The sequence below is a fragment of the Apus apus genome, chromosome Z, assembly GCF_020740795.1.
Source record: "Apus apus isolate bApuApu2 chromosome Z, bApuApu2.pri.cur, whole genome shotgun sequence".
NCBI classification, from domain to species: domain Eukaryota; kingdom Metazoa; phylum Chordata; class Aves; order Apodiformes; family Apodidae; genus Apus; species Apus apus.
The window spans coordinates 27,449,002-27,593,180 of NC_067312.1; the positions used below are offsets into that span (position 1 = coordinate 27,449,002).

General features: G+C 40.1%; 1 protein-coding gene across 2 annotated transcripts; it reads right to left on the minus strand.

Annotated features, from left to right (window-relative positions):
• Positions 1-3,420: 3,420 nt before the first annotated feature.
• On the minus strand, positions 3,421-71,848 carry TNPO1 (transportin 1). 2 transcript variants are annotated; one of them, XM_051642620.1, is made up of 25 exons: positions 71,746-71,847; positions 71,424-71,537; positions 67,752-67,827; positions 52,784-52,933; positions 45,865-45,971; positions 44,115-44,248; positions 42,476-42,557; positions 39,356-39,478; positions 35,713-35,831; positions 32,987-33,047; positions 32,222-32,390; positions 31,214-31,366; positions 29,878-30,103; positions 26,914-27,085; positions 25,400-25,486; positions 24,555-24,662; positions 24,193-24,351; positions 24,013-24,100; positions 22,953-23,051; positions 22,633-22,728; positions 19,741-19,816; positions 18,840-18,939; positions 17,319-17,393; positions 10,367-10,509; positions 3,421-8,823 (listed from the first exon to the last, which is right to left on the minus strand). In XM_051642620.1, the coding sequence occupies exons 2-24, from the start codon at positions 71,526-71,528 to the stop codon at positions 10,402-10,404; spliced, it is 2,673 nt and encodes an 890-aa protein (XP_051498580.1). In that variant the 5' UTR covers positions 71,529-71,537; positions 71,746-71,847; the 3' UTR covers positions 3,421-8,823; positions 10,367-10,401. The 2 variants fall into 2 exon arrangements, with proteins under 2 accessions (XP_051498580.1, XP_051498581.1); XM_051642621.1 differs by lacking the exons at positions 3,421-8,823; positions 10,367-10,509; positions 17,319-17,393; positions 18,840-18,939; positions 19,741-19,816 and adding an exon at positions 19,571-19,656 and having other exon boundaries at positions 71,746-71,848.
• Positions 71,849-144,179: the final 72,331 nt, after the last annotated feature.

A 144,179-nucleotide genomic window follows, 5' to 3' on the forward strand; every position in this document is an offset into this window, starting at 1 on the left:
AATGAAAAAGAAAGGTATTAGACTGAACAGATTTTTTAGCTGCAAGAAGCAGCTATTTGAAATACTGTGATAGAGTTAAAACTATTTGGTTTTACTTAATTAGAATTGCACTTTAAAAATCAAATTGGTGTTACCAACAACATGGGCAGTGGATGGTTTGCATTTGGGCAAAAGTCATGCTAAGTGAAAATAATTCTTACCTTTTATTCTTCACAACATTCACAGATATACATACTAGTGCTAACTAACGGCAGGAAACAGCTGGAGTTGCTTGAAGAAATATGTGAACTTCACAGTGTCCTTATCACCTTGATAAAGCTCGAAGTGCTTACAAAGATGTGCAGACTCATATCACTAATTATTTAGAGGGCTTTCTGTTTCCCCACACATCAAGCAATATCCTTTTATTTCTGCCAAATTAGAAATGGAAGACACTGAGGTTTGTTTTTTTTAAAACAAATAAAAGTAACCAAGATGCCTATGGTTCTTAATTAGACAAACTCTGAGTTGCTGGGCAATTATTTGCTCAACAACACCCACTTAATTACTGCCATTTTTTGGACTGAGAACAAACTAAAAAGATGAGTGAATGCTTGCTACAAAGGACAGTTGTGATCTGAGATTAAAGGTAGCTTCCATCTGGTTTTGGCCCAAAGATAACAACAGTTCTGGTGAGTAAAGCCTTCAATAAGGAGCATGGGGATAAACAAAACTAAAATTAGCTACATCTTCCTATGACAGAGTACTGGAGAAAGTGATGCAAATATCTTACTCATGCTAAGATACATAAAAAAATAAATAAATAATTTAATTGTTACACTGTCATGTGATTAACCTGCTCTTCCAAAGTATTTCTGGAGCTAGAAGGAAAAGGTGCATATATTTATACACCTGGGGTTATTTTGGACATGGTTCAAAAATGTTTATTTGAGCATGTACATTTCAGTATGAAAAACCTATATATGCCAGATGACTATCAATGTGTTAAGGTGGAAAAAAGCCCACCATGTAAGATGACTCAAAATTTCATTTTGAGATAATGGCAATGTTAAAGGAAGACACAAAGATGCTGTATGTCAAGATGCAGTTCTGCAAAGAAGAATACCACAGAGTTTGGTTTTTGTTAGTTTTGAAGCAAATCCTCTATGTTAATTTTTTTTTTTTTATTGTCCCATTTACTATGTTCGAATTTTCAGACTAGGGAACCATTCAATTTGTACATCAGCAAGACACAGAATCCCCACAACAAGTCAACATGAATGAAAATTGAAAGACAGCTTCAGAAAACTGCAAACTAAGTATGCCCTACATGCAAGGACATTCCTTGACAAGGTAAAAGGACTGGCAAATTAACACTGCATCTCTCTGTGTACAGTATGTTACTAGAGAAACAAAATCCTGTTTGGCATTTTTATTAATCACTGCGGGTGCAGAAAGAAATAATGGGAAATTAGAAAATATTTATATCAGTTATAGTAATACCGCATCTACATTAATAGCTATCCATCCAAAGAAACCTGTATGCTGTAAGGGGAAGACTTTAAGTTCCTGTGTACACTTAACACAGGAAATTTATCAGTCTTGTAAAGGAGCAGTAAGAAATGGAAGAATGGGTAAATCTGTCAGCATAACAGTTAAAAGTTTCATTTCCATGTTTTAAATATGATTTCACATTTACGAAAACTATTAATACCTGAAGCTATAAAATAAATACCTCAATTTTCACTTCTATAATTAAAGTGTGGTAAAAGAGAATTGTGTTACAAAAATACCCTGAAAAACTACAATTAAAAAATAATCTCTTATACACCATCACTTACACATATATGTATTAGTATAGGTGCAGCATAATCACATCAGTTTTCTGTCAAAAGTAGACTGATTATTGGAAACAATCTCTTTTTAAGTCTGCCATTAGTTAGATAAACATTTGGGTGTCCTTTGGGAAGTTCTGATGGTGTATACTACTCATTTTATGCACAAGGGTAAATCCCTCTGAAAGAAATGCACTTCACATGTTAATACTTTATATAAGTAGTATGTTTCATAATGAGTCATTCTGAGATAATAACAAAAGCCACAATATCTACTCTGTGAGCATTTTACATACACACGTTATTTTACACACAAAATATTCCAACTGAAATGCTTTTTTATTCCAGTTTATCATTAAATTAGATGTATTTTTTTTTTAACGAAACAGCATGATCTACAATGAAAGTACAATCCTTTGCAGTGTTGTAATCTGACCACAAAATTAGTAATAATGTTAATTTCACTTATTCAAGATGCTAGCACTTACTCTGTAAGTCAGTAGATAAAAGGAGTAATTAACCTCAGCCTTGAAATTCAAGGCCACAGCTTAAGATCAGGCTCTAAACTGACTTTAGGAGACTAACAAATCATCTGATGTGACAGCAGGATGTTCTATCATAAGTACCTCAGAATAAAAGGGGACTGGGGAGGGCCATTTGAAAGAAAACAGAGCATCTCCCCATCCCCTCCCACACAGCACTCCCGGTGTGCTCAGCCAACAGGAACTGATCTCCCTGCTAACCTCTAGGCACCTACACTGCCATTGACAGCTCTTCTGTGGCCTTCTCCTCTTTCTGGAGGCAGAAGATGAAGGTTTCCATTAAGCAGATTTTCAGCTCAGTACGCAGCAACTAATTTCTACTACAAATTTCATGATAGTAAGTACTTATATAACAATAATGCATTTTATTAAAGTTAACCATTTAAATATTAAATATTAAATATTAAAGTTAACCACTATAATAGCTATTTGTGCTAGACATATGTAATTGTCTGAATTGTCTACATGCTATTGACCTACTGTTAAATACTGGATTTTGTCCAGAGAGCTATTACTGTTTCATACTTTCATTTAAGAGATTCCTGTGTCAGGAAGTTGTATAAATAGAAGGACAGATCTTTAAATAGTTTTTATTATCACAATCAAATAAAAGCTAGATAAAATTAGACTAAGATCACTGCAAATTTTGGTTCAACATCTTGAACTATTTTAATTTATTTCTAGTTTACTCTTTTTTTAAAATTCACATTATTGATAGTACAAGCAACAAGAACTTTCCCCCTTTCCCTTTTGGTCACACATAGCAAGCATCAGCTGTTTCAAACAGAAACACAATCAACATACCATTTTCTCGGTTACCACCCAACAGATATTAATTTTGGTTCATATAAGCCTCCTATTTCCACACTGATGTGCCCTCAAGCAGCGTGCAGGATCTAAACTGAACTGACCTTATCTGAAGAAAATTTTCTTTCAGATAAAATGCAAACCCTAACTAAAGAGACTCCAGAACTTACATGCGTGAACCAGAAGAGTGCACTACTGGGTCAGGCAAAACATAAATAAAAATATTAATCTTTAATTAAAAATTGGAATGCAACATCTATATTTAAACAACTTTATTAACATAGTCAAGCAGTGATTAACATTCACATCTATTATGTCACATCATACAAATGTAAATACAAAATTACTACAGTACAATATATATTCTCTGCATGATCCAAAATATTTGGTGGCCCCAAAAACTCTTTAAAATTCAGCAGCTTATCAAAAATTAAAACCATATTCTATTTAAAATGAAGTTCTGTTAGCACATAGGCAGACTTCAAGAAATATCACTCAGTTTAGTACAGTTTGAAAGGTTGCAGGAGGATATGTTTGAAGGAAACATTCCAACATTGTGGCAGATACAGAAACATCAGATTTAAAGCTTTCAAGCAGAACTCATACAACCTAAGTTGTCAGCAGAAAGATCCAGTCATCTTTAAACTATTTTGTATACTGCATCCAATTTAGAATTTTAGAAGAGTCTAGTATTAGTAAGACGATGCAAGACATAACTACCTATCTCTTCCCATGAAAAAAGGTAATATTATGCTGGAGATTCCAACAGCCAAATGAACTTGCTTTTACCAATCTTTTTTTTTTTCTAATTGCTGTCATTAGAAAAAACACCCAGTCTTCTCAATTTTGTTTTTTATCCAAAGTAAAGAAATACATGTCTAAGCACAAGTAGCACAATAGAACCAGCTTATAAAAAATGATAATATACTGTAAGTGCTGAATTCTTTGAGATGTGGATTTGGCTTACTTAAAATACACTGTAACACCACACAGGGATTCATCTTACAGAGCCATTTTAAACTTCCCTCATGTCAGTACATTCAAGTGCATTACTATCCTTGTTATTTTAGCATAATATACTCTACATGGCAAGCGACAAGAGTACTCGCCTTAGGTTCTCATTTAAAATAATCTAAAACTGGCTTGCTCCAACCATTAAGTGCAAAGAGCAAGCACCAGTGGCAGACAAAAAACTGTTTTCATTCATGAATACCTAGAAGACAGATGGATGGTGGAAAATGCATAGGTGAGCAAAATATACAGCTACTGATTAAGCTTTATTTATTTAAGATGAGGTTATTGGAAATACTTATGTAATATCTAACAAATATGTATGCAAACTACATCAGCGTCTATCTGAAATAACTAAAGGACATTTTGCCATTTCACTGTAGAGCCTAACCTTTATCTAAGATAAAAAGTTACTCTTTAGACCCTATATAGAAGCTTTACGCATCTATTATCCCCAGGTAAAGAGACAGTATCAAATAAATTAGTGTTAAATTGCAACTTCTTCCCTTGACAAAATCTGAAACAAACTATTTCCAATATAATGTTGCATTTAAAACATTTTTCAAGAAATTTTTCAGTTGGTTGAATATGGATGCATTCTCCTCAAGGGAAGAATGTTTTTTGCACCTTATCTGTTAATACATTCAATATGAATAAAATACGTGAAGCAAAAGTCATTGTCCCACAGTAGAAGGTTAATTTAGAGTAAGTTCAAGACAGAGGAGCTGTCTAAATGAAATACATAAACTGATATAATTAAGACACATTTTTATCAGCATGTGTTCTGAACAAAGGGGGTACAAGAGTATTCACCTGAGATAAAGCTAGTATTTTAATATTCCTAAGTAGCAATGAGTTTCGCTTGAGGAAAGCCACTTGAAGTTTTAAAATATACATTTTACTATTATACAATATATGCAATTTAAGTAATTAAGATTGATGCCAACATAAAAATCCTAATAAAAAAAAAATCACAGTGTGTATCAATATTGTTAGTTACAAAATTTATGCTACTTCCTAACTTCAAAAATTATAATGATTATAAATTCTAAATGCACTCACGTAAAAGTAAACTTTGAGTACAAGCATAAGGAGCAATAAACTAAAGCATAAGAATTAGTTTATTACAATTTAAATATATACATATTCACTGATCTAGAAAATAATCAAGCTTTGGATAGAATTTACAAAACTGGTTATTTTGCTTGCACTGGTCAAAATAATAAACTATTCTAATCCTTTTCCTTAAATAAAATGAGCTGTTTCCTGACTGTTTAATGAAAAAAAAAAATTAGTATTGAACTTTACTTAAGATTGATTTAACAGCAATTTAGAACTGCCAAAAAGATGCATTTATAAGGATTTAAAATACACTTTCTGTTACCAACTTAGGTTGATCAGCAGCTTTTGTTCACTCTCAGAATCCTTCAAAAAGGGAAACTCAAAACAGGAAAAAGGCATATATAAAAACAGTAAACACTGACCTCCTGAGGTTCCTACAACAAAAATATTCAAGTAGAAAATCTACACCATTACTTAGCAGCGGCTATTTCTGTAGTTTAGCACACTAACAGCACTTTATTCAGTGTGTAAGGAGCAAATGAAGTAAGCCGTGCTTTTAGCATGCCAAGAGGCAGAAACACTGGAATGTAACAAAGACAAACTCACGATTCTACCAGTATAAACATTCAGTCAACATTCAGGAACTGTCAAGACTACACCACAAGAATTAAGATGCTTTTTATATATCCCATGATGCAATAACTGAAATATAAATGTTAATGGTGATTCAGAACTTTTCTTACCTCATGTTATACCATAAATGGCTTCTGTAAATATCTGCGCTATATTATTATGCATTAGGAATATGGTTTATTTGCTTTAAAATATACCATCAGAGAACTTACTGATACAAAGGCTGTGTTATCAGTATTGTTTATTTCTGCCTTGTTTTAAATATTTTCCTTGCTGTTATACCAGATCAGTTTGCATCTGTACAAGCACCTATTCAAATACATGTTTTCAAAAGTAGCATGCTAAGCTAATCCGAGGTGAGGTGGAGTGGTTTTATTTGGTTAAAGGGGCTTTCCGACCTTTAAGAATTTAGTTAAACTGATTGTAGCTGTTATGCTACAGTATTATTTGGGTAGGTTTTATATTTCACAATTTGTAATGTAATTTCTCTGAAACTCATCCCTAATGTTTAAAGACTTTCAGTATTAAAGCAAGTTTGGGTCTAAAATAATATCCCACCTTGCTAAATTTTAAAGGTTTGGGTTTGTTGTTTTTCTTTTCAGAATTTGGTTTTGAAATGTTTTCAGTGACTATTACTGATTTACTTCTGAGTTAGAAATTAAGAAGGAATTTTGTATTTGCTATTGAAGCAATGTATTTCAAAAGCAAGTTAGCACATGCCATTTTGACCAAATCGAATGAATAGTATGTCCTAGCATTACTGAATGTACTGTAAGCAGCACATGTTCAGACTATTCTTCAGGCATAATCCAATGAAATTTGCAAAGCCAAAAAAAAAAAAGGGAAGGGGGAATGCACGTAAAACATGCGTGCTATCATGCATTAAAAAAAATAAATCTAAACTCTTTAAAAAGCATTTATAAGGTCACACTCACACACCTCAAACTTCAGTGCAACAGCTAAATCATTCAACAGTCAAAGAACAGAACCATGCAAAGAAGAGCAAGTTCTTAAATAAACAACAAAACAAACAACAAACAAACAAACCCCAAACTGTTATCCAGTATCCATTCTGCAATGCAAAGGTGAGAAACTAAATCTATGAAAAGGCTGTTATGGCTTAATTTTGTTTTTCAGATTAATTATGCAGCACTTGAAAAATGGAAAGGTGTGGCTTCACCTCTGACCAGCAGAGTTCAGAATCTCTCCATTTTCCTTTATCATCATGGGATACTCTTTAGGCAACCTAAATTATTAAAGACTTGCCACTTTCAGATGGACACAAGATCAAGTGTACCAGTTAGGATTTCACATTCACAGTACATAAGAAAATACACATGGAAGGAAAAGTAAAGGGTTAACTTAACAAGGATTTATTCACAGGAATACATGTAAGTAGAGAAAAAAACACAACAGAAAAGCTAAACAAATGAAATGAAGAGGATCCAAACCAACTTTCACTCTGCAGCTTTAAACTTTCACCCTTGTGCATTTAACTACATCACAAAGGGCCACCAACATGCGCCGATACAGTGTAGATACCCTGCATTACATCCATTAAACTTAAACATCTCCTTAAGATCATGCTTTGAACAAAAAGAAAGCATAGAAGGTAATATGTTGAGTGGGAATAAACACAAATATAGCGATCATGTCATCAACTTCTACAATTGTCTTTACGTGCCAACTAACATTTATGCAGCCTTTAACGGGTCTTACCATGTAAGTCATTTTTAGATTCTGATAAAATCACTAGTATATAACCATGCAGAAAGCACATCACACTGACAGCACAGAGGCAAATATTTTGCACAGCTATATCAGCTTTCCACATTGTGCAGGTTACACACAATACAATATCAATCTTATTCTTAACAGATCCTAAAAAGGTATTTCAAGGCCTAATTGTTAACTACAGTACTTTGTATCTATATTCTTAACAAAAATAAAACCAACGGAATCTTATAAAGGAATTTTAAATGCAGGGCTATATTGAATTGGTAAACTGCAACACAAAACTGGCGCAACATAGGTAAATGTATACCAATTTCACTCTATGTGATGCAAGCATGCTACTTTTCCACTAATTTAAATTACTTCTGATTACTATGAGCCAGAATGCATGCCTGAACCTTAAACTGCACGTTAAGAATAATGCCTTACTCTAGAAATTAAATCTAATGAAGTACAATAATAAAATCATATCCACTACTTTAATTCTTTTTTTAATGTAAAAATCAATATGTCAATCTTTCAAGTGTCCCTCCCCTTACCCCAAAAATGAAAGGAGTGACTCACTTGGCAGCTTGCAGGTAGCTTCATTTCGTTCAAGTTAACCTTTGTAAATTTATTATGGGGTTTCTATATTGTACACTGCAAATGCCTGCCCCTAACACAGACACAAGCTGCATTTTACCTGTACTAACTTCATTTGTGTAGTTCTTCATTAACATGCAAATACCTAGGAATCCCACCAAGCAGGATGAAATAATGTAGAAAACCCTTACTTAAAAAAAACATAAAAGAAAAAAGAAAGCCTTTTACTGTTTGTGACCCCCATTCTTAGGTTTCCTTTATTGTGCGCAAAATAGTTTTCCTCTTTACGTATCCCCTATAGCATATCCCCTATGGTTCAATTATATTGGTTCTTATTTTGGTACAATTCCCCACAGTATTCCAGAATGTGCTGTTTTGTGACTACTTTTTTTTTTTTTTTTCTTCTTCACATCCAGTGCAGAGTTGTAATAGGAGACAGATTTCCACCCACAAAGGCTCCAGATGTTAAAACATTTCCCAACATCGACTTAATACAGTGACGGCAACACCTCCCTCCCGCCCCTCCCAGTAGGGTTGGGATTGTACTGTATTCCCTACTGGTTTACCCTTCCCCCCAGTAAAGGGTAGCATTTTCCCTGGGTGCAGAGGCTCCCTCATAGTCTCCCAGACTGAAGGACCTGTAATAGGAAAAGATAAAGGTATAATTAAATCTTACCTTGAACCTTAACTGACAGACCTCTGCATAAAAAAAGATCTTTTTATTGTTTTGTTTTTTTTAACGAGTGTCAGCTTTTAACTTAAAAACAAGTTTATGCCTAGATTTTCCCCTTTAAGTCTGCTAAGACATTTTTAACAGGCAAATTACTATTAATGAAACAACAATGTATGCTTTAAACAATGAGAGATCCACTATTGTGGCTAAGTTTATATTTAAATTAAGAACAGTCCTATATAATCTAACAAGCTTTTCCACTTGTAGAACCAATTATGACACAGTTAAGATACCAAGAAAGAATATTAAATGTATCTGCTACTGACATAGTAATTTCATTTTTAGATGGGTTAAACAAGATAGCCATAGTGTCTGCTCAATTCAAACTGAGAATAATGGCTCATTTTATCACTGGATTCTTCTTAATTAGAAGAAGAAAACACCCTAACGTCAGAACTAAAATGTGCCCTTATTGATATATACGTACATGTTTTAAATTGATTTATTTTTAATCCATTGTTCAGATCAAGCATATAATTCAAACATGACTTCTTATGTCACTGACCCTGAAGAAAACTCAGGCTGACTTTTAAATAGTTGTCCATTCAACAATAAAACAAAATTGTATGATTCACTCCCATAATTTCAGTACAAAAAACCTACTGGATATATCAATTTATATAAAGACTGAATGAATAAACTTAAGTCACACACTTTTTTGGAGAGTATAATACTGTCTCCACACTATCATGCTAGTTTTCACGTGGGGAATTCGCCTTATACAGTGTACACAGATAGCATACAAAGCAAGGTGGTTATAACTATTCCAGAACGCACTATCACTGTTTCTTACTGGCATTGAATCATTCTCCACACAAAACTGTAACAATTCTGAACTGGAGCACAAAATGGAACATGGCAATAATGAATACATCAGCCTCCCAAAAACACCAAGCTCTACAGTTACAGCAGTTACAGATTAGCGTAACATCCTTTGCTCAGCGCAAAGATCATCTAGCATGTATTCAGGAGTATACTGGACTTCTCATGGCTGAAGTGTGTTAACAAGCTTGCTTTCCTATCCTAGAGGAATATTGCTGCTTAGACCACATCTGCTATTTACTAATCCATAGAATGTAAGGGAGTCTGTGTGCTTAGTGTGATGGCTTGATGATATTAATCACTTTGCTTATTAAAACTTGAACTGGCACTTTGTATACCTGCACTTCCAACCTTATCTTGATATGCTACTGTGAATATCATACACTCACTTTTTCTTTCTGTCTCTCTCTCTGCAAAAATAAAACAACAGAGTCACACAACTGTTTTTGCTACAGCTACCATCATTTAACTATCACCCCTTTTTTTCCCTTCTCATTAGGAATGAAAGACATGTATCATCCAGCATGTCTGAAAAATTCTAGTCTGATTAATTATGTTTCATATAATGCAATCAGGGAGGAAGTCTGTTTACAGCTCTGTTGAGTAAGGAAGATTTATGTGCTTACCTCTAATTATGGGACTGCAGCTACAGTGCATGAGGTTAAACTCCATAGTAAGCTGCAAGGCGCTCTTTTAAGGGAAGAGGAAACTGGTCAGAGAAACGCCTCCAATTCTCATCCCCAACTTGATTTTTAAATCCATGAAGAATCTACAAATGAGGGGAGGGGGAAGGTCACATAATCAGTAAACTGAGGACACACACGTTACTAGCAACACATGTAGTAATCCACAAACTGCTGGGTTGTACATCTGTTATCTGAATTCACCAACTTAATCTTGAAATGATACTAAGAAACAAAGGAAATCTAGTAATGTCTTCCTTAACTAAAATATTTTTTTCTTTTAAGGGTGACATATAGAATATAGCTACCCACACAAATCACTGTTCATATATGAATCTGTATGTATTTCTAATCAGTAAGGTAACCTATAACCTTGAGTTAGACCATTTCAGAATGCTAAATGTTTTAGTAATTGACATAGTTTAAACACATTAAAATCAGTCTATTCACATTTCTTCTTTAAATGTGTAATAAGTTGTGGGAAGAAAGAAGAGACAAAACTGCAGCAAGTATTTGACAGAATGAGTACCTGTCAATTTGTAGCAAAAATAGAAAAGCATTCTGTGACAACACTGTTTTTACCATGAAATCTGTAAGACAACTGTCACTAAAAAGGAAGCTGTTAAAATCTTCAGCAAAAAGACAGCAAAAGAAAACCAAAAAGAACTACATGTTTTAGTCTGGGCCTTTCAACATAATAAATTCACTACAAAAATTACATTATGCTATCAAAAAGGTCTTAGCATGTTAGCTCTGAAAACAGTAGGTTACAAGGTAAACATGAGAAAGAACAGAATCAGACTAAATGGCTCCTCTTCAAAGAAAATTATGCCAAGGGAGTTAAAAGTTTTGTTTTTCTTTTTCAAATTCAATGATACTAAGTTGGGGAGCAGCCTGTCATGAACACATCATCACAAAAAAGGCAATGTTACAGAAACACAAAACAGGGGGGTTGGAAGGGACCTCTGGAGATCACCTAGTACAACCCCCCTGCTAAAGGCACGTTCACTTAGATCAGGTTGCATGGGATTGCATCCAGGTGGGTTTTTAGTATGTCCAGAGAAGGAAACTCCACAGATTCTCTGGACAGCCCATTTCCATGCTCTGTCATCCTCAAAGTAAAGAAATGTTTCCTCATATTCACATAATACTTCTTGTGTTCCTGTTTGTGTTCGTTGCCCTTTGTCTTCTTGCTGGCCACCACTGGAAAGAGTCTGGCCCCATCCTCTTGATACATTCCTTTATATGTTTATAAGCATTGTTAAGACTCCTTCTCAGTCTTCTCCAGGCTAAGCAGATCCAGGCGTCTCAGCTTTTCCCCATAACATGAATTTTCCAGTCCTCTGATCATCTTCACAGCCCTCTCCTGGACTCTCTCCAGTAGTTCCTTGTCTTTCATAAACTGACAAGCCCAGAACTGGACACGGTATTCCAGGTGTCTCCTCACTAGGGCAGAGCAGATGGGGAGCATGACCTTCCTTATCCTGCTGGCCACACTCTAACACACTCCAGGATGGCATTGGCCTTCACAGTTACAAGGGCACTTTGCTGGATTGTGGTTAACTTGTTGTCCACCAGGACTCCCAGGTCCTTCTCCCCAGAGCTGTCTTCTAGCAGGCCAAACCCCAACCTGTACTAATGCATGGGGTTATGCATCCCTAGGTGCAGGACCCTACACTTCCTGTTGTTGAACTCCATTAGGTTCCTGTCTGCCCAACTCTGTAGCGTACCCATGTCTTACTGCATGACAGCACAGCCTTGTGGTGTATCAGGCATGCCTCCAACTTTTGTATCATCAGCAAACTTGCTATGGATACATTCTATCCCTTCATCCACGTGATGATGATGCTCCTTCTAAGTATGTTGAACCAGACTGCACACAGAACTGAACCTTGGGGAACACCACTAGCAACAGGCCTCCAACTAGACCCTGCATTACTGATCACAACCTTCTGAGCTTGACAATTGAGACAGTTCTCAATCTATCTCGCTGTTCATTCATCTAACCCACACTCCCTAAGCTTACTTACGAAGATGCCACGGGAAACAGTGTCAAAAGCCTTGCTAAAGTCAAGGCAGACAACCTCCACTGATCTCCTCTGATCTACCCAGACAGTCATGCCACCATAGAAGACTATTAGATTGGTGAATTCATACTGACTACTCCTGATAACATTCTCCTCCACATGCTTAGAGATGACATCCAGAAAACAGCTGTTCCGTTACCTTGCCAAAGATAAAGATGAGGCTGACTGGCCTGTAGTTCCCTGGGTCCTCCTTCTTGCCCTTTCTGAAGATGGGAGTGACACTGGCTTTCCTGCAGTACTCAGGTACTTCTCTTATCACAGAATCACAACAGAATGATTTGGGTTGGGAGGGACCTTAAAGATGATCTAGTTCCAGCCTCCCTGCATGGGAGGGGTCACTTTCCACTATACCCGGTTGCTCAAAGCCCTATCCAGCCTGGCTCTGAACACTTCCAGAGAGGGGGCATCCACAACTTCCCTGGGCAACCTGCTCCAGCAACTCACCATCCTCATAGTGAAGAATTTCTTCATAATGTCTAACCTAAAGCTGCCTTCTTTCAGATTAAAACCATTACCTCCTGTCCTATTGCTTCCTGCCCTTATAAAAAATCCCTCTCCAGCTTTCTTCTAGGCACTGGAAAGCTGCTTTAAGGTCACCCAGGAGCCTTCTCTTCTTCAGGCTGAACCACCCAAGCTCTCCCAGCTTGTCTTCACAGAAGAGATGCTACAGCCCCTCTGGACTTGTTCCAACAACTCCATGTCTGTCTTGTGCTGGTAACTCCAGAACTGGATACAGCGCTCCAGATTGGGTTCTATGAAAGCAGAATTTTATTTTGATGCAGCCCACATTATAGTTGGTTTTCTGGGTGGGAAATGCACCTGGATGGTGCTCCATGTGCTTGTGTTGAGCTTCTCATCAATTAACTTCCCCAAGTCCTTCTCAGGGCTGTTCTCAATCCATTCTCTGCCCAGCCTGTATTTGTGCACTGTGGGTGGTGGTTCTTCATTCTCCTGGATCCTGCCTTTGCCTTCTGTGACTGGCAAAAAAGTCATTGAGTACCTCAGCCTTCTCCATATCCCAGCTACCCAAGTCTCCCCTTTCCTTCTGGAGATGATCCACATTTTCCCTAGTCTTCCTTTTATCACTGACGTACCTATAGAAGTTTTTTTTGTTACCTTTGATGTCCCTGGCCAGATTTACCTCTACCAGGGCTTCAGCATTCCTAACCTGATCCCTGGCTGCTTGGACAATTTCTCTGCATTCCTCCCAGGCTATCTGACCTTGATTCCACCCTCTGTAGGCTTCCTTTTTGTGTTTGAGCTTGTCTAGGAGCTCCTTGTTCACTCATGCAGACCTCCTGGTATTTTTGCCTGACTTCCTCTTTATTGGGATGCATCACCCCTGAGCTTGGAGGAGGTGATTACTGAGTATTAACCAGCTTGCTTGGCCTCCTCTTCCCTCTATGGCTTTACTCCATGGTAGTCTACCACGCAGGTCCCTGAAGAGACCAAAGTCTGCTGCCCTGAAGTCCTGGGTAGTCTTCTCTATGACCTTTCAAAGACAACAGAGCATGGCAATACCTGCCAGCTCTCTCAGCACTTATGGATGCAACCCATTGGGACCCATGGATTTGCGGGTATCCAGTTTGCCTAAATGATCTCTAACCCAATCCTCCTTGAGCACAGGAAAGCTGTCCTTTCTTCAGACTTTCTCTCTCACTTCCAGGTTCTGGTATTCCTGAGGCTCAGCTTTAGCACTAAAGGCGGAAGCAAAGAAGGCATTCAGTAACCCAGCCTTCTCTGTATCCTCCATCACCAGGGCACCCACCTCATTAAGCAGCAAGCCCACATTTTCCCTAGCTTTCCTTTTGCTACTGATACACTTGAATAAGCCCTTCTTGTTACCCTTTGCATCTCTTGCTGGATTTAATTCCAAGTGGGCCTTAGCCTTCCTCATCACATCCCTGAATACTCTGACAATATTCCTATATTCCTCCCAAGTGGCAAGTCCCTTTTTCCACATTCTGTAAAATTCCTTCTTCCATTTGAGTTTTTTCAGAAGCTCCTTCCTCATCCACGCAGGTTTCCTGCATCCTTTGCTTGATTTCTTACTCATAGGGATACACCTATCTTGAGATTGGCGGAAGAGGTGCTTGAATATTAACTGGCTCTTTTGGACCTCCCTACTCTCTAGAGTGCTAACCCATGGGATTGCTCCAAGTAGGTCTTTGAAGAGTCCAAAGATAGCTCTCATGAAGTCCAGGGTTTAAATCCTACTTGTTATCCTGCTTCTTCCATGCAAGATACCGAACTCTACCACCTCTTGGGGACTGTATCCAAGGCTGCCCCCAATCTTCACATCCCCAGCCAGTCTTTCGTTTGCTAGCATAAGGTCCAGCAGCAGACCTCTCCTCATTGGCTCCTGCACCACCTGTGTCAAAGTTACCACCAATGTAGGAATCTTCTGGACTGTGCATGCCCAGTTGTGTTGTCTTTCCACTAAGTATGAGGGTGGCTGAAGTACCCCATGAGAATGAGGGTCTGGGATTGTGATGCAACTTTCAGAAGAAAGCCTCATGGACCTCCTTTTCCTGATCAGGTGGTATGTAGTAAACACCCACAACAGTGTCACCTACATTAGCCTGCTCCTTCATTCTTCTGTGTAAACTCTCAACTCATTCTGCATCCACCCCTAGGCAGAGCTTGACACATTCCAGTTGCTCTTTCATACGGACAGCAGCACCACCACCTCACCTTGCTGGCCTGTTTTCCCTACAAAGTACAAAGATGTTCAATACAGCATTTCAGTCATGCAAGCTATTCCGCCATGCCTCTGTTAAATGCAATGAGACCATGGCCCTGTGACTGCATACAGATCTTGTGGTCTTCCTGTTTATTCCCCCCCCTGCTGTGTGAGTTGGTGTACAGACATTTCAGAGGGGTAATCAAGCACACAGATTTCCCTGGAGGGGCGCATGGGTGGTTGAGGTGGTTGGCCTTCTGGCTCTCATCTTGGAAGGCACCTAACATATGTTGCTGTCCTAGCTGGCCTGGCTTATGAGTATTGCCATTTTGGATCCTGCCCCGATTCCTTCAGTATACAGTCTGCCTCACCCATCTGGCCAGAATGTTGCCAAAGATTCCCTTGCTTCTTCTAGACAGGTGGATTCCATCCCTTTCTAACAGGTTATAGTAAGAAATGTCTCATTGTTGTAAAAGCCAAAGCCTTTGTGACCTATCAGCCACACACCCAGAAGTTGATATGCATTATACATTTCTTCTGGCTGCTTTTCCTCCAACTGGTAAAATAGAGGAAAAGGTAACTTGAACATTTTTCACTTGCACTTTCAGGGCTCTATACTCTCTCTTGATCCTGCCCAGATTCTAGCTAGCAGTCTCGTTCACGCCCACATAAAAGAGACACAGTGAATAGTAGTCAGTGCTCTTCATAAGGTGAGGCACTCTCTCAGCAATGTCATGGATCTTAGCTGCTGGAAGGTAGCATACCTCTTGTGACTCCCTGTCAGGCCAGCAAGTGGGTACCCCACAGCCCTTTAACAGACAGTCACCCACCGCAAGCTCTCATAATTTCTTTTTATCCACTGTGTGTTGCTGGTACAGTTTCTCCTTGCAGAACTTGCTTGTGGCTGTTAAAGATTCATATCTGGTTTTGGTTGTGATGCTAGAAGGTGAAGACTGAAGTGCAGTCCTGCTTTGGTTGGTCACTGGGGTCCAAAGTGCCTCATTCTCACTATTGTCCTTTAGAGGAACATGGTTATAAAACACCTGTCTCTGTTCTGGTTCCTCTATTACTGCACAGTTAATGTCGAAGTTAAAGCTCCAAGTACCAAGTTCACCCTCAACACAACATTCTCAAGCAGAGTTGTTTTTAAATAGGATACAGCAATAATGCTATTACAGTGTCACCAGTTAACTGACTGCTTTTCTCCCTGAAAGAGACACTCAAAAAGCAGGCTCATCTCTTTCCTAACCCAAAGAGATAGATTAGCCAGCTGCCAAGAAACTACTGAAAATAAAGAATGTTCAGCTATGACAAAAGGAACACTTTTAAAACCATCTTCCAGTAAATTTTTAGCAAGTGAGCTCCAGCTACAGTCTTCAGAAACCTTACTTTTTATAAAAAGTTATACAAGTCTTGGGCTATGTGTCAGATTTCAACACTGGCAACTCATCTATTTTTTATTTTTTTTTCTTCAATTTTTTTTTTCATTGCTCCTGGAAGGCACAATTATTGTTGGAAAAACACCTAACAGGACTGCAACAATCATGTACTCATGAAGAAGTAATCTAAATATCTAAAAAGCAAGGATGTCCTTATGCCAAGTGACAAAGAACCAATGTGTCTAATTTGAATGCCTCATAACTTACATGGATAACTTGGAAAGAATCAAAAAAGGAGTCTAACTTACTGAAGCAAATATTCAGTGCTGAAGGACCAGTGTAGAAACAAACACTGACACTGCTTTGGACAATCGTAACAGACAGCATGATCATAGTAATTACTTAGGAATAGGCTCCATTTTTGCTTTAAGAGAAGTATAATGAAGTTTTGACGTACATCCTTCCTCAAAATCAGGATTTAACTTTACAGTTTATGAGAGGAGATACACTTCTGAACAGTAGCAAGAGTCACAGCAGTTGGGAAAAAACTGCATGTAAGAAAATATATGTTATTAAAACAAAATAGGAACTTTATATTACTTTGTCTTAAAAGGTATAGCCTTGCAAAAAAGCCTCCGTAACCATAAATACAGAAAATGCTAACAGTGGAAATAGAAAGCAAGAAAAAAAAACAGAGGATCGAAACCAACTACCATTAGGCTATACTGCTATATTAGAAACCTTACCTTACAGAACATGTCTCGGAGATCATCTTTTGGACTAATCCACGACGCAACAGCATCGCAAAAAAAAATAAAGTCCTATAAAAGTAAACAATCACATAGGTTAGAAACATAATTTTACAGGTCTAAAACCAACACCTGATATCAATTCCATGAACTATGCAGGTTCTTTAATCCTAATTCACAACTGCTTCTGTTTTTATGTATTTATTTTCCAGTTAATTCAGACAATAAATGTAAGTCATTTTATGCCTAAGTGTTCAGGAATAGAAATATATGAGTGTAGGAATATTCAATTAGCTTTTTGATTAAATAAAACTACAGTAAAAAAATCCAAAACAAAATAACTCTCCTCTCCCACAACACATTTGTCTAATGGGAATTCTTTCAATACACAAAGTTCAAGAACCAATCACCTTAAGAACAAGCAACAAACTCAAGACCTCAAACTCAAGCAACAAACTGCAGCACTCACTCACCCATTTCCAGTTGGGGAAAAAAACCCTGTTCTATAAGCAGTCGGAAGTTTTTTCTGGGACACATGGAATGTTCTTCATACAGGATCAAAACTAAAGCCCCCCCACAATCCCTATACCTAGTCTGCCTGCTGTCACGCATCACCTCCTACTACAGAATTAAGACACAAGTCTTTAATCATTGAGTTGACAATAAACGTTTTTTGGTAGGAACTGATGACAACAGCTACAGAGAAAGAGATGGGATAATGAAGAGATCTCTTAATTTTCTCCTCCTCTTAAGTTATGTGAAAGAACAAATGGACAGCAGAAGATGTAAATACTAAGTACAGAATAAGGCATTAAGTGAAGTGAACTTAGTATTTCAAAAGAAGGCAGAAGCTCAATTTTTGTGTTTCAGGAAGTATTCCAGGCAGAGAAGGGGGAAAATCATAGTAGTTTTTGTCTAGGAAAATATTACATTGGTACAGCTTTACTTTGGAGGATTGGAGCCTAAAGAGCAAATCATGCTATATTCTTCAGATATCACATTATTTTAAAGAGATGCATGTTCCTTGTCGCACTAACTATTTAAGCAATATAAAATTGAAACAGAGTCTTCCTGACCCAAGTTTTTAAAATTTAAGAGTGGTTACTCCTTTTGTTGTATTTCTTGTTTTAAAAGCCTAGGTTACACCTGGAAAATAGATTTAAGTATGTCTACTTTTGCCCTATATTTTTAAACAGATCCTGACAACAAACTGGCAGAATTATCAAAATACAGTTATTTTAATCAAAGTTCATTATTTACATATTCTCCATAAGTAAAAGACAAAGCCTGAATTTAACAAAACTCTTCTCTTTTCCTTTGCTAGGTGGTAATTACTGAAGCACCACAATACATATAATTTGCAATATAAACATTTTGGCCTCTTAGACCTCAAAATAAAGCTAAATCATGCACTACAGCGACTTACATCATGCTAAACTTGTTCGTATTTCATATACAGCTTTCACTAAGTTTCACATGAGTAAAGAAAAGAAGCTAAGATCTATTACTATATCTTACTTGGACTACTCCGCTGGGGTTGACCGAGATCATGGTACATATCCCACGAAACGCTGAATCCTTTTCCTCATTGTCTCTTATGTTTCGCAGAGAGGTGCACCTAACAAGTTGGAGAACAAAACTTAGCTAACTGTATTACTTTTTCTTCAGTTAAGTCAGAACTAAATGAAAGTATTTGATGGAATAAGTCACACCATTGAGATTATCTGAAACGCTGTTTTTAACACTTAGAAAAACACTTGCTGCACACAGTCTTTACTAGCATATTCCCATTAGGCATCATTTTACAGAATCTTGTTCTCCTGTTGAAATACATAAAGCTAGTCAGTGTGACCTGTATTCCATTAAATACAGAAGAAACATGTATCTGAAATATTTATAGAAAGTGTCATTATTAGAAGCAGAACATATAATACTATCACAGTATGAATTATGTCAGATACCACTTACAGAACAGTTGTTTAACTTTTACAGCAGCAAGCAAGCTATTTTATACATAACAAATCGATAAACATATATTCCTTAGAGCAATCCAAGCTTCGGACTGAATTTTAAATAAAGTAACGCACAGTTTAAATTTTACGGTATTTGCATGCATTGCATTATCATTCTGGTGGATTTTACAATGCTCTCTCATAGTCAAGCTTTAACACAGCAAGCATGTGACAATCTTATCCCATGCATAAATTAGTCGTTAGCCACAACATAAAGAATACATGACGGTGCTACTAAAAACTCACAAACCTGATAGGACAAGATTAGTCACATGGTTGGCAATGATTAAGGATTGAGATTTTGTAACCAACTGAAAATATATCTAAAAGTGAGATAGAGAGAAGAAAGAAAGAAAGAAAGAGAGTGAAGAAAAATGAATTAAAAAAAAAGATTGAATAATACACACCAGGGTCTTATAAACTGCTGTAGCATGGGGGCCACCTCTTGAGGACAAACGTAACCAAGACGACCAATTGTTATTGCTAAGGTAACGCAATCACGGTTATACACCACCAAACGCCAACCAAGACATGAGCAAATGAGGGGGGAGGAGAAAAAATAAAGAAAAAACAACAAATAACTCAGAAACAGAAACCAACAGAATCTGTGTATGATAATAAACATAAGATTTCACCAGTGCTGTTTATTACCACCCCCTAAATAAGAGGCAGCAACATACATGGTATACTCTCCAGAGTAAAAGAAAAAGAAGTAAATGAGAGAACACCAAAAACACAATTTAAAATCCAAAGGCTTTCTGATGTAAACATTCTGCCCTTTTCTAACTCATCTCTTACAGTGAATTTACCTACTACACATTTCAAAGTTTTTATTCAAATGTACTATTGTAGATACTCTTCATAAGAAGTAATTAACCATTTTCACTTTTAGAATCAATTATTCAAAACATGGTTACTTTTCAATATTTAGAATTCAATATTAAAATAGATCTACATGATCACAGTAAAGATATAGTTACAAATACTTTTACATGGAAAATATTGTGGTCTATCTAAAAATGCTAAATACATGAAACAGTTCAAGGAGCACCAACTACCCATCTTCTTCATAATCTCAGAGAATTTAATCCAAAGTGGTTGCTAACTTTTGAGTTAGCTTTGGCAACTAACGGCAGAAAATTTTTTTATTTTTCAATCTTTCTCCTGTTCACAAAAGGCTTTCTCACGTAAGTTTTGTAAGACTAACTTCTGATACCAAGGCATAAGGACATATGAAAAGCAAAATTGCTTCATCACATGATTAGTTTGGTCCACTGTTCTGAGGGACAGACTGAAGAAAATACCATCATGCAAATGTGTTTTAATGGTGTTTGCTCAACTCACAAATTATCTTCAGAAAAAGGAGAGGGTGGGGAATAATGTATCAGGATTACTTGAAGCAAAGTACATGAATAATACTAAAATTCAGCAGATTTATATGAAGCAGAGAAAGGAAACCTTTAAGGGACATACTATGCAACACTCTAATTAACAGGCAATTGTGAACAGTTTCATGAAACATGCAATAAAGCAGATGATGCTTTCTCCAAAAGTTTGGTGTAGGATATACTAGTAATTCGAATACCACTTGTTCCATGAAAGCTGCAGCTCACTGGTAACACATTGTTTGCCATGGTTTCAACATGCAGGGCCTAAAGTTTTCAGCAGATCTAACTTAGAAAACTGTATTTGAAGTGATAACTTCAAGGCTTTATCTGTAAATTCTCACAGCTACAGACTTTACAAGGAACAGTAATACATGGTCAAAGCTCAACTTTTTGGCATGTGCTGATTATTTTCTATGCCATTATTATTACTTAAGGTGGTCTCATGTATCCAAGAATTGCTTTCATAGCTCATTACATACCAAGTTTAAGCAGAGAAAGTAATATTCTTGTACATACTAGTGGCATGCAGCAAAATATCCCACAACAAACTTACAATACACCACACTCAACATTTATTTGCAGTTATGCATCCACATTTAAAGTAAATATTAAGAGAATTAAAAAAAAAAAAAAAGAAGTAATTGTTTGGATGCTTCCAAAAATTAACAACAATGGAAGCAAACACTTAGGCTCTAGGATGCCTCTCAATCACAGGTATTACACATCCATACAGTGCAGAGGAAGGGGATCAGGGCAGTAGCAGGGGGAAAGAAAATTTATATTGCTATGCTATGTCATGGCATATTTCACAACAAGTGCTCCAAAATTATCTTTTTGAAAAGTAGTGCCTATAATATGCTACACAACTAGGTGTTTTTTTTCTTCAAGGTCACCTTCCATACTATATGGGGAGAGGGAAAATGCAGCTTTTAAGTTTAGAGAATAGCAGAGGAAAAATATGCATTGAAAATCTCTCCCCAATTTGTCTCTTGCCTAGCCCAAAAAATATAACTGTACCACAGGATTTGCCTAATTTTCAATCATGTCAGGTATAACATCTAAACTGTAATTTTCTTACAGACAATTAGTTTAAAAAAAAAAATCTCAACTCATAAAATAGTAAGCCAGAAACCTGTCAAATCATTAATAAAGTTTTGCTGAAGTATGGAAGGTGCTCTTCATACCAGAACATGCCCTCTATAAATGCAAAAGAAACAAGCCTCAGAAATTCCGATTCAGTAAGGCATTTGGGGATTGCTCCCAATTTGGAAGGTGAAGCTGTGGGCCAGAACATAAAACATGCATGCCATTATTAGAATTCTTTTCAGAAATCTTATTAAGTGACCACGTAATAAGTGTTACACATAATTTCAGTTATGTTCAGTTATGTTGTGATAAAACTGCCATCACAGATCTAGATTTTTGTGCACAATACCACAAGTTTATCTTTTAATAAAAGGGTACCTTTTTTTGTAAAGTCAAATAATTCATTATTTGGTTTATATATGCCAATCACATTTGTTTCTAACACTGGACATATATATACAGTACACATGTAAAGACATGCATATATTAAAATCACTGTTAACTAAATGTTTAAGTGTTACTGCATACATTTGTCATATTCAATACATAAATAAAACTGGAAAAATATTTAAGCAGATTAGAAATTAATATAAACCCTATAAAAATGAGAAAGCAGTAACTTTAAGAATCTAGATATATGACAGACGGTTTGCTTCAACACTGAGACTTGTAAAAGCTTCTGCAGAACAGAGTTGTTTTTACTTATAAAACCCAAATTCATAGCCATAAAATCAGTTCTGGTGTGGTTCTCCTATGGAATTTTTAAAATTATTGTTAAAAAAATCTCTAATTCACTTCACCACGTATGGTTGAGTTTTTGGGTACCTGTGTTCTCTAACAACGTCTTTGGTGTGTTGGGTCTGTTAATTATTTCTACAAGCTGGTGCAACACCATTGGAATATAAGGCTGCATCTCTATACCTGTAACAGCCAAAAAAAAAAACCAACAAAGATTCAGAATGAAATGACCATTAATACACAATCTAAACAGACTGAGTACAATGAACTTACTAACTAGGATAGAATTTCAAATTTATATTAAATTTTAAGATGAAACTATCACTACAAAAACAACATCCAAAATACACTCATGAGGACAAACCATGCTATACGTACAGAGATTCAAAGAAAAAGAAGTCTCTTACCCATCTGAATGGAGATTTCTCCAATTGCCCAGGTGGCATTGTTACATACAGAAATGAATTCGGGGTTTAGGTTGGTTCCCAAAATTGGCATGAAATCAGCTAGAAAGAACAACATTTTAAATTCTCATCACACAATACAACGTTCTTGTCCCACTACTGTAAGATCACTGGGGAGAAAGTTTTTTTTTAAAAAATCGTGTAAGCCTATTTAAATGTTTGGAAAGTGTTACAAATGAATTAACAAGAGCTTTATTTCTGCTATGAATCAGATAACCCCGGATTTCAGAATCTAAACAGATCAATACACATCTTTTCACATTATTATTTTAAAATGTTTCTAATAGGCTTTTCCTTTATGTAAGTCTAGAAATATTTTTCTCCCCTTCCCTTGCTGGGGTAGAGGGAGAGTGGGAAAGGGGGATAGAAGAAAAAAAATCACATGTACAAGTTCTTGTAGTTTTATAGTATGGTTGAACAACCCTCAAGTCACCTGGATGGATTCAGCTATGTTTGAATAAATAATGAAGCCTAGAAGGCAATCACATCTTTGATGAAATTCTAAAAAGTTAGCCATAAAGAGCATTTGTGGTAAGAGACAGCAAATACCATAACTGATGCCATTTCCCCACTGAAATTAAAGCAAAAAAACCCAAACCAAAACGTAGCCTTTACCAAAATTTCCTGATTCATATTTATATAATATCATGTAACAACAGCAGGGAAAAAAAAAGCCATAAATTCAAGAATTTACCAAAGCAAGCATCTATTGGAACTGAAGTTTAAGCACTTTTGGTTTGCCGCATTCCACCACAACAGGTAGCTTGTTACATCATAAAAATCAAGGACAAAAAAACCTATTTCACTGTCTGCAAAAATAAGTCTTTTAAATACACAATTCAAAAGACAAAAAATTACATACCACTGCTGATAAAAGGAAAATGAAAACTTATAACACCCTGAATAGGCAACCCACAGAATAGGGAGCTTTAAAAAAAGGCAAAAAACAGCCTCTTATCAATTTGTAAAACATGTTAATTGTTTATTATTAAAAGAGACATACCGATGCAAGGCTTAACATGCTGAAAACAAGCCTTTGTCAGATCACCTAACAATGCAAAAGAACTCTGCCGTACCTCAGGCATTTTATCCTAAAGAGAGGAAAAAAAAATTACAATTATAGACATGTTTCTGATTCTTTTAAGTAAGAAAATCCCTGGATCAAACAGGTTAGTCATCTCACCTGCATGCACTGGTACATTAGTGTCAGGATATTGCTGCGAGCCACTAGCTGTTCAATGTTGCCTCCAAGTCCTTCAGCTAAACCACTGAGTAAATCAAGAGCCACAATCATGAAATCTTTATCTGGAGCCTCATATTGGTCTGGCTGAGCATTATGCAACTGCAACAAAGTACACATTTTTCAAAATAAGTATTAGATGTTCTCATGAGTATGCCTAAAAAAAAAAAGTTTCTGCACTGCTGCTTCATTTTTATATTCAATGGTTATAAAATAGATCTCCTTGCAAACACTTAACTTTACATAGGTAATACATTGGCTTAGTGAGATACTCTGAAAACACTGAAATATCAATAGAAAAATACCATGGCTTGTGCAAGGGTCTTCTGCACCAGATTTACACAACGCTGGTATACAGGTTCACAGTATGGAAGAAAGCCAGATTGCAAGGCAGTAGCAACTGATGACAGGCACTGGAAATAACCAACAAACAATCAATTAAGACAGCAGCAACTACCTTTCCTCACATCCCTGAAGAGCGTTTTACTTAGGAGAAGTAAATTAAGAGTAAAAAACATTTTAAATATACCCACATATTAACTGATCAAGTAATCATAACCTAGAAAGGGAGTATCAATTAGCTGAGTCTTCAAGTCAAGTATGAGCAAGTTGTTACTTTCGTAGCTGCAGCAGCTTAGAAATAGAAAGTGCACAAAAACTGCTACAAAATTCAGCCACCACTCACACTATACTTCAGGATCTTGACCATGTACAAGCCCTAACATTATTTAAGAGTTATGAAACTTATTTTTCTAGCAGTGCTTTTCTTCTTCACACTGAGAAAGTACAGAGAATATACTACATGGTCTGATTCATACCTTCAACTTGTCTGATGTAGTTTTAATGGAGGAATAAGAGAAGAGCAAAGATAGAAGACAAAAATAAAAGGAGGATGGAACATTTCTTTTTTACTAAAAGAATCCCAAAGAGAACACTATAAAATGGCAGAAAAAAGTGAAAGATTTCTGCTAAACCTAATGATATTTCCACCATCAGAACTTTTTTCTTTACTACAGTCAGAATATTTTCTCTGTAATGGGAAATATATATACTGTCAGCTTTTATAGTCCCAATTCCTAGTGGGAGCGTCTTTAGTAGAAATTGTAATTCCTAAAATAAGCTGATAAAACAATAAAATTTTAACACTTACCTCTAATAAAGGGAAGAGATCTTTATCTTCGTCCTTCAACATATTCCACTTCTGGATTAATGGAGGCATTAGCATCTGAATATATTCCTGTTTAGGATGAAAATAAATCAGCTGCTGAAACACTTCATTGAAACTATTTTATTTCAAAGCTAGAAAATCGATGTATTAAGACTTGATATATATTCTACTTTTTCAGAAAAAAAAAAAATCCTGATGTACTGTAATTCAGTCATTGTAATAAGTAGGAACAGTTTAATATCAGAATTTACAATTTGTGATTTAAAATTTTTTGCTGAAGAATTAAGTACCTTTGCAGAGTGAATCTTTACTCCAGGTTTGGTTTCAGTTTAGCTGCTGAGGTTTTTGCAAATCTATATGATTGCTTCAGGGCCTGCAGAAAATGTTTTTACTAGCAATGCAATCTGGCTGTGCCATCTGCCACCTACCAACCCTTTCATATTGCCCTGATGCTACCCTACATCCCTATTCCCTCAAGTTCCTAAAACTTCACCCATCAACTAACAATCCATGAAGAAAGTAATTTCCTATCCTTCCAGAAGGACAAAGTTACCCCTTCTGTATAAAGCTGTATCTTCCCTGCCACTGCACAGTCACAGTCAGAAGGACTGCAAGGGATCCCTATAGTGCTGTTGCTCGTAGAAGGCACCTAGAGATATCTAAGGATGTCCAAAGATAAAATATTCTAAGTGACTGAAGAAAGTCCCACCTTCACCAAGAGCTCCCATTGGGCTTCCTCTGGTACTGTTAAATGTCAAAGTGGCCAGGGTTGAGACACACTGAAAAAGAAGCTCTTTGACAGTGTGGGTTCTCAGATGGCAAGCAATGTGCCATGGAAAAAAGCTTCAATTGTTTTATTCTAGTGGGTCTATGACATCTGAAGTACTATAGAGAGATAAAAAATATTTCAATAACTATTACAAAAGATGCACATGTGACATGTATGCATATTCTATTAATTAATGTATGTACATTAAAAAAGCCCAATTACATTTGCCTCTGTGTTATCTGTGCTTTGTCCAAAGGATTCTGTGTTTTTATATATAAAATGAATGCCTGTCTCACTCTCTGATAAAGCAGCTTCTAGTGATGATGTACACCAATACACTGGAAAGAGACACCAAGAACAGCTACACTTAAAGTAGCTACAAAAAAAGTGTGGTCATTAGAAATTAAAACATACATTCCAACAATTTTTCTGAAGTCCCATTTCAAATCCGTATTGATATATATCTCCTCTGAGCTGAAACATTCCGAACAAGAGAAAAAACCTCATGGCAAGAGGCACATTTCACAAGCCACCTCACATGCAATCACTTATTTAAAATGGCAAATATTTGTGTACTGGGAAAATTACATGCAGTCTGTGTTTTACCCGTAAACATTTAGTATTACAGAAACATCAGCATTTGTTATATAACACATAAACCACACTACAAAAACCACTGAACCAGTTTTTCAGCTATGATGACTGCTTCTACAGAAGGTATACTCACTGGTTTATTTAAATGATGTCCTACAGAATCTGCTAGAGTTCCTATGGCATCATAGAGAATGAGAAGGTTTTTATGCTGATATTTACTAAATGCGAAGACCAAAGTGTCAAGTATATATGCAAGATAAGGAACAAGCTCTGTACAAGCCTCCTCTTCTAGAGTAGCAAAGGCACTGAGGGACAAAAAGACAGGTCAGTTAGTATCTTGCAAAAACACAAGATGATCCCAAAATGTCCCACACTACTCATCTCTATTCAAACATAAAACTGTATTTAGTCCTCAAATTCAACCAAGATACTTTTTCAAAATGGTATTACTGAGGTAATTCCAGTCTTTTTGGATTGAACAAATAAGGATTCAGCTCTTTCACTGCAATGAACAAAGTAAAAAATATTGCCATAAGACCCATTATTTATATACAGGAAGCCCCCACAGAGAAAAGCACTACCGAACACAAGCTACAATATACTAACTTAAATAGCAGAAACCATAACAAAAGCTTTTTACTGAAGTTAAAAATGGCACACTATCTTTTCCATATCCTGTAGCTGCAACTAGAAGCCCTAGTGCTCTTGTGCTGGTACAATGCCAACATGATCCTGCCCTCTCAGCAGCATGTGACATAGAGAAACAGAGAAAGAAAAAGAGGGAAAAATAAATGCAAAGACAGATGACAAACAATTTTAGCCAACCTTGGCCAAAGCACTCATGACAGCATCAAGGAAACTTTTCAGGTTGTTTGTAAACTGTTTGAACAACAACATTAAAAATACTCACTCAAACAGACAAACAAAAACCCCATACACCAGACATTCTGCTTCAGAGAAGCATCAAGGAAAGGAAAAAATTAGGAGCTGTTGAAGATTTACTGACCTAGCTTCTTTCAACAAGATTATTATTAGCCTGTCCCTCCACTAAAACTGCATGCATCACCCCATGAGGTGAACAATTCCCTACTAGTGTGCTACCAAATACAGAAATGCTTTTTTCTTAAGACAATGAAACTTTGAACTGTGAAGGGGCTAGCATTGTTACTATAATATTACGAAGTGTTCTTTCAGAAAGGCATACAATATGAGCAGGAAAACATATTTCAGTAATATATCCTTTTAGGTGTCACCAACTAAAGGAGCAGTTTCTCAGAATAATTGTTAGGTATCTCCTATGATACAGAATTTAGTCACAGAAACATATAGTATCCTGACTAATTTTCAATTTGGTAGACATTAATGACTGTGCAACTATTCACTGTAGGGAGGAAGCTTTTTGCTTCTCTCCAAGAAAGACCATTGTATTCCCTTGCAATGCAGAAAGCTTTTGACTTGTAACAGCTCTACATTTTCCTTAAGGTGGAGTTTTCCAGGTAAGTTTACATTTTAGCTGCAAAAGTAATTTTAATGTACCTCTGCTCTAAAGAAAGCATTTCAAAACAGACTATAAATCTGCAATTGAACTTTAAATAATTAAAAAAAAATAACTGCAAGGCATGCAATACGTTGCTTTGCAGCTGGTCTAAATGTTAATTTGTAGTTTATCAATGGTAAGCACTGCTCAAGAGCCAGAGTAGTGATACAGTCCTTAATACTGACATTCATTACAGTATATTCTGCAGTGATGGTTTGTGTAAACAGAAAATTTTGTTAGTAATTTTATCTTAAGCTTTACCTTGGGGAACTATACCACTCCATTTTCTCCAGAGTTTAGTCCACCAGATTTTGGACCAACATAGCTTTACAATGTCAGGGGTGTTTCTGAATGTCTTGCTGAATTTTATGAATGCTTTTCATGTGTTGGGGAGGCATAATACAACTATCCCACCTCTGAAAGTGAGAACCCATTCGTAGGGTAAAAGCTGCTGCTCAAGAATGAGAGCTGCTGCTTGTAAAGAGAATGCTTCTGCTATGTCTGCAGCTGCTGCTCTCTCCCCTACAGGCACAGACACAACTCTGACATGGCTCCTTCCTCCCCCACCGATACTGCTGCTGTTCCAATTAATGAAGTTGATTCTGCTGCTACTGCAGCAGCTACCATGGCCACACATGGCTACTAGTTGACCCTGTGACTAGGAGTAAAGCAAAACGGAAAAGCACTTAACCGTATCCAAAAGCTCCAAATATTTCAGCAGACAAGGGAGAGGATGATAAGGGTACTCCCTCTTAAGCAGGAGAGGGAGAGGATGATAAAACTGGTACTTTTTGAGTAGCTGCGGAAGAGTGTGCTTTTCTTTCTGACACAGTTATCTGAGGAGGAGGACTCAAAACCAGAAGTCACTTAAATCCTACTCTGTGAAGGTAAAATGATCCAAATTCTTTTAGAAGTCAGGTTTGCTGTATAAAGAAGGAAAGTCAAGGGGCCTATAAAAGAGAACCAGTTCCTGGGAATTAGGTGCAAGATGGGCATTGCCACATCCCAATTAATGTGATTAACAAAATATCAGCTATGTCCCCACCAAGTAACAAAAAAGGAAGTAATTTCTTTTTAGGCACTGTAGGTTTCTGGAGGAAGCAAATTCCTGGTTATAATTAGATTGTGAAACCTCTCTATGATGTGACCTGTAAGAAAAAGGATTTTAAATGGGGCCCCAAACAGTAAGCAGCTTTTGAACAAATCAAAAAGGAGATTGGGCAGGCAACGGGCCTTGGACCAATTTGAACAGGACCAGGACAATCATATATTGAAAACAAGTGTCACAAACAGATAATTTTTTTACTACAGTAAGCTACTTAGTTTGGCAAGTCATATAATCTGAAAATAGGACAAGAGAAATGCAAATTAACTTATTTCATGTTATTATAACTCAGAGTAACCTGTGACTAAAGAAGTTGCATCTATTCCAATTTAAAAGAGAAAGAAATACATTAAGAGCTAGAAATGGAGTTATGCAGTCATTGATAAGGCATTAAAATAGTTTCCCATGAAAAAGCTGTGTCAAGGATAGTATCTTTTGCTTAAGGTTTGGCTCACCTGCAGGCAGCTTCTTGTACTCTTTTGTTGCTATCCAGGATACGCTTTAGCAACTCAGTCATTAATGGCTTCAAGTATGTGTCTGGGGGTTGACTAACTACCCAGTGTGCATAGCGACTAAGAGTCCAGCATGTAATGGAGCGCACAAGAGCCTTTTTGTCGGAGAGGCACTGAATAAGATGAGGGATCAGCTCGGGAAGATACGGAATCATACCCTGCATGCAGCCTAGAAGACAAGATATAGCTATTGCAGCACCAGAATTAACAAAAAGTTGAAGGGATATATTCCCATTCTCTATCATGTAAGAATACATCTTAAAAACATACAAAGCGAGTCTACCTAATTTATTTTAAGTCCTATAAAGAAACCTTACACAAACAATAATTAAAATCCCCAATTAAACTTAAATTAATTTAAACTGCAGTTTTACTTCAGCACTTCCCCAATTACTGGATATTCTGTTTTACTTAACGGAGCATGGCAAGTACATCCAGATAAAATAAGTTTATAGAACTTGGATGTCCTACATCAGTCCTACTCAGAGAAACCAATACAACAAGTAGAGAAAACTTGGTGTTGACAACAAATCATCACATAATTAAAAAGGACTCTAAAAAATTTGCATTTCTTCTTTTTTCTCCTAAAATGATACAAATACTGACCAGCAGAAATAATGTGTCAAGTCAGCAAAGGCAGTAATACACTGAGATTTGCCAGAAGCACTAACTTTTAAATTACTTGACCTGAAATCAAAACTATCAAACAAGTTTTCTAGTCACAAATTCACTAGGCACTGTAGGAAAAGAACAATAATCAAGGCACAGACCCAAAAGTATTCCTTTAGTTGCAAAAGGGACAGAGATGCTGAAAACGTAAGCAAAAAGTCAAGTAACACTGTGAATAAGTACACAGGAACAGAAGTTATTATATTCAAATTGGAGAACCATCCACAAAAAGCAACTCGGGGCACTGAGGTCATAGGAGTGCTCTTCTCCATTTCTGAAAACACTTAAACAAAACATAATGTTCAAATTTATTAAATATTCCTCTGCTGTGAAATCAAGGTAGTATTTAATGAGACCAATAAAGACATGCTGCAGTTAAGACAGGGAGGAAAAAAAAAATATTGTCTAAGCTGTTCAGCCTTCTAAACATTAATAGATTGGAAAATGAAAAATTAAATAACTGAAGTCACCAAATAGTAGATTAATCACCAAAACTGAACCAGCTAAGGACATATACTGGTTTGAATAAGTTAATTCAACTGGAGGGAATCACAGAGCTGCTTTAGACCAAATAAAAAATTCAGCATCACAATATGCACTGTTGCCTTACCTTCAGCAATTGCTCCAAGAACAAGGATACCTGATTCTTTAACTACCCATTCAGGATGGAAGAGCAATTCCTTCAAAAGGGGCAAGATGTGTGGCAGAAGTTCATCACGAAATACATTGGCGAGGACATCTAAAGCAGCAGCAGAACATTTCCCTGAGGGGAATTAACAGTGTTAATGTCTGCTTATTGTACACGTCGTTGTAGTTAGGAAATACATTCCTCATATTAACTTACAGCTGCCCGTGGAGTCTCAGGGCATTAGGAGAAAAGATACCCCCACTTCTCACAGAGTGTACTTAAGTCAGATTTGTCAGAATTTCACTATTTTCTGCCTGGGCTTAAAAAACAGTTTGTGGCATTTTCTTTCCTTACCACATTGCCTAGTGGCATATGATCCATACAGAGGCGATCAGAACTGTGGAATCCTCACAGCTATCTCCTTTTGTCCTGACTAAGGTACTATATTCTGGTCAGAAGCAAATTCCTTATATTTAAAAGAAGTACTGGTAAAGGCCATCAGTTTTCCATGTTCACATGGAAAAAAAAAAAACCCACCCAAAATTAAAACACAGAAACCAATTTTAGAAGAAAGACTGAAGTAAAAGACAGCATTATTATGCTTACTCCAACTATCAGTGTGCAAGAGTTGTTTTTTTTAAATTAACTTAACCAGGTGATATACGATTTTTTTATTATCTTGTAGAATTAAAATGTTAAGTCCAGAAGTTCTGTTGAATTGCATCTAGCAAATGTTTGTAGCACAGCCTGCTATCTGCCATATTTGAAAAAAGCTTACAGATAGCAAGCTTTTGCCAATCCAGTTACACAGTCAAACTGTCATCAGAAAGAACTCCCCTCTATGCCATCCATCAATGATGTCAGATAGCTCTTTTTATCTACAAAAGCAAAGCCTCTGTATTCCTATACACAAAGTAACCTTTTTACTCTGTTTCTTGTATTATGCAAGTAGCTCTATTTTAAAACATTTTACACATTTCTTTGACATACTTAAATTCCAGTCAGAAATAGTATCATCATCATCAAGTTCATCATCATCATCATCATCATCTTCAATACCATCTTCTTCATGTTGCTGGGCCACCGTCCGTGAGCGATGAAAACGAGGTCTTATGTCCTGTTCACTATCTGGAATAGCTTCATCCTCTTCAACATCCCCCTGTAATAAAAATGTTTTATCAGATAAACTAGTCCAACTACATTGCTCAAGGAAGTTAAGAACGTAGTTTTAGTTCAAGATTTGATAACCATATAAAAGATTCACAACCCGTTCGTGCTGACCAGCTAACTAAAAACACATTTTGCTGCCCCAGTTTCCAGAAAAAAATGACAGGAGTAAAGAAGCAAGAGATGTAAGGTCACACAAAATATCCTTGTTAAGAAATTAATCTTGATGGGAATGAAATAGAAAAAAAAAGTGATAAATTCCAGTACTCAGACATATTCTAAAATGTACTGAAGGAGAAAGCTGTGTAGTCAACCTAGAAACTAACGATGAACATTTTTTTAGACTCCATTGTTGCAGTAGTTCGTGGACAATAGTGTCCCAGTTCTGCATAAGTTGAGTGGTCTGGGAAAGGGGAAAAACAGGAACAACAAACATGGCAGCAGTTACATTTAGTATTTGGAACTGCACATCTTGCACCAGAAAACTAATTCTCCATTGGAGAGATGGTAGGCAGGATCTGCCTGTTAAGATTTACAGTTCAGAAACCAACCAGATACTCTTACAGCTCAAAAGAAATGTATGCTCACCTTCAACAGAATAATATCAATCTCTGAATATTTCATACCATTTACCAGCACAGGTATCAGCCTACAAAGAAATATTGGTACATATCAAAATAACACACACACACAAAAAAATTCAAGGCAGTTTTCAATTATTTAGGCCATAATTTTGGTTGCAACCCTCAGCCCCAAACCAAAATTAAAAAAAAGCAAAACCAAACAACAACTTTAGTCTGATAACAAAAGGTAGTACCTAAACCAAGCTCCATGTAATAAGGTTAATCAATCCTTTGTCATCTGAAAAAGTGTCAATTTAAAATTACAAACTTTTTACTACAGGTAGCTATGTGGCTAGTTTGAAACTCTAAAAAGCAGATACTCTTCCATATGATAAATTTATTCAAAAGCACTTTTCAGAAGTTAAGTCTAAATGTTTTCATTAAGACTTCAAAGTGACTTAATACACATGACAAACAAGTTGTCTCTCACCAATAATACTTGTCACTTTATTTACTTGTGACTGAAGACACTCACTAGTCTTAAAAATGGAAGCCTAACCACATTAAGCCCTTCTATCCCTTTGTGATTACTTCACTAAGGGAGGTCCCCAATATTGGAGAGATCTCAACTAATCTGTATTAGGGTTTACTTCCAAGGGCATGCAGTGAGAGGACAAAAAGTTAAACTGAAATAAGGCAGATTTAGGATAGACATTAGGAAGACATTTTTTAGTGTGAGGGTGGCGAGACAGTGGAACAGGTTGTCCAGGAAAGCTGTGGATGCCCTCTCCCTGGAAGTGGGAGGTTGGATGAGGCTCTGAGCAACCTTGTCTAATGGACTCTAGTCCCCACTCATGCAGAGAGGTTGGAACTAGATAATCTTTAAGCTCCCTTCCAACCCAAATGACTCTATGACTCTATGATTAAACTGGCCACAGGACTCCAACTGTGCAGATACATAATTAAAAACAGTACCAAGGGGAAAAAAGTAAAGTACTTCATGTAAGTACATGAAAACACATATTACACACCAAATTAAACTAAGAAATAACTTGGACTGACCCAGCACCAGTGACAGACTTAATTGCTCTAGATTCTGCAGCTAAGAGTATTGCTTTTGAAGGTACCAGGCCAGCAATAATACTCACGCACTGCAATGGCACATTACCTTCTGAACTTTGAAGGAAGCAATAGTAAATATACGCGTTATCACTAATTTATTGGCCTTTCTGCAGTATACTAAAGGAAGGAAATAGGAGCTACATATTTCATAAGAAAGCCTTTTGGAGCAAAATGGAACAAGATGCTAGATACCACATGAACAGGTTTTTAGAAGATCTTGTCCCACTTTTAGTGTAACAAAAAAATTTAGATTATCATCAAGTACTGACAAACTTCTACAGCTCCCAAGTCAAACAGGGTTGCCAAGAAGTAAGTTGCTTTCAATGAAGATGACACTGAAAGATGATGACAGATGTTCCTCTTACTTGTTCTTCCAGAAATGTAAAAGGCTTTATAAAAATTTAGCATGATGCTGTTGCAGTTCAATGTACATATAGGCCAAAAGAGGTGTAATACTGGCAGTTATTAACTAGTAGTTATAAATATTGTTAGTCTCATTATAAACATGATGTGTGTTGGGAAACTTAAGAACTGTGCTAAGAATTCTTGTGTCTTTTGATATACAAGAGTGGGAACTGAGCAAGACCATTTTAAAACTTAAAAATTTTTTCTCATACCATAGTTTCTCCTGTTATCAATTCTATTTCCTCCACTGCTACAGTAGGTATTTTAATCTCAACTCTCCACTTTCTAATTGCTTATGAAAACTGATATTTTGCAGTTTTTTAAAAAATGGCTTCACATCTATAATGCTGATTACTACTAAGAAGAATGCGTTCTTTCCATCTGTGATTCTGTTCTTCCACTCGAGACATTGAGAGGACTGCCCTAGCAATTTCAAAAACCTTCCACGTATATATAAAAACAAAGAGTATCCATTTGCTGGAAATACAGAAAAATTTATTTTCTATTGCACAAGCTTTCAGATGTGGCAAAAAGTTAGGCTGCAGACTGCTGGCAGACATGCAGATGTTTATGTCTCAATCATGGATATTCATTCCAATTCCATCAAAAATTTAAATTTTGAGGCATAGGGTAACTTTTTGAAGCTTAGAAAAAAACAGTTTTTGAAATTAAACTACGAAGGAACACATTGTACATGCCTTCTTCAAGTTTAAATTGCAATAGCAATTGATATAAAATTGATTCCTAAATCCAAGCGATGCCATGCTGCTTTACTAGGTTCTATATAAAAAGGGCAACTCTTTGCACAACTATGCACATAGAAGCATTGCACAGAGACTCCTACATCAGCAGTAGCCAAGACAACATGTTCACAGCATAGCAGATATTTCAGGTAACGTCATAGAGATGTTTGAGCATAAGTGCACCTTGGCACGTCTTTGCATGCATGTGAAGCTTAACACCCTGTTAAGCTTGAGGTGAAACACCACAATGACACAATTTAGGTTGCTTCTGGAGGTCACTGGGCCTGAAATCCTCAGAAATATTTTCAATTAACTCTGTGCTACAGCCATTTTTACTATGCACAAGAACTGGCTACAGGAAAATTCTTCTAAGCGTACTGCAAGCCAGATACAGCCTCTGTTAGATACCTGGGAATAAGTCAAACAAAGTTTAAAGACAAGAATTTAAAAATAAGCAGGAGATGTAATTCTTAATACTTACTTAGTCAGATGCCGACATAACACATCTTTACAAATTGGCTGTTCAGCCAAAGTCAGCCAAAACTCACAAGCCTCCAAAGCCACATTTTCATCTTGGTCCTGGGTCCTTTGAAGCATGTACTACACAATATAAAAATAAATTACTGTAAAAGAAGTTTTAAGTGTCCAGAAGAAGCTACCAACATTGTGAAGGGTGTTTGCAAAACCAGACTATCCTACCATAGCAATTTTGTTCCTTTGGGATAAGGAAAAGAAACAGATGTAACAGACTACACAAGGTTACTGCGAGAATAAACGGAGAGACTTCTTTCTCAAAGCTATTCAGTCTAAATTTCTTCAATGCCTACATGAGAGTATTATTACCAAGAAACTGCAGAAACCCAAGATAATATATAGAAATATAATAGGAAACTGCTGTTTATGTTCCTAAATATATTTTTTACTAATTTTTTACTCCCCTTTCACACTTTTGAATAAAAAGGTACAACCATACACTTAAAAAAATGGAAGAACTTTCTATTTCCAGACCCATTAAAAAGCTGCCCTTCCAAATCTTGACTACTCAGCAGAATATAGTTAAGCAGAACACATAAGAGGGAAAAAAAAAATAAAAATCAACAAGTCTCATATTTTTCTAGCATGAATAGGAATTAAGAGATTAAGTATCAAATATTCAAGCTTGCTATTAAAATGTGATCCTCCTCCTACAAAAATAATCAAATACCTGCATAAACAAAAAGCCTAAGAAGACTACTGCTACATCAGTTCTTTATACACAACTTCCAAAACAATTAAGGGAATCACAAAGACTCCTGCAACTTCCAAAATAGTAATTTCTGCATTCTTCCATGCCAGCCCTTACTTCTGCAAAGGTTGGTTCCTCCATTCCTTTTAGAAAACCTCACAGAAGTCCATGCAGCTACCTTTCCTTATACACGGATTTAGAGCAAAAGAAATACCTCTTCAGTTGCTTCAGAATACCACCTTAATCTCTGAATGGGGAGACCTTTATTAGTCTCATGCATTTCAGAGATTCAAGACTTGCCATGAATGGCATCCCTTCCTTCAGAATTGCATTAAATCACAGACTTTTTCTAAAGGTTAACTATTGTGATTAAGTACTCAGAGTAACAGGATTACTACTTTATTCTGAGCTGTCAAGAGATTGCAGCTTAGAAAGGTTGAGAAGTGTCCTACTCATTGTGAGCAAGGCTTCTTCAATGCACTTTAAGTTGAGAGATTTGGTATTTTTTTCCCAGATGTGTTGAAAATCCATTATTTTGCTGTGGCTTTGTTATTTATCAGTAAGTCAAAAACAGAATGACAAAAAGTAATCTGTTTGAAGATGTCTGTCATTTCCTCTTCAAGTATGTATTACAAGTATTACACTATAGGCTCCATGAAGCTCAAAAGCAGTAGATTGAAAAGGCTATTTACAAATAGTGGTGTAAGACAGCCATATACGCAGCCTGGAAATCATAGCAAGAACAATGACCCTAGTAACAAAGCAAACTGTGGGAAGGGTATTTGAAGGCTTTGTCTTTTTTTTAATATTATCATGTCAAATTGTAATAAGTACTTTAAATGATAAGCTATAAAGTTCTACTGACTTTAGGCAATGCAAAAAGACGCTTTGTCACAAGAAATTACAAAATTCCATAGGAAGATTATTCAGAACAATTCTGTGTATTCTGTTACATAAATGTGTCCATGTTGTTAAGTCAAATAATCAAGAAAATAATAGTGAGATACACGAAGTATTAAGAACACACTCTTTGAGCAGTAACAAACATCTTTATCTAAAGAAAGCAACAGGTTGCAAAAGTCAAGATTTCCAACTGAGAAAGAGGAGCCATGTGCTTGAATAAATATGCCCTGTGAGTATAAAAGTGCAATTGAAATGTTAGATTGGTCTACTGACATATCCTGGTATCAAGTTCTTTGACCAAAAAAATAACTAACAAACCAAAAAACAAAAACACACACACAAAAAAAAACCCAAACCAAAACAAACAAAAAACCCCCACCACCTTATCATCTTTTGCTCACCTGGAAATGCATGCTCAAAAAACCCAGTGAAATCGAAACTCAGCCATTCCTTTATGCTACAGGCATTTGGAAATAAAGTTTAAATCTGTCTGCTTCAAAAGCATGATGCCCTACTGGATCATTAATATACTAAGCTACTTTAAAAGTGATTCTCCATAAGCAAAAAGAACATGATGTGGACACAAGACTTCCTTCACTTAGGGCAGCCAGCAGCAGCTATCAGCTTGGAGATACTAAATCCTAAAAGGTGCAAAACCTGACATACTTGAATGCTGAGTAACCGTCAGTTCTGACATACCACATTTGCCCATACCAGGATGTATACAGAACTGAGGAAGTCAGTAAGAGTACACAGTAGTTTCAAAACTGGAAATAAAAAAACCCAAACCAAGAACCCAACTCCAAACTTTCTGTTACAGAACAGAAAATCACTACTACTGTTTTTCTGGAGAGAGAAAGCCTAGCCATAGCTTTCTCAATAGCAAAATCCCAGATATAATGGGAATACAATCTTGAGCTGTCTTCTGGTTGGTGACATAATTTCTACCTACAAAGTCCAGACACTCCTTACTAATTGAAGAGCCTGGGAAGTTATCACTTCTTGAAAAAATTATCTCCAAAGCTGTCTAAAAAAACCCAAACATCTCCCTCAACCAACCACCCATAACACAACCCACCACCAAATATCAACAATCTTTGCTTATGTTACATGCTGACATGTCTGCAAGACTGGTGTAATGAAAATCCAGACAACATAAAAGAAGAATAGACAAGAGGCCAAGACTGGCAACAGTCAAGTCTGTTTTACACATCTTTAACACCTGTCTACAGGAGCAAAAACTCAACACCTTCTTTGTGTTGTTTGATGCTGTCCTTTCGGAATTTCACACTGATTTATGACCCACCTGTCCACATAAAATCTGCATGAGAAACATTATCATCTTAGCTAAATTTCCTGTCTGGAAAGTACAGGATGTAATTGCTGCCAGAAACTACCAGTATTCCCCAGAAACATGGAAATTAATCACAGCCCAAACAGTTGCGCAGTCATAAAAACAGAGCTGACTGGTCCTCTAGTAGACAAGTCTGCTCTAATCAAGACTGGTAAAAGAACTATCAAATAGCATTAAGCTCTACAACTGAATGCAATGGGAGGCAATGTCACTAGTATCCCAAGGAGCACCTCAGCTATATGTAATAAGATGCTTTATCCTTGTTGTGGTCAATACATTTGAAAAAAAGTGACAGTTTCAATGGGTAAACTGTAGCAGTATAAGCTCTAGCACTAGATTTTTAACATGGTCTTCTTCCATTTTTAACATGGCTGCTCCACAGTACAGCTGATCCTGGTCATTTCAGGATCAATTCACTTGGTGAAGATTATACAACTATCATATGTTGTCACATGTTTGTCACACACAATGTCAATTTGGCAAGTAGCTAATAAGAATGTTTTGCAATGTCAGTCTTAAAGGAAAATGAAAGATAGGCAAGTGCAAGAGTAACAAATCTGTCTCAATTATGCTTTTTCTTTCTTATTATTTCTGTAATCCCAAAGAGGTTTTTCAGCATGCAATATGGGAAATGAGACTCACCTCAACTATACTAATCATATGAGGAAGGAGGCGATCCATTCGAACTTCCAGCAACATCACCAGAGCACGGCAAACATTTTTGCGTACTTCAGGCTCCTCATCACCAGCCAGTGCAAAAAGATTCTGTTGGGAAGCATTATCAGTTGAAAACCTTCAGTTCATATAGTTCAATCTGTACTCAAATTGACGTTACTGGCAAACTAAAGTATGGAAACATACTCCTGTACTCTCGCACCCCACACCTCAGAATACCATTTTATTTCTTAAAAGTACATGGCTTAGTGAATGATGTCTTCAGATTGTCAATGTGTATTGTGCACATAACCACAACACTACTGTCCTCGTTTGAGGCAGGACAGAAACAATTCTAGAAATTTTACTTTCCTGTTAAGTTTCCTCTAAGTATTTGCACTTGCTGAAATTAATGGCATGTATTTCAGTCAGCATCTGCTTCTAGGATAATGCTCAAAGTTTATAGTTACTGCTGGAGTATGGTGCGCAGAACAAGGCCACTGCTTGGTTCTGAAAAACATCTTATGCTCTGGAAACAGAAAGGACTAAAGAATATCACTCCTGAGCCCCTGCTCTGGGGAGAAGCAGACCAGAGAGGTGACCAAAATTGACAAAAAAAAGTATTCCATCCCGTATGGACCATACTTGGTATAAACTTGAGGGATCATGAGGATCACTGTCCTGAAAGAACTCCATCCATTCATCTGCCTTCGATCATGATCTGTGCTTTCCTGAATTCCTGTGTTGCTGCATCTAGCTCCCACCTGCCACTGACTACAGAAATCCAGTCCAGGACATTTCCAGGGCCCAGCCTGCAGCCTTGGTGGTTACATGAGCATTACTGGAGTTAAGCACAATAATGAAATATATACAAAATAACTATTTTATTTTTTATCATTACTGTTTCATTAAAGCTGTGTAGTTTAGTTTCTAAGCAGTCTCTTCTAAGTCTCTCTTCTTTATTCTCTTTCCATTTCTAGGAAGGGAGAGGGGTTAATAGAGAGCATCTGTTATTTGTTTAACTGACCCAGCACTAAACTGTGCCAGCCTTGTGGCACTCAATGTGGGGCTGATGCGCTCATGATTTTGAACCCAGACTCAAATTCTAACTAATTGTCTGAACAGTCTGAATTCCAACTCCAGTGAGAGGATACCTGGATGGCTTCATTAAGAGCATGATATGTTTTCTTTTGAAAGTCCTGAAGGGTTGGAAATTGAACAGACATTTCCAATCATGTAATTATTAAGAGTTGTTTACAGATACGCTGCCATACATGTGGTACGTAGGATAGTCAGTATTTTTCAGCTGGTCTTAGTGTTGCTTTGTGTTGTCAATGTTAAGCGCTGGTTGAGAGTTCTAGTTGTGATATGGTCTTTATTACTGATTTACATTGCAGTACATCTTACAGTGATTTTTCATGTAGACATAGAGAACTCTGTTGGTAATTACACTTTCAGTTTACTATCAGATCCAGTCTGTTTTCTCTCAAGCTGAGTCCACCAGATTTTGATCAAGATAGCATTATGTTAATAGGGATTTTTCTGAATGTCTTGCTGAATATTATGAATGCTTTTTATGAATTATGGAGGCATAAGATAGCCATCTCAACTGAGAGTGAGCACTGCCACTTGTAAAGAGGGCACTACTGCTCTCCTGCTACCACTGCACTCCCTGTGACAGGCACTGCTGCTATTCCGATTCAGTAAGCACACCCTGCTGGTACTGCTACTATGATCACTCCCACTCAATATGACCCTGTGACTTGCAGCAAAGCTAAGAAGTAGTAATTTCCCAGCCTTTATCCCCATGTAAAGTCTCCAGAAGTTTTACTAGTGGAGGACCAAGACCATGGAGTGAATCCTTGTCATGAAGATGGTAAGACTTGTCCTTCCAAAGCAGATAAGAGAGCGCGTCCTTCTCAGGCAGAGTCATCTGAGAAGGACTACTCAGAACGAAAAGTAATTGTTTAATCCTTCTCTATGAGGGACTTGCATCCTCTGAGAAAATACTCTGGCCATCATTAAGACTAATCACTTCTCGTTTGGTTGCTCCAATGCTGGGATGATGGGGCTGATACCATGGACTTGGACGACAGTGAAGCCAGGCAGTTGGGATCACTGGCCAGAGATGCAGGTATTGATAGGGCAGGTGGGAAAAAGGCAGGAACTACCAGGCTACTGAAGTGACTTTCGTTAGCTGTAAGGGACAGGTATCCCTATTAAGATGATATCAACTATCCTCCCAAGCACAGTGATCACATTTGAAAAAGTTATCAAGTATTGATATTTGCCATGAGAGTGATTTATCACAGAATCACAGAATGTTAGGAATTGGAAGGGACCTCTGGAGATCATTGAGTTCAACCCCCCTGCCAGAGTAGGACCACCACAGAATCTAGAGTAGGTCACTCAAGAAAGTAATCCAGATAGGTTTTGAAAGTCTCCCGAGAAGGAGACTCCACCACTTCTTTGGGAAGCCTATTCCAGTGCTCTGTAACCCTTACAGTAAATAAGTTCTTCCTCATGTTGAGGTGGAACAAGATGATGCTCAGACTGTAGACCCTGATAAAACGCCATGCCATAAGCCATGACAACTGCATAATAATAGCACTGGCACAGGAACAGTTATTTCCTGGATTTTTTTTCTCCTAAACATAAATGAAGATCTGAAGCCAAAAAACTCCCATCAAAAAAATCAAATACACCAGATAACCCAAAACACCATCTTTCTAATCCATGTTTAGAAACAATACTCAGAGAGACCCAGACAGACTCAGTGCCATGATGGTCCTTATAATGTACTTTTCACCACAGGTAAGTGGCAGACTGCTGCCATTACTTTTACACTTTTACGCGACAAGAGTCTCCTCTACTTTTGAAGAGGAAGCATCCTTCAAAACACTTTTATTTTGGGCTTGAAGAGTGCTTAGATTAATCAACTTTGAGCACAAACCGAGAATGACTTCAGTCCATGAGGAGTGAAGATAAGAATGGGAAACAAGAAATGATGAGTTTGAGGGTACAGCTCATTGTAAAACATAATTCAAAACTCTTGATAAATCAAGTAAGTAATTTGACTTAACCATAAAACCAAGAATGTACACCCACCTCGATGAAAGAATCTATGTGCAACATAAGAGCTTGAGTTCTGCTGATGATAAATTGATTGACACATGCAACAGCATGAGACCTAAAAATGCAAGAGTTAAAATATGTATTTTTTAGTTCAAAACATTTTCCTAACTGTACATAGGCATAAAAAAACATTAGGAAGCAAATTACACTGTCCAAACACCCTCTAGAAGCAAGAGTGAACAAATCTGTACATCTATAATATTACCAAGCAAAATTACTAAACCACATTTTAAGTTTCACCTTATACTCTGATATACCTAATAGAGGGTTTTTTAAGTATTCAGTAAGAGAGAAGAATGGCTACACCTGGCATATGTTTTCTGAACAGTATGTAAGGCTGTTCTTTTTTAGTATGATTACTGATCTTCACAGATATTAACAATTCCATACAAGTCAACATGGTGAAATTTTAGCATGCCCTTCTTCATTATTACCAATATGTAGCTTAGAACAACACACACTTGTAGTAGCACATAAACTAAAACACTTGTGGTAGAAATTTAAAAAAAAAAAAAAAAATGAAGTATTGGTTCTTCTACTCTGTTTCATGCAAAGTCACTACTTACAGGTCTTTATCATCTCTGAGATCGAAAAGTCAAATTTTGCAAATACATGCACAAGACAAAACTACCTGTAAAAGCCTCTGTAAATCCCCTGAAGTATTATTAGTAATGTTAACCTCAAACTCCTTTTCTGTTCAGACATTTCTTGGAAAACTGCCTCATGAATCACTGTTCAAAAGTTGTCTCTTGACAGATTTAAATATACAAGTATTTTACTGACACTACTAATAGTTTTCATACCTCAGCATTCTGTACTGAAACCAGGCTGCAGATCAGCACATGGCCTGCTTTTAACTTGAAACTGGTTTAATAGTATCAAAGCCACAAACATCTCAGCATAGGAAAAAAGTGCAAGACTCTATAATGAGGTAAGGAAAAAAACATGGTTTTCTCCATAGAGATCGAGAAAGAGAAGAATTCAGTTTATCTTTCCACAGGATCAAGTCCAGGATACCATTAGCTTTCTTTGTGGCAGGGCCACACTTTTCTCTCATTTCAGGGCAAAAGTTACTGCTCCTTGTAATGAACAATGACAATTTACTTCTGGAATTTTTCTTCTGTCCTATATTCTGTTACTTTGGAGAGATTAATAGTTTTACAGTGCAAAGATCATTTGATTCAGCTGAAAGATAAAGTTTTTTCTAAATTACAGCAGAATTTTTTCTGCAAGAACTAAGAAACCATTGACAGCAAAAGAATTTTGACTCTCACATGAAGTAATTAGAAAATGAATGCAAAATTATTCTTTCTAATCAGCATTTTAAGTTCTAACAACTGCATTGAATTTTTTATAATATGCAAAAATTTAACATAAATAGTTTGATTTTCAAAATTATAGGCTGATTATACATTTGGAAATGTAGACAGAGGCAAGATTGTTGTATTAACTAAGCAGATAAAAATGTAAATTCCTGATGCGTGGTATCTCTGTGGATTTCTCAAGGATCATCTAACAAAACAAAGTGTTTTAAACAAATCTACAAAACAGCAGCCTTGCTGCTCAAGTAAATAAAATGTTAACAAGTAACTAGCATAACACCTGAATGTACCTTATTTTTGGACTGCTGTGTTTGAAGAACTGCAAGAACTTAGGTATCATGATATTGAGTGGTCGGTCCAATACATCACTATCTAAAATTTCAGCAGAATCTTCACATATCTTCTGAAGAGCGCCAAAAGCACCCTGTTTAAAAACAAACAAAGGAACACAACCTCTTTTTCACATTCTAAAGAAAGCAAAATTATAGATTTTGTAAAGAACAGGTAATTTCAGCATAACACAGTAAATGCAGCTAATAAAATATGAAGTTAAATTGAAACATCTTTAAAGCTGAGTGAGTCAGTAATGGCTAAGTGGTAATTTTAATTTTAGCGTTCAATGTTCATTCAATCATACTTAAAAAAAATGCTTAAAAGCTAGTTCTTATTTGAGAAATAAATGTACAGGTTCAGAAGTATTTAATTTAATTTCATATAAAATTTTATTTCCTTTTATGGTTTGTTATGGGGCAAAACTGAAGTCTGGATATGATGCTGTTATGATTTGAGGGGGCACAAACTAATTTTATGGTATCAATGCAAGGACCCAGAAAGACAGTGTCCAGGACCCTGAAGAATCCGGGAAGCGGAAGAGAAAGGGGTCAGTATTCCCTTCTGTTTCCTGCCATACCCTATAAAAGCCAGGAGGGCGCGCAGTTGTCGTCGCCCCTTCCCGCCCACCCCCCACCCGTTACGGCTCCCTTCTGCCTCTTCCTGCTTTCTTCTTTCCATTCGCTCAGGCACCTTGAAGAAAAGTTCCTGCTCTTTACCCTCAGCTTGCCATGTGCTCTGTAGGATCCAAATCCACCAGGTGCTGGCAAAAACCTTGGACTCTTTTTCTGAGTCAGCTCTGCCATGAGGGACTTTAGAATACTTGTATCAGCAACCATTAAAATTGTGTTTTCTATACGTTGGTATATTTTTCATTATTATCCCACATGTTTCTATTCCTTTCCTGTCCAACCTAAAAGTAGTCTCTTCCTTATTCCCCTTTTATCCTCCCCTGGGAGGGAGGGGTGGGGCCAGGGGAGTAACACAGAAGCAATTCCATTCTCTGTGTTTCAGTTAGACCTGACCACACTACACCAAGACAGATGGTCAATTTGAGTTTCAAGTGTTTTTTTCTTTTTCTTGAGAAAGCAGCACTTAGCACAATAGTCAAAGATGCCATGGTGATGTGTTTATCTCAGAAGATAATTTTATACAAAATGCTTCACACACTCATGCAGACAGTATCAAGTAATGAAAATTGTGTGATCAGAGATCTTTATTTTTTTTTAAATCAGACAAGGCTTTTTTTCTCCTCATAGTTTAAAACAATGGTTATTTACTTATTTTCCTTTATTCACACTGAACAAAACAGTTAACTTCACCCTAACATAGCTATGAGAGGTCACTTTTCCAGATGAAGTTACAAGAAGAATGAAGGCTACTTTTCAAGTAAGAGAAAAATCAGGGTCAACTTGATGCCTAGAAGATCAGGCATCACAGAGTGGTAACTTTAGGACACTTCTCAGCTGAGATGCTGTAGGCCCCATATGCAGTCTTATTTTGCTTTTATGCAAAGAAAACAAATGTTAAGACTGTAAGAACATGAAATGCAGACAGAAAATAAAATTTGAGCTACTGTTCGCTAAGGAGATTATATGTGTACATACACACACACACACAAAGTACTATATGTGTATGTAGTGTCTATGAAGAGAGTGAAAAGCATGCAAATTCAGATTACAGTATTTTATTTTCTGCAAGTCTCCTTACCTCACAGGTATTGTAATCTTCAGAATCCAACAGGCTGCAAAGCTTCGGTAAAAGTTCAGGCCAATTTTGTAATTCTCCTTTTGAAGCAATGGTTGTTATCAGAATGCCTAAAGGAATCAGAGGGATAAAGGAAATGAGATCACACACACATTCATGTTCCATACCTTTTTTTTTCCTCAAAGATTTAAAGCAGTTAATGTTTCTTGCTGTGTTAAGAACTGGAAAGCACAAAATAAAGTAGTACATTTAATTACAAATAGTACTTGAAGGGCTTCAAAACACAAAGGTGGGCTGGCTGTTCCTTCCTGCTACCATGAAGGCCTCAGATGTTAGAAACCAAGCATGAAGTAATTCCAGTTACAGAAATAATCATGTCTAAACACTGCAGGGCAGCTTTGGATTTAAATTTACTAAATACTGTACAAATCTTGGCCTCCAGTAAATGCAGAGTGTCCACCTCAAGTCACCTCTTTTTTATTATGATACTAAAGCATGAATGCAGCAATGAGTCATTCAATGAACTTATAACACAGTGGTAAGTTGTGTGTTCTCTGTGTTTACAGAGACCAAGATACCTATTCCACACTATGTCAGGTCATCCAGTGATCAGCTGTATGGGTTGGATGATGGAGAACCAGCAAAAAGATAGGTCAGCCCAAAGAGTCACTTATTCTGTTTCCAGCACATAAAAAAACCCAGGAAAAACTCATCAGTTGACAGAAACAGGGAAGGCTGGTTATATTCTAGGACTGAATTCGTATTAATCAAATATGACACAGGTTGCATAATCTGTTTTGCCACTGACAGTTACTTCTACGGAATATGAACACAGGAAAACAATACTACTGTGACTAGTAATCTCCCAAGCGACACATGATGAAAAGAGCTTTCCCAAGCCTCTTTATTGAGATAATCACAATAAAACATTTTTCTTTGGAATAAAAACTTAAAAATTCTTGTTAAATACGCAAGAATACAGGACAACATTACAGAGCAAAGGACATTCTGGAGAAGACATACAGTAACTAAAAGGTATTTGGCATCACGTTTCCTTTGATGCAATAGGCTGGAGAGCCCACAAATGGCAAAAATTAAGACACAGGTAAAACACAATTTCAGAGTTCCAGAAGTAGTTTGTATCCAGTTATCTTCATAACTACAACTGAATAAAGACTCCCAAAAGTCTACACTGATCAACACAAGTCTTAAAGACTGCCTTTCTTCTGAATATTATGCTCCTGCAAAGAATCTCAGATGCAGAAAATACTTGCTTTACAGTTTCTGGATCTTAACAATCCACTACTTTTTGTTTGTTTGTTTTTCAATTAAACTGAACTTAATAAAAAGAACAAAATAAATTAGTTGTTTTGCCTCCTAGTCAAAGTTTTTTGTATACAGAGCTAGCGAGTGCTGGGAGTTTTTCAAGAACACTCTCCTAAATGCACAAAACCATCCCCTCTATAGACAAGGGAAGCAGGTTGGACAAAAGACCCCCTTGGCTTAACTGCGAGCTTCTGGGTCTGCTCAGAACCAAAAGGGAAATGTAGCAGAGGTGGAAATGTCTAACATTACCAACTGCAAATTACAAAGGCATTGCCAGGGTATGCAGAGATGGAGAGTCAGGAAAGCAAAAGCTCAGCCTGAGCTGACATTGGCCAGAGATGTGAAAAACTTCAAGAAAGGGTTCTTCAGATACATTAACCACAAGCAGAAACAGAGGAATAATATTGGCCCACTAATAAACAGGAGAGGTGAAGTAGTGACCAGCAATGCTGAAAAGGCAGAGGTTCTCAACACCTTCTTCACCTCTGTCTTTACCAGTGCTGTTGGGTCCCAGGCCATAGGAACAAAAGTCCCGGTTGACTAAGACACCCACCTGCTGTCAGTGAAAGAACATTTGATGTGTCAACTATTGCAGGAGCCTGGCCTGTACAAATCAGTGGGTCCAGCTGCCATCCACCCTAGGGTGGTGAGAGAGCTGCTGATGTCATTGCAAAGCTGCTCTCCATAATCTTTGAGGAGTCATGGAGATCAGGAGAGGTCCCTGAAGACTGGAGGATGGCAAATGTCACCCCCATCTATAAGAAGGGTTCAAAGGAGGACCCAGGTAATTACAGACCCATTAAGCCTCACTTCAGTCCCTGGAAAGGTCATGGAGCAAATCCTCCTGGGGACTGTCACAAGTCAACTGAAGCACGTGGTTGGGAAAAGCCAACATGGATTTACTGGGAGCAAATCTTGCCTCACAAACCTGATGGCTTTCTACAACAAAGTAAGCTGCTTCGTTGATGCAGGGTGAGAGGTGGACATCATCTACCTGGACATCTCCAAGGCTTTTGATACAGTCCCACACAGCCTCCTCCTGGAGAAATGGACTCGTTAACAGCCTTGACAAGTGGTCTGTGTCATGGGTGGGGAAGGGGCTGACAGACCATACCCAGAGCGTGACAGTAAACAGTTGCTCCTCCAACTGGCAACCAGTCACAAGTGAGGTCCACCAGGGATTGACAGTGGGCCCAGTGCTGTTTAGCATCTTCATAAGTGACCTGATGTTGGGATCAAGAGCACCCTGAGGAAGTTTGCTGACAACACCAAGATGAGTGTTGAGGCTGACACACCTGAAAGGAAGGCCACCTTCCAGGATGACATAGACAGGCTGGAGGACTGGGCTAGCAGGAACCTTATGAAGTTCAACAGGGAGAAGTGTAAGGTCTTGCACCTGGGAACACGTAACCCAGGAGCACAGTTCAGACTGGGACCCACCTGGCTGGAGAACAGCCCTGTGGAAAGGGACCTGGAGATCTTGGTGGATAACAGGCTCAACGTGAGTGAGCAGTGAGCTGCAGCAGCAAAGAAAGCCAACAGGGTGCAGGGTGTTGGTGATGCAACAACGGCATCACCAGCAGAGATGAAGAAGTCATCATCCCACTCTACTCGGCACTGGTCAGACCACACCTGGAGTACTGTGTTCAGTTTTGGTCCCTGCGCTACAAAGAGAATGCGGACAGGCTGGAGAGGGTCTGGAGAAGGGCCACAAGGAAGATCAGAGGACTGAAGACCTGCCATATGAGGAAGGGCTGAGAAAACTGGGTTTGTTCAGTTTCACCTTGAGAAGAGAAGGCTTTGGGGAGACCTTATTACCATGTTCCAGTACTTAAAGGGTGGCTACCAAGAAGATGGAGACAACCTATTTACAAGGAGTTACATGAAAAAAACAAGGGGTAATGGGCACAAGCTGCTCCTGGGGAGATTCTGATTGGACACAGGAGGTAACTTTTTCACCATGAGGTCAGTCAAACATTGGAATAGTCTCCTAAGGGAAGTAGTAGATTCCCCCACATTGGGCAGTTTTAAGTCTCAGTTTGACACGGTGCTGAGCCATCTCATATAAACTACAGTATCACCTAGAAAGATTGGACGAGATGATCCTTGAGGTCCCTTCCAACCTGGCATTCTATGATTCTATTTGAATTGCAAAATTGTCTCCCTAGCTTAAAGCATAGGTTTGATTGTAGACTTAACACAGCTTCAGAAACAAACAAAAATTAAATTCCTGGAACTCCTCTGCACTAACATGTAACAGAAGCTGGAAGTCTCAAAGTGGTAGGTAGTTTTGGAAAAGAGCCTGTTGAAGATCTTTTCAGGTTCCTTAAAATGGTTTCATAGGATGACAAATGGTCTCGCTTTACTTGTAATACATGCAAGCTTTAACAGCTGAAAGAAGGACTATTTGCAAACTACTTCCAAAAGGCTCCTAGCAGTAAATAATTCCAAATGCATAAGCAAGAAGTGATCTGAGGCCACTGCCTCTTACAACAGAAATGTATGCAGTTCAGACCATACATGTCAGTACGAACTTTCTGTACAGGTCTGCAAAGAAGGCATTCTGGGAACAAAAAAGGAAAATAATAATATTAGAACTCAAAGAGGCAACAGCACTTGAAACTTTGTAAAAGGTTTTAAAAACAATAAAGAGAGAGACACAAAATCAAGCTTCAGCACTTATGTTCATGGTAGAACGAATCTTCATGGGCTTCTAATGAGGTTCATCTTCTGTCAAATATGACATTTTCCCACCCACCGTTTTATTTGGCCAGTAGGGAATGGAAGACACCAGAGATTAGCTTTTCTGGCTTTCTCAGCAACACTGCCGACAAACACAGGAATCAGAAAAATAATCAAAGTAAAGAAATAACCAGTTTAGTAGCTTGCAGCTTTTTGACAGCTTTGGGCTAGAGCTGACAGTTAAAATAGGCTCTCCCTTCTGACCAACATACTAAGCTGCACAGTTAGAAATCTGAAAGTCTTTATAAAGATGGTCTTTTATTTGTAATGAACTTCAGAACAGTATTACAGAATCTGTTGATATTTCACTTGACAAAGCTGACATCCAATGAATATAGCAGCTGTGCTAATTGAGCAATAGCCATGAGAGAACAAACTCCAGGGGAATGTCAGAAATTGTTAAAAACATAATTGCCATGACAGCATCTTTTATGTAACTATTTCAATTACATGCAACTACAGTTTACAGCATCAATTCTTCAATTTAAGATCTGAACGCAAAGAAATAGCAACTATGTTTCAGTACCTCCAGTCCAGTTACAGGACAGTGGAAAGGTTGGGGTTTTTGGGGTGGTGCTTTGCTTCTGTAGATACTAGAGTTGCTTTTTGGACTTCTTAATCCTAAAAAGCTGAACTTCACAACAAAATTCTTCCTCAGAGGGCAATCATCAGCTTTCACTTGCCTTCTGCAGTGAAGCTTTCCAGTTCTACCACTGCTCTTAACACTCAGACTATTTTCAGTAATTGCCTTTAAGCCAGAGCTACACTAATGTCCTGCCCAGACTAGAATCCCCAGCAAGTTTTAAACAAACAGGTTTTTTAAGAACAGACAATTCCTAAATAGATGCATTTATTTCCTGGTAAGTCTGTGGGTCGTCAAAACATGCAACCATCATTTTTGTACTTGAATTCATATTTCAGCATCAGCACAAGTGGTTTTAAAACTGGAACCACACAGCACAGAGAAGCTCCATGCCACTACTCACTTGGGCATTAAAATTGGGAAAGCGAAATAAGGATAAAACATCTAGTCATCACTCAGTCTGAAGTCACAGTTCTACAACTCACTGCCATGCTTACTGTCCTTAGCAAGGTGACTTCTAACCAAACTGTTGTCAGCTTTTTTCTAGTTAGCACCAGATGCTACAGACCACAAAGGAGAGTGAATTCTGCATTAAATCTTCTCTGATAGTATTTTGAGGTACTTGTTCATCTTCCTCTCAGAATTGCAAAGACCTTATTTCCAATTGACTCATTAAACTGACAGTGCTTGAACAACCAAAACCCGTATGCATCTCAAAGAGCAGCTCTAACTAGCACATGGAAACTCATATGCCATGGCAGCCTAGGCAGGTAGTAACAATTTTACACCTAGCTAGTACCAAGACACAAGTAGGTACTGGACAAACCTCACTACTAAGACAAAAGGCTATAAGGATCCAATTACTTTAAAACATTTCATTACTTTAAAACAGCAAGGTTCCAAGTATATACTCTTACGCAAGTATACAGTTCATCAGTTGCTCTCAACTTCACAGTTCATACATACTTGAATAATCCCTGCAAGGATCATTTAAAGCTGAACAGTAACTGAGCTACTAAGCCACTAACATATAGTACTAGGAGAAATCAAAGAATAACTGCCTGAAAATAAACAATTGCTCCAACCCTCAAGAAAATTCACCCCATAAACCATCACCACTAAACAACCCTGAAACTGCAATCCTAATGGAGCTGGAATATATTCTTTAGTCAGCTCCATTGTAGTCCACTGAACATAAACAAACAAGAAAGCGTGACCCTTCTACAACCTCAAACCACAAAAGTACCTGCCACTCAAGACTTGTTTCTACTATCATTAAGAAAAAAACAACATTAATAAAAGCCATAGCAAGCAGTTTCACAAGTGACAAGACAGCAAGAAAAAAAACTAAGAGATGAGCATTTTTCTCTATTACATAGTCCATAACCCAGATGCATGGAGAAGGAATCCTATAGAAAATGCAAAGGATTCTAAAGGAGCAGTAACTGGTAGATTATTTCATAAAGAGTCAGCTGATACAAGCTGAATTTCTTTCTGAACTGACACCCACTCCCATTTTCTTTACTGTACTCAAATATACACATTCATTTTTACTTTTTCCTAGGTTTTTTGAGTGAGCAAGGAAAACTGCTACACTGATTGTAACAATTGAAGGAAACAATATTCTCAAAGACCAGATAGAAAAGCAATTTTACATAGAAAAAAAGTAAAAAAATGCAAATGCTCTTATTTTAATGGGAAAGGTGTACGAAAACAAACTACCTGCAAAATCAGAAACCCTAGTAACAGAAAAACTTCTCATTGGAACTAATTAATCTTTAAGGTCCCTTCCAGTCCAAACCATTCTGTGATTCTATTCTATGATGTTCCATACACTACACTTTGTCTACTGTTTTCTCACAGAAGGTATTTATAAACAGAAACTCATTATGTGAATGTTACGCAAGGGATGATGATTCCCTGAAGGGATGTGCATGTGTGTACATATTGGAGGGGAGACAGTAAATCAGTAACAGAAGTGTTTCATTGATGCAGAAGGTACAAAAATTAGGCAGCAAGTTTAGTAGATTAAAATAAACATGTTCGGTTACATTTCAAGAGAAATCAGTTCTAAGAGAACTGGAAGCAAAATTAAGTGTGACTTTTGTATATTCACACTAAAGATAAGTATCAGCACTAAAACATGAAGTTGTTCTGAATTATCAGAAGCAAACAGTTTCAGGAGTTTAATAACTCTATGTCACTAGTGCATCTCTCACAGATACGGTAACATTTTCAGTATTCAGAAGATAGCAATAATAGCAGACTTACCTACAGTAGCTCTAATTAAGGGGGAGGAATCACCAATGTTGTTCAGACATTCACTTTTAATGAAGTCAGTTACCCCATTGGGAAAGTTGTGAAAATGTGCTTTTACATTATTCTTCAAGATGAGACCACTCAAGGAACGTGTTGGTTCATCTGCAACAGAAAATAACTGGTCAACCTTCCATCAGTTCATAGAAATAAAGCAGATTTCCAGAACAATGCAACTAGAGCAAAGTATATATAGAGCTATTAAAATTCATTTCCTTACGTCTCCCTCCAAGCACACCCATCAATTCACATAGCAAAACTTTTCAGGTTCAGAGTTCACTCTTTCTATTTAATCAAAATTCTACACTTCAAGGGAAACTTTTGTATAGAGGTATATATCTGAAATATATAAGGATAAAGGAGACTCACAAAAGACATTGATTAGACTTTCAGATTATAGTGACTGGCTTGCTGGAACACTGACACAATTGATGACAAACCTTTTCACCATAGTAAGATACAGAAATGATGCAGGGACTACAGCAGTAAATCCTCTACCCCCTACTCCCACAGAAATATAGTGTTCACTTTTGCTACAAAATGCAATGTTGTAATAGCTTCAGATATCTGCTGCTCTCTTGATCTATTAAATTAATAATTAGAGGGAGGGGGAAAAAAAAAAGTCTGTAGACAATGTTACCAGGTAAGCTTCAGACAGCATGAATCCTAAGAAAAACCTGACCAGAGTTGACCTGAACTGCTTAAGAATTTAAGTTTAGGCAACAGTTTGAATTCCCTTCACTAAGTTCTTTTTGCCTGCGTATTTCTCAAAATTCCTGGGACAAGAGAAACGTAAGAACAGCCTAGATTCTTCATTTATACTGCAGCAGACTCATGTTTTGTTCTTCAACCAAGGGCATAAAAGTATTACTACTGAAATATGATGAAAGTGAGATCTGGAAGTAGGACGTAGAAATTACTTGTTTACAGCAACCCTAGTCATGACAGAAAGCCTAATTTTATTTAGTATTTTAGCCACTTGTTTGAATTTTTTTGTATGAAGCTCTGATTTGGGCAAGAAATAAGGATGCTCAAAGTTCCTTTGTGCCAAGAATTAGTTTACACATTGATCTCTTCAGGCCTTCAACTTTAAATATCCTTACAGAAATAAGGATAAGCAAAATAAAACTTTCAAGCATAAAGTATTTGCAAAATAAAGTTACTTCATGACAACACCAAGACTGTAATGAAACGTAATTTTCATGCTCCATTAACTATATTGATTTACAAATAAATATATCCTTTACATAGAATACAGTAACTTTATAAACCAGGAAACCACTCTATATGCATGCAGATTTTAAACAATTCTGTAACTTTACGTACTGTAACCATACATTTTAAATACCTAATTTCTAAACAATATAAAAATAAAATTAATTTCACTTGCACAACACTGCAATTCAAGGGCCAACCACTCTTCTGGGAGAATTGTGAAGGAGGGAAGAAAGGTGTCATGATTTAACCCAGTAGGTAGCTAAATACGACACTTACTCTCCCCTAACGCCCAGAGAATGAGAAAGATAAAGAGACTAATACGAAAATTTAATTATTGAAATACCAATGGGAATAATGATGGAAATAACCATTCAAATAGTATTAACAACAACATGATCATCATCAACTGCTCACCATCTGCTGACCAATGCCCAGTCCATTCCTGGATAATGACCACAGAGGAGAGAAGTCCTGAAACTGCAACCCCGAAAAAGAGAAAAAGCTTCCTGGCCAACCCTCATATACATACTGAGTTTGACCTTGCATGATATGGAATATTCCATTAGCCAACTTGGGCCCATTGCTCTGGCTATGCTCCCTCACAGCTCCTTGTGCACCCGCATGCTTGCAAAGCATGGGGAGTTGAAAAGCCCTTGATTTCTTAGCAAGAACTAGAAATTACAGTGTATTATCAACATTCTTCTCATACTAAATCCCATACTAAACCAAAAATATACCACTATTCTACCTAATAAGAAAATTAGCCCTATGCCAACCGAAACCAGGACAAAAGTGTTTATTGTTTTTAATAAAAATATTAAAGCCTGGATGAGTGGAGAAAGGTTTCTCAAACAGAACTTGGTTATGAGATGTGGCAAGTATTACTACTATTACTGCTTGGCAAGTCAAAGCAAGTAGTTTTGTAATTTTGTTTAAAGTTTTGAAGATACCATTAATAAAGATGAGATGGGAGAATGACCTGAAGAAAGAATTTCTCACTTGAACTCTTGATCAGTTTCAGGTTTGCCTGAAATGCTCTCTGAATTAAAAGCAAAATCTGCATATCAGCTCTTGTACTAATACAGTATGTATTGCTTTACATAATTGTAATCTATTGACAGGTACACCTATTTTTAAGAAATCTAGTCCTCAATAAATTATTATTAAGATTTAAAGTTGTGCCTGGCAAGGAAGGAAGCCAAAGGCGTCCTCCTTTAATTTCCACATTATTTAAAACCCTTGCAAGCCACAATAAACCATAACTGCCAGCAGCTACAGTTAGACAAAGAATACTGTAGTTACTCATTCTGTGTCAGCTAGCAGGATCTTCTTGGATTGAAAGAGGTCAAGAGCCAACCAAGGTCTGATTAGAATATGGTACACTAGCCACTATCAGTGTAAACTCCAGTATAAAAGTATTAAACAGTGCATTAAGGAAAACCAACAATCCTGTAGAATGCCTGGCTACAATTACAAAAGGGGCAAGACAACACCTTCATTTTAACCAAGCAGGGATACAGATACTTTAAAGGGTTTTGTGTCAGAAATACGCAGATTAACCAGCTGGTTAAGATAAAAATCAAGGTCACAATAAAGTGAAATTTCAGCACCATTCTTTTCTTCATGGATTATCCTATGGTATGCAGAAGCATGAAAAATCTTAGATCCATTCCTTTAGCTAACAGAAAGACTATTCTTCATAGTAAGTGTTTATCCTGCAAACATGCAAAGGTTCCATGAGAATCATAATCAAAGTTGCACCTCTGACAATTGAAAAAATTATTCATGAAGCAAGAAAAAGAATAAAGTCTAAAAATGAAAATCAAAACCAATTATCATCACACTGATGTGAAAAGCAGAAATCACAGAAGTGGACTTGAGCTAGGAAAGCAGCATAGCACCCGATACTCAGACGTTTTAAAAAAACACAAACAAATCCCCCTCCAACAAAAACAAAAAACCAAACCCCATAAACAACAGAAAAAAAAAAAAAACCAAAACAAAAAAACCCAAACCATAGTCAAAATCTTCATTTGAGAAAAAAAATTTCTGATATAACTGCACAAGGATATTTATGGAATCCGCTATTCAACAATTTTACAGCTACTCTGTCAGAAGACAGTAATATAGGCCTGGATGGATTTCTTGCTGTAACACCAAAATAACAGGCAGATGGCCTAAGAGCTGCGTAAAGCATTCTTTAGTCTTCCTAGATTCTGTGATCAGTTCTGTCAGCCATATGCTTCAGCCTCACCTCCTTCTAGCTCAACCTCTAAGTGTACAGTTGACAAGAACACATAGTACAAGAAAAAGAACTAAAGTAAAGCAGACCTCTGGCATTTGATATCATCTTTGATGTCAAACCAGTTTATCAGTGGAGGATTCCCTTCTCCCATTGCCTTTCTTTATAATAGAACTGTATTACTTAATCATAATTTGGTTAAGTAAATATCCAATTCTGTTGCAAGAGTCTAATACCGGTTCCAGACTTTAATGGTTTACAGACAGAGGAAATGGCTGCAAACCCACATTACACAGATACAAATAATTCTAGGGCTATTGCAATGCTTATAAGAACTAGAGTGTTCTCCTTTAATCAGCAATATTTCCTCTAATGAGGGTTTCTGTTACATAAGGTGCATATGTGAAAGTGGCAAGGTTTTTGTAGCTTGCCTGCAAATTCAGGTGTGCATTTGTTTCACCCTGCCTCTTTATCCTCCTTTCCTTAGAGATTAAGTTCCTAGATTGCTAAAAGAAATTAACAACTGGGATGAGAGTAGTGTTTGTCCATTCAGAGACTGTGATATAATGATGATGAGCATTGCTATATTTTGCCCTGTTACTCCTGTAATATTAGCAACTTAAAATGTGACTTCTAACCCAAAACTTCTGTCAATTCCAGTCATAAAGCTGTTAAGCCTGTTTTCAGAAATAAGCTATCATTCTCTGTTTCAACTACTGGTATGAATTTAATACAAATATAATAAAGACAAAATGTGATAAAATGAATTAATAGTGTCACTGCTGCTCATGAAGTTCTGATCCATTAATAAGAGACTGGTTGTTGGGGTTGTTCAGCCTGAAGAAGAGAAGGCTCTGGGGGAACCTCATACTGGCCTTCCAGTACCTGAAGGGGGCCTACAGGAAAGCTGGGGAGAGTCTTTTTACAGGGACTTGTAGTAAGAGGACAAGGGGTAATGGTTTTAAACTAAAGAGAGATTTAGGTTAGAGATCAGGGGTAAATTCTTCAGTGAAAGGGTGGTGAGACACTGGAACAGGCTGCCCAGAGATGTTGTGGAGGCTCCATCCCTGGAGGTGTTCAAAGGCAGGTTGGATGGGGATCTGAGCAGCCTGTTCTAGTGGGAGGTGTCCCTGCACATGCAGGGGAGTTGGAACTAGATGATCTTCAAGGTCCCTTCCAACTCCAAAAATTCTGTAATTCTGTCTCTTATAAAAAGCTAAAAGATAAAAAAATAAGGATCCCTCCAGAGCAGCATCACATGGGAAGGGAAGATTAATAATTTATTCTGTCCTAATGTATAAGAATACAATGCAGAGACATCTTAATGAGCTTTCTAGCAGGAAAAAGTCTTTTTTTATATATACTGAACTTTCAAGAAATCTTTTGGCTTGAACTGTCATGCCAAAAGTGGAATGAACATTGTGTCAAAACATCCTGTATAAGCAAATACATAAATGACCTTGAAATGTAGTGGTTAGTCTGAAATTAATCAGTGCTCAATTGACTTAATTGAGTCATGGAAAAAATTTGACACAACTTACGAACATCTGAAGATGGCAAAGCAAAGTTGGAAATGTTCCACTGATGCTGAGTCTTGTATATTTATTGAAAAATAAGTAGCAACATCTATGCTTGTGAAGATGGTATTGGAATTAAACAGAACTGTGGATAATAGAGGAAGAGTGTTCAACTGCTAACCAACAATTATCTTGTTGGTTAGTTACAGGAGTTTCCACACTCTAACAACAACCACAGGTCAATAACAATGCTAAAATTTGTACATCTGTATAGGCTGGCAAAAAACATGAGAAGCTGTAAATAACTAAAACCCTAGATTCATTCCTACTTTCAGCTTCTCTATCATATCCTCACAAACTAGTTGTCTCTGCACCTTTCCTCTCTAATGCCATTTTATGTATGACCTCCTGATCCTGCAGTTAAATCACTGCTAGAATTCTATTAAGAGCAGAAGAATCCATCAAAAGAAATGGAGATTCAGTGTGATGAGAGTATGATTCACAAAAATATTTTAGGATATTGTTGCAGTTTGAGAACACCGAAAAAGTAATGTCATCTTTCTTAATGATGTCATCTACTTATTTGTTGGGGGGGAGGATAGATGATGGATGACAAGTACTTTCACACTAAGTGCACAGGAAAAGGAGCCAATGAGCTTCCCAATGGAAGTTAGACAGCATTTGGCAGTGAATTAACTAAGATATAGAGTCAATCTATCTGAAGAAATTACTAGGTCAGATGAATAAAAGTTTTGTCACTCTCTGAATAAATCAAAGGTGAATATTATATATTAAAACGTTACAATTCGTCATACAAATAGCTGTTGGAACACAAGGTTTAAATGGGTGAGTAAAATGAGGCTATATTATCAAATTGAGTAATTCAGAATACTGTTCAAACTGCCAAGTGAGTACAGGGAAACACAAAATACAGGACACACATCATCACTGGTATTGTACAGGGTGCTGCATATTTAAAGTTTTGAACACTTCTTCTGTCTATATCCTGTAAGTATAGCTTAACAGAAAGTTGTGTGGTGGCATGCATGTGCAGGTTTTGTTTTAAAGACATATTAGTTTGTTTTTCTAACTGATACTCCACCTTAACAGCAAGGTTGCTTCTCCTATAATGCCCAACTAAGACAAAACCTCCTCATTTTTATTTTCTATGCCTGTACTTGGTGTGTTTTTTGGTTTTTTTTTTTTTTTTTTTTTAATTGCTCTCCATTCTGGCTAACTTTTCTGGACACTATAATCCGATTTTCTATTAGTAATATTAGGTTGCACTCTGGAGAATGGCCGAATGGTGTTTTGGCACTAGTGGAGGTGTTCTTCCTAAGGAGTTGTGCATCTAGCTACATAATAAAATAGGGAGCATAGACCTGCTTTTAATTTAATGCACCTTCATAGAATTTCATCTCTTATTATTCTTAGCTTAGGAACTTTTTTCCTAGTATTTGGCTGCATTAGAATTCTTACTAAAAACAAAATGACTGATCCTCTGTTACTTGAAAGTACCAATGAAAATGAAGCTGTATCTAAGAAGCTATTACTGGTATTAAAAAATATTTGGGTATTTTCTGGGTTCCCCTTTTGGCATTAAATGAAAGGTGTTTTCACTTGCACATCAGAAGCAGTAATGGGCATTCCTTTGTAAGGCTACATTTGGCTTCATGAAAGTGGTCATCTAACCAACTGCACCAGCCCCAGCACTGAAGATAAACACAAACTGTTACATCATTCAAATACCTCATAGCAAGTCTGCATTCGGAAAATCCAGGAAGAGGTGGTGATGTTGCCACCTAGGAGGCATTACGGCCTAAAGCAGATCCCAGCATGAAGCCTTATGAATAGGAGGCACCGTTTTTTCAGGTAGGACACACCTTAGAACTGCACTGAATCAAGTATTACATAGTGGACAGAAGGGCCTTTAGAAACCACATCAACTGCACCTTCACTGTCTGTAGGGAAACACTGCATAAGGATGCTGGCATTATAGGTCCACTTAGATTTGACTTGAGAAACAACCAAACATCACCAAGTATGAGTGTTTGAACTTAAAACAGCATACAACTAAATACCCCTTAAAGCAGACTACATTCAGCTCTTAAGATGCACTAAGGAAAGGGTTCAAATAGATGAAGTTTCTCCAGCTAACCCAAAAAAAGTCAAATTTAACGTGAGGCCAAAAGAGACCTTACCCAAGGCTACCAGAACTTCAGAAAAAGGCATCCCAAACAAAACTGAAAATTTTATAACCTTAATACTCAAGGGAAAGCCTGGAAACTTCTGTCCTTTCTCTCCACAAGCTACTTGAGAAAAAATACACTCCAAGACTTGCCTCCAAAATGCTTAGAGCAAACAGCACTTTTGAAGAAAGTAAACCAATGTGATAAAGTATACAAAGGCACTAAGCTAGACAACAGGCCAAAACACTTCAAAGCTGCCTGGGGGGACTCGCATCAAGGTACAGAGAATGGAGCTGCCTCCAACATAGACTTCACAAGACTTGCAAGGAGCCTGGAAACAGGCATCTCCAGGAGCACGTTTGTCTGCTCTAGAGACAGGTGAATGCTTAGATAGCAGCCCTAGAGTCCTCCAAAATAACTACTTGTTAAGTTTTGTCAATGTTGGTTACAGGTCCATACCCTGTAGGTCCTGGGAATTGTCCCCAGCATCTTCAGAAGTGTGCTGGCCTCCTCTGGAGACTCAGGTAAATTATCAGGTGTCAGCCCCAAACTCTTTTATCTAAGGTTGTTTTGTTCATATCAGAGGCACTTTCATTCCCATTAGTTCAAGAGGATGTCTCACAGGCATCCCCAGGATTACTTCTGTTTCCCCTGGACACCAGCACCAGGCAGTAGCCCCAGACTCTTCTAAGATACCTACTCAAAGACCATTGTGTGAGTTGGGAGAAGATTTAGGCCGAGTAGCTCTTTGGGAATTCTATGATCAAGAAACTTACTATTTTACATGTTCTTTTTCAATGCTTTCCTTTTGTGGATTTCAGGAAAAAGAAAGAATACTAGAGATCCCATAATGTAATTCTGGATGCTCAGATTGAGGAGCTCCTGAAAATCATTCTTTAAGCATTGAACCACATAAAGCAATCCACTGGGTAACTTCAAAGTTTATTTCAAATATTTTAAATAAATAAAAAAAATAATCTGTCGCTTCTCACATGTGGTATGTATCCTATACAACTACTTAGGAGAAGCCTTTTCCTTAAATCTGCATTACCATATCCCAGTGGATTGATCACTCCATGGATAAAGCATTGGCAGTGTGGATGCACACAAAGAGCAGTTACCAACAGCTCGATGTCCAAATGTGACAAGTGGCATTCCTCAAGAGTCAGTACTGGGACCAGTGCTGTTTAATCTTTCTTGGACACATGGACAGTGGGATTGAGTGAATCCTCAGCAAGTTTGCTGATGTGGTGTGGATGACACCCTAGAGGGAAGGGAGAGCAGCCAGAGGGATCCAAGAGGCTGGAGAGGGGCCAATGCCAACCTCATCAAGTTCAACAAGGCCAAGTACAAGGTCCTGCACCTGGGTGCAAATACAGGCTAGGGGAAGAATGGATAGAGAGCAGCCCTTGAGGAGAAGGACCTAGGGGTGGCAGTAGATGAGAAGTTCAACATGAACCACCAGTGTTCACTCATAGCCCAGAGGGCAAACCACATCCTGGGCTGCATCAAAAGAAGTGTGGCCAGCATGGCCAGGGAGGTGATTCTGCTCCTTCACTCTTCTCTGGTGACACCCCACCTGGAGTACTGTGTAGAGCTCTGAAGCCCTCAGCACAGGAAAGACAAGAAGCTGCTGGTGGGGGTCCAGAGAAAGGCCATGAAGATGGTCTAAGGGCTGGAACATCTCTGCTATGAAGACAGGCTGAGGATGTTGGGGCTGTTCAGAACGGAGAAGAGAAGGCTCCAGGGAGACCTTATAGAGGCCTTCCAGTACCTGAAGAGGGCCTACAGGAAAGCTGGGAAGGGGCTTTTCACCAGAGAGGACAGTGATAGGACAAGAGGTAACAGTTTCAAAGTGATAAAGGGGAGATTTAGGTTAGACATCAGAAAGACATTCTTCACCATGAGGGTAGCAAGGCACTGGCATAGGTTGCCCAGGGAGCTTGTGGAAGTCCCTCCCTGGAGGTGTTTAAGGCCAGGTTGGATGAGGCCTTCTGCAACCTGGTCTAGTGGGAGGTGTCCCTGCTCATAGCAGGGAGGTTGGAACCTTAAGATCTTTAAGGTCCCTTCCAACCTTAATAATTCAAAATAAAATTAAAAATTATTCACCTTCAGACTAAAAGCTCATTGCAAGGATTCTGATCCTTGTAACAGCCTTAAACCAGGCCATGATCAATCTACTGAGATAATGCTCTGTTGAGACCAAAGACTATAGTTCCCATGCTAGGACAGAGTGAAGAGTCTATCACTGAAACACAATCCAAGATCAGAATCAGAAACGCTTTGTATAGCTGCAAGAGAATAGAAAACTACAGCTATATGGGCCAGCAGAAAGCTACCAGGACTACCAAGCATTTGTCTCCATATTTTTCCATTAGTCTAGGTCCTGCCAAGAGCCCAGTGGACCGAGGACAGGTGACAAATGCAAAACTTCACAGAAACTGTGCACAAACTATGCCTCTGTTTCTTGTCTAAAAAGGATAAAAGACAGATCTGCGAAAGGATGTGTGTGTTTCAGGAATAAGGATGGACAGGCTGAATCTTAACTAGAATAGGTATCATCTCAGTAGTTCTGTTGTTTTTCACCACACAGAGATATTAGGTATGTTGAATCTTACCTAAGACATGGCAAGCTTCAACAACACTTCCATTCTTGCAATTTTTTTATACAACATCCACCTACATGAAAGCCATTGGACCAAGTAGAATGCCACATTAATTCTGACCCCATATAAAGACAGCTTCCTTTTTTTCACTCAGAGGTGTGAAGATCACAGTCAAAGAACAGATAGGTGCAGAAACATAGCAGGAATAGTCTGAAAAGATTACCAAGTCTTTTAGTTTCCTAAGAGTTGAGCAGAAAAATGTTCCCAGGAGGCAACACAGAATTCTTTGCTGATTCAAGTAGACCATGTCATCTCACAGTATGCTGATACAACTTTGCATCAACAAAATATTGTAGCAAGATTATGAGTCATCACACCAAATGCACCCTACCGGAAAAATTGCCTGTATGAAGATCAGAGTATATTCCTGCTGAATTATAATGAACATAACCTCTTGATAATTTAGCACAAGCCAGACCCACTTCTCAGTCACAAAATTCAGGATTGTGTGTGAGATAAAGCATGGTGTAATTCCAGGTTAAAAATAATACAAATAAAACACCAGTGAATTGGCAGAGTTGTCCTACAAAAGGACAAGACAGATGACTCAAGGATTTTTTTTCTCAATCTATTTTAGGAAGATAGGGGAAAAAAGAAAGATCTTACAAGCATTCATTTACAGAAGGTGTAAACAAAACAAGGCTTTAATACAGACAACTTTGGAAATTTCAACATTATGGTCAACAAGGCCCAAAACAAACTCAGAAGTTGGGCTTACAATATAAACTCTCCATATTAGGACATCTAGAAGTCCATCCTCTGACCTGCCTCATGCTTCAAATGTCTTGGACAATTGCCTTAGTGTACCTTAACTAGAAGCTAGAACTGGCCACAGCAAGACCACAAGGAGACTGAAATTAAGATAATACTTTTTCATACTTTCCTTTAAGGGAACAGATTAGAACTACAGATGCAAAAATGTGAACAAGGAAAGGAGGATTTAGATGCATGACCTGGAACAAAGAAGGGAAGATGCAGGTAAGTAAAGAACACAAGAACAAAGGTAACCACACAAAATACAGAGTGATCTGAGAAACCTAAGTAACAAGCTTCCAGAAAGCAACACATTAACAGAATACAGAAGATACAAGAATCTGAGCTCAGCTCAGGGGACAACAGAAAAAACAACAACAACAACACACACACCACCACCAAAACACCACAACCACAAAACTAACACCAAGGCAGGACACTGTCACTGTATTATCCAAGAGGTTTTACACCCAACAAACCAAGAAGGAACAGGTAAACTAACAGAACATCTGAGTAATATTTTCATTTACAGATCAATTAGTAAAATCAAGCTTATTTCATGCAGATAGTTTCCATCTCACCCAACTAAGGAAGAACTCCGAACATCATGCCTCCTGGGAAGGATGATATTTTCATACATCAGCCTGCCTACTCTCTGACTTCCATGACAGAATGCTATTTCTTTGACATTTTTTATATTGTGATACTTGTAGCAGTAGCATTCATCCAGATTCACAACACTAACTTCAAAAATGCAACCAGTTAAAAGAAAAAAAGAAACAGAATATACAACTTCACTGGTAGCAGGGCAACACCTGTTTCCAGGAAGACCCCATCTTAATAAGCTTTAACAGCTTAACAAGGGCCACAGAATTTTAAAACTATGACAATAAAACCACCACATATGTGTAGGATTATGACAATAGACCTAAAACCGGCAAGTCACAAGCATTCAGACACAGAAGCTTTATCAAGCTAACACTGGAGGAAAAAAGTCATACGTTTTGCAACTGAAAAATAATGCAGCTAGGTGCTAAAGCACAGCAAATTTGCTACACATAAGGTTTACCTAAGTACCTTAGAGGCATCTTGGTGAAGAAGCCAGTTTTGCAAGCAAAGTTACTTGCCTGCAGAGGCATAAGACTCAAGCCAAAGATAATGTGGTACAACCTCCACTGCAATAAAATAAGGCTATTTAACACACATTTCAAACAACTATTATAGAATTCCCATATTCGGAAATGGTCCTGTAAAGGTATCCTTAAGCATAGGAGTGGTTTCAACAGTAGCAAAAACTGAATCAACAGTCCCATCTGCTCTCAAACCAAGATCTTTTCTTATGCACTATCAAACATCTTTTTTTAACCAAATAAGCTGCCAGGGATGTTGAAAGCTTTTTCATGGTTCCTTCTGCTGAGACAGTACGACCACAACAAAAGTGTGAACTTCCATCAGTATCAATTATCTGTAGGTGCTTTGGTCTGTGGTATAAGCACACTGGTGCCTTCCCCTAACCAACAAACTTGGCAAGAATAGAGGACAGACTAGCAACAGAACACTTCAGGAAAGAAAAGAATACATTTCCAATGTACTGAAGACCTATCTGATGAGTCCACAACATTTTCCTCCCCCACCTCCAGTGGTCCAAAAGAAGACTACTGCAGTTACTGAGTAGCAATTCTAATGTTCTCTTTACCTTTCTTGGGCAGGGCTAATGACGGACAACAGAGGGCTGTTGGTTGGACGTGAAGCACATTCAACCAACAGTCTTTCACCATCCTGCATTAGCCCTGCCCAAGCAAGCTAACAGGATATTTAGAACTTGGCAAATACTATGAAAAGCATCAACACCAGACTTGGTTCTAGAACTCTAAGTATTCTGCAAGTTTCCAGAACTAGAAATACAAAGTTAAAAACCAGATCCTTTGGACAAAAGATTTTGACTCTAAAAAGGTCACTGATGCAGGAGGCCAAGAGCATCTCTGAAGCAACAGCTGCTTCTCAGCAGTCCCACGGAAGACTTGATGTACCTATGAGAGGTATCAGTGCAGTCTGATCACAAACACCTCTTATAGAGGTTAACTTACTACTTCTCCCCAACTTGCTTGCTCTCTCAACCTGCCAAATCCTGTTTTTTTCTCCTTGGATAGAACACCTTCGTCCAATTATTTTGCAATAGTTAGTATCTCCTACTCTTAATCCAATTCCAAATAGGTTGATGTGTCTAAACACTAAGAATGGTAAAATAAGACTACTAGATTATCTAAGGAGATCTTAGGGATCTCCTGGGAAGAGAGAGTCTGATACAACACTAAACACACACCAATATCTAGAACTGCAAGCAGTGAACAGAACCAAGAAGGGGAAATGAGTGAGTAAGGCAGTGTTAGAGAACAATTTTTGGGGGAAAAAAAAAAAAAAAAAGAAAGAAAGAGTGGAACATCTTTCTCGTCACAACCTTTATACAGGCTTCAGATTTCACGACAGGACTCCCTCTGCTTTCCATTTTTCTGTTAATGATAAAACACACGGTGTATCTACTCTGGCACCTCACTCAAAAACTTAATAACCTGTCTACTTCATGTCTTGAAAGCTCGCTCTCTCTGAAGCTTGAGGTATTCCCCCAAGGCCTTTCAGACAGGAAACTTCCTACACAGAACACACAAAAACACTGGGATATAGTCCAGCCTTCAAATATGAAAATACACATTCTTCCTCCCCTATTCTCTTTATCCTGAAGCAAGCTGACAGCACAACCAAAACACTAGTTAAAATGTAAGATCTAAGTTCTTGCTGATTCTTTGAATGCAACAGGGCCACAGGTAAGTAAAATCTAACGCAAAGGGGAAAAAAACCGCAAGCATCCAGAAAATTAGAGGTGAAACACTAGAAGGTATAAAAAACACTGGTAACAAAACACTAAGGGGAAAAAAAAACAGCAAACAAACCATAAAACAACAAAACACATTAAGTGAAAACAAAGGTAAAGAAAACAGATAGGCTAAAATCAATCTTGAAACAAATTATTTTAGCTGTCAAAGATGTCATAAATTGGTAGCTGTAATACACTGGAAAGATAATCTTTCACACACCCTGACCATCAGTAAGCAACCGTCTGAATTTATCAACTGGTGGACGCTCCACACTCTGCCATATGCATTTTGTACTGACATCCATTAAACAGTGAGTGGCAAGTCGATTTCTAGCAGCACTTTATTAGAATTGAGACTTCAGAATGAAGATTCTGATAGACCTCATCTCTGGATAACTCTAGTATGTGATCTTCCAAATACTTACCAGATTCATTACTGCAGAGATGAAGATCACAACTTAATTCAGCAGCATGTTTTATAATGCGTATAGTCACAATTCATCAAAGTTATTACACAATATCACTGCAGTCTGATAGAGGTATGATGCATCAACAGTTCTGCTAAGATTTCATAGGGCTCTTAGAATGGAATCTATTCCATGACTGAAAATACAAGCACCAGTAAGTTATAATACTGTTTTCCACAACAGCTCCTGAGAGGACGAGTTTTACATGACTATGGACACCAACGAACCAGCAAACTGACTACAGGCATTGCATTGGGTTTGCATGGCAAGGTTTTGATAGCAGGGGAGCTACACATATGGCTTATGTGAGAAACTGGTAGAAGCTTCTTTTATGTCTGATACAGAGTCAATACCAGTTGGCTCTAAGATGCATCTGCCACTGGCTAAGGCCACACTGGAGCAGTCTGCTCCCTGCAGAAGGGACCCACACTGGAGCAGTTCATGATGACACTGAAGAAGTTTTTGGAGAACTGTCCCCCAGAGGAGGGACCTCATGCTGAAACAGGCAAATAGTGTGAGGTGTCTACCCCACAAAGAGAAAGATGTAGAAAAAAAAACATGAGGCACTGACTGCAACCCTGATTCCCCTTGCACCACTCAGTGGGAGGACAAAGAGAAAAACAGGAGTAAAGTCAAACCTAGGAAAAAGAGAGGGGCTTGGGGGAAAGTGTTTTAAGATTTGGTTTCATTTCTCATTACCCTGCTCTGATTTGATTGGTAAAAAATTACACTGATTTCCCCAAGTTGAGTCTGTTTTGCCCATGAGAGTAATGGATGAGTGATGTCCCTGTCCTTATCTTGACCCATGAGCTCTTCGATATACTGTCCAGTTGAGGAAGGGAGTCATACTACAGCTTTGGTGAGCACCTGGCATCCAGCCAGGGTCAACCCACCACAGGCATCAGCTTCCTATTTCTTTCAACCTAAATAAAATAAATTGAAAAGGAAAACAGCAAAATAAAAAAGTAGAATAAAACAGTTAATATTTCAAGAACTTACCTTCAGACTTCAACTTTGTAAGAACAAATATCAGGTAGTTGTTGAAATCTGGATACTGATTGAGTTGTTCTAGTTTCTGAAGAGATAAATTGTTAAAGAAAGCTGAATCGTCACATACAGCATTTATAGCCTTCTGGATACAAATATTATTACATGAGTTATATGCTACTGCGTCACTTGCAGTCTCAACCAGCTGCGACTATAAGCTCACAAAACAGAGTATGAACAATCAAAAACAGTTTCTGTAATTTTCCTAATGAAGCAATAGCTTTTGGTAATGGGAAAAATCTAGAAAAAATATAGGGACAGACACAAATTAATAGATACTTCAAAAATATTTGTAAAGCCTCTGAAAAAAGCTTCCTCTGTACAGTTTAGAATTTCGGTATTTACCCTTAGAAGACCACAAAACCTCAGGAATCTACCAAGACACAATCATCCCATAATATATCTTCCCCTCCACAATTAATAAAAACATTTCAGCACTAAAATACAACTGCTAGGATTTTGATAAGCTACTGATTTTATGATTGCCGTACCAAGAAGCTCATGCTTATCCACAGCCTCATTAAAAACAAAACAACAAAAAACCCCACAAATAAAAAATCAACAACCAACCTAAAAAGACAAAATGCTCCGTAACTGCAGAAAGAATGATTATGTTTAGAAATAGCTAGGAAGGTATGTGGATTTTTTTTTCCCCCTAAAATGTGTCATTACTTCTGCCTCAAATTTCCCCATATCCTGCCACTGCTTGGCTAGGTCAGTGATCTGGAATTCTCCTTGCATCCTCTTCTCACACCCTGGTACAAACAGGTATACTATTCAACAACAGCAGTTTAAGTCAATGCAGTGTCACCTCTAAGGTACTAAACCTACTAGTATGGCAAACAATTGAGACATTTAACAAGAATTATTTTTTTAATATTATTTGCTGTTTAGCTAAATCTCTAAACATTCAAAGCTAAACCTTATCCAAACACCTGTATGTTAGGATTTGACAGGCCTGTAAATCCTTCCAGTTCTAAAGGATCCATTTCTTTCCAATGACCAAAAGCCAGTGTCTTAGCCACTAACTAAGAAATTTCATTTTTAGATATTTAGGCTGTCTGCATCAAGTAGTAACTTTGCTAGAAAAGCCTGCCCTCTTCCTACTTAATAAAAGAATAAAGTGCACTTATCACAGCCACAAGCTCTTTTGCTGTGAAACACATAAAAGATGTAATGTGACCAGGAGGATGGCCAGGGCAAGTGAAAAATAATATAAAACATTCTACATGGCCCCTAGAAATTAAAAAAAAATAAAAACCACACATCCAGAAACTTTTACCAAGGATGCCAAGCCAAAGAGCTCTTTCAGGAACAGACAAGAAGTAGGGTAGCGTTTATCAAATTCTGTTTCTTCTTCTCCAGGCTTCAGAAACAATCACCAAAACAGTCAGTTGAACATTACTAACAACTGAATTCCAATCGATAAGGCAGGAAGCAGCTGCAGAAGTGAGTAGAAAGAACTGAAAGAGTAGTATTTAATAGAAATGTAATGAGAACATATTTATCTAGGTATCAAAGAATAGCAAATAGGTCACATTTCCTTAACACTTTTTTCACTAACTTTAATTTTTTTTCTTTTTTTTTTAACTAAAAAAAAAAAAATCTAGGATCTTCATTTGAAAAAAAATCTGAAGCCTTACCAATTTATAACTTGGTTAACAAAGGGTTTTGGCTCACCTGTAGTCCCCACTTTGTTATATTTGAGTTCTAACCACCCAAATGTGCTAAAGCAGCTCCAAAGAAAGAGCATGACAGACTCAACACACTAATCTTACAAAAAATTATGCACACGGAGTACTTTAGATTTGTAGCCATCAATCACTACCCTACTTGGACATGCTACTAAGTAGCATTCTACAATACAAAAACCCTCTTGCTGGAAACAGTGTAAAAGTTTTTTTTTTACAGGACATGGCATGTCAAGATGTATTAGAACATTTTCCCTGATTTTTACAATAGTGGTTCTTCCCTAACTTTTAGAGGCCAACAGATGAGGACCTCCTTGAAACCCTAGGTCAGAAGTTACCACTACCATTTAAAAAGAATTTCAAGCATTAGTTAACAGCACTTCTGTTCAGCAATTTCTACTCAAGACAGACAGAATCACCTGCATTGCTCATCTAGCACACATGCTGCTGTTTTTCAATTAACAAACCAGACAGTTGTTGCAGAGCTTTAGAATCTAATTTTACATTGAAGCTACACTACAAACACTTCTGCTATAAGCACTTTTGTATTTTAAATTTCAAAGAGCACTGGTTTAAATCTGGACCATTATCAGAACACTTAACTTACTTAGACACTTCTGCTTAGGATTTTTCAAAGAAGGCAACAGCACCTTAAAAATCTGAAACACAGCTGCAAGAACAAGATGATTAAGATGAAAACTACTTCACCTTTTAATTAAGAGCAGAAGCCTACCCAAGCTTGACTGCATCTGTTCCTAAAGACAGCAAGTGGAGCAAATTTGGCTTCAAGCAAAACTCTTAATATAAATATATGTAAAACCACACACATTTCTGTTCTTATCTACTGAATTAAATTGCTGCCTTTTATGAAGGCCTTCAAGCAAATGCCTTAAATAAAAAGGGATCAAGATGCTAAGCTCACACGTTTCCTAAAATTTCAGGTATTCAGAATTTCAAGATATTTTAAAGCACTTAACATGGCTAGCTCAAAAAGCAGGAGACAGTAGATGAGGACATTATTTTTCGAGACCTATGCTGCTATTCGTTTGAATTTAAAATTTTACTCTATTCATCTTTGTTCCTCAAAACCTAGAATCAAAATACTTTGGGGGCTAAAAACCCCAGCCACCTGCAACATTAACATTAAAAGCTCTGCAAAGCAGCACAAGAAGCCACATACCGTAGACTTGACCCTAACCGTGAATTTTAACGACTGTAACGAGCAGCATTTCAGGCTCAGGCTTCTAGGCGAGCAGAAAGATCCTCACCACGTAGCAAAATGCGCATTATCAGAGCCGGCCGGCCAAGGAGACGGTACAGGCAGCGGCTCTGCCAGGGGTCCTCCGCCCGCCAGCTACAGCTTTCGCCCCGAATCCCAGCGCCGGATTACCACCGGAGGCCCCTTGCTCGCCCCTGCCTTGCCGCGGGGGCGAGGCCGCCCCCACGCCGCGCCCGCCCCGCACGCCGGCGGTCCCCGCCAGGGCGAGGGCCGCGCTCCCGCCCGCAGCGGCTGGGGGCTGGGCGCTGGCAGCGGCCCAGCGTGGGGGATCCCGGGAAAGCGGCAGGCGCTGCCGAGGCCGCGCCAGAGCCTGGGCTTTAAAAAGAAATAAAGAAGGGGGGGGAAAAAAAAAAAAAAAAAAACCAACACCCAGCCCTCGGCTTCGGGCTCGCAACAGGTGCCAGGGCCCCCGCCGGGCACACAGGCCGCCTCGGCGGTTCAAACGCCGCGCCACGGCCACCCGCTCCGGCGGAGGCTCGGCCCCCCCGCGCCGCGGCGGCTCCCCGGCCAGGCCCGGCCCGGCCGCCCCGCCAGCCGCCGCCACGCAGGCCGCGCTCCCCGCACCAGCCGCCCCCGGCCTCCCCAGCGCCCGCCCGGGCCGCCACCGCGCCCGCCCCGCCCCGCCCGAGCGGCGCAGGCCTCGGCCAAGGATACTTGTTGCACGGCTCTCTGCGTGGTGGTGTCCGGGGACTGGGACTCCTTCAGCAGCTGCAGGATCTGCTGGAGCCCCTGCTCGTCGGGCTTCCACTCGTACTCCATCTTGGCTTGCTAGAAAACACCAGACAACAGGCGGCCGCGGTTAGCGGCGCGGCAGGGCCCAGGCCGGGAGAGGCGGGAGGGCGGAAAAGAAGGCAGGCCGTGGGGAGGGAGGCGGGGAGGGGGAGGGAGGGAAGCGGGAGGGAGGGGGCACCGCGGCGCCCGGCCCGCTCTGCCTCTCGCCCCGCAGCGCGTGCCCCGCCAGCCCCGCCACACCGACCTGCTGCCGCCGCCGCCCGCTGTGCTCCGCGCCCAGCGGCCTGAGTCACGGCGAATCCGTAGGCTGGCCCGGAGAGCCGCCTGGCGTCCTCCTGGGTCCTAGCGCCGGGCACGCCTCCGCCCGCCCGGGCCGCCTCGGGCCCGCCGGCGCCGCCGTCGGCCGGTTCGCAGTGCGTCCCACACCGTCAGGAGCCTGGGGGCGACAAAACCCGGGCCCCTCAATGCCGGCCGTCGGGAAGCGGGACGTCCCCGCCGCAGCCGCCCCGCCGAGAGCAGAGAAGCCTGCGGCCAGCGCGACAGGCGCTGGGGCGGCCCGGCCCGCTGGGAGCGCGGCGCGGCCTGGCAGCCGGCGGGGAGGCCGCCGCCCACGGCGGAGGCGCGGGAGTGCGAAAGCAGATCCCGGCGTCAGGAGCGTGGCGGCTGCGTTGCCATCTGCTGTGCTTGTACGTGCTTTGCTCGAGCGCTGAGCGGATCTCAGAAGTTCTCAGCTCTGTCTTGAACAAGGAATAGAACCAACTACGCAAGGCCGGGCGTGGGGGGAGGGGAGGAGGAGAGAAACAAACTGAATACGCGGCACGCTACTGCCCAGGAATTATGACACAAGGGTTACATTTGTCGAATTTCATCAGCCAACCGAGTATACTAAATAAAAAAAAACCAACGTGAAACATTGGAAATGAGGGAAGAGACCAGAAAGGAAGGTTGAGAGAACAGAGAAAAGCAGGAAAGAGAAGGCCATAGATCCATAACCAAGGAAACCATAGCTTTACTTTTCATTAATGTGACCAGAATTAAATCCCGGTAAGATGTTTCTGCAGTGGAAAGGAAGAGAAAAAGGCTTGCAAATCAAGAGTATGAATGGGAGCCTACAAGTAGTGGGGATATCTAACTGCTTTATACAATCCTCTGAGGATGAGCCATCCTGTGCGTTTCCTCCTTAGGTTGCATACAGGATGCTTTGCCACTGGGAACTGCTCAGCTCATATAGAAATCAAAGCAGATAACTTATCTTCCGGGATACCTTATTTTCTTTGTCATTACCTTTAAGTTATTCTTACCTGTGTCTAATCCTTTAATTTCTGTAAAAAGGGAAAATAATTAAACTGTGGCAAGAAAAATAAACCAAAACCTTCACACTGAGAGCAAAGAACATTATAGAAAAAAAATGAGAAAACTCTTTCTGTATCATTTGCCTCTGTTTTCTACTACCTGTTTCCCTCTAACAAGAATCTTCCCATGTGTGAATTAAGAATCAATGTCTAATGAAGTACCAGGCACAGGCATAAATCTACCATTCAAAACAAAAGATGGCCTGGTTCATCCTACTCAATCAGTAGAATGCCACAGAAACACATTTGAAACAGTCCACCTATATATGTAAAGAAAGCAAAATTTCCTGAAGACAGGAGCCTTACACAAATGCTGAGGCTGGTCTTTGATTTTTCTGTTATCCAAGCTTCAGATCTCATGCACTAGCCAGAACCTACGGGTATCACAACCATGTGATTTTAAAAATATGAACCCACCAAACACTAATCTATGTCTTTAATTCATTTCTCCCTCCACAAACCTGGCTTGCTCTGTTCTACTTGAGTATCCACAAAAAGCCCACAAGAAAGATTTTTATCTTTGGCTTTTTTGCCAATAGTCTCTTCTCGTTCTCAGGATGTCCCACTAGATCAGGCTGAAATGACACATACCTGGTATTTGTCATACAAGGAAGCAAAAGGAATGGCTACAGTATGTAGCACTGCTAACCCATTCAAAATCCATTAGCTAAAGTAGTAGCTCTGAATGCATGAGGAAGGCTTAAGTTCTTGCATCCTCCCTAGGGTTGATGAGACCAGTGTTTTTTTCTGGAGAGCGTCCTTACCATCACATTGGAGTGTACTTGGTGCTAAGTCTTTCAGTCTCCCCTGTTGCTTTCCATTATGTTATAGCTTTCCATTATGTTATAAACAGGTATTAAGAGGAACTTTTCAGGTTTTCTAATCAGCAACCTGTATAATAATTGACAGGTAGTAAGAAACAAATCTAGACAGCAGGAATAGGAGATTCCTAACACAATACCGCCCCCTCCATCCAGTACTCTCAGGGCACTGACAAGAGAAATAGAGAAATAGGAAACTGGTGCAAATCCCTCCTGACAACCAGCCAGAAAAGAGATCTGCACTACTAGGAAGATGTCCTAACCCTCAAATGCCATAGCCTTCAAGCTGTACGTTTGGGAAGTACAACTACTTGCTGCTAGTGGTTTTGAAACTAGTTTCAAATTCTGCAATCAAAATGAATTCCCAATTTTGTCCTAATTTCAGCAGTTAGTTTCAGCCACTTTACCTTTTTGAAAATGTTTTCCAGTCTTTAGTTTTATTACATTGGTAAAAGTGGATTTTATTGGGGTTTTTTTTTTTGTTTTTTTTTTGCTTTTAGAGGCAATTCTAATGAGCTATCTTTTTGGCACAAAATCTGTAAAACTGGTGTTCAGTAATGGGAATCAATCATTCAATCCATTGCTAAAATCCAGGTTTCTAGGTTTCTATGCAGACTGCTTATAGTGTCTCTCTGTACCTCTGTGTATAGAAAGTTCATATGTACAGAGAAAATAAATTATATTCTGTAATATTTTTCTGTGTAAACCTTCTTATTTCAGGCTAAGAGTAATGTGGGCTAAGCTAAGCAGAAAAATACTCTCATAACACAGAACATGTGCATCTATGCAAAGGAGTTCATGCAGAGTAGCTACTGCTGTATTATTCTGCAATGTTTTTCACCTGGGGACATGTCCTAAGCTTTCACTTAAAATACTGGTAGTACTCACATCCAGTATATCAAAGGAGAATCCATTCGAAAACAGTTAGTGCAGTCTTCCTGAGTTCAGACATATAATTCAAAATTAATATTTATTAAACAAGTATTTATTTGAATAGTCTTTAGAAGAATATAGTTTTACCCTGTGAAGTACCGGAGAGGTTACCGAGGAGACTGACAGAAAAGACAGTCTGTAAGGATTTTCCACCCATGACTGAAATGTCTATGAATTTAATTTTCTGCTTTTCCAAAGCTGATTGGTTATTATGATAGAAGGATTGTTTGAAACAGAAGTCTGAGAAAACCAGAAAAATATTATAGGATTTCAACATTACTTTGTATTTGTGAAGAGTCATATAAAAACATTAGCCAGAAGAAGCTGTAAGCTTACTATTTTCCAGTAACTAATTTCACTGTTGCAAAAGCAATTCTGTTCAACATAGAACTTCCGTGGTAAGATTTGCACAAAAGGTATTAACTTCCATATGCAGGAAGGGAATAGTTTTTGGTACCTAAGGTAATAAAAAATAGTTTTTAAGAGTTCTTCAGTGTCAAATACAATGGTAAGCCTTGGTCTAAAGTAAAAAGTTTTGTGGAATGTACTAAACTAAGAATTTGCTTCATTGGTAGGTTATCTTAAAAAGGAACACTTTTTTTTTTTTTTTTTCCTATGCATAGCACTTCTTTCTGTAAGGAGAAATTAGATAGCAACATTCAAAGCAGCAAACATATTGGGCTTTCAGATAATATAATTTCAGATCTGGGTACAGTTAATTGACCTTCATTTCCTACTGTCATTCATGCCCTGCGGCTGGTATGTATAGGAGTAGATTAAGCAGCTGAAGAAGCTAAGAGAAATTATTTTAGCTTCCTACCCTCTTGAGACAATTCCAGATATAATTGGTTTTGTCTTATGTATCATACTAGAAAATGTGTATTTGTACAATTGATGCCATAGTATGACACCTCATAATAAAGCTGAACTAAAATTTCCTGGAACACTGGACATTTTAATATTGGAGGCAAGTAATGTGATTTGCTCTCCATGGAGTATCAGCTTGATGATGGACTTTTTGATAATGCACCTGCTCTGGAAATCTGCTACACTGTTGCTTGTGAGAAGGGGAGAGCTTTTCCAGCCCATCATTTCTGTGGCATCACTGTCCACAATTTTGTGGTTTCTTTTCCCAAAGGTGAAGAGCAGTTTTTCTTTTTGCAGACACTATGTAAAAGCCTGCAGTGTGGAATCCTATTGAACGGATGACACAGTATGTATGATAACTTGACAACCTGTAATTCCACTCTTCTGACAGAATTATATTCCTTCTTTATTATGAATATCTCTGATTCTCATGCATCCAATCAGTATAGAGTACAGTTTCCATATATACAAAGGTGCAAAACCACCAAACCATGGAAGATAAAATGAATTACAGGGCAGAGTATGCACGAACACTTAATGTTTTGTAAGACAATTAAGACTTAATGCAAATTAGGTTTACAAACTTCAGCATAAAACACAGGCTTATCTACAAGTCAGAAATGAAAGCCAAGTCTTTTGCTGTCATTTGGTTCAATTAGGTACATGACACAGTCAGCTGCAGAGACAAAAACCTGTTAAGCTTTCACTGACTCCAAAATGATCAGGAGTACTTTGAATTCTACTTTGATAGGATGAAACATCATTCTTACAATTCAGCTGACTGAACAAGTGGTAGGCATAGTGCAAAACTGCGAAGATCTCTGGATTTAAAATGCCTTTGATCAGCTGCACATCTGGACAAGGATATATTTGGATGCACCATATCTTCAATCTTGCTGTTATTTCATTTTCACAGGTAGAGACACCAAGTGGAAAGACACTGTGTTGCTAATGATTTGCCCCACTGTAATCACACATACTAGATATTAAAATGGCAGTACATGTTCTTAATACTGGCAGTCATAAATCAATCTGAAACTGAATAGAAGGCTGTTGGAGAAAACCATCACCTCCTGGATTTGTGACAGAAGGTATCAGATCTATCAGCTCTAGTCTAAAATAGTACAGCCTCCACTCCCCCTCTTTTTCTTCCAGGACACAAGCTTCTTTCTCCAAATTCTACAGTACTTTACTTAGGACTCCTACGCAGAATCACAGAATGTCTTGGGTTGGAAGGGATCACCTAGTCCAACCGCCCTACAATAAGCAGGGACATCTCACACTAGAACAGATTGCTCAGAGCCCCATCAAGCCTGACCTTGAATGTCTCCAGGGATGGGGCCTCCACCACCTCTCTTGGGAACCTGTTCCAGTTATCCACCACCCTTATATTAAATAACTTTTTCCTAATGTCCCACCTAAATCTACCTTTCTCTAGCTTTAAACCATCACCCCTTGTTCTATCATTACATGAACAAGCCCTACTGAACAAGTCTTACCCAGACTTCTTATAGGCCCCTTTCAGATATTGGAAGGTCGCTATAATGTCCCCCTGGAGTCTTGTCTTTTCAGGCTGAACAAGCCCAACTCACTCAGCCTGTCTTCATAAGAGAGGTGCTCCAGCCCTCTGATCATTTTCATTGCCCTCTTCTGGACATGTTCCAACAGGTCCACATCTTTCTTTTTTGGGGTGCTCCAGAGCTGGATCCAGTACTCCAGTTGAGGTCTCACCAGGGCAAAGTAGAGGGGCAGAATCACCTCTCTCCATCTGCTGGCCACACTTCTCTTGATGCAGCTCGTGTCTCCCCCCAGCCTGTATCTCTGGTTGCCCTGGCCCAGGTGCAGGACTCTGCACTTGGCCTTGTTGAACCTCATGAGGTTCACCTCATACTCAGCTTGTCACTCACTGCTCACCTCACCACTGCTCCAGCTTGTCCAGGTCCCTCTGGATGGCATCCAGTCCCTCTGGCATATTGACCACACCATCCAGCTTGGTGTCATTGGCAAACTTGCTGAGGGTGCTCTCAATGCTACTGTCAATATCATTAATGAAGACATTAAATAGCACTGGTCCCAGTATGGACCCTGAGGGACACCACTTGTCACAGTTTTCTATCTGGACTTGGAACCATTAACTACTACCTTCTGGACACAACCATCCAGCCAATTCCTTATCCACTGAACAGTCCACCCACCAAATCTGTATCTCTTCAACTTAGAATGAAGGATGTTGTGGGAGACTGTGTCAAAGGCCTTGCAGAAGTCCAAACAAATGACATCCACGGGTTTCCCTTATCTGCTGATGTAGTCACTCCATTGTAGAAAGCCACTAGGTTGGTCAGGCAGGATATGAACCTTTGTAACTGCCTAACATAAGAGGGATTTTTGAAGTCATGCAAAGTAAAGATTACTACTGTTTGGGAAGTGAAAGTGGAATGCTCTGCCCTGGGTAACAAGCCCCACCCATTACTTTAACAGGACAAATCTATTCCAAGTGGATAAGTGGGTATGCAAAGGCAGGAGTAATTACTGAGGGTCCAGAGTCTTACTTAGATCTCTACTTTCCCAGTCCATGTCTGTCATTCAGCATGTGCTTTTTGTCAGCTTAAAAATCTTTCAAGCAAGATTAGTGTCAGGGGCATATGAATCCTATTCAACTCCCTATGTATATACTAAGGCTTCTTTCTCTTAGCTGGAGAAGGCAAAGCAGTGGGCGTCTGCTTCAGGATTTTGATTTAACTTAAGTTTCTGTAACTGATGATTCGGGCTGCCCCAAGACAAGAGATAACGCCAAAATGACACCTAGATTTTGAACCGGTTCCTTATCAACAGATCAGAACCCAGACTTTTAAAAAATACCCGTGAAAAGTAGCAGATAAAATTTAAAAACTCAGTTATGGCTGAAAAAAGTCACATCCATAGATAAGAATAACGTAAGACTGTGAGAAAAGAGATTAGGTCCTTGAAATCCTAGCATTTACTTTCATTCAGTTACCACTCATCCTTGTCAATTTAAAGAGGTTAGTAAAAACCAAGGAAACAAACACACGTGAGATTCCTTTCTCCACTTACTGCATGTTCGAGAAAGTGGTTCTAGCCTGTGCAAACTCTAGAAGGAAAGTAATAAAATTAGAGACTTAACAATGCCTGTTCCTCTACTAACAGCTTGGCTGTGACAGATAGGGCCTTTGTGGGACACCTGGTGCCATGGGAATGTGGTAAACATCTCCTTTTTCAAAAACGTTTACAGAGGAAGTCATCTGCTTGGACAATAAGGAAGATGTACACCACAGCAAATGCAAGGGAAAGTACACCTCACCGTAGCATAGTGCCAAATTTAGGTAAGTTCTTGGCCCTGAAAAGAGTGCATCAGTTTTTTTAAAATTAAAATTATTCATGATTTTTTAAAAAATCAAAGCAAGTTGTGATCGGTTTTCAAGCTGATTTTGAAAATTATGGATCAAAATACATCATCAGTTCTATAGCTATAGTAAACAGATACATTAATAAACCAATTTTAATGCAAAATATGCATAAATCACTTATATATCCCCCATAAAACAATTCTCCAGTTTGGTTTTTTTTTGTATACCATCATCTTAACCATAAAATTTTTGCAGTAGGAATATCTTTGGTGTATATTTACATGTAAAGAACAGGAATCTCATCAAATAAGAAATGTAACGGTACTGAGAACCTCTTGCTAGGAGAAAGAAGTGACAAATATAAGACAAATGGTATTTATTTGCAAGTAGGTTTTGATGCATAAATGAGAATGATCTACTGAGGAAAAGAAAGGCTACAAATGTAAAGCAAAATTAAAACACACAAAATCAAACTTTTTGACCTTCTAATTTAAATTATTACAATTACTTGTTTTACACTGTTTAAATCAAACCATTGTCTTTTCACAGTATGCACCAGCACCAACTGTAAAGAAATTAGTACAAAGGAACTCTCAGGAACTCTTTGCCGGTCTCCTCTGGCAAAAACTTATCTGTGATTATTAGGAATTTAGCATAGGGGTCAAGGCAAATAATATATTTGGAGCACTAAGAACTGATTAGTCAGGATTAGGTTTTATTTTTACTTCTTGGCAAAATATCTTGCATTCATGATTCACAGAATTCAGAATCACACTCAACCCCTTCCTTTTTTTTTTCTTTCCTAAATACTCAATGTGTATTAAAACACGCACAGAGAACATCTATGAAAACATGCAACTGTTACTGACACTACCACCCTCAGATGTCTCATTGGTGGCAACAACTGGTGATACTTGCAATACCGACAGCAATACTGTAGGCCTAACCATCATCACTAGTCATTGTAACAGAAGGCTAGTGTATTTTTCCCTGGATGGCTGATGAACAACCCTACTGCTGTAAGTGGCTTATCTAAGGTCCTTAAGATGTGTTGCCTCAAGGAGTGACAGTATTTGGGTTTATATTAGTCCCTGTGTGACTCCAGTGAGTTGGCACCCGTCCTCTGTAGGGACTAATGGAAGTCATATATGAATTGGTAGGGGCAAAAATGGAAAAGTCTTGAAAAGCTTCAGACAGGAACTGAAATTCAGTCTTCTATCCTGTGAGCCCAAGTATCATTATTTGGCCTTTTCTAATCTCTAATGTCAGATAAATATTCTGAAATTTCATCCTCCAGGAAAAAAGTGAACCAACAATTCTTGATCTGGAGTTCCCTCCAAAAGAGACAAAGCTATGCCTGTGATCATCAGTGAGGGAAATTAACTGCTTCAATCATACAGATAAACAAAAGGAATGATGCCCTAACAACCTTAATTACATAAGCAAATTTTTAAAGGTAAATAGGCAAACAGGACTTACTTGAACTTACTGAGACCACTAAGGAATGACAGCAGGCATTCCTTGTCTTTCAAGACTTAGATGAAGAAGAGAGTAAAAAAACCAGAAGGGTAAAGGTAGAAGGTATAGACACCCCCCTGCCATCCCCATATTGTTCCTACATATACGTACACAGTGGAAGTTGCAGACACATTCAAAACAATGGTTTTCCCTCCTCTGATTATTAGTATTTTTAGATTGCAAATAGCAATGAGCAAATCTATTACTGTTTAATACAAAACCCAGTGTGATTCAAGTGCTTCCATGTTAACTCATCGGGAAATACATAAAACAAACAAGAGAATAAAAACACTTTTTTTAAAGTTAGAAATTAAAACAGTATTAAAAATGCCTTTAGAAAATTTCCATTTTTCATCTGACCAGAACAATAAAACTCACTGGATAAGCTGTTAAGGAAAACAGCATTATCTTTGCAGTGAAGACTATTTCAATTAATAGATTCACTGAATATCTAATACAAATGGACTTTTCAACAGAAGAATGCTTCAACTTCTTCAGTTTAAGCATACTCAGTCAAATTCTAAATGCTCTTGGATATGACAACTGAAGATTAAATTTAAGAGAACTCTTGGACTTTCAATTAAACAAGATATGCAAGCTGCTATAGCTTGAAGCCAACAGATATCACTGAAGAAACCCTCTATACTTCTACAAACATCTTCATGGCCCTTTCCAGCAACAGGTGTTAAGAGATAACTGAGTACTTCAAGGTAAATAGATGGATTTACACAGTAGCAATACAGGAAGTGATTAAAAAAGTAAGGTATAATGGCTATTCTGCTGTTTTCTCTGTGCTTGTGGAAATGTGGAAAAGCATTCTCACAGCTGCGTCTGTAAGACCAGCTCTGAAGCCAGTAAAGGAAACTGCAAGCACATCTGAATGCAAGCAATGCACCTAAGCTAAAGCTTGTGTGCTGAGGTGGCCACGTTACAGTTTCTACACAGGTAGACCTTGTCATTGTGCAGATGAATAATCAGGTAACATTCCCTGGGGACTTAATGTAGCCTTAGCCAAAAATGATAGACATTAAAAATACTACCAGTCCCCTTAGTAATTATTTTACTTCTTTTAATTAAATTAAAAATACATGATACATTCAGGTTAGAAAAGTCAGATAGACTTAGGGAATCTAAACATGAAAAAATGTAATTTGATGAGAAGTTTCACTGTCACCCTCACTTGAGTTCTATGTTTTCTACATTTTAGGCATTTAAATACTTTAATGTTAGTTTGTGAAGAAGTCAGAATGGTATTTGAATCAGAGATTAGCTGCTGTGATTAGCAGTTAATCTAAATAACTACAGATATAAAGCAATGCCCTTAAAAAGCTACTAATAACACAACCAATAAAAAATAAATATTCAAGGCTTTTAAAGATTTGTGGTTTTTTTTTTCCTCTGGTTATTTTAATAATTTTTTAATAAAATTCTCTAGCAAATAGCTTTAGCAGCTTTGCTAAATGAAGTTGCTGACATTCCATGTGTCATCCTTGTCTTAAAATAATAATGTAACCATTACATGAAACATAAAGCTATGAAGAATGGAAAACACAGTCACAGGCTAAACACTTTATAGGTAAGAGAATAAATTACTGTCTCCATCCTATATACAGTTTCTTATATTATTATGACAGAGAATCTGGCATTTTCGTCCTGCTAGTGATTTTATGGTCTTCACCTTGAGGCTCTATTTACTGGCCTGCAGAACACTTTCCCCAAGATGCCGTTAAAAAACAGAATGCAAATGGCATTACAAGATACTTTCTGCCCTTTCTCACATTTTCTGTGGAAATTCACCTTTGATGCAGTGTTCACAGATGTCTTACTCTCAGTTCTCATTCTCCCTTTATCTGCTTGTGATACATTTGCATTTTGTTCTATAATTCAGTTGTAAGCAATACACAGAAAAGACTGTTGTTTTGTTACACTTGGCTGATGTGTTAAAGCTTTAATTCATATGTGGAGATCCTTGCCACTACTGTAGCTCAAATATTACCTATAAAATATTATATTCAACTGTAAAAAGATTTGGGCTATTTTCTGCACTGATGGCAGTCGGTTTTTTCTTTCAGTTCTTTAAAAATTTCTGTCAAATTATCTCCAGCAACAAAATTGATTATTTAATAATGTCCTAGCTTTAAAATGATGCCTCACATAAAATTAAAAAAAATACACTATGACTTGTAAAATTTGGTACGTGGCATACCAATACCACTAAAGTTGCTCAACATGGGTAAGATGAACATGGACTTTAAGTATTTTTTCAGGATATCAAAATTTAACTCAGAATTCTAACTGAGGAAAGCAGAATTCAGTCCCAAACACACTTACTACTAAATTAACACAATCTTAAAGGACATCCGCATAATGAATTCCCCAAGATATGCTTATAAAAAGCATAGACAGGACAGCGAAACTTCTCCTAGATGCATGACTGGAGTGATTCGTCTATATAATACTGTCACAACAGTGTAATGGATTTTATTATCTTACATTGACATAATCTTTTGGAGGACACAAAGGTTAAACTGCAATGAAAACATTACACTATACATGACCACTTTATTGAATTTCCTCTGAACTTGACTTGTAAGGTCCACAGAAGATGCTATAACAGATCATGCAGAGCTCAAAAGCACACACTATAGCACCTTTCTAGAATTCCTTCTGACAGATGTTTTATCATAGATATACAAATCTATACTGGATAATGAGGTACTAATTTTAAGTTATTTATCATTTGATCACCAGATCTCTCAATTTTAACACTTCTTTATGATTTCTGCTGTTACCTCTGATAAAACAAAAGGATCAAGAAAAAAGGATGAAAAATGTTATTTTCTATTACTGTTCTACCTGTAGAATTTAACATTAGAATAAAATATTTTGAAGTATCCTGTTTTATTTGTGAAAACAGCAACTCAGATAACCAATAATTCACAGGCCAGCTTTTAAATTTTTTATCATGGTAGAAGCCCAATTTGTATGACCTCAGAAAATTTAGGATAGTTATTTGTTTTCAAGGGTATACCCTTTCTTCAAAGCATCAAGAAATGTGTGGTAAAGAAATTTTAAATCATCCTTCTGTCCAGTTAAGTCTGCATTACTCTGCGTTTAGATAAATCCTGAAATACATTTATCCAAAGCAAGACAAAAAGAAAATCCTCAAAAGGCAGCCTCTGCTACCTTATTTTATTTGTCTTCTCTTTTTTTTTTTTTTAAAAAAAGAGCCCCACCCCAGTGGAGCTGAGGTTATAAAAACCTCAGGATGATCCATTAGCTCCATTACCTAGCATAAGAGAAACAAAGCAAGGGCTGTAATCTCAAAGTCAGCTAATTCCAAATCCCATGCACTGATATAAAAATCCATATTCTAAAGAGAGAAAATATTAAAGCATGCAGCTTCATATATACTTTTTTTTTTTATGGAAACCTATCTCATCTTTCAAACACACTGTACGACAATCAATAATAATTAAAAAAAAAAAGACTTAATTTTGTTGTGGTTGCAGACAAGATTAACCTCTTTCTCATAAAATTTGCTTATCAGTATAATCTTCTCCAACCCACAGTTGCACCAAACTGCAAACGGAAATAGCAAATAAAATGAAGCATAACTTGAAATGTGCAAAATGTGCACTGCAAATGAGAGAAACTGTGAATACTGCCAATTGTGCTTTTTCTGTTCGATTGTTTGTTTTGTTTTGCTATTTTGATTCTGTGTGATCACCAAGAAATTAGAGAATCATTGGAATGAACAGTGCCTAAGCTAAAATAAGCTTCCTTGCTACACTGAAAGACAGTATCATAATAAATTGTAAAATATATTACAAGTACTCAGTCACTCAGAGAACCAATAGGGCATTGTCCAGAAGCAAGGAATTGTGTGGAATTAGTAGTGTTACGCAGTTTTTAGCACAGGAACAGAGGAAGACTACAGAAAGTCTTTTACAGAGAGGAGGATTGTAGAAGGGCAAGTGTCTCAAGTCATTTGGTAATGTGACCAAGTGACCAGCTGGATTTTTACATTTTCAAATATAAAAGGTTAAAAGGTTTTAAGATAAGCAAATATACAAAGATGTGACACACAAACATACAAACACTTGCACTACTAGTTCTTCTGTGTTACAGAGAATCATTAAAACAACTATACATTTTAATTTTTTTTTAACCAACCATTTCCTCTCATCAGTTGGTTACTTTAATTCCTTTCCCAATGGGCTTCAAAGCATTTCTGCTTCAGATTCCAGTGTTTCCAACCTAGTGCTGACTGGTTTCTTACACAATAGCAAAGAATGTACTTACATGACTCTCTTTTCTTGTTAATGCAATTGGTTCCCATTTGTTCAAAAAATCAACTCAAGCCTCACCTTGATTGTTTTGAACTACTTACGTGTCAGATTCAACTACTGAAGCTTTCATGTCTTATGCAACAGAACAAGGGGTAATGCCTTTAAACTGTAACAGGGCAGATTTAGATTAGACATTAGGAAAAAATTCTTCAGTGTGAGTGTGGTTAGCCCCTGGAAGCTGTGGATACCCCCTCCCTGGAAGTGTTCAAGGCCAGGTTGGGCAGGGCTTTGAGCAACCTGGTCTCGTGGGAGATATCCCTGCCCATACAGGGGATGGGGAACTAGATGATCTTTAAGGTACCTTCCAACCCAAACCATTCTATGGTTCTATGATTCTGTGTCAACTTCACTTACATTACACCTAACAAGAGTGCAGTTAGGTCACTCCTGATTTCCAGCCACATAGCTCAGAGCTTGCCTGCACAAGAAAGTTCAATTTAGCTTAAACTTGTGTATCCAATCAGCTTAAAAAATCCTGTGCAAAACAATCGATTTTAATTTAAGGCTGGTTTACACTTCCCCTCACTCAGAAAATGACTCAAACTCAACTGATGTAAAACGGACTGAAAGAGAGGTATCTATTTGGACTTTTTGGATTGACTTAGCTTATTTGGTATAAAAAGCAGACCTGTGCCTTTTAGTCTCTGATGAGAATTAGACTCTTGCCTGTCCACATTTGTTTGCTACTGAGTTTCTTTGTTTCTCTATAAAAGAGGTGGCCAAACTGTAGGGAGACAGCATGCACACAGGGCAAGCCAAGATATTACTGTCTTTGCTGGAAGTGAAGGATAACGATTGGGGTGTGTGAAGGAGAAAGGATGTGACTGAAGTCTAAGATTAGAATTAACTTATGTGGGTGAATGAATGGATAGGGAATGTTAAGTGTAAGCACTGGGCTGCAATTCTATCATGGAAGACAGGATCATGCAGTAGGAAAACAGAAAAATCACAAGCAGTGTTCTGCAGGGCTCAGTTTTGGAACCAAGCTTGTTCAATATCTTCATAATCAATGATCTGGATGAGGGGATCGACTGCATCCTCAGTAATTTTGCAGATGACACTAAGTTAGCCAGGAGTGTTGAATTGCCAAAGGGTAGGAGAGCTCTACAGGACTTAAATGGACTGGATCAATGGACTGAGGCCAATTGTATGAGGTTCAACAAGGCCAGTTGCTGAGTCCTGCACTTGGGCCACAACAACCCCAGGCAATGCTACAGGCTTGGGGAAGAGTGGCCAGAAAGCTGCTGAGAGGAAAAGGACCTGGGGGTGTTTGTTGACAAGTAGTGCTACATATGAGCCAGCAGTGTGCCCAGGTGGCCAAGAAGGCCAACAGCATCCTGGCTTGCATCAGGAATAGTGTGGCCAGCCAGAGTAGGGAAGGTATTGTCCCCCTGTACTTGGCACTGGTGAGGCTGCACCTTCAGTAACTGTGTTCAGTTCTGGGCCCCTCATTACAAGGAAACTTGAGGTGCTAGAATGACTTCAGAGAAGGGCAACAAAGCTGGTGAAGGGTTTGGAGAGCAAGACTCATGAGGATTGGCTGAGGGGACTGAGGTTGTTTAGCCTTGAGAAAAGGAAGCTGAAGGGAGACCTTACTACTCTCTATAACTGCCTGAAAGGTGGCTGTAGTGAGGTGGGTGTCAGTCTCTTCTTCCAAGTAACAAGTGATAGGACAAGAGCAAATGGCCTCAAGTAGTGCCAAGGGAAGTTCAGATCAGGAAAAATTTATTTACTGAAAGAATGGTCAGGCACTGGAACAGGCTTCCCAGGGAAGTTGTGGAGTCACTATCCTTAGAGGTGTTTTTTTTTTTTTTAAAAAAAAAAAAAAAAGTGCACGTAGCACTTCAGGACACAGTTCAGTTGGCATGGTGGACTGTTGGGTGGATGGTTGGACTTGATGATCTTAGAGGTCTTTTCTAACCTTAATGATTCCGGGATTCTATGAAAAGAGACACAGATCAGCCTCAGCTTTTGCAAGGTTAGAAAAGTATGTGACTCTGGATGCCAGAAGTTACCAATTATGATGAAATACACACTAACTAGGTTTGAAAACCCCTGGTCTGTGCTACATCAACATCATTTCTGTAAATGCATGTCTTAGGGTTCTAATATAGTAAATACTTAATTGCATTTTTGTACCCGCTCACCTACTACTTTCTATTCTCTGCCAAAACCATTTTGTCTTGCTTTTCCCTCTGCTTTTATATTTATCATTGATCTATTATTTAAATTAATGCACTTAATGGCAGCCTCATCATAAGCAGCACATTTTGAATGTCCAGGATATCTCACAATGGCTTGTAGAAAATGCTCTAAACTATAAAACTATTTACTAGGCAAATAATTTAAGAGTAACTTTCTATTCTCTAATCAAGGTTTAAAACCAAAAAGTTTCTTTAAACATTAATTTTATTTGATTTTATGGCTTATTTCAGATTTGACTCACACACATACATATACAAACTCAAAATTTCAAAAGCTTTTAGTAAAGGGGAAATTAATAGGGATTTTTAAAAATTGTTTAAATTTCACTCTTGAGTCTGGTTTCAAAAGGAAAACCTTCTAGAGTTTAAAAGTTACATTTGGAAGTTTATTTAATAATGTATCAGTAAAAGATGCCATATTTCATGCCATCCACCTGTACATGCATAAACAGGCTATTATGTACACTGTTTTATCATATGTATGATAATTCACACACATAAACCCCAGCGGGGTCTACACAAGTATATATCTATCAATAAGAGATTTTAAAAAACAAAATTTCAGTATGAATCGCATACTACACCTATATATATTTTTATATAATGTATATCAATATATAATATATTCATAGATGTATAGTACATATAACAATTAACATTTTATTATATATCAATATATGTAGGAAGCCTACCCAAACTATCCAAATCAATATTACAAAACAGTAGAAAGAAGTGGAATTAGTGATCAAAACATACTACTGTTATATGTATGTAAATGTTCACAGAACCTGAAACTGAATTAACAGGTGAAATTCATGTATGTGGTCAAAACTAATCAGAGTAGCAACACAATTAGGGCATTAAAATAATGGAAAGAGTCCTCCCCCTTCAAAAAAAGCAAACAAAAAAATCCACCCCCTGTTGCATTTCACTGGCACAACTTCATAAGACAATGCCTTGATCAGTGTGTACCAGTTTCACAAACCTGTGGCACAATTATTTTTTTTTTCATGACAGTGACAACACTACTAGATGTGCAAAGGGAGATCTTTCCCAATGAGACATTTCAAAGATAAGATCTGTCTTTACTTTAGCCCTGTTTTTCATACAAACTGCAGAGATTCTGAATATCAGCTTCAATAAAGAAGGATTACCCTTGGCCTTCGGCCATCCTCCTTTGTAGCATCTTGGTGTACCTTAAGCAGGAACAGGAAGGAAACCTGATCAAATTATAATCAACTCCAGCTCTGCCAGTCTGTTCAACAGCTCTGTGCATACCTATCACCCGATTATAGGGTACCTCCATCCCTGGGGTTGTGACCATGAACCTAAAATTAAGCATACATATTTGTGTTCTCCTGTATATGCACATACAAGGACTCCTAAACTGAATTCTAATTAAATATAATAGAGAAGTACATAATATAATACAATAAAAGCCTGCGTTCATAAACTGATTTTTAATGTTGTTTTCACCTTCCTGTAACAAGGCATGCTTTGCTCCATTTAGCAGCTGTGCTTACATCTGCATCAATTTCTGAAGTCACTGAAATGTGTGTCACTGTCTGTATCCAATAGTAAACATGGCCCTTAGTGACTAATAATTCTAACCAGTTTTCCTCCTTTAAGACAGACAATAAACTGCTTTTATAATCCTCTTTTTGCAGCTCATAATTATCCTTTCGTATTACACTGCTTTGAGTATAAGCTAGCTAGATTTTGAAGAAACACATTCTAAAGTAGTTCTCATCATACATAAATGATGCTTTCCAACTCTAGGCACCTTTCCTTCATCCTCCCACATAGAACTCAAAAATAACCACAGTTCACACAGCAGATGCAAAACGAGGACTTGTAGAAACAGACTGTTACTGTCATTCTTGAACATAGCTGGGACGCTGGATTAGTAATATGGTATCAGCTTCCAATTTTATCAAAGGCTCCTTAAAGGATCTTGGGCATGTGATTTTTTTTCTGTTCACTTACTCATGTAAAGAAGGGACACACAAGTCAACATTTTGTTCAATAAGCGTTGCAAGGATTGAACAACATCTGTCGTTTTCAAATACCACATTAAGGACTACTTAAACAGGCAAGTAGACAGGCAACCAAGTTATGAAGCTGTGGTGGCCAGAACAATTGCAGAACAATCCTCATAGTAGGAGGATCTCTCAGGTCCTGAGCAGAAATTCAACTGAGAAAAATTATTATCTTCACAGCAAGGAGATAAATATATCACAGACTAATCAAGATGTTTATACCAATCCAAAAAGCATTCCTGTCCTTTGTACAGTCACTCCACAAAAGCTTTACAAGCTCCACAGGTTATTTCCCTGCAGTGCCTAAACTAACAACCTTCCTAAACAAACAAGCAAAAGTAAAAGACAAACACGAGATTTCTCTCTAATATTTCGGGGGGGGGGGGGGGGGGGGAATAAAAATCACCCAAATCTGTACAGCAGGGACCCCCCGCACTGCAGAAAACAAGGCAGGAAATATGGCCACATTCCTGCAACCCAAAGCGATTTTCACCACCGGCTCGCTGCAATGGCAGAGTCTGCAGCCCGGCTGCGGGGACACCAGCAGCAACCCCGGTAAGAGCAGAGGGCTGCAGGTCGTGTGTGTTCCTGGCCCTCAGGCCTCGGCCGCCCTTCAGGCCACCGCTGCCAACCCGTCCCGCCGACACCCACCCACCCATCCATCCATCCATCCACCCACCCATCCATCCACCCACCCATCCGTACGCAGCGGCACAGCCCTCGATGGCGCCGGGAGCGGACACCCGCGGCCGGGCCCCCACAGCTCCACTCCCGGAGACGAGGCGGAGATCGCGACACCGCCGGGCCGGCAGGGCAGGGCAGGGCTGGGCAACCCGGCGGCGGCTCCCGGCCCGGCCCCCCGTTCGCGGGCAGGCCGTGGCTGCCGGGGACGGGACGCCGCAGCGCGCCCGTCGCAGCCCGGACACCTACCCACACCATCCCAGAGCCCGGCGCCAGGGGAGTGGCGAGGGAGCGGCCCGTCCTCTCCCTCCGCAGCTCCGCGCCCGCGCCGCGCCGGCCCCGAAATGGCCGAACAAAGGGACCCGGCGCCGCCGCCGCCGCCCTCCGATTGGCCGGGGGGGCGCGGGGCGGGGCGGGGCGCGCGGGGGGGGCGGGGCGCCACGGGCCGGTCACCCCGGCAACGGCGGCCTCGGCTGCGGCCCGGGAGCGCGCGTGGGATGGAGGCCGGCGAGGAAATGGCCGCCCGGCCCGGCCCGGCCCGGCCGCCGCTCCCGGCGCTGCACACGGGCGCGTTTCGCTTTCTCTCGCACGGCGGGCTGCTGCGGATACACGGACGCAGACTTCGTGCGCAGGCACTGCCTTCCTTGGGGATGGGTGATGCCCCTGGGGACGGGTGGACGCTTTCCCTGCTGAGCCGGACGCTTTCTCGCGGCTCCCCGCAGCCTCTCAGAGGCACAATCCAGCATCACCCACCTGCCCAGAGGGAGCGGCCTGCCTTCCCCTGCAGTACGTGCCGCTCGGGCCCCCAGGCAGTACGGGGCTCCTGCTCCCTGTCTGCGCGGGCTGCCTGGGCCCCCTGAGCGCTGCCATCTTTTCACAACAGCCACGATCCCTTCGTGAGAAGCGTTTGTCGCGCCAAGGAACAGGCCCAAACATCCTTCAGCGAAGCACAGTTTATTGACACTCTTCCAAGAATGGGTGACCTAAACAAGTAGGCACACCCATAGTAAGGTGAATAACGGTTTATATTCCCTATTCCCGATGCAAAGTTCTCTCCCCTGCTTCCCCACTGGCTGGGTACTCCAGGGTTTACAGCCTGCCTGACACTTCTAATTATCCTATAAGTTTCCCGCCCCTGTTTGCACATTCCATTCTAGCAGTTTACTTTTTACCTTTTAAGGTATAATTCTGACCTTTCATGCTGTCTTCCCAGTTACCAAAATGATCTACATCTATTGGTGTCATCCTGCCCCGAGGAGCAAGATAGAAGTGGCTTTGTTTGGTCTTATCTTGGCCATAAAACCTGCTCCATGTTCGGATCCCTCAGATGGAGTCCAATTAAGTCCCTCAGTTTCTTGGGCCGTAAACCACTCCAGGAGTCATTGGAATGTACAGATATCTCACTTCTCTCTTAAACAAACTACTATATTCCTAACACTAGGGTATACATATAAAAAAAAACAAACCTGACACGATGTTTCTAACACTAGGATGCAAAAACAACACTACATTTCATTTCTATCACCTTGACAGTGTCTTGTATAAACAGAGCTGCTTTTGTAGCCAGGTGTCTAAGTCAGCATGGTTCATGTTGCTGTGTTAAATCAGCTCTTGCATTTGGCCAGGTTATTTCCACTTTTTTAAAACTTATTTTTGGTATCTTTTAAAAGTCATTCTCTAATCATTGTTACAGCAGAGAACTTAAAAAAAAAAACCTGGGCTGAGCACCAGAAGTTTATACCCATAACAAGTCCATCTATTACTGCAACACTTACACAAATTAGGTAATTTTCATGGCTGGCTGGTGATCTTGCAAGTACTAACACTATGTCTAGATCTCCTTGTGCCAAAAGATCTATATGTGCACACTCAAAAGACTGCTTCTTCCTATAAAAGCCCTACCCACACAGTCCAATTAAGACCTGTTATATTTCTCAAGTGTTGTTTTACTGCATAGTGTTCAGAGCCGGTTGTATCGTAGTTAGATACTGCATTTAGTTACACTACACTAACAGCTTAACACTTCTACGTGCAACAATCACTGTACATCCACAATCTCACAATACAGCCCAACCTCTCAGCTAGCATTAAAGTACGTATGTGGGACCAAGTCTTCCAGTTCTGTCTACCTGAGTACAGAGGTGTAAGTCCTATAGCTTACCTCCAGCTTTGGGTATTTACATTCCAGCCACAGCTACAGCAGGCAAGATGCCAACGTGCTAGGATGCAAATGTGTTTGTTGCACTTGCTGTGGTTGAGAAAAAGGACCTAAGAGCCATATTCTTGAGTCTCATATTGAAAATTAGAAACTTGACAGGTCAGAGTAAGAGCTGCTGGTATAAACTATTAAAATTGTTATCATATCATATAATATCATGTCATATTGAAAGACACAGAAGATTTTCCAATGAAAAGAGGTTAAACAGTACAGCAATAAAAGCTTATTTACAATATATTTGCACAACGTAAGCTATATGCTTTATATGGTAATATGTGGCAAACCTTTACAAGGTGTACATTTACGTAAGCAAAATCAGTCTACTTACCTTTTTCAGTTTTTACATTTAATGCACAAAACCCAAGACAGAACATCTAAATAGACACTGCAAATCCAGCAGGTGCTTCAAATCCAGCACACCATAGCTTTCATGCTTGTCTAGTTCATTCACAAAACATACCTGCTTGAATTTCCTATGACATCAGTTCAATCCTGGCCTGCTTTACTCCTGACACAATGCTGTGCGGTTCCTGTATCTGCATGGGTGCCCAGTCATCTGCTATCCTATTCATAACAGTTTTCAACCTGTTGGGCAGTCAAATTGTCCTCAAAAGGTAGCAAAGTTCAAGTCTTGTGACAAACAGCAGGAAGCCAGGTAGAGGAGATGGACTGTACTAACAAGGAAATGTTGGAAGGGGTAGAAGGAAGGCTGAATTTCTGCATGTTTGATATCCTACCAGTTAATCAGTACTAACATACTAGCTAGTCTGTCCCGCATATGTAACTTAAAACAAGACTTAAAATAGAGTTTTTGGCCTTCCTGTCAGTCCAAAGATGTGGGAAGGAGCTCATGGTGGCATAGAAGGCTTAATGGGTATTCCAGGGAACTAAAAATACTCATGTTATGGTGCATGTTCTGATTCCTACTATATGTATTTTAAACCAGTTCATAGTATAAGAATGCTACAAAAGTGGCATAATCAGCTACTTGCGTATTCCTACTAAAAGTGACAAGGAAGCCAGTGTGGCCACGTTGCCCTTGTATTCCACACCCTTTAATTGTAGAACAGCCTTTTTTGTGACTACACACAATGAAAGTGATGGGTGCCTTTCACTGACTAGAGAACAAGGAATGGAAGAATGAAAGATGAGAGTTACCTTTCCCTGACTTTAACCACATTTAAGGTAAATACAGACTACTAACTTGTTGACAACTTTCCTAAGATTTCTCTGTTCTAATGAAATTTTATAAGCAAACAATGCATTTTCAGTTAGCTAGACAACACTTTAAAATACACCTTCAGGCATGATGCAACAGGCACTGTGGTCTGTTGTCATCGTGAATTACTTGGGTACTAAGCACAAACTAGCCATGACAGCACATAACAAACCATGAGCTAATTTACGTATTTTGTCAGCAGAATAAGTTTGCCAGAGAAAGCCAAAGTTCTGTTCGAGACAATTCCTAAACTTATTTGGAACCAGCTTAATCAGGTGTACATTGCAGTAGGTTGTGCAATATACAGACATAAATTTAATTTTTCTTTTAATTGGAGGCTGCAATTCTGTCTATGTGACTGTAGACTATTTTTTTTCTGGAGAAGATCTTGTTATTTTTACTATCATTTGTTATCCTAATCGATTGCCATTTTAGCATCTGATTTTACTTGGCAGGATCAAGCAGTGGAGGTAAGCCATCTGGATGCAAGAGCACTTTTCTTAGTCATAAGGATAGCTATGCCGTTCTGATGCAAATTTGTTCTCTAGGTTTCAAAGAATCCCTTAGCTGAATTCTTGTTTTGTTGAACAGAACAATAGGATAAAAACTGAGGTGTTCTATGGATGGTCTAAGTGTGTTCTGCGATTGCTCCATTTTTCTGTCTTCCTTTTGTAAGTAAGTGTAAATTTATGGCTGAATAAAACCTTTAAATTAATGTAGATGTGTTGTGACATTTGTCTGAGTTTGAAAATTTCAAAACAGTAGGTGGAAGATGTATCACTGTCCAGTTTATGTCAGTGAGATATCAACTTAGATGGTCATGGATCATATTTAAATGTTAATATTACTCTTCTAGCCAGGGGAAAACCAAAATTGTGATTCTCCATTGTTTGTGAGCTGGGATGTTGTGTTTTTTTTTTTAATGTTGATGGATTTGTCAGAATACTTGCAGTTACCTTGTTCCCTAGACAATAAATAACCGGATTAAGAAACCTAGGAAAAAAAAAAAAAAAAAAAAAAAAAAGAAAAAGGAGAAATCTGACAGAAATTGTCCGGTAAGGGAGAACAAGGTGCAAATGTGAGTATTTGCATTAAAATACACTGGTTTTGAAGCAATAATAAGAATAAAGCAGATACATGGATGGACAGATGGAAGAAGATTCATTCAGTGTCTCAGTTAAGCTCGAGACTGAAAGAACTCGCTGATAACAAAAGTGATATATCAGCTTTTTATATTTGGGTCACTGCTTGTGAGAATTTGATCCACATTTTTCTAAGCTAAAAATACTTTTTCAGCTACATACAGGCAAGATGGTGTTTAGTGTTAGCTGTTGAGGTCTGTCTAAAGGGAGTTTCTATTTCATACCAATACAAAGGAATAAGCTACCTTCCTAAAGGTTTTGATTCACAATTGAAGATTAATTTGATTCACAACTGAAGATAAATTTAGCAGCAGCAGCTAAAGCTGTTAGTGCCTGAAGCAGTCTACACCAGCCGTTTCTCTCAGATTAGTCATAGGATGTCAAGTACATTTTAAGTGAAATTGAAAATTTAAATGCTCTGTAGTAAAGGTGGAAGTGTATTGATTATAATGTGTCTAAATAAAAGCAAACTAAGTATATGCTTAAGGATATAGTTTCACTTGCCAGGCTAAAGGTTAGAAAGGTTAAAAGCAGGTTTGTTAAGTAATTTAATAGGGAAAATGTGTGAAGCAAGCCATTAGCAGGCAAACCAAGGCTGGTGGCAGTTGCAACATAATAAACAAATTCATAATCTGTTCAAGTACCATTTTTATCAGAAATCTTTTTGTGAAGATTTTCGATCATCTTTACATAGTTCTTAGTTGGCCAACCAAGTTTTTTCAATAGGACACTGGATCTTGGTTTCGTTTCTGTTTTATAAAGCTACTGGTTGTCCATCTTGAAACAGTAGGAAGTTACAGACAGAAGAAATCTTTGGAGCATCTGAGGAGTTGAATAAGCTGTGATGAGAATGTCACCTGTTGCCACTAGCACTGCATGATACAGAAGTTTTCAATTCCTTTCCTGTGAGTGGAAAAATGACAGTAGAAGATCCAGCAGAAAATATCTAAATGCCTCCAGGACAAAGATTTATTATGTGGGGATGACAAAACTTACAAAAAGTGGAATAAAGGCACAGGCATAGACCTCTTCTGTCTTTACAGTGAATGAAGGTAACAGCAGGAAAGGAGAGCTGAAAGCCCCTGTTTCTCTTTTCAAGGGCAATGCTGGTGACTACATTAACCAACTGTGAAAATCTGTATGTGGGCTGTCTTCCACATAGTGGCACTGGAGAGGTTAGGGGTTGGTTAGCTTGAGAAAGATGATAAAGCTTCACAGAGAAGAACTAGATTCTCTGTGTAGAGAAAAACAAGGTACCAGAAGAAAGAGAAAGATTATAAAAGAGAGAGAATGGTGGTAAGGATTTGAGGTAGATATCCAAGATATGTGGGCAGTGGAGTTGGGAATACAAAGGACTCAAAGGGAAAGAGGATTGCCAGCTTTCTCTTCTTCCTTTTAATTCACTTAGCTTGCTGTTAGAATAAAGTGTTGTATAACTTACTTTGCTGCTGCTTGATTTCAGTTTTTATAAGTTGCTGTATCCTAAAGCATTGCTTTCCAAATGGTGAGGTGTGGAGTCTACCTGGTGAAGCTGTCTTGGCCTTGAAGAAGCAGCCTGGGTGTTGTTGCATGTTGTTCCTGGGACTGGTGTGCTGGGGAACCAAGGCAGAGCTGGCTGTGATGCTGATGCAGGGTTCTGCCTGCCTTGTGAGTCTACTTGAGTGACAATTCTGCTGGCACCAGCAGGTCAGCTGTCAGAACAAAGGAGGGGTGGTGATAGGTATGGGAGGCTGAACAACCACTCTGTGGAATACTGCTAGTTTTTTCAAGATTGTCTTTGGCTAAAAAAGACTTGCAGAAATGCTGGCCTAGAAACTGCAGAGGTTATTATTGGTTAGTGTGATATCTGGAAGTCCCATGCACAAAGAATGCATGGTCTGTGATGTCTAGAGTGTTGACTAGATCCTTTAAAAAGGGATCAGGAGTAGTTCCAAGGGTCTGGATACAAGGAAGACCTGAGGACAGGCTTTTATGTGCCCCAGAATGTTCTGATAAAAATATGTATTGCAGTATTTTGCCCAAAATAATAATTTTTATTTGTTTCTCACAACTGTACTGAAGACATGACAGTGAAACCTCATCTAGTGAATGAAAACCCACTAAATTTCATCTGTAACCAGGCTGCCTTGATTTGTGCTAGATTTGACACAGCTGTGATTTCTCCGTGCCCTTTTATACTGTATGCTTAAGAAGAAATACAATTACAGATCCATTAGTGTACACAGTCTCAAAGTGCTCTGTCACCATGACATAAAAACAAAGAAAGTGATTGCTTGTGTTCCACCAAGTAATATTTATAAATAACTTAACACTGAAAACCAAAATGATGAAATTACAAACATAAATTGCATGAAGTATAAGGACTATATTATGAAACATCATAGTATTACATATAAGGTTAGGTTGCTTTTCTCTTCTGTTTTTCATTTTTTTGCTATGTTTATAGATATAAAGAAGAAATTGTATGTCTTTCACAATTATATCTCAAAATATGTGACAGTATCCAAGTGATATTCCAGTCTGGATATCCAAGAAAGTTGCACAGTAAATAGGAAATTAGGACATCATCCCTAATTAACTCTGGCTTCGTCAAAAGCACTGGCAGCATTCCCACATTTTATGTGGTGCTAGTATTTCACTTGTTGCCCAATAAAGATCAAAACGCCACAGAGCTGTATTTCTCAAGAGCACCAACTTTTTAAATATGGGAATATCCATTTAGATATAATAATGAAGTCAAATATTTAGTAAAATGCTAAGTAGGTTTAGTATTTTTACCTTAGAAAAAATATTCCAAAGGATTTCTGGGTGATTACAGTACTTCTGTGACAACCATTTTTGACCAATCTACATGCATGTCTTGAGCAAGGCATCATCACTATAATGTAAAACCCATCACTCTTTTTTTCTCCCCAGTAAAAATTGCTGTTGAAACAATTAATTCAAAGCTAATTTAAAATAAACAAACAAACAAACAAACAAATAAATAAATAAAATGAACATGTTAGGCATGAGAGAAAAAATTACTCTCTCTCCCTAAGCCCCCAAAAGAAAGAATGAGTAATTCAATTTGTGTTTACTTAGATATTGGAAATTTGTCAAAGGACAAACATCCTTAGAAAGTGTTCCAGTACGAGCTGTGAACACTCTTGCTAAGGAAACATGTTTAGAAACACATTAACTGACCTTTCCTTGACAAAACATTTCTCTGTGAAATATCAGAGATGAGCCTGAAAACCCCAACAGTTCTAAATACTCATTAACTGAGCTAAGTTAATTTACAGTATTTGAGGCACTAAGTTTGATTGAATGGTAACAAAGCTCTTGCTTTGGCATGTGCTTTTGCATGATTCCCAGGGGCATTCGGGCTGCTGGCCAGAATCATCCTGAAGTTAACCGTGCAGCCTTTCTTCCACTCACTGTTGCAGTTTGAAAGCGATAATAATTTCAGTGTTTCAAATTGTGTCTGATCTGATAAAAGCAGGAGTGGAGACTACACTCTGTGATTTTATTCCTGTTGTATCTATTTGGGCGTGGAATATTGTTAGTTCTCACCTGCATCTCAAAGGTGATGGAGTGGGGAGGACATGGAGGTCCTCTTCCTTCTGCTTCTGCAAGGCTGGGCATTGAAAAGGCTGCTTCCAAGAGGGCACACAAGAGGCTCTCCGACAGGTACTTTGTAGTGCACCGGGGACACCTCCCTTGGAGGTGTGGGAGCTGAGGAAAGGAGTATGCCCCATAAGGGATTAAAGTCAGCTATTCATATCTTTCAATCTTAGCAGCACTGTGTTATTAGATAATGTTTTCATTTACAAAGAGAAAGTCTATACGCTTAATCTATTTTTATACACAGTCTGTGACTTTCTTTCACTGGTGTACAATAAAAGGCTCCCATGATCTCCATCCAGTGCTGTTTTCTAATGTTGATTATTGATAGGAAAAACAAATAGCCACAGTGTGCAAAATTTTATCATTCTAGATATTTTTTCTCTTTAAAATGAATGAAGCTTGAAAAGCTTCGGCACCAAACTTCTAGTTTGAATTCTTTCAAGGCTGTGAAACACTCTTTTGCTTCTCCAAGTTCTTAAAAGTTGATCTTTAGTTCCAAGGGGTTCTACATGGAGAAATTATTTAAGTGCTCCATGGTTTATCAGTGCTCATGGTTTATATTCAGATTGTGTATTTAGTTTACATATAGCTTAGTTTATATTTACTTTTGTCTTACAGGGACATTGGAGCACTTAGGAGCTTGTCTTAATTTTGCAGACCTTATACTCTGTCAATTTCCTGACTTGGTGTAAACTTTTTCCCACAGCCTTTTGAACTGATGGACTTCTACCAACCCTCAATTTCTCTTGCAGCCCTGTTTTTGCACAGTTTAACATAAAAGTTAGAAATTACACATTCTGGTTTTTGCTGGTTTATATTGCTCCCTATACGTATATGACCAATTATCATGACCACACAGATCATCAGTGGTTTCAGTATGGAAATAATTTCCCTAGACAGCAGCTAGTAGCAGAGGTGAACAGCCATCACACCTCTTCCATAAGACATATTGCATGCTAGTGAACTCATTTGTTTCCTGACTCTGCACAGGGAGGTTAGCATCCTCTCTGCCCGCCTGTCATCTTAAATGACATTTATGTTCATCAAACATCTTCACTAGCAATGAAAAAATAAATAATTACTGATGTGTTTTCCCACAAAAGATTTATATTACTGTCCAGTTGGAGAAGTGGTTCTTTTTTGTTTATTTAAAAGTATGCTGATTATCTCTTTGTGAATATAATTCTTCAAGACAGATTTACCATGTTTTTTACTGTTATATCCCTTCTGAAATAAACCCACAACATAGAAATTAGAAAGTTATGAACCAGAAAATGTGGTTAGGTGCAAAAAGTAATTTATTTTTTTCCCCATTCCTTTGGTATGCTGAATTTTAGATCTGATGGACAAATAATTTGCTGTCGAGATAAAAAGCATGTGGCAGGTCTAAGTGAGAAAAATCTTGTTTCTGAATACCTAACAATATTACTCCATATGAACTTCAGAAATGGCTTTGCTTGCTTTTGGAGATATTTTTCAAATTATATTGTGTAGGATACTGTAGCCAGGGTCTGGCGGCCGGAAGATCTTGTGCTGTACGGAAAGACAGGGCCCTCCCCCCCCCCTCGGGACAGCCAATAGTGTATAGACTGTGATGTAAGCAAAATGGATGTGACGTTACTCAAGCTATATAATGCCATACCGCATGGCAATAAACGCCATTTTGTCATCCACCACATTGGTGTCTGTGTGCATATGGACTGAGCGACCAGGGGTTAGTCGCCGTGCCGTTCCTGAACCAGGTCGCCTTGCCTTTCCGAAAGGCAACAGGATACACAGAATGATTGAGGTTGTAAGGGATCTCTGAATGTCATCTGGTCCAATTTCCCTGCTCAAGCAGGGCCACCTACAGCCATATGGCTAGGGTCATGTCAAGAGGGTTTTTGAAGATGGATCTCCAAGGATGGAGATTCCATAACCTCTCTGGGCAAACTGTGCCTGTCACTCTCACAGTAAAAAGTGTTTCTTCACATTCAGGGGGAGTTTCTGTGTTTCTGTCTCTAGTCCTGTCACTGGGGACCACTGGAAAGAGCCTGGCTCTGTCTTCTGTCTTCCCTCTCTTCGGGTATTTATGTACATTAATAAGATGCCCCCTAAGCATTCTCTTCTCCAGGCTGAACAGTCCCAGCTCTCTCAAACTTCCCCCATAAGAGAGGTGCTCCAGTCCCTTCACCATCTTTGTGGCCCTTCACTTGGTTCTGTCCATTATGTTCATGTTCCCCTTGCAGATGACAAGCCAGAACTGGACACAGTTCTCCAGGTTGGGCCTCAGTAGTGCTGAGAGGAGAAAGACCACCTCCCTTGACATGCTGGCAATCCTCCTCCTGCTGCATCCCAGGAGATCATTAGCCTTCTTGCTGCAAGGAAAAGTTCCACATAACATAGTTTTCTTGCATTGTTTTTACTAGGGACTTGTTTGTAGAAAATTAACCTTTTTCAACATTTAAGACATACCTTTTGCTATTGCTGTGCTTTTCTCAGCAACAAAGTGACAGCAGTAATTTTTCTAAAATTATCCATCACATGATCTACTTCATTATTTAACCTGAAATACATTATTTGAGGTAATACCAAAATAATGCCCCACCTGTGGTACATCAGTTTTATAGCTCAGCACAACTAGTAATTTGCCAGAACAGAATCCACAAATTAATTATTGACATGCACAATATAATGTTGCCTTAATGTTCATATGGTGCTTTGGAAATTTGTGCCATGGCAGAATATGTTAAATTGACCAGGGAAGAGTGTTGAAGAAAACAGAAATGGAGTAGCATGCTCTTAGGTATTCATTCACATAATGGACTTATAAGGGCACAGTCTTGCATATTTTCACTCCTCTGAATGAGTTTTACAAATGCAAGTTGTTCTTTTAGTTGCAATTCTATAAATTAGGACTATCTGTCCTAAATTAGGACAAACTGGCAGAGAAAGTGAAGAGTTTACACAATCACAGTGGACCAAGAGGAGCATAAGCTGCATATGAGCCAGCAATGTGACCAGGTGGCCAAGAAGACTAATAGCATCCAGGCTTGTATCAGAAATAGTATGGCCAGCAAGACTAATTAAGGTATTGTTCCTCCTGTACTCAACACTGGTGAGGCCACGCCTCAAATACTGTGTTCAGTTTTGGGTCCCTCACTACATGGACACTAAGACACTGAGGTGCTGAAGCATGTCCAGAGGAGGGCAATGAAGCTGGTGAAGGGTCTGGAGAACTAAGTTTTATGAGAAGTGGCTGAGGAAACCAGGGTTGTTTAGTCTGAAGGAGGCTGAGGAGAGACCCTCCTGCTCTTTACAAGTGCCTGGAAGGAGGCTGTAGTGAGGTGGAGGTCAGTCCCTTCTCCCAGGTAACAAGCAACAGAACAAGAAGAAATGGCCTCAGGTTGTGCCAGGGGAGATTTATATTGGATATTAGAAGAGACTTCTTCACTGAAAAGGTTATCAAACAGTGGAAAGGCTGCCCAATGAGGTGGTTGACTTACCATCCTGGAGGTGTTTGAAAGATGTGTAGATGTGGTGCTTAGGGACACGGTGCAGCACTGGATTTGGTAGAGTTAGGTTAATGGTTCATCTAGAACTTAAATATATTTTCCAACCAGAAAAATTCTGTGATTCTGTGTTACGTTCTCTGTGCACAGTTCACTGTGCAGTAGTCTCTACAGTGATGATGTTAGCAGGGAGGAGAGGTTACAAGGGAAGGATAGCCACCAAAACCTGTCTTTCTGGGTTTTCCATAAATGTTTCTGAGGAAGGCAGGCAATATAGATTGAGGTTACACAGATTGAATGGCATGATGCTATGGTAAGAAATAGTGAAGACAGTCCCAGTAGTGTTTGTTGACTTGTGTTTGTTAATCTGAAGCTGCATCCATTTTGTGGGTGGGGAACCTCAAGTGACAGAGATTCTTCTTGATGTCCATTAACCTTTCTTGCCTTAATTAATCTTTAATGCCTTGATTAACCTTTAACCTTAGAGTATACCTGTATTTGAGGCCTTATTTGAGAGAATTAGAGCAAGATATTAGTTGCTTATAATGTCTATGTCCCGTTTTTTTCAAGCTTGTCTAAATGAGGAATTTTGAAAATGGATACCTGGGTGACTTGGCAGCATCACCCAGGAAGTCTTTGGGACAGCACCAACCTCACTTTAATCTATCATTTCTGAGACCTGAACTTATAACTGGAAAATTGAGGACTCTTCTTTCTTTTCTGTCACCAGGTTTCAGCCATAGTCTTGTCTTCTTTCAGTAAGGTCCATTATTTAACAATTGTAATATAACACCTGGCAGATGCTATTTGTATTTAGATTTTTGTTCTTCACCTTCATCGCTGAGAGCAGTAAGAGCCTTAACTGCCATTTGCCCTTCAATGAAGGCAGCTGATGTACATTCTTCCCCTACTTAGATAAAGTGCAGTTTAATGAGATTTGAGTGCTGTTTCTGGTAAGAGGCCAGTGGCTGATTAGTGAGCTAGCAGTATACTGACATCTTCCTTTAAACTGCTTTATACTCACTGTCTGTTGACATACCAGCATAAAGGTTAGAGCTAAATATTTAATGATATGTCCCTGATTCTATACCCAAAGTTTCATTCTCAAGTACCTTTATGCATGCAGCAGTCTTACTGAATGTTACTTGATTTCCACAGTTCATCACTGGAACGGAGCATGTAGACATAGATGCTAGCTGTGTAGAGAAGCCTACATCATTTGACGGATGGTATTTGATTTTACATGTCTTGAAGTATCTTTAAAATGTTTCTATAATGAAGATTAATTTCTATAGCCATTTTTATGTAAGGGGTTAACACAACTTAAAAAATAAAAATAAAAATACTGCACATTTGGATTTTTCTTTACATGATGGACCATACCTGTGCTGGTATTTATCATATTTGCAATATAAAATTTTAGAGGAATACTAGAGTCTTTTAAACACCATTAAACTGGTTTTTTAGGCATGGCTTACATCAAGTAATGGATAGAAAATGGTTACAGCAGAATAAATCTATAAAAATTCTGCACTAGATCAAACTATGCTGGAATGTAACAGTTGCTGCCTTCATGAGTGTCAATGCTATTTGCTTATGCAGCTCAGTGCAGTTGAACCACCACAAGGGAGACATTTGAAGAGCTCAGTGTTCAAGCATCTCTTGGAAGAAAGCCATAAAAGAGCAGACATGAACTGAGTAATAAATCCTGTAGACATAGAAGCTGGTGCCATTAAATGGTATCAGTAATCTAATCCACAGTTGCAATTAAAGTATCACAGAGGAAGTCTACCAATAGTTTTGCTTTTAATAAAAAACCTAACTATGAAAACAACAAAGTAAGAGATGATAGAAATTTTTCTATAACAATTATATTCTATTTCCAGTTATTAATACTTTGTAATGGTGAAATATATGACTGCCCTTCTTCCTGTAAAAGCTGAAATATAAAAAATATGCCAGTAAAGGCCAGGCCCTTAGACTTTTTATGCACAAAGCAGCAAGCATGAAAGATTCTGCATATATCCACTAACAGGCTGGCATTCTTAAATTCCATAGGAGGATTATACAGTTGGATGTATATACCTGAACATCTCAAGACAGCTTATGACACTGCAGATTGAAGGTTCCCAGCGCGTTAAATATGCAGAAGACTTCCAAGCTTAAATAACTAGAAAGTTGCAGCCTGATTTTTGCAAAGTCTTGTGTTGAAAAACACGGAGGACATGGTATTCAAGGCTTGACTGGACTTGATAATGGACAAATAATTTAGATTTTCATCACCACTGTTACTATGCTGTTACAGGAGCAGATCCATCCTGAACCACCCGTGACCCTCTTAGTGTATCCCAGGGCTTCTGAGGTTGCTTTGACAGTTATCGTATTTGACAGAGTACTTCCTAATGATCACATCTGAGGATATGAAAGTTATTTTGCCTAAATATGGCATGCCTAAACATTGCCTTGCATGCAAATTAAAACAATTAATAGAAAGAATCTTCAATGGCAGATATTTAAGTGGTAATTAGATTGCATTACAAATAATGAAATCCTAAATCATAAGTTACAAATAACAAGTAGTTATTAGGCATGCATGGAAGAACTTTCAAATTGTCTCTGTCATGATCCACTAGTGTGTTTCTGTATTAACCTTGCTAACCTACAGGTTATGGGTAGCCATTATTTGGGCAGGAAAACTCTAGTTCCTTTCACATGGAGCTGATTAGGATAAACTTTGTATTTCATTCATCTTTCTTTTCTGAGTGGCTGAATTGATTTCACGCTTGTTTTAATGTGAATTTGACTGAGCTAGATTTGACCCTTCATTTCTAAGTCAGCGTTTTCATTTAGTTCATCTAGTGGGCTATGGTCTTAGAGTGTGCATTCAGAGCAGCACTAGCCATCTCGGTGCTTACATTTTCCTGTACATGTCCTTTTCAAAGAAGTTATATTAGCAATGGCATCACAATAGGGACCGTGTTCCTGGTGAAGAGTGCAAGCAACTTTCAGACTTCATTTTGAGTATGTGCTTTGATTTATTTCCCGTTCCCCCAATCAGAGAGTAACTTCTATTATGTAGATAGATGTGGGAAGTATTTGAATGTCTGTGTGTATAGATTTGCAGATATGTGCACAGCACTGGACTCTGTCTTCACTACAATTTCATGAGGTTATTTCTTCCCAAGAAAAGCAGACGGCTCAGTGGGTTTTACAGTTGGCTGCTGCTGAGTAGGGCTGGTTTATGTGTCACATTTCCTCAGAGAATTCCTTGGAATGGACTTGCTTCTTCTGGTCAGAGCATTAGATTTTCTGGAAGGGGCTTTTTGGTCCATGAGAGGGAATCCAGAGGAGCACTTTCCCTTTGCTGGAGTTTTGACCCATTGTACTGCATTTTCTATAGTCTCAGAAATGTGTGGGCCTTTTTCTGCACTATATTCCAGGAAGAAGCAAGGTTCCAACTTGCCAAGTGAGAATGAAGTTGGCTTTGTTAAAGCTTTTGGAGGAATGTTGGAAGAGGGGAAAATGGTCATGGTAAAGACATATTTGAAATTCATTTGGGAGTGAACAAGGTAACAACAGCAAAACCCCTACACCAAGACTAATTGGTACAGTCAGTGCAAGATATTTTAAAATTAATTTAAATTTTTAGTTTTATTAGTCTTTTCATGCTGCACTGTATTAATGATGAAATCTACGCATGATGACTTAAGTACACGTAGGCCAACAGTTGTCATCTTGACTTAATAATAGTTCTTGTTAAATCTGATTAATTTTTAATTTGTAGCACACGTACAATTCACAGGGGTAATCACATAATCCAGATAATCTGGAGATAATCTGTTGATGACCCTAACCTAAACTGCACTGTGTTATATTCTGTACTCATGTCCATTCATTAAGCTATTTTTAACAATATGAATAATGAAACAGTCTCTATAAATATAAAGGCACAGCTCCCTGACTCAACTGTAAAAAAAATAGATTTATACTAGTAATAAATTAACAACAACAACAAAAGGCTGAAGGTAGCCTGTCAGGAAGGCCAGATGACAGCAACATAACTGTATTGATGCATTTTATTTATAATGGAGCCCCTTATCCCATTTAATCAGTTGAAGAATGCCATAATTGTATGGCATATTTTTTTTTCCTTCTCACTGCTTCTTTTACTTTTTGAGTGGGTAAAGAGAATGTTTGGTCATAGGATAAGAAATAGATTAATTTTTTAAAGATCAATCCATTTTAGACCAATACATACAAACACATTGGCCTGATTGCTTGGATACCTTTTAGCTCTTAAGAACAGAATGCCTGGCACTTATTTTTCAAAACTAACTTTTTAGACTGTATTTATATACATAACACATTCAGAAATGTAAAGGAAGAAAATAACTACCATTTTATTCATATAAAAGATCTGCATTATTTTAATGCTAAATATAAATAGATTACAACTAAATACATTTATATTTTTAAACTGTCTGCTGGTTTCCCTGTTAGTAGTGATAATATCTGAGTTATCAAATATCATGGACTGATTCTATGGTTTGCTTCTTGGATAAACAGTTAAACTATTTTTTTGAAAACATTCTTCCAACAGGTATCCAAGATGCTTAGTATTTAGATCAGCAATGTTTGGATATATTCAGGAAATTTATATTATGGAAAATACAGTTAAAAAACAGGATACGGTTTACTGTATTCTGTGGTAATTTTGTGACATAGGATGATGTACAATTCCAGTTTTTAATTTTGGGGTAGAACACTGCAGGGCTGATATCATAATGAAGTGCTTGCTGAAATTCTAAATGCTAATAAGAGCGCTTTTTTTTTTTTTTTTTTTCTTATTTATGGCTATCTGGAAATTAATGTGGCAACCGAAGCAACTTTGTATACAAAATTGACTGGTTAATTATTAAAATTATAATGTACCATGATCTGCAGAAGTTTCTCTGGAGCATAAGAATGAAAAGGCAGTTTTAGAGTAATTGTGGTTTTGTTTTGTTTGTTTGGGTTTTTTGTTTGTTGCTTTGTTTTGTTTTTGTGTTGTTTGTTTGGTTTTTTTCCCCAGTTACTTTGCTTGAAAAGTTCCTGTTGGCCCAGTGCTAAAGGGTTAATTGAGGCTTTGGAGCAATGAAAGATGAGCTGATGAGGTTTTGAGTGGAACCATAGTGAAAATTTGAAAGTTAGAAACCACTGAAGTGTTCAAAGTTCTGTCTGAAAATAAATGGTTGGGAATAAATTAGACAGCATGAAATCAGACTGTGAAACAGGGGTACTTAATTACCTACACTCAACAGAAAGCCTTGCTTTGCCAGGAGAATGAGACACCAGGGGCTGACTAAGGTTACAAGCATTGTTAATTACCAAAAAAATTACCTCACATTCTTTTATTTTGTCCTGTCCCCACCTACTTCTTTTATGCCTCCTGCACATATGCCCTATCTTCTTGCTGTCTTTTGGAACTTCAAGATGCCAATTCTGAGCCAGCCTATATACAGCAAAACATTGGGAAAATTGTCCTTCAAAAGAATTCCCAAAATATCTGCTCCCTATTATGTCCAAAGAAATCAAACAAGAGTGCTGAAGAGCAGAAAAAGATCTAGCTTGTGAAAGCAAAGGAGGTACCGGTTCAAATGGCAGGTATCTGGGAGTCTGGTCTCTTTGTAATATCCAGAACAGTAAATCCAAATTTTATTTCCTTTCTGTTGACACACCCAGGCTAGCAAAATTCTTTATCTGAGGATATCAACAAACAATGACACTTTGATTATATATCAGATTGCCAGACTGTTCTTCCTGTTCATGTACATATGCTTGCATTACACAAGATGAGCAGAAAGAAAGATTTATACTTTGCAGCCTTTGTTCTGTTCTCATCACTAAATTGCCTTGCTTAGACTCTGTTAATAAATCATATTTGGTTTTATGAGCCTTCTGTCTTCCAGAGGACCCTGAGTGTTTATACTGTGCTTAGCTCTTATCTATACCAAAGAAGAAAGAAAAATTCGAACTAACCCTTGCTCTAGCTGTTTATCTCATTAGTCAAGCAACGCTGATTCATGGTAGGTAAATGTGATTCTGGTCCCAGAAGTTGTTGTGGCATGGATGTACTGTGCTCCTTTGGAGAGAGATTTGGGCACTCAGTGAAGCCTGAATTCATAAGGCTCCATTCTGTTACACCCACCATAATGAAAAGCTGAAATAAGCATCTTCACTGTACTTTATTATACCAACCAGCTTTAAGAATCCACTGCTTAATAGACTGCATCTGTGCAACTGAGTGAGGGAGGGCAGGAAGGAGGTAAAATTAGAGGCTTGCTCATTTGAGATGCAAGGTTGCCTTCAGAAAGTTCTGGGGAGCCAATTCAATTCTAGAGACCCTGCAATAGATGTCTGTGCTCATAGCACAGGGAAAGCCTGCTTGCTCACTTGGTGCCAAAATTACCATCCTCGGTTAATTTATTTTCGCTCTCTGTTAGTCTCCTTCCCACCAAAAAAGTCTGAAGGAGTAGAAGAGCCAGTGACGGGTAATAATACTGCTGCAGCGACAAGAGACTTATTTCTACTACTGTTTTAGGACTCTCACAGTGATGTAAGGCATCTCAAGTCCCACTTTGCCTTGAATAGCATGGAGGTGTGTTAAAAAACCCATTTGCTCAGGCAGTTCCCTGGCCTGTCAACACTCACATTTCATTCCACATTGTATCTGCTGCTCCAGCAGCTGACTCCTTTAGCTATGCTGAGCTGGCAGTTTATTTAAGAAAAAGAAACAAATGAAAACAGTAGAGTGTTTTCAGCATTTTATTTTCAGCATAGCAGATGTAACACAATTACCTGCTTCCTGTTGCATAACAACATTTATTTAGATGTAGGCAGATGTGGTCAATGACAAGGGACATGCTATGACAAGAGAGATATTCAGAAGCCACTAGATAAATTCAGGTGAGTCCTGGCAAGGAAGTGGAGAAACTTGCACCTTTCCAAGAATTTTTGAAGGAGCTATGGTCAGAGGCAAGGCTGAAGCTCAAGCAGCTGCAAATCTCACATGGAAAACAGTTTCCACCAAGGCAGCAGGGAAGTCAGGCAAACAGGAGACATCGAGGCTGACAAAATTGGAAAAGACAGCAAAAGATCAGCAATACCTGAATGACACAAGGTGATGAGGGAGAACAGCATTTGGCTTCTGGCCAAGTTTTTCTTATTTTTAGCCAGGTCTGGGTTTTCAGGTCTTATTAACCATAGATTGTAGTTGTAGCTAGGCTGCCTGTTGCCTAAGCAGATGTATTATTATACAGTCAAATTTTAAAAATCAATAAGCAGAACTGGTGCAACCTGACACAACTTTAAAATGGTATTTGGAATATGACAAATTCCTTTTTCTGCAGTGAAATTTGGCATTTTTCTACAGACATGGGAAGTGTAGCTGTGAGGGTGTTGCCAGTGAGGAAATATACTCATAAAAGATTTATATGGAAAAATACATCTCTGTCTGAAACATGAACAGTAAAGATTAATTTTTGCAACTGACCCCACAGAGGTTTTACCTCAGCTGAGATGGAAAAATTTCCTTGTACTTTGCTGTGAGGATGATTTCTGACATACTTGTATTTATTTTACTCATTTTTCTCTAAGAAGTAATGACCTAATATGCACCTTAGAGTTTGACCTGCCATTATGGTCATCAGCCACTATGTGTGCTGGAGCATGTTTGTATGGTACCCTTTTCCATTGCTGTCTTAAAATGAAAGTTTACTTATTTCCACTCAAAGCATGGAAAATTGTGTGTACTACCGGAATAATACAAAAAACAAAGATTTTAGCATCTCTTTAAAAAGTATTAAACATTAAATGCCAGTTCAATGAAAGTGTCTATATTTAGTTTTTAGGATGAGTGCATAAGTCCTGGATTTATGCACTTGAGCTGGGTTTTGATTTTTTAAGCCATTGCTTAAATTGGCCATGGTCTGCAGAATTGCTATGAATGCATCACGTATTTTGCTGTTTCTCTTAATATATTTCCCAGATTTAAAAAAAAAAAAAAAAAAAAAGTGTAGTCATAAGTAATCCTCATGTTCTGTGAGTTCAGCACCTTCCAAAATAAAAATACGTAATAGCACATGGATATTCACGGCTACCATCAAAGCCAGGGTACATCACTGAGATGTTAATACAAAACAGAAGGGACTTCCCACTGGAAAGCTGGTGCAAGTAGGCTTAGGCAGACTGTTCCTCTGTCCAATAATTTGCTGTCATGTGTGTCATGCGAAACTGGCACAACAACCTAACAGGGATAATGTCATTGCAACACATTCCTACAACTGTAACTACAAAAGCACATATGTACACCAGATTCTAGGAAATACAGAAGGAAGACATGGTAGGAACAAAATTCTTGGCCAACACAGCTTACTCTAAACTCACGTGTAAGTATCAAATAATAATTCTAAATACTTCCCGTAACTCTCACACCTCTTTAAATATAAAACACTTATACAAAGATCTTATTTCAACACTACCAAAGGTAACTGGCAGAGACACACATTTAGGTTGAGCTATCCAATGTGGCACAAATCAGTGTCACCACAGATGGAAACAGTCCTGTTCTTCCTGTACTTCAAGAAGTTTGTGCTGTGGATTGCAGCTGTGCTGGGGAAGTTGCACCACTACATGAATGGGTACAAGTGGGGGGACAAAAGCCCTGCTACACTCTCTTGACTGCATGCCAAGCCACAATTTAATAATGTTGGAGAAGCATTGCATTTTCTTTCCACACCTTCAAGCTCTGGCTCTGAATGTATTAGGTAAAGCAGAATAGTAAAATGGTGTTAAAATACAACATTTAACTTCCATGCAATTAGTTTTTGTGGCATACTAAGGGATATAAAATTTATATTTCTGCAAAATGTGGAAAGAATACTTTGCATGTAAAGCCTATCAGTGCCAAATGTCACAGTCCCATAGGATGTATTGGACTGCTGGGGATGCAGCTGTTGCTAGAGTCCAGCAAAGGGGGGTGCAACAATGAACACTTGAGAGCCCATTCTGCAGTCCATTACCTGCCTCTGTTCCTGTCCTGTCCTGTTCCTCTCTGCACCTCATGCCCAGCTTTTTTTCACAAAATCATAGAATCATAGAATCATAGAATCCTAGGGGTTGGAAGGGACCTCGAAAGATCATCTAGTCCAACCCCCCCTGCCAGAGCAGGGTCACCTAGAGTGCATCACACAAGAACGCATCCAGGTGGGTTTTGAATGTCTCCAGTGAAGGAGACTCCACAACCTCCCTGGGCAGCCTGTTCCAGTGCTCTGTCACTCTTACAGTAAAAAATTTTTTTCGGATATTCACCTTGAACCTCCTATGCTCCAATTTACACCCATTACCCCTTGTCCTATCACTGGTCATCACTAAGAAGAGCCTAACTCCATCTCCCTGACACTCACCCCTTACATATTTGTAAACATTGATGAGGTCACCCCTCAGCCTCCTTTTCTCCAAGCTAAAGAGACCCAGCTCCCTCAACCTTTCCTCATAAGGGATATGTTCCACTCCCTTAATCATCTTAGTAGCTCTGCGCTGGACTCTTTCCAGCAGTTCCCTGTCCTTCTCGAACTGAGGGGCCCAGAACTGGACACAATACTCCAGATGAGGCCTCACCAATGCACAATAGAGGGGGAGGAGAACCTCTCTTGACCTACTAACCACACCCTTTCTAATGCACCCCAGGATGCCATTGGCCTTCTTGGCCACAAGGGCACATTGCTGGCTCATGGTCACCCTCCTGTCTACCAGGACCCCCAGGTCTCTTTCACCTACACTACTCTCCAGCAGGTCAGCCCCCAACCTATACTGGGACATCGTGTTGTTCTTCCCCAAATGCAAAACTCTACACTTCCCCTTGTTGAATTTCATCATGTTTCTCCCCGCCCAACTCTCCAGCCTGTCTAGGTCTCTCTGAATGGCAACACAGCCTTCTGGTGTGTCAGCCACTCCTCCCAGCTTAGTGTCATCAGCAAACTTGCTGAGGGTACATTCTATACCCTCATCCAGGTCGTTGATGAAGATGTTGAACAACACCGGTCCCAGTACCGACCCCTGAGGGACTCCACTAGTCACACAACTCCAACCAGATTCTGCCCCATTGACTACAACTCTCTGACTTCTTCCTTTCAACCAGTTCTTGATCCACCTCACTGCCTGATCATCAAACCCATACTTGATCAACTTATCTACAAGGATGCTGTGGGAGACGGTGTCAAATGCTTGCTGAAATCAAGATAGACCACATCTACCGCTCTACCATCATCTATCCACCTAGTAATTTCCTCATAGAAGGCTATGAGGTTAGTCAAACGTGATTTACCCTTGATAAAACCATGCTGACTGCTCTTGATGACCCCCATGTCCTTGATATGCCTAGAGATAGAGACAGGAATAAGTTGTTCCATCACCTTTCCAGGGATGGAGGTGAGGCTGACCGGTCTATAGTTACCCGGGTCCTCCTTCTTGCCCTTCTTGTAGACTGGAGTGACATTTGCTGTCCTCCAGTCCTCAGGCACAAAGGGCAGTTTCCAAAAGTAGTGATTCAATACTCTGCACTGTTAGAACTCTATTTTCTTCCTTAATTTCTCCCCCCCCTGCCCCTTGCATTTCTGCAGGTAAAAACCTGTTGTAACAAACTTGCCACTCTGTAGAATTTACTGTAGTCTTTTTTACCAAAATTAACTTTCAGTTATTCACTTGTCTCTGGCTTTCAAACAAATAAAATGCATTGTTCTGTTTAGATTACTAAAATGGTGTTTCAGTTATTTATTAATAATAGGCAGAGCAAGCCAGCCCAACAAGCTTCCTCTTGACAAGAAAAGCTTTCTTGTTTTGGATGAATAATGCAAATTCGAGAAATAACACCGCTCCTGCATTTTATATGTAGGCAGATAATGTCCTATCCTTCAGCAAATGCATTAGGCAAACAAGAACACTTTGGGGAAACAGCCAGCTCCCAGAATAGAACATTCTGTTCTTGCCATAGGAGAAATAACTTTCCAAGTAAGTTACAGTATTACCAGCTTTGCATTTTAAGGTTTTGATGTGCAGCTGCTTTGGGTGCCTTGCCTTTGCAGTCATGATTGGAGTTGCTGTGGCAGGAGGGCTTGCAACAGAATGGTCCTCCTCACTGCCAGCAGAAACACTTCGCTCCAAGGGGTTGTGCCATGGCCAGCCGGTAGGAAAACAGGGAGATGCTTGATCCTGATGAAACAATGAAATAAAGCTGCAGGGAGGTGCAGAACATCCAACAAACATATGCTCAGTGTCTGGATTACTTATTGATAGTAATCTTCCCAGCAGGTACTTAGAAGCTGTGATAATGATCTCTGGAAAGCCAAGGTAAGCCCCCTTTCGCTGAAGAGAGTTGTTCTGATTTGCAAGCTTTGAACGCCCAAAGGTTCTCAGCATCTTCAAGGACTTGGGTGAGGAAGTCCCTACTGCCTCAGCAAGCTCAGCATATCCTATTTCCCAGGAAAGCCTTGTTAGGCTTGCATTAAAGACATCAATTCTATACATATCAATAAAGAAATAAGGGGGCAGAGTGGGGCAAGGAATAGTCCACAAGCCTCACACTATAAATTCTTTAAAGCTGGGAGTTTCATGACAAGCACACCCTTCTACTTTTACAAGATATAAAATAATATATATTTATGCAACATATATGAATGCAACATGCATGCTGCATACAACTGATACATTTTTAGACTGATCTGAACTAGAGAGTAATTCAGTTATTATTACTTACGTATATTAAGTTACTGCTCTGTAGAAAAAACCCAAACCCCAGTGTCTCTGTCTGAACTAATTGGAATATAAACGCAGACAAGATAGGATGTTCTGACACTCCCATAGAAAATGTCACAATTTTTCTTTTCACTTTCTTCATCTTAAACATATAGGAGGTGAAGATAGCTGATTAAGGTGTCTATGAGATCACAAATAAACTAGGTGTCTGGAAAAGATCTAAATACAAAGAAGGCAAGAAGGCAGCATGGACAGAGACAGAAATGTAGGGAAGAAAATAAAGGAGTCAGCTATAGCAGCATCTTTGACAGATCCATGTTGAATGTGGAGAAGATCAAATGCAATTTGAGATGGAGCTGAATAGCAAATTGAATGTTCAAATGTAGTTTGAAAAAAACTTCAGTGCATTAGAAAGTTACTTCAAAGCTGAAGTTTATCTCTGGGATGGTATAATAAATATGTGACATATGCTGCATAAAAAACCACCCCAAAACAACAGAAATAATTTGGTATTTAGAAAAGTTTTCCGACAGGAGTGTAATGAAAACTATGCCTGTGAAGAAAACACCAGAAGTTATTAATGCCTCCTGGGTTGTGGTTCAGTCATGTCCTGTGAATTTTGTGTACACATTCATGCAGGTACTGCTTCCCTTCCTTCTCCAGGAAGTGACTCCTGGCTCCCAGCCATCTGCTCAGTGCCCTGGTCTGTACCATCTCTGCACACCCAGCTGTCCTACCATGTCTGTACTGGCGTAGTCTAGTGAGCTATTGGAACTGTATCTGGGCTCTTGGACTGGCCTGCAGCATTGTCTGGTGATAATTTCTTGGCTCACTGCCTGGACTGAAGAATTATTACATTTTTTATGAGAATTGAAATGAGAATTCTCAAAAGGAAAATACACTAGAAGCTCTGATTATGATTTATGGTTTTTGAAACTCAAGTGTCAGAATGAGGCAGAAGAGATGGAGATATATCAGGGAAAGTTAATTCTTGTTGTTTCTCACTTCATCTAGCAGGAAAGTAAAACTGACCTTGTGTTACCATAATTTGATTATTGTCTCCTGATAAGCATGACTTTCATCCTGACTCTAGACTCAATAGGGTATCTGGCTAGCACATAAAATCTTCCTAAATATCCTGTTTGTTCCTGAAACACATAGGGAAAGCTGATAGTGCCAGCTGGTCGTCTTGTCATACGTGTTGCTGCAACGCCTAGTGGCTCAACTAAACAGTCTCTGCTTATAACCAGCAAGTCAGTGATTGGGCGTAGAAATTGGGTTTCTCTGTTTACTGTGGATTGGACTACATGCTTTGGTCCCATTGTTTTACAGAATTTCTCCAGCTGAATTCACCTCAGTATGAATTATTTCACGGCATTATCTACTAGCATCAAAATAGAAATGTCAGAGCCTCTATATATAACCTCTACTTTTGCAACAATGTATACAAGAACCGGTAGGAAGTGAAGATATAGAGAACTGCCCAGGAAGATAACAGCAAAAGTCACTCACACAATTTTTGAGACTGAAGGAAAATCTGAAACACACTCTAATGTAGAAACATGGCCAATTTCTGTTAAAGCAGACTAGTAATGCAATTATAATTCTTTTGAAACCTTTCTTATGATATATGATAGATACCTTTCTTATGATATATGATAGATACACATTGAAGTTATGGTATAGTACTATAACAGCAATCATGAAGAGAAAAAATTTCAAGGAGTGAGAGAAGGCCAGTCTGAGAACTGGGACTTATTTGTATTCTGTGTAGAAACACAAATTTCATCATATGTCTGTTGAAACTGGTACAAGAAGCAGCTGAATAAAGTAACTTACTAAATATATGTGGTAAGACTCCCTAAAGACAAAGTTTACAAACACCCCTGGACAATAGTCTTCTAAATAATTCTAGTTTTGAGATGGTCAGAGTTCTTAGAATAGTGGAGGTGTTCCTGGAGAAATTTCAATATCGTCATACTAATTTTCAATGATTTAATAACCACACAGTCAAGTCATGCTAAAACTGACTATGAAGTGTTGGTGTAATTTTAATAGAAGAAATACTTAAAGCTGTAAAATACTACTGAACACAGAAAACCAAACTGTATTGCTTTTACTCAACCTGAGTAGTAGTTACCCCTTGAGTAGCCCCTTGAAAACATTAGGAGAACTGTTACTTAGTCTCAGTAACATGTGAGTAAAAGGAATGAGCAATTTGTCTAGTCAGTCCCAAACCTTATAGTAGGTGTGCAGTGGTGCAATAGTTGTATAGACATAGCTTTTTTGGCAACCCTTCAGCATCTCCAATGCCATAATCAGCTTGCAGCCTTGGCATTTACTGTTGCCTCTGCTGTTGCTAACACCAAGCCTTGCCAACAACAGCAAATCAAGAGAACACACAACTCAGTAGAGCTTTGAGGTTGGAAAGGTCCTACATTTCCTCAGAGGCAAAATGTAGAGCTGTTTCCAATTCTGCATTTTAATCTTTGCTGCACCCTCAGTCCTGTGTTCAGTTCTGGGCCCCTCACTAGAAGAAAGAGATAGATGTGCTGGAGAACGTGCAGAGAAGAGCAAATAGGCTGGTGAAAAGCCTAGAGAACAAGCCTTATGAAGAGTGGCTAAGGGAACTGGGGCTGTTTAGTCCAAAGAAAAGGAGGCTGAGGGGAGGCCTTGTCACTCTTTACAACTACCTGAAAGGACATTTTTGGAGAGGCAGAGGTAGCTGCTGGTCTCTTCTCACAAGTAGACAAGAGGGAACATCCTATACCTACACCAGGAGGTTTAGGCTGGACATTAGGAATATTATTTTCTCTGAAAAGGTTGTCAAGTATTGGAACAGGCTGCCCAGAGAGGTGGATGAGTCACCATTCCTGAATGTGTTTAAAAGTTATATAGATGTGGTGCTTGGGAATATGGTTTAGGGGTGAACATAGTAGAGTGGGGTTAAAGGTTGTACTAGATGATCTTACAGATGTTTTCCAACCTAAATGATTCTATGATTCTATGTCTACAGCCAGCTATGGTATTAGTGGCAAAGATGAAGAAGGAATAGTATGTCAAACTGTCAGGTGCAGTGATGGCCCCCTTTGGTTTTGCCGAATAACAGTAGAGAGGTGATGAGAGACAGGTCTCACTTTAGAGACAGCATGTGGGACAATTTCCTCCAATATTCCTTCCTCTTTCTTCTAAAAATGTAGTAATTGGTATTGTTTGTGAAAATGCATCTCTTTCTGAGGAAATCTGGCATTCTTAGCTTTCTAAACAACCACCCAAATCACAAAAAACAATAAGCTGAAGGTGTCTTAAACTTTTTGTGAAGTAAATTTTTTTCTCAAAGGGGAAACCCCTGCGAAGAGATGGTGCAAACACAAACTGTTTAAATCCTCATTTGCAGGTAACATGTTAAACCTGATTTATGTAATGACTTCCCTGGTGAAGATACCTTAACTTAAGCTTAAGGGTATTTTTCAAACTATCATAGCTGCTAACTCTTGTGAAAAGTTGTGGGACATTTTCAATGCATCTAAAAAACAATTTTTTAAACAATCTGGTTTTGAAAGTATTTAATGTCTTCTTTACAGTGCTTTGTGCTGACTGTACAAGATTTTGAGGATGCTACAAGAAAGTGATTAAAGATTTGCCTCCTTTACATCAGTTTTGGCTCAGAGTGTGGAAGATTCAGGCACTGAAGAATTTTCCTTTTTGTCTTATTTTTTCCTATTCCATCGGTTAAGTTTAATTGGTTTCTTTTCACTTAGTTTTCAACTTAATCACATCACCTGATTTAGCCCTTCAAGCCTCTTGTTAAGGGGCAATAAGCACTTTTAAAAAGCAACTAATCTTAATGATTAATTCAGACAATAAGATGCCCAAGTCACAAATTTTTTTAGGGTTTCAGTTTTACCTCTATCACTACTCTTGCTAAGCTCAGTGGGAGAAATACCATTAATACAGAAATTGTGTTTTGTTAAGTCTTTCACCTAATATGGTGGGCTCTGTTCTGCTTCCCATTTTTACTCTAAATGACACAATACTCAGTAAAATCCTCTCAATGGTTCCACTGAACATTTTGTAAAACAATATAACAAAAGTTAGGTCCGAAAGCACCAGACAAAAAAACTTGTTCTACAGCACTGCTGAAATCTGTCACCTGAGGGATGAGCTTGGCCAGCTGGTTCAGTCTTTGCAGTCACTTGCCATACTTTGATAGTTCATGGCATCATAGAACAGCCTAGGATGGAAGGGACTTAATAGTAGGATTTACTTTATTATCTAAATAGAAAACAAAAAATAAAAGGAAACACAATGACTCTCAAAATGCATTGTAGCAGGGCCAGAAATGAGAAGCCAGTTCTTTTAAATTATTTTATACATGTCCCTGTCTACCATGCTATATTTTTGTCATGAAGATAAGCACATTAATTCAGCATCTTTTCACATGAAACAGCTTCTGCATGTAAGTTAAATGTCTGTGCCTGTGTATGTAGGTATGAATGTATGTATACCTACATATTTCCATACACACTTTAAATATTATTATTGGGTAGAGATTCTTTGCCCACAAGCTTTGGCTTTCACATGAAACAGAAGTATATCAACTATCTCCTTTCAGGATAAGTTTTTGGTGTGTTTTTGTGCTTCCTGTCACTTATTTATTTCCTGCTTCAGTACCTCCACTTGTCTTCCCATTGGCTACAAAATACTAAAGAAAAAAACACTTGAAATAGTGGCACTTCTGCATGACCTTTGTGTTACCTCTGTCTATATTTTTTTCAACCGTGCTGCACAGAGTAAACTATCTTGCCATTATTTACCTGCACAGAAGTTGCAGCACTCCCTGTGCTGAGACAGATAGGCATGTGAATACCTAAACTACTGTCTTAATTCTTTTGTAAATGGTAAATAAATTAGGTATCTATTTGCATGTTTGAGCAACACATACCTTAAAAATCTGATAATGAGATCTCAATACCAATTTCTGTAATACATAAACTGCAATACATAATTTGTGTAATTATTAAAAAAATTGACCATTTATATGTAGAATTGTTTGCACCAGTGGAACAACACCTACTGTTTTAAGAAAAATAATTGGAACAGTCGCGATAGAACCTTTTCCCTTCACATGTGTTCTGATGCAAGAATAATAGAACTATAGAGTGGTTTTGGTTGTAAGGGACCTTAAAGATCATCTAGTTCCAAATTCTCTGCCATGGGCAGGAGCACCTCACACTAGACCAGGTTGCTCAAAGCCCTGTCCAGCTTGGCCTTGAGAACTTAAGAAATCCTTAATTCTGGATGTTTAAACCATCACTGAAGATCAGTTTGGTATGTGCTTGTGCTGACAGGGAAACTATTTTCAACTTTTTGTTTGTTTGTGTGTTTGGTTGTTTTTTTGTGGTTTGTTTGTGTTTGGGCGGGTTTTTTTGGTGGTTTGGTTTGGTTTGTTGGGGGGGGGAGGGTTTCATGCAGACAAATGTGTAGTATTGTAGCCAAATGAAACATTGTTCATTTATATACTGAGGTATACTGAGGGCACCTAAAATGTGTCTGCTAAATAGTAACAACATACTTGATCCCCTCCCAGCTGCTCTCCCTCATCTCAACTCATTTCCCTGCCCCTCAGGCTTTGTCTGGTCTTGAGCAAAGGTGAATTTGTATGTAACAATTTTGAAGGGACCACAGAGATATGAATGAGTTCAAGGTACACAAATTTTCTTACTTCTGGAGGGTGTGCATTTTTCCATCAAATATCACATTTTCTTAACAATTTGCTTCAAGTCCAATGACTAATATAACCCTTATATCACCAAGGGCCTGCATTTTTTAGAGATGTTACTCTACTCTATAAAACTTTGACAATTATTTCCTTTTCCACTGGGATATTTGCAAGCAGCATTCTGGCAGTTGTGGTCCTCTGCAATGAGCTTCAGGAAACCCAGGTGTTTCTGCCCTCAGCTGCCTAACCCTGTCCCCACGTCAGAGGCTTGCCCCATGCAGTGCCTGGAGTGGGAATGTGGGTTTGGACAGTTCATTCCCAGATGTGCCAGCTTCAGCTTCTGTCAATAGGGACATTTCCCAGGCTGTAGCAGAGCTGGCCCAGGTCTTTGCCAAAACACATGGGAGCAGGTGTCAAACCACCTCTCAGCAGACTCATACTATAGGGAGCTCTGATCTCTTGCATACATACATGCACACACGTGTGCACACACTCACCTGTGCATACACTCACCTGTGGACACAGAGCAATTTTTTCATTAATTATTGCTGTTGCTGTGGGTCTCCACAAGCTGCAGCTTTGATGTACCAGTGTTCAGATGAAAGTGCTAACAATGAAGTAGCCAACACATGCCAAAATCGCTTAGAGAAGTTTTCATGTAATTGGCAACTTGAAGCCATGTGCAAATCAAGCTCTGGTTTTGTTGCAACAAGACTTTAAACTTTGATAAATTTTGTAAGCCATTATCATAAAGTCTAACTGCCAGCACAAACCATAGCAATGACCATGAAGCTCTGTGCTGCTGAACCACTCTGTTTTGCACTTCACAATCATTTGCCATCTGTTGGAAGAAGAGGATCCCCTTCAGCATTTTTGTTTTCATTTTGATGACGGAAGTAGCATAATGATTCAGTCTGACAGCTCTTCAAATGGCAAAATACTGGTGTGCAAGAGCTGTGCAAAAATTTTTGTTTGACACCTCACCATATTCTGAAGCTGACAAAATACCTGCAATGCTTTTTTAAGCAACAGCAAATGGCCATAAATTATTTCATTGGACATGAGCACTGAAAGTTAAGGTGTAAAAGCTGAGTTGAATGTCATGCCATATAAGTGTATGCTCCAAAACTTTGGATTTCCCTGCCCATGGCTGAAAATTTGGATTGAAATACAATTGTGCTGAAACTCCTGCTGTTTGGATGTAGTGAGTGTGACTTATGCCATTATGATTGCTTCTGCTTTTGGTATGCTACTTTCTGTTTCTGAGAGCTCTGCTCTGCAGAGGCCAGCAGCCATTTTACAGGGGGCTCTTATAGTCTGCATCAGAAGGCACACATAATACTGATCTTATTTTTAATACAATTGAAAATGTTTCATGTAGAAGTTGTTTGCTTATTGTAGCGAGACATTTATACTGTGAGCAGCAGACCAAATACAAGTGTGTATATATATGTTCAGGTATACCTCCAGCTGAAATGGATTTAGATATCACTGTTACATCTCTTAGTTGAAAGGAAAATTTCTTTCTCTTATGCTGTTATTCTCCTTTCAGATCTAGAAAATATTAGCAGGAAATTTTAACCAGCTTAGCCCTCTGAGAATTTTACATAAAATTTTTTTTTCATCAAAAAATGTCAGCAATCTTTCACATCCTATTTTTCATTAAAAATAACATCTTTTTTCTGATTCAAAAGAAAAAAAAAATCAATACTATTATGAAGGGGTTACTTACTGGTCATCCATAGTATGTGATGTTTTATTTTGGTTTAATTTAATTTAAAAATAGCTATACCAAAAGTGTTGTGGTTTTTTTTGGAACTGGTTATGACTAGAAATGACATAAGACATGGATATTAAAAGCTTAAATGAAAAACAGATTGCTAATGACACTGTAAAATCACTAGATTTTAAAGAAATAAGCACTACATAGATGGAGCAAAAGCTGATGTTTCCTACTTAAGCTGTTATCGGAAGCTATAGCGATGGGCTACAAAGCTTCCCTTCTTTGGGCTGAGAAATACAAGCCAATTTTTGTTGCTATTCTTGCAAAACACTGTCAAATGCCAGGATGATGATAATAGAGAAAATGGATTCTGAAAAAGCTTTTAAGGACATAGGGTTTAATAGCGCTCCCGCTTGTATTGTCTAGAAGATTGCTTTGGTAACCATAAAAGCTGAAGCAGCTGATGATTTAGAAACAGACTGAGTGTTTAGATATCATATCACGTACTTAGTAGAAAACAGTTCAGTTTTGCCTTCTAGATCTCTAACCAAGGATGAGCTGGAGTAGGGATGAAACAGTCCTGAAAAGATACAGAACATCAGAAATTAAAGGGTTAAAGCCAGTGCTGTATCTCCGCTCTAATACACCTGCCAGTAAAAAGAGGTGATATTAATACTATATTTTGCTTTTATATATTATGACTCCTTCCCACCCAGCCTCTTAAAAAACCTTTCTAATATTAAGCACTTAATATAGCCAATTGGTTCCTGTGTTTTGTTGGTAATATATATGTCTTGAAACAGTGCCATTTTCTTAACTGGTTGGGCTCTATCTCAGATGACATGCTGTCACTGTATTTTGTCTCACAGTGCCGATGGAGACTGGAAGTACATACACCACTGACCTCAGGGACTGAGTGCTAGTGAGGGCCCTCAGTCTGTTGCTTGGAGATGCACTGGGTGCACTGCAGAACACTTGAAGTCTAAAGGAGGTGAGCCAGCAGCTCCTGAACTAATAGAAGCAAACAGGGAAGCACTGGAGAAATACTCAAAGGAATTCCATCCATTCCAGCCATTAAGTCAGCTTCATCAGGGTCCCATCTTAAATGCCTCAGTGCAAATGCATGCAGCATGGGGAAAAACAGGAGGAGTCAGAGATGCTAGCATGCCTGCAGGGTTATGATCTTATTGGCATAATGGAGATGTGGTGGGATGGCTTTGTGACTGGAGTGCAGGAATGGAAGGATCCAGGCTCTTCAGGAAGGAGAGTTGGGGGAGATGAAGAGAAGGTTTTGCCCTCTATGTCAGTGACCAGCAGGAGGCCATGGAACTCCACTTGTGGATGGATGAGGAGCCAACTGAGAGCTTATGTATCAGTGTTAAAGGGAGGTTAGGGGCAGGTGACATTATAGTGAGGGTCTGCTACAAGCCACCTGACCACTACAATTGAGTGGATGCGGCAATCTATAGACAGATAGGAGTGGCTTCACATTCACAGACTGTGGTCCTCATGGGGGACTTCAAGCACCCCAATATCTGATGGACGGAAAACACAGCAGGGCATAAGCAACCCAGGAGGTTCCCGCAATGTGTTGGTGATAACTTCCTTCTCCAAGTGACAGAGGAAACAACAAGGAGAAGTACTATGCTGGACATTGTTCTCACCAACAAGGAGGGGCTGACTGGTGGGGAATATGAAGCTCAAGGGCAACCTTGGCTCAGTGCCTGTGAAATGGTGGAATTAAAGATCCTTAGGGCAGTGAGGAGGGTACACAGCAAGCTTGCTACTCAAGATTTGGGGAGAGCAGACTTTGGCTTCTTCAGGAGCCTGCTTGGTAGAGCACCACGGAATAAAGCCCTGGAGGGAAGAGGAGCTCAAACAAGCTGTTTAATACTCAAGAATCACTTCCTTCAAGTTCAGGAGCCATCAATGCAGCTCAACAAAGAGGAAGACAGTGGAAGCTTGCATGGATGAACAAAGAACTCTTGGACAAGCTGGAACACAAAAGGGAAGCCTACAGAGAATGGAAGCAAGGACAAGTAGCCTTGAAGGAATACTAATAAATTGTCTGAGCAGCCAGGGATCAGGAAAGCTAAAGCCCTGGTACAAGTAAATCTGGCCAGGGACATCAAGAGAAACAACAAATGGTTCAATAGTTATGTCAGTGATAAAGGGAACACTAGGGAAAATGTGGGTCCTCTTCAGAAAGAAATGGGAGACCTGGTTAGCAGGGATATGGAAAAGGCTGAGGTACTCAATGAATTTGTTGCCTCTGTCTTTACTGGCAAGTGCTCAAGCCGCACTGCCCAAGTCACAGAAGACTGTGCCTGACAAATCTGGTGGCCTTCTATGAGGGGACTACAGTGCTGGTGGATAAGGGAAAAGAAACTGGTGCCATCTACCTGGACTTGTGCAAAGCATTTGACACTGTCCCCTGTGACATCCTTGTGTCTAAATTGGAGAGATATGGACTGGATGGATGGCCCACTCAGTGGATAAGGAATTGGCTGGATGTTCACACTCAAGGAGTTGCTGTCAATGGTTCAATGTACAAATAGAAACCAGTGATGAGTGGTGTTCCTCTGGGGTCAGTACTGGGACCAGAGCTGTTTCACATCTTTGTCAGTGACATGGATGGTGGGATGAAGTGCACCCTCAGTAAGTTTGCTGACAACACCAAGCTGTGTGGAGTGGCCAAAACAGTGGAGAAAAGGGAGGCATCCAGGGGGACCAAGACAGGCTGAAGAGATGGACCCATGCAAACTACCTGAAGTTAATAAGGCCAAGTGCAAGGTCCTGCACATGGGTCAGGGCAATCCCAAGCACAATTACAGGCTGGGCAGAGAATGGATTGAGGGCGACCCTGAGGTGGAGAACTTGGGAGTGTTGGTTGATGAGAATCTCAACATGAGCCAGCATGTGCGCTTGCAGCCCAGAAAGCCAACCGTGTCCTGGGCTGCATCAGAAGAAGCATGGCCAGCAGACTGGTGGAGGTGATTCTCATAGAATCATGGAATGGCTTGGGTTGGAAGAGAACTTAAACAGCATATAGTTCCAACCCCTGTCATGGGCAGGGAAACCTTCCACTAGGTGAAGTTGCTCAAAGCTCCATCCAACCTAGCCTTGAATACTTCCAGGGATGGGACATCCACAACTTCTCTGGGAAGCATTTTGTCTCACCCCCCACAAAGCGAAGAATTTCTTCCTAAATCTATCTTCTTCCAGTTTAAAACCATCACAAGACCAGAGTAGAGGGGGAGAATCACCTCCCTCGACCTGCTGACCACTCTTCTTTTGATGCAGCCCAGCACACAGCTGGCTTTCTGGGCTGCAAGTGCACATGGCTGGCTGATATTGAGGTTCTCATTAACCTTTGCTCAGTAGCTCTTGTTGAGCAGAAGGCCCTTTCCAACCTCAACCATTTTGTGACTCAGCAGTGGTAAGTTTGCTTCTACAGCTCTGAAGGGAGTTGCATGACTTGGGAAATAAATGCCACCATCTTGGTTGTCACTCCTGCACTGAGTAAACCTGCAAAGGCTCCTAAAGCCCACAAATGCAGATCTTAGGTAATGGGGCACAATTTTTTAAAAAATTGCTCAGCTTAAAATTGTTGCCATTCAGGAAACGAGATTAGGAAGCTTCTTGATACTTTGGCAATCCCTTTCATGTCAACAGCTGGTCTTACCTTTAATGATCAATGTTTCTTTTCAAGAACTTAAGAAAATTACTTCTTTCTTTGCGACTTTGATTACATATATGTACATAACTAAACAAACATATGTAATGATAAATAACATTGGCCACATTTGTTGTAATATAGCACACTCTGCAACACCACATGCCAGTGTGTCACATCTGACATGGCCCTTAATATCTGACTTCTGTGACACTATACCACACAGGGTTCTTAAATGAAAGTCATAACTCTACCTAAGTGGACAGTCACCTTTAGACATGTAGTAAAAAAAGTACAATGAGATGCCTATGTTGTGTTTGTGTTGACTGCTTAGTTAAATGCTTATATCTGAGTTAAAATTTAAACAGATCCCAAGTGCACTAGTCCATAGCTGAGTTTTCTCCTGCAGTCTCAGTGCAATGGGGCCTTTTCTTCAGCTGGGTGACAAAAGCTGTTACATTATAATCATTTGACTAAAATTATTTCTTTTTCTTAGCCTAACATACAGAGCTGGTTTGAAATGAATAGCAATTCACACATTGAATCAAAGATTATGCTGCATGGACAATAAGGCACAGAAATAATAAAATAGTCCTTACGTGCTGAAAAGTGAACACTCAGATCTTGAACAGTTACTGCCAATAGTCCTGCAGAACAACTGGTGCATACCACAGCCTCAGACCTTTCTGTAATTGCAAGACATGAGCATTTCACAAGACACATCTTGTGCTTCTAGTCAAAGAAAAATGCCAATAAATCACTGAATTAAAGTTCAGTTTTAGTGTAAAGGGAAATTATGATGAAGGTGTCTTTGTATCAGATGTTTGGTTTTTTTTATATATATTATGATAACAGTGACATAAAAGCAAAGAATTTGTCCTACTCCTAACATAATAAACAGCCCATTAAAAATTAAACCCAACAGGCTATCCTCAGACTATATGCATTGTTCTTAACAATGCAACGAAAAATATAGATGTTGAAAGCTATCCTGTGAACAAAGCCTTATCTGCTGCATATGCCAGGCTGTAGTGACTCTGAGTCTGGAAATGAATGTATTTCAAGCTCTGCCAAGTTTTTGCAGCAAATTAAAATGAAGTAACTGAATATATTTGTCAGTATTGGAACACTCAATCACTTGGATGATCACTATGTTTTGTGAATTTTTTAACTGGTAAGTGAAATTTGGCTGCTTATACATCAAGTGGTTTAAGAGTGTTTTTCTGGATTTAGTCCAGTTATAGTCAAAGCTACTTCTGCTGTAAATCATTTGACTGTTATGAAAGAGTCTCTGCCAGGCTGACTACACTAGCAGGGCAAAATGCAGTGTCTTAATCATGAAAGCTCTTCCCCAGCTGAAGAGCAGAAGCAGCAATATGAACTGCTGAAGCAGCCCTGACAAGCTGCTACTGAGTCATCTTCGTATTCCTGTTAACCCAGGCTTCTCTGACAGCTTCATTCGCCTGTATTTTTAATCCCTGCAAAGATCCCATGCTTCCAGTATTTAGACAATATAAATGGCCAAAATGTGAATGCCAGTGGGGGTTTTGCCATTGTTATACACCAGTGCCCCAGTGGTGACTGTGTTAAGATCAGCTTGGGCTGTGGGGTTACACAAATTTGGCACAGAAGCATATTCACAGCCTACAAGACTCGTGTCTTGGAGCCTTACTAGCACCACGTATTAGACAGCAGATCCTAATGCGAATGACACAATGTCATAGCCCTGTGCATCACAAAACAGGCAGAGTGAAACTTAACCAAGCCACCAGCTCCAAGGCCACAGCTCTTTCAAAAGTGTGCCTGGGATTTCACTTCAGTGAGGTCACTGAGGCAAAGGGCTCTGGAGTGGGGATCACGCTGGGAGACCCCTCCTCAGCAGCAAAAATGCAGCAGAAGTCCAAGGACAGAGAGGGTGCCCCAGCCCCACTCTGCCCCAAGCAGGAAGAGCAAGCTCCTGAGGGGCAGTGGCTCTGGCTGAGTGTGGGCCAGGACAACCCCTCTCAGGTACCAGAGGAACCCTCAGGGAGTGCAGGTGACCAGAAGCACAGCAAACAGGGCATGGTGCCTCAGAAGGGCATAGCACAGCAGTTCGTGCAGGCAGGGTGAGCAGGCAGCGTGAGCGGGCAGGGTGAGGTTGGCTGGAAGTCTTCACTCTCCTAGGAAGAAATCCAACTATGGTCTCCACTCAGTCCACAGCCACAGTCAAAATGAATGTGGTGACCCAGGCAGACCTACCTCAGAAACACAGAACTGTCCAGGTGTTGGGCTGTGCAGAATGTCTGAGCCTGTAGCTCTTGCCAGAGGACAGCAAAGACAACACCTGTGTGCTCTGCAACGAGGTAAATGATCTGCGCAGCGTGGTGGAGGAACTTAACGAGAAAGCAGAGAGATTAAGGACTATCAGGGAAGGTAAAAGGAAATAGATTGGTGGAGGCACACCTCATCATCCTTAGGGAAAAGGCAGCAGGTAGAGTCTCCATGAGAGGTACAGGATTCCCTGCCCTCTTGTCTCCAGGCAGAATGAGGGGACCTAAGAGATGTTCGGGGGGAATGGAAGCAGGTCCCTGCTTGGAGCAGCAGGCAAGTCCCCTCCAGACCTTCCCCACCTCCTTAGATCCCCTCACACAACAGATACAGGGCTCTGGAGACAGACTACCAGGGCAATGAGCATGTGGATAAAGCCCCATCCAGGGAGCTGCTGAAGCAGCCAGCTCCATGCATTGAGACTGCTTCTGTTAAGAGGAAGAGGAGGGTGATTGTTACAGGAGAGTCCCTTCTGAAGGGAACAGAGGGTCCCATATACCAGCCTGGACCCTTCCCACAAGGAGTAACTAGAAGTAGTAGTAAACTAGAAGACCGAACAGATCAGTGCCTTGCTCCAAACCTGGTGCTGCCAGCAGGACTTCGGGTTTTTTGACCACAGTTTGATTTACAAGACACTGGGCCTGCTTACAATGGATGGGAAAACCCTGTCTCGTAGGGGGGAAAGGGTACTAGAGCAAGTATTAACAAGGCTCGTAGAGAGGGCTTTAAACTGCACTCAGAGGGGGAAGGGGATAAATCCAGGCCCACCAGAGGTGAGCCTAGGGCTGAACTGCCAAGGATGGGGGGTAAAATCGATAGCCCAGATCAAGTGCACCTACACTAATGCATATAGCATGGGCAACAAACAGGATGAGCTGGAAGCCTTTGAGCAGCAGGACAGCTACGATGTAATTGCCATCATGAAACATGGTGGAATGACTGTCATGACTGGAATTCTGCAATGAATGGGTATAAGCTCTTCAGAAGGAATAGGTGAAGAAGGAGAGGCAATGGCGTGGCTCTGTATGTTAGGAAGAGTTTTGACTGTATAGAGCTTGATTATAGTGAGGTTAAAGTTGCGTGCTTATTGGTAAGGATGAAGGGGGAGGTGAATAAGACAGATACTGTGCTGTGAGTCTCTTATAGATCACCCAACCAGGACGAGGAGGCAGATTAAGATTTCATAAGCGACTGGCTGAAGTCTCGCAATTGCCAGCCCTTGTTCTGGTTGAGAAGCTCAACCTACTGGACGTCTGCTGGAAATATAACACAGCAGAGAGCAGCCAGCTTGGGAGGTTCCTTGAGTGTGTGGAAGATAACTTCCTGACACAACTGGTAAGTGATCCTACTAGGAAGGTGCCTCACTGGGCTTCCTGTTCACAAATAGAGAGGGACTAGTGCAAGATGTGATGGTCCATCTTGGGCTTAGTGATCATGAAATGGTAAAGTTTTAAATTCTTAGTGATGTAAGGGAGGGTTTAGCAAAACATCCCCCTTGGGCTTCTGGAGGGCAGACTTTGTCATGTTCAGAACATTGACTGAGAGAGTTCCTTGGGAGACAGTGCTGAAGGGAAAGGGCATCCAGGAAGGATCAACACTCTTCAGGAAGGAACTCTTTAAGGCCCAGGAGCAGGCTGTCCTGATGTGTTGCAAGATCAAAGGGTGGGGAAGATGACTGGCCTGGTTGAACAGGAAGCTTTTGCTGGGACTTAGGCAAAAAAGGAGGGTTTACCACTTTTGTAAGGCAACTCAAGAGTAGTACAGAGACCTTGTTAGGTCATACAGAGAAAAAATTATGAAAGCAAAAGCCCAGGTGGAGCTCAACTTGGCCACTGATGTAAGAGACAACAAAAAAGATTTTATAAATTCGAAAACAAACAAAAAAAAGTATAAATTCATCAACAAAAAAAAGAGAATCAGGGAGAATCTCCACCCCTTACTGGGTGCAGGGGGAACACTGCAACCAATGATGAGGAAAAAGCTGAGATACTTAATACCTTCTTTGCCTCCACCTTTAATAGTCAGACCAGCTCTCCCCAGAGTCTTCAGACTCCTGAGCTGGAAGATAAGGATGGAGAGCAGAACAACTACCTGTAATCCAGGAGGAAGTAGTTAACGATCTGCTTCTGTACTCGGGCATGTGTTCACCCTAGAGTGCTGAGGGATCTGATAGAGGAGCTCACTAAGCCTCTCTCCAACATTTATCAATAGTCCTGGTCAATGCTGGAGGTCCCAGATGACTGGAGGGTGGCTAATGTGGCACCCATCTACAAGAAGGGCTGGAAAGGGGATCTGAGGAACTGCAGGCCTGTCAGCCTGACCTCAGTACTGGGAAAGATCATGGAGAGGCTCATCTTGAGTGAGCTCACATGGCAAGCGCAGGGCAGCCAGGGGATCAGGGTTTATGAGAGGAAGATCTTGCTTGACCAGCTTGATCTCTTTCTATGACCATGTGATCCTGCTTTTGGATGAGGGGAAGGCTGTGGACATTGTCTACCTGGACTTTGATGAGGCCTTTGAGCATTCTCCTGGAGAAGCTGATGAACCATGACATAGACAAGAGTACTCTTCACTGGGTAAAAAACTGGCTGGATGGCCAGGCCCAGAAAGTTGTGGTAAACAGAGTCAAATCTGGTTGGTGGCTGGTCACCAGTGGAGTCTCTCAGGGCTCAGTTTTGGGGCCATTCTTTATCATCTTTATCAATGATCTAGATGAGGGGATAGAGTGCACCCTCAGTAAGTTTGCAGATGACACCAAATTGGGTGGGAATGTTGATCTACTTGAGGGCAGCAAGGCTCCACAGAGGGACCTGGACAGGCTGGATAGATGGGTTGAGGTCAGTTGTATAAGGTTCAACAAATCCAAGTGTTGGCTCCTGCATTTCAGTCACAACAACCCCAGGCAATGCTACAGGCCTGGGGAGGAGCTGCCCAGAGGAAAAGGACCTCAGGGTGCTTGTCAACAGCTGGATGAACATAAGCCAGCAATGTGCCCAAGTGGCCAAGAGCATCCTGGTCTGTATAAGGAATAGTGTGGCCAGCAGGAGTAGGGAAGTGATTGTGCCCCTGTACTTGGCACTGGTGAGGCTGCACTTTCAGTAACTGTGTTCAGTTCTGTGCCCTTCAATACAAGAAGGACATTGAGGTGCTGGAGGGTTTCCAAAGAAGAGCCACCAAGCTGGCGAGGGATCTAGAAAACATATCATATGAGGAGCAGCTGAGGGAATTAGGTATGTTTAGTTTGGAGAAAGGGAGGCTGAGGGGAGACCTTGTTATCCTCTTCAACTACCTGAAAGGAGGTTGTAGGGAGGAGGATGTTGGCCTCCTCTGTCAAGTAAAGAATGACAGGACCAGAGGAAATGGCCTGAAGCTGCAGCAGAGGAGGTTTAGATGGGATATTAGGAAGAATTTCTATACTCAAAGAGTGGTCAGGCACTGGAACAGGCTGCCCAGGGAGGTAGTGGAGTCACCATCCTTGGAGTTATTCAAGAAACGTGTCGTGGTGGCACTTCAGGGTATGCTCTAGTGGCCGAGATTGTAGGTTTTTTTATTGTTTTGGTGGGTGTTTTCTGGTGGGGTGTATGGTTGTATGTGTTTGGGGCGGGTTTTTTTGTGTTAATGGTTAGACTCTGTGATCTCAGAGGTCCTTTCCAGTCCTGATGATTCTGTGTGATTCTATTCGTCTCACCTAGCAGATCCTAGCACCCCTCTTATCTACCAGGCATGCTTCCAGCTCTACAAAACCCCATTCCATTGTGCAGGACCCTGCTCATCTCTGCTTGGTCACCCTCACCATACAAAGGTGCAGCATAGCTCCTGCCTTGGCTTGGGCAACTTTGATGACCTGGCACCTTGCTAAGGAAAACAGTCCAGAATGGGTGAGAAGAACAGTTTCTGTGTTCTGTCTCCTCTTGTGGTCACACTTAGGCTGCATCAAGGGTTTAACCTACTCTGCCAAACGGCGCTAGAAAATCATAATGACTTCTCAAGACTAGAAAGTCTTCTGGATAAACTCTTTGTATGAAGCACAGAAGGTGGAGAGCATGGAGATACTAATTTTACAGGATAAACACTGTAATTTGGGTAGCTGGAGGGAACATTTTGCCTGCAGGTTAGTTTTTATTAGGTTAGCCATATTCTGTACATTTTATTAATGGACTTCACAGTCTAAAAGAAAATTTGTAAGTAAAATTATTTGTTGGAAATTTAGGGTTGAGAGTGTTTTTCGATAGTGTCTTAATAGCAACACGAGTCACTTGCTCCTTGACAATATATAAGCCTAAACTGCAAAAATGTACAACCCCTACCCCCCCAAATAGTTGCTATAACTCAAAGCTGCTCTAATTTTTACTGTGCAATAGTCTATTAATGTTTATTCTGTTAGCCAGGTTTCTGAAATATCACAACATATTTCCAATGACTTTCCCTTTTTAAACCACTTTCTAAACTCAGTTAGTGCATTTATCATTTAAAGAAAATAATCACTACTTTCTAGTCTAATGTTTTGTTGGTTTTTCAACCATAATTTTTCATGAGATGATCAGCTTCCTTCAAAATACTGCAATTTTCCACTGCACTTATAAACAGAAAGTTGAACTTTCCGTCCACTAGTTGAAACACTTTGATTTTCAGTCTTTAATGAAAGCTCAAATTTTCAGGTTTTGTTTGTTTGTTTTTTCCCCACAGAATAATAAATCCACCGATTTTTAATAATAGAAGTTAATGAAGTAATCTCTATCACATGAGCCAATAAATGTGATGTAAAGTCAGGAATATTCCTCTGTGTGTGGCACCCAAATTAAATACTTACTGGTCTCAGATATCTGTGTGAATTCAATATTTCTTAAAATAACTATATAATTAAACTCCCTTCATTAGATTAAATTATATTATGAACTTTCATTCTTCAGAGGTACTCATGCTATGTCAAATGCAGAGGACAAAACCAATCAGTGTTTCCAGACACTGCAGTGAATACAAGAAGCTGTTCCTATGTCATTTACTTGTCATATAGCAACTAATACGCATAATGTGCTATCACTTGAAATGCGGACAACATTTACTTTCAAAAAGCAATTAAAAATGGATATTTTAAAAACTCTTTTCAGCAAAAATACCTTGGACAAATGCTTCAATTACAGAATTAGAGATCTACAATAACTATACTTTTAAAAAATACATTAAAATTACCACAACTACAGAACTTCTCTTTCAAAGAAACACTCTAGGAACACATACGTATTATTCTTCCCTGCCTCACTCTCTAAGAACTTCATTTTCAACTAGGATCAAATATCTGATCTGAATGCACTCAAGAAGTTATTACCAACTGAGTAAACACAGGCTGAGAAAATATTATTAACAAGAAAACTTTAGTAACATATGACAGCTGGAATTCAGCCTAGGTCATAGTTTTAAAAATAAAAATGTTCGCACTCTACAATCTTTCTCTAAGAGCAGTGGGTAAAAAACAATCTCTAAGAGAAGATTAGTGCCAGCTGCACTGCTCCTGTACAGGAACTCAGTGCACAAAAATTTTGTTCCCCTCTAGAGGAAATGCAGAGGTGATGAGGAGGGAAGGGATACACCCCTGAGTCAATTTAATTTTGCCCTGCTTCCATAAGGACAGCTCAGAGGTCTGAGTTGAAGTGTTATATTCCACAGCACTGTCCTTTGCAGAAATGGAGGTTTAACATGAAAGGACTAATTTATCTAGCCGTTCTATTAGTTTTCTCAGGTAATGCATTATTTCTCAGCCTCTCTTTAGTGTATTAGTACTAATTCACTAAACCTGAGGAAGTAGAAAATTAGGCAGCAGATGAATATATTGAATAGTACTGGTCCCAGTACTGACCCCTGAGGGACTCCACTAGTCACAGACCTCCAACTAGATTCTGTCCCATTGACCACAACTCTCTGACTTCTTTCCTTCAACCGGTCCTCAATCCATCTCACTTACCCGATCATCCAGACCACACTTCCTCAGTTTATCTACAAGGATGCTGTGGGAGACAGTGTCAAATGCTTTACTGAAATCAAGATAAACCACATCTACTGCTCTACCATAATCTATTCACCTAGTTACTTCCTCATAGAAAGCTATAAGGTTGGTCAAACATGACTTCCCCTTGGTAAAACCATGTTGACTGCTCTTAATGACTCTCTCATCCTTGATATGCCTAGAGATAGTGCCAAGGACAAGTTGTTCCATCACCGTTCCAGGGATGGAGGTGCAGCTGACTGGTCTATAGTTACCTGGGTCCTCCTTCTTGCCCTTCTTGTAGACTGGAGTGACATTTGCTATCCTCCAGTCCTCAGGCACCTCTCCTGTTGCCCACAACTTACCAAAGATGATGGAGAGTGGCCTAGCAATGACCTCCGCCAGCTCCCTCAGCACCCATGGGTGCATTCCTTCTGGACCCATCAATTTATGCATGTCCGGATTGCTCAACTGATCCCTAACCCAATCCTCATCTACCAAGGCAAACTCCTCCTTTATCCTGATTTCTTCTGGGGCTTTAGGGATCTGGGGCCCCTGGGGAGAGTCTGCAGGAATAAAGACAGAGGTAAAGAAGGCATCAGTACCTCTGCCTTCTTTATATCCTCTGTCACGAGGGCACCCACCTCATTCAGCAGTGGGCCTATATTGCTTCTAGAGTTAGTTCTATCTGCAGTGTATTTGAAGAAGCCCTTTCTATTGTCCTTGACCTGACTTGCAAGATTAAGTTCCAAGGAGGCCTTAGCTTTCCTAATTGCCTCCCTACATCCTCTGACAACAGTCCTATATTCCTCCCAAGTGGCCAGCCCCTCCTTCCATGATCCATAAGTTCTCTTTTTCCACTTGAGTTTGCCCAGCAGTTCCTTGTTTACCCATGACGGTCTCCTGGCTCCCTTACTTGATTTCCTACACATTGGGACACTCTGATCCTGAGCTTGGGAGAAGTGGTCCTTGAATGTTGACCAACTACCTTGAGCCCCTTTATCACCTTTCCCCTTGAGCCCCTTCCCGCTTTCCCATGAGACTTCCCTTAACAGTTGATTGAGGAGGCCAAAGTTGGCCCTGCAGAAGTCCAGGGTTCTGGTCCTGCTAGGTATTCTGTTCCTCCCACACAGGATCCTGAACTCCACCATCTTGTGGTCACTGCAGCCAAGGCTGCCATTGACCGTCACCGCTTCAACCAGACCCTCCTTCTTGGTGAGCACAAGATCCAGCAGCGCTCCTCTCCTAGTTGGTTTGTCCACCATTTGCATTAAGAAGTTATCATTAATGCACTGGAGGAACCTCCAGTTTTAATTCCTGGAGGTCTCAAAAGCATGAGCACTTCGACCCTCTGCCTTGGAGGAGGGAGCAGGGGAAGGCTGCTGCTGAGAGCAGCCACATGCAGGTCTCTGGCAAATTGCTCTGAAGCAAAGAGCTGTGGGAGCAGGGGAAAAGAAAGGCAGAGAAACAACTTCTTCCCAAGAAGCCTGGCAAGTATTCCAACACTTGCACCCGGAGGGGTGAGCGGGTGCCTTGCCTGCTCGAAGGTTGGAACTTTAGAGGGTGATGAACTAGCAGACGTATCATGTTTAGGACACTTGAGAGGTTGCCACAGTGTGTTCTGTGAATCTCAATGAGATGTAGCAGCACATTCTTCCCTTGTATCCCTGAAACCCTGCCAAAGTGGCGGATGAAAACTGCCAGTGAGTTTTCCTGTGGCAGCTAGGGATTTGGAGATGTGAGCATCGCCTGGTTTCAGCTTAGCCAGCTGCTTTTGGCTTCTAGTCAGGGTGAGGTTTGAAGCGAAGGCTGAGGATGACGCAGGCTGTGGCCCTGAGCACCTGCAGCAAAGCTGCCTCTCCTCTGGCTTCCCAAGTTCAGCCTGGCTTCTTGCGCAGGCACCCCTGGACCCTCCCCTTGCCCCTGCCCTCCCTCTCCCTGCACCCCTCCCGGGCCAGGGGGAAGCAGAACTGGGGGCTGTGATGTAGCAAGGTGGTGCTCCGCCATGCTGGTGACCACCCTTCATGGCCTTTCCCTGGGGAGAGGGAAGCTGGTTGGTTTTGAGGTGTTAGTTTTTGTTTCCATATGAATCTTACTTGAAAGAAAGCAAAACCAACCCAAGTAAAGAAACGTAATCCGCCACCAAGAAAGAACAGGGGGAAAATTGTTTATTGCTGGTCCCTGCCCTTTCTCCTGGCCAGGAGGATGTCCCCAGCAGGGCAGGGAGAATAAGGCCGAGCCCTTCACTGCTGCTGGTTCCAGCTGCCTGGTCATCTCCTCAGCGGCGGGAGTTGGGAGGGTTTGGCCGCGAGCGGAGGCAGCCGCCTGTCCCATCGGCCCTTGTCCAGGTGGCCATCCTGGCCCACCAGCTCCAGGTCGTCCTGCTGGGAAGGAGAACGCAGGCTGGCTGAAGGCCGGGGCCCAATCCCACCTTTCCAAGTCACCCTCCCATCCCCAGCTCTCCCTGGGGAAACTGAGGCAGGGCGCCCTGCAGAGGCGCAGCGTCTCCCTTCAGCCCCCCTCATCTCCTCTCCCTCCCTCATCCCTACCTGACTGCGGGGCTGGAGTGGTCCCCCATGGATGGGAGGCAGGGGCTTGAGGCCTCTGAGTCTCCACGATGGGCGGGTGATGGTGTCCAGGCCCCCGCAGTCCTGCGGCACCCTCAGCTTCTCGGACTGCTCCGCCTGCTCCCTGCGGGACGGGGCACGGGGGTGCTCAGTGCCCAGCACCACAGCACCCCATGCACCACCCTGTACCAGGGCCAGGCCCAGGAGGTGCTCCCTGCTGGGCTCCATCCCTCCTGGCTCCCCTCGGACTGCTGCAGGAGACCCCCACCCAGCCAGCCCAGCTGGAATCTCTCTGTCCCCATGGTCCCAGGCACCTGTGGCCATGGCAGCTTCCTCTGCCCCCATTCTACTCACTCCTTAGTCCCAGCAGCATCCTCAGCCTCTGGCTCCGCGCTCTTTCCGAGCTCCTCCAGCTGCTGACAGGAAGGCTCCCACTTCAGGCAGTCCAGCTGGGGATTGACAAACACTCTCACCCAGCTGCCCTGGGATGGGAGGGGGAGCAGCCAGGAGGGGAGACCTTGGCAGGGACAGGGGCCAGTTTTGGGTGGCAGGGACAACCAAGCACTCACCTCGGAGTCCACCTGCTCCATCTGATCGTGCTCCAGCATCCAGCACTCCAGCAGCATCTGCTGTTCCATCATGGCCTCCAAGTGTCTCTGGCCATCTAGGCCAGCCAGGCCAGCTCTGTTGCCTCTCTAGCAATGGGGAAAGGCAGGAGAGGGGAAGGGATGGAGGCAGGAGGGCCAGGCCAGCGGGTGTCGGGGCAGAGGCAGACGCAGCTCTGTGGCCCCGCTTGCCCCACTGCCCCCAGGGGGTCGGTGCCACCTGCCAAAGGGACCCGGGGGGCTGCAGAGGGGCCTGGCCAGGGATGGCAGCTGGGCTGGAAAGCCTCCCTCCCCCAGGCCAGCTCTGCCACCGGGCACCCAAGGGACAAGGGCTGTTTGTCACCCTGCCCAGGACCCGCTTGGCTGGTGCTGACTTGTCCAGGCCAACCTGGGGGCAGCAAGCGCCAGCAGCCAGGGGGTCCTGGCAGCCACCCCCCAAGTCCCCCACGCTGGTGCTTTCATACCTTTCTCTTCCTTCGCAGCTTCTTCTTCGCCCCCTTGTCCACTGCCTGCTGCGGCCAGGAGGCTTCCAGCTCCTCCAGGCTGCTGAGCCTCTGGCGGGCGTCCTCCGGCTGCGGGCTGGGGTCTGTGTTGGGGGAAGGGCAGGGTCCCTGCTCCTCTGCTGGCTGCTCCTCCTCCGAGCCTTCTGCCATCAAACTCAGCTCCTCTTCCTCTTCCTCTTCCTTCTCCCCCACCTCATCCTCCCCCACCTCATCCTCCCCCACCTCCTCATCCTCCTCCTGCTCCTCCTGCTCCTCTTCCTTTTCCTCCTTCCCCTCCTCCTCCTCCTCCTCCATGTATTTCAGCATCATCAGCAGCAGCCTGTGCAGCTCCTTCTCCATGGTTTCCACAGTCACACACTGCTTGTCGTGCTCCTGCCTCAAGCCTTCCACTGTTGCCTGCAGGTTGTTCTGCTTCTTCCCCACGCCTTCCACCAACTCCTGCAGCTTGTCCTGCTGCTTCCACAAACCTTCCATTGTTGCCCGCATCTTGGCCTGCTCTTTCTTCATATCTCCCACTGTCGCCTGCAGCTTCTCCTTCTCTTGCCTCATGCCTTCCACCGCCACACACAGCTTCTCCTGCTCCTGCCCCACACCATCCACTGTCACCTGCAGCTTCTTCTTCTCCCTCCCCATGCCTTCCACCATCACCTGCACCTTGTCCTGCTCCTGGCCTGCCCTATCTACTCTCACCTGCAGCTTGTCCACCTGCAGGAAGGGGAAAAGGAATTGACTCTAAGATAGGATGGATGTGGCCAACTTGCCTGGGTGCTGTGGAGGCTTGATGGCCCCAGCCAGCCAGGGTACTTGGCCTGGACAACAGCCAGGACCACCCTGCTGAGGCACAGGGTGTTGGGAGCACTCTTCCCCACCGGCCTTACCTGCTCCTTCAGCTGCTGCATCATCTTGAACAGCTGCTTGGTCATGGCCATGCTGTCCTCCTGCTGCTCTCCCAGCTTGATCTCTGGCAGCGTGGACCTGAGCAGCCAGAGGGAGGCACGGGCAGACTTAGGCTCTGTGGGGCTTCTCAGGGGGCGTCTCTTGCCCCCAAAGCAGGCTTTCCCCAGCCACCCCAGCCTCCCTGAAAGCCCCATGGGGTAGGAAACCCTCTCCCATCCTTTACCCCAGTTGCTGAGTGATCTGGTCGCTGGCATTGATGTTCTCCTCTGCTCCAGCCACCCCCAGCTTTCTGTGGGTGTCCTTCGGATGCCTGGTCTGGGAACAGCAGCAGTGACACAGTCAGGGCATGGCCTCGTCCCAGCACTGGGGCCCTTTGTCTGCCCTCTGCCCAACTTAAGGCCCAGAGCATCCAACAGCCCCCTTGGGGACTGCTGCCAGCTCAGCTTCTTCTGGCACTGCGGGTGGCTGGGCAGGCCCTGCAGGGAGGAGGACCCTGGCTGTGTGCATGGGGTGGTGGTCTTCACGCCAGGGGACCCTGTCTGTACCTTTGTGGTGATGGCCTGGGTGCTACGGGACACCGTCCGCATCCCGGAGTTGGTGGTCTGGGTGCCACAGGACACAGTGTGCACCCCAGGGATGGTGGCCTGGGTGCCACGGACCTCCTCCTTCATCGCTGGGATGGTGGTCTGCATACCACGGGACCGTGTCTGCACCCCCGAGGTGGTGGTCAGGGTGCCACAGGACGCGGTGTGCAGAGCAGGGATGCTTGTCGTTATGCCACGAAGCCTCGGATTCATCAGTGTGATGGTGGTCTGGGTGCCGTGGGCCACTGCCTCCATCGCTGGGATGTTGGTCCCCCGGGCAGCCTGGCACTGGGTGTCCACGTGTGCCACGGCAGGCACGGGGGGTGTTGCCTGGTCCCCAGAGCCCTGGGCAGGGGAGGCAAAGGGGAGCAGGGTTACAGGCTGCCGTGCAGCAGTGAGGACAGAGCCCAGGGCCACCCGCCATGTCCCCAGCCCCTGTCCCCAAGGCACCCCCCAGCTGCCTGGCCCCAACTCCAGCCATGGCCGCGGGGCAGGGGCTGGGGTGGTCGGGCAAGAGAGAGAGGGGCCGGCAGGGGCTGGGGGCCCAGCTCCCTCCCAGCAGCGCTGGCAGCAGCTCACCAAGGCAGATGGCTCCGGGATGCTGGGAGAGCTCTCTTCCAAGGAGGCGGGCACTGCCGCCATCCTGCTGCTGTCCCACTGGAGACGCGGGGACACGGCCTTGCCCTGGGGGAGGAGGGTGGCAAGAGTGAGCCCCAGGGGAGGGCCTGGCTGCAGCTCAGGGGTGGGGAAGGCAGGGATGGAGGGTGGGGGGGCGGAGGCCCAGGGGTGCTGAGCCTGCGGCTGGCAGAGCCCGGGGCCCCCGGGACCCAGCACCAGCTGCTGAGGAGGGCAACGCGGGGAGGAGCCCGAGCAAGCAGAGCAGCGTTTTGGCCTCAGCTCTTCCTGCCTGACCTGGTGCTGCCGGCAGTGCCGAACTCGAGTGAGTTCAAGAAGCAGCGCAGCAGCTGGACAAGGCAGAGGAAATGCACCAACTGCTTCCCTCAGCAGAAACACAGATCCAGTCCTGTGGAGGACGGGAACCTTTCTAGCTCTGGGAAACGAGACTGAGTGAGAGGGATGGACAGCCTGCAGCCTTCCTCCTCCTCCTCACCACAGCAAGTGATCTGAGCAGGGGGGACACGGGTGTTAAGGTGAGGGCAGGGGCTGTTGTCACAGGGGGGCCTGTTGTGATGTCACCTCGTTCTAGGCAACCCCCATGGAATCTCTGGGGTGAAGGTGGCCCCAGGAATGGAAGATGCCCGAAGTCCTTCTTCCTTCTCCACTTTCACACCTCAGAGGCACCCAGGGACATCTCCTGGTTGGCAGCAGCTTCCCACAGCCTGTGCCCAGAGGGACACAGCTGTGGGAACACAGATTTCTTTGGGTCATTCAACCACTTAGCATGGTTCTCTTGTACCAGCCTTGGGCAAGAGCGCAGGCTAGTGGAGTTTTGACCTTTCAAGTCTCCATCCCTGGAGGTGTTGAAGAGACATGTAGATGTGGTGCTGAGGAACACTGTTCAGGCATTGGAACTGGTAGCATTAGGTTAATGGTTGGTAGAGTTAGGCTGTGGTTGGACTTGATGATCTTCAAAGCCTGTTCCATCCTGAATGGTTCTGTGACTCTGCGTGATTTTGTGATTCTGTGTGATTCTGTAATCTAGGTGAGCCTCCAGAACAAACTGCTGTGAGCACCTTGCAGCACTGGCTGCCCTCACACTCCTCCATCCCCACAAGAATGGGATGAAAACCTCCAGAGACAGCTGCCGGGAGTCTCTGGCAAAACCCCACAGCCCTGGCTTCAGGCCCAGCAGGGACGACGTGTGTCCGTCCCTGCCTGCTGCTGTTCTAGTCCCACCAGACACTCTGCTGCCAAAGCTCCCCAACCAACTCTCCAGCCTGTCCAGGTCTCACTGAATGGCAGCACAGCCTTCTGGTGTGTCAGCCACGCCTCCCACTTTAGTGTCATCAGCAGACTTTTTGGAAGAAGCATGTAGGTTAATATTTCTCTGTGTCAGAATGTGTGTAGTGTGGATTTCTTTTTCCCTTTATTATTATAATAGAGTATAACAGTATAATTATAATAGAGTACAACAAGCAAGTAATAGAAAAATAGTATCCATTAAGTTATGGTACCAGTGTGTAAGCAGTACATAGATCCTTCTATGCACAACAATGTGTTTTCTTTCCATATAAAAAATTATTACTCTAGAAGCATTTTCTAGACATTGATCCCATCACTTGACACTGAAAAACTCCCTCGTATTTTGAAAACATGGGTAAGATCTAATAATACCCTGTTCTTAGAAATCTGATTATGTCATTCAAGAAGCTTAAAAAAATCTAGCAGTGATGCATGGTCAAGGGCTCTTGTGTTCCTTGGAAAAGTTAAAGCTATTCTTTGCCCTTTATGAAAAAGAAAAAAAGAAAAGAAAACAGAAGAAGAAAAAGAAAAAAAAAGAGAAAAAAAAAGGAAAAAATCCCACAAACCAAGAAGAGAACCAACTCCCCACATTTTCTAATGACTACAATACAGTATTTTTGCATGCTAAGCAAACACAAGTGCAGCTATTATACCTCTACTGTTCAAGAGAAAACACATTATCTGTACAATTGTTTATATATTCTTTGCTCTGACATCTGACCAGGCCACACAGCTCCAAGCTGAATCAAACTATAAATATCATATGCTGCAGACATGCTCAGTATGGGAGCACCTCTCCACAGCTGGCATCCCTGCACTGCTCCTATCAACAGAGAACTGAATCCCAATTAACCTACCCTTGTATTAGAGTGTTAACTCACAGTTCAACATTTAACAGGCTGAGACTTACTCTCCGGTGTGCTGTTGGCAAGGGAAGGATGCAGGAGGGTGGAAGAAGCCTGGCTTGTGGAGGGACCCTCAGCAGAGCTGGCTATGAAAGGGACATGGGGCCCTGAGAAAGAAATTGAGGACTGGGAGGGCCCCCAGCTGCACCCTGGCTGCTGGCAGGAGGCCTGCCAGTATATGCAGAGGGGCATCCTGCAAGCAGGGGGACAGTACACAGGGCTTACATGGGGACTTCTGTGTTTGTACTGCGTCACAGACCTGCCCTAGGGCCAAACATGTTGGTCTGAGTGTTGTCTCTTTAAAAAAGGGACCTCCAGCACTTCAAAACTCAAACTTAAGAGTGATCTAACTGTGGATTTCCAGTGCCTTTTCTGAAGCACCTTCATTTTGAAGTAGCATTAAATGGAGAATTATAGTTCCACTGGGTGCAGTTTCAGGATCCCTACAAATTTTCCAGGGGAATCTGAGAGAATATAAACCTGTTTATTGCAGAGCTGCCATCCTTAACTCCTTTTCTCAGAAACTATAGAAACAGCCTACAGGTCTCCAGGATCATGTGTTGAAAGTGTTGCTGGAAAAAAAATAACAGATCTACTTTTGCAAATTATTACCTCTACTAATTCATTTTAATTTTTGTCTGTAGGTTACAAAAATAATGGAAACCAACTTGATTATTTTTAAGTCTAAGAAGTTCCAGCTACTTGTTATAACATCATGGTCCAGTTATTTAATCCCTGGACATAGTTCAAAGAGAGGTAAAATCAACATCCACTTGGTGGAATTTGTTTGCTTTTCTGTTCATCCCTCCATTGTTTTTCCAGTCCATGAAGACTTCTACAGGAAAACGGGTTTTGTTTTCTTTTGGAGCTAACATAAAGTACAACATATTATCCATAAAATAAAAGGAGGCCTTATATGTTGCTTTTTTCCTGAGCTTTGTGAGCCAGATTCTACCCACAATTATTTATGAGTAAGTCTGACCTGTACATTGTTTGTGCATGCATACCACCTCTCCCTCCCTCTTCAAACAAATTGACTGTAGAAGTAATAAATGAAAAAATCTTAACAAAAGTAGTCTGCTTTTTATATATACTTTTAATTTATTTTTTTTTTCAGATTTGTTTCTGATTCCGTAGGCTTTGATCTAATTTGCAGGAAAAGGAATGTATAGATCAAAGCAAAACCCAAAATATAATTCTAATAACATAATGTATCTACCAGCCACATTAAGAATACATGCAAGAGAACTGAACTTGAATGTGATTTCAACACTTGCTGATCGGAATATATACAAATATGCTCACATACATATGCTTTTGCTCAATTACAAGCCTCTCTGAGCTCAGTTAGAATTACTCCAGAGATATTGTTGTGCAATAGATCAGATTCTGGTTTAAATGACATAATGCTGGCCAAATGGTGTCAGTGATTAATCTCTACATTCATCATTAATAATAAAAAAAAAAATGTAGCTCAGATGTCAAACATGTTAAACCCTTACAGAGAAATGATCTAAAAACTTGTCTGGAATGTGATGATTTCATCAACCCATGGGACAGAGTCTGCACAGATTTGCAGATGTAGAAATCTGTTCATGGCTTTACGACAAAACACTAACCTGATCATGGACCAAGTTCAGACTTGGCATGAGCAAGTGGAGAACGGATTTAAATGGATGGAGTTGAGCCAAGGGGGACTTTCTCACCAGAGACCCAGAAAAGTCCTTCATGAGCATGCTCCAGTTGACAAGGCTATGTTCTTTCAAGGTCAGGTTTTGCTGTTCTCACTCTTGCTGAATAATATCCTTTTAGAACACTGACATCTCACTATACTTGATGGATTAAGTAGGAGAGCCACACTGGAACCAGCTCTACAGATGGAGTACCTTTCCAGTGCTGTGGTGTGGGGGAAGGCATACAGCACAGCCTAGGAGAGAGGCCTAGAAGTTATGTGGTCTATTTAAGACAGCTGACAGAACATAAATATTCATGATGGCTCTTGGAACAATAAATTTACACTTTTTGTAATTAAAAAATATTCACAAAAATCTTTGTAAGTGGTATTTTTTAATTTAATGTGATGTGTTTTGCAACATTACATAACTAATGTCCTACTTCAATGCTCAGTAAAGAAATTGACAAAAAAGTGGGAGTAATAGAAGTATTTGAAATGACTTTGAGATTATGCTTGTCACTCTTGACTTAATGTATGGCTATTGAAGAAAAGACCCGATATCCATATGCTGTGATTCTTGACAGTCTGAGAAAGGGCTGAGAATACAGATGTGTATACAAGCAAGAAATTTGTCTCTGTTGTTCAGGACTCAGAGGTAAAAGCCCCCATAATTTGGACTTAGATTACTAGGACAGAAACGATGTGGTTTTGATTCTACTATTATTTCATGAGTTATTTTAGGTGTGCTAAAAATGAAAAAGTGACCTTTCTGAAAGTCTTCTTTCCTGTGTTCAGAGCAACAGTGAGCTGGTTTCTATGGAAGAGACTCACTGTGGCAGCATCTACTGCCAATGCAGCTGCAACCTCAGTGGGGTCTTCTGCAGGGTAGGCTGAGTGTTACAGCCTTCCTATCCTCCACAGTGAAGAAAAAAGGAAAAGATGGTGAAATTGCTCTATGAAGTATCATCTATTGTGTCTTCCAGCATCTCTGAAACTCCTTTGCCTTGAGGTACTTCTTCCTGTCAGGGGACCAGAATACATGCTCCTCTTCCCCTGCCCTGTAGGGCATTTGGCTGTGGGGCTCAGGGCAGTGGCCAATCCCTGGCCCCAGGGGTTGCTCCATCTCTGCTGTGCCCAGCTGTGGGGCTGCACCAAGGCCTCACCCCCTCCCAGCCTTGTTCCTTTCTCTTCCTGCCATCTGACCCTGAATCCCCTCATCATGCCTGGTTTCCTTAATACCTCTTCAGACAGTCAAAGCCATTATATTAAAATGAGGTAAGTGTTGGTAGCTCTCCTTTAACACTTCCTCATTTCACAGAGTTTGGCTTATATATCATTTTATACCACTGCTTACAAATTCAGTACAAAATCTGATAAGGAGAAACAAAGAAAAAGGCGACACTGCCTGAAAAAACAAGGACCATAGCTATCCAAAACTGTTGAAGAGTGAAGATTTGATCTGAAAAATGTGAGTTTCATTCCTACATTTCCCTCAGGGACACAGCAGTCCTGAAAATTATAGTTACATATATCTACTGCAAGTAAGAAATATGTAAAATCTATTACTTGTCTGTAGTAGGCTTACTGAGAAGAGATAAATTCTCACAACTGTCAACACATTTCAAAGTTTAGTGCTTATACTTGCAATACTAAAGGTGTAACAATAATATAGGGAATATATTTTTGCTTCTATCAGGTTAATGGCACAAAGATATGCTGAATGACAGGTCAAGATGGTTGGAGGCATTTGAGAGAAATTAAAGGTCCAGCTCATCACAAAGTATGATCTGGTTCACATAGACACTTGGAGCCATAGACTATGCTGTTTTAATTTCACTTGCGTTTGTGTTTACATCCGTAGCACTTGCTTTTCAGCTTAAGGAAGAATACAATGTAAATAATTTGCTTCGTAAGTAACATGCCCCTGATGAAATGAGTATCTAATTGTTTGGCTTTTAAAATCATTGTTTCATATGTTGAATATCAAACTCCATTCAAATAGACAAGGAC

Excerpts from the sequence above, each read along its gene's own strand:
- TNPO1 (XM_051642620.1), bottom strand. The coding sequence starts at position 71,528 with ATGGAGTACGAGTGGAAGCCCGACGAGCAGGGGCTCCAGCAGATCCTG. Across the intron at positions 24,352-24,554 it reads AGACCCTTGCACAAGCCATG|TTGCATAATGCTCAGCCAGA; the intron begins GTATTTTTCTAT and ends ACTTTGTTGCAG. Across the intron at positions 19,817-22,632 it reads GACGTTGTTAGAGAACACAG|CAATAACAATTGGTCGTCTT; the intron begins GTACCCAAAAAC and ends GCGTTACCTTAG.